The sequence below is a fragment of the Ictidomys tridecemlineatus genome, chromosome 2 (assembly GCF_052094955.1).
Source record: "Ictidomys tridecemlineatus isolate mIctTri1 chromosome 2, mIctTri1.hap1, whole genome shotgun sequence".
Classification (NCBI taxonomy): Eukaryota; Metazoa; Chordata; class Mammalia; order Rodentia; family Sciuridae; genus Ictidomys; species Ictidomys tridecemlineatus.
This window is the reverse complement of record NC_135478.1, coordinates 93965747-94103105: the sequence shown is the minus strand read 5'-3', so window position 1 is coordinate 94103105 and position 137359 is coordinate 93965747. Positions and strand designations below refer to the sequence as shown.

Genomic DNA, 137359 nt, shown 5'->3' with positions numbered 1-137359 from the left:
GAGAGGCACAGAACAGCTGTGCCGGCTCCTGTGGTATCCATACGTCCTCACATAAATTCGTGATAGCTGCAAAGGCTGTGGTTGCAGATAAGACCATCTTCTGATGTCCCCAGTGGGCATGAGTGGTGGGGACACGCTGTTAGCCCAGTACAGGCAGCATTCAGAAACCAGGAGATCTCACACTAAAACCCGGGTGGGTCCCGCTGGCCAGCCAGCTGGAGAGGCTGGCCTTCCTAAGGCCTCAGAGCAGCCCCGTGCCCTACCCACCTGTGCCCCATGCTGTGGTTTCCACGCGTGGCCTGCTGTGTCCATCTTCTGGGCCCTGTGGCTGCCTGTGAGCCCTGTGGAGCATGAGCTGGCCAGGACTTGTTGGCTGAGGGCCGCAGTTTCCTGGAATCCGCTCTGGGCACCAGGAGGCAGAGCAGGGCACAGAAGAGGATTCCGTCCCAGCGGGGGCCAAATTGGCAGGAATCATGGGGTCCCGTTTGCTGCTGTTAGTACAGAGCAGGCACAGGGTGGGGGGCACCTGGGGCTCTGGTGGGTCAGCATCCCTGAGAGGTGACAATGCAGAGGGGGGACGGGGCCGGGCAGAGCCTTGACTGAGGCGAAGATCTGTAGGAAGGGTGTTTCTGGGAGAGGAAACAGTAGATGGAATGACACTGAGGTGGCAAATGATATGGCCTCTGAGGCCCAACCCCTGGTGTGTGGCAGCCAGAATACCTCGTGTCCCCAGGCCTCTGCCCCTGAAATCTCTTCTTCTGGCAGGAAGCCCGACGAAACAGCAGTGCAGGGCCACCAGAAGATCAGCAGCCTCGTGGGGGCTCACCGGAAGCGTCCCCACTGGCCAGCAGAGGAGGAGGCTGAGTCCTCGGGGGATTCTGAGCCTGAGGAGACGGAGGATTCTGAGCCTGAGGAGATGGCTGCTGAGGCCACCACAGCACAGCTTCCACCGGCCCCAGCTGGGGGTAGGCAGGAGAGCCCTGCACCCCACGGGCAGCCCTCTGCAGCTACAGCACCTTCTCCCTCAAAGGGAGCAACTTCCAATCTGCTGAGGCCCCTGGCGAAGCCCGCAGTGTTTGTCCCCGTGAACCGCGTGCCCGAGATGCAGGTTCTGACGAGTGCATGGGTTAATGCAAGGGAGGGCAGGGCCAGGCATGTGGGCAGTGCAGTCCCTGAGTCCCAATGTCCTCTCTGGGAAGGGGCAGGTGGCTGTGCCTGGCGGGGCCTGTGCTGCAGGTGTCCAGGGCTGTGCTCTACACCCCGGCCCCAGCTGTCTCAGCCCCATTCGGTCACTGTGTATGTGCCACCTGAGGTACCTCTGCGCCCTAAGTGTCCTGTGTCCGAGTGGGGTGCCCCCACCTCCTTCGCTATGGCGTGGCCCCGGCTCCCCAGCACCAACTCCCGCTCTCCCCTAGGAAGAGCGGCTCAAGCTCCCGATCCTCGCGGAGGAACAGGTGATCATGGAGGCGGTGGCCGACAACCCTATCGTCATCGTGTGTGGCGAGACGGGGAGTGGGAAGACCACACAGGTGCCCCAGTTTCTCTACGAAGCAGGCTACAGCAGGTAGGGTCTACACATAGGTGCTGTTTGGTTCCCTTGGGGACAGTGGCAACGTGGTCCCAGAAGCTGGTTAAGAGCCTGAGCTCCTGTCGCTGCAATCCTGGCTCTGCCATATGCATGCTATGTGACTTCAGGGAAGTTGCTCAGCCTCTCTGGCCTCAATGGGTCTTGGGTAGCCATGTGGAAGCAGCTAGTGGCTTTGCACAAGAGGCTTAGGTCAGCGTCTGGCACGTGGAGTGGTGTTCTCTGGTTTCCTTGTGTGGCCTCCTGTGGGCCATGTGGTTCCCAAGGCCACGCCCAGCTCAGTGGTCCCCTGAGAGGATCCCAGGGCTCTGCGTGGTGTGGTCCAATGACCGGCTGGTTACGGTGAGTGGACGGGGTGGGAACGGGCACTAGTGTTATGGGGCCCAGGCGCAGTGTCAAGTCCCTGGCCAGCGGAGCCTCACTGTGCACTTTGTTGTGAGGTGACATCTGCCAGGGAGGCTGTTGGTGGCTCAGGGCTACAGGTTTTCCTGGCGTCCCCTAAGCCTGGCTGCCTGGCTGGAACCAAAAGCCTCTGCCCCAAAAGGAAGCGGAAGCTCAGCACCGTTGCTGGCATGGACAGCTAGGCACAGAGGGCCCGCCAGGCCGCCCAGGTCCCTGCTCCATGACAGCGCCTTTGCTGACACTTGGCTGTTCCTGCCCCTAGTGGTGCTGCCTCAGCCATCAGCTTCCTGTCCCATGCCCTGGTGATGGCTTTGTCCATACAGCCACCTGTCACGTGATGCGCAGGTGGCTCTCAGTCAGACGGGGCCAGGCTGCTGACCCGCTGTCACTGTTTCTCCCTCCCCTCCCCAGCGATGACAGCATCATTGGTGTCACAGAGCCCCGCCGAGTGGCTGCCGTGGCCATGTCCCAGCGAGTAGCCAAGGAGATGAATCTGTCACAGAGGTGAGGCACCGCTTCCAGGGTGGTCGTGGGGCGATGGGGCCTCGCCCAGGAGCGGGCATCCAGGCCTGCCAAGGACCATCGGGCCTGGCTGTGCCTGAGGTGCTGGGCAGAGTGGGTCCCCTGAGTGGGGCCCGGGGCAGCCTATGGGGGCTGCTGCACATGGGACTTCAGGATCCTCCCAGGTAGGGGCCACATAGCAGGGTAAGGCCACTTGCTCTCGGTTCCCTGACTCACACTTAGGGGAAAGATGGGCCCACACAGGAGCTTGGGGATAGAGCAGGCAGGAGCCAGACGGTCACCTGTGGCTTAGCATCGCCAGGGTGGCTGAAGACGCAGGTTCCAAAACACAGACCCTCTCCTGCCGGTGAGTCCCCGGCACGGCTGAGGGGAGCTGTTTCCACCAGGCCTCGGAATGCGGTGCTCCACACGGAGACACCCCACCCTGCCGTCAGAGGACTGAACCCAGGATGCCTGGCCACTGAGCCACATCCCCAGCCCTTTCTACTATTTACTTTGAGACAGGGCCTCATGTCGTGAGGGCCTTGCCAAGTTGCATAGGAGGATTGGCCCCTGGTCACTGTGTGAGTCTGGAAGATGACACTTGCTTGAGCCCAGGGACACACCACCTAGAGCCGCAACCCAGCCTGTTTTGTTTTTTTCTTTTGAGTCAGGGTCTCACTAAGCTGCCCAGGCTGGCCTCAGCCTAGCGGCCTCCTAAGACAGTCGTGGTAGGTGTCTCCAGGAAGCCGACCACACTCTCCCCCGGCCATGGTCTGCATTGTGTTCTGGGTGATGTGGCTCTGCAGTCCCCTGGAATTCCTCCCTCCTCGCAGCCCCTCCCCCTCTGCACTGGACACCAGGGCTTTGGAGGGTACAGTGGATGGAAGAGGCGTCTGGGCCTTGTCCTTGATTGTGGCTGAGCCCTTCCTGAGCCACCTGCCCAGTGGGCACCCCCCTCAGAGAGGCCATGTGGCTGTAGCCCAGGAGCTGCAGCGCCGGAGGCCTTGCCTGCCCTGAGCCACCTCCCGTCCCTGCAGGGTCGTCTCCTACCAGATCCGTTATGAAGGAAATGTGACCAGTGAGACCAGGATCAAGTTCATGACGGATGGCGTGTTGCTCAAAGAAATCCAGAAGGTGGGCTGCCTCTCTTGTCTCACAAAGCAAGGACAGGGAGTCAGGGCAGGGTCAGTGTCAACCTTGCTGTGGTCAGCTGTTGTGCTGCCTGTTGGCAGAGCGTCACGGATCACTGTGCCTGTGTTGTGTGGGCTTGAGCCTATTACTCAACGTCTCTGAGTCTTGGTTCCTAGTCCACTACTGTCGGTGCACAGGGCGCTGGTATCAGTGGGAGCTCATAGATACAATGTCTCATTTTCCTCATGGCTTGGCTTGCAGAGCTGCATCCCCAGGTGGCGCTACACTTAGACTATACTCGTCACGGCCCTGTGTGCCACACTGACCCCACCTGGTCCCTCTGGGGCTTCCAAGTCCAGTTGTGTGCTGCAGGGGGAAGCTCTGGATTGTGAGCGGGGTCCAGCCTCATGCTGAGGAGCAGGGAAAGGGGCCGCAGGTCTTTGTCCTGCAGAGCTGAGGAGCAGCCTTTGATTTTCTGTCCCCAGCTGCAGGCGCCAATGTCCCAGGATGCCGTAGGTGAGCGGCATACTCCATTGCTACCTCCAAAGCCAGCGCCTCAGGCCTCTAGGTGCTGTGAGGGCGTCAGGATTCCTGGGACATTTGGTCACATGGGGTGGTTTGCACGTGCCTGGGGAGAGTGCATTGCCCAGGTGGAGGGGCAGAGCCTCTGGGAGCTGTGGGGAGTGTCATGGACCACCCCGCTCCAACCAGGCCTGTGCTGTCCCCCAGGCAGGGGCAGCCACAGGTGGGCAAAGGTGACTGCAGCTGTGGCCTGCAGCCCACCAGGGGAATATGAGGTCTAGACAGCCTCTCGTGGCACAAGCCACCCTTGCCAGGGTCCCCACCCACAGCTCTGCTCTGATAGGCCACAGCTGTCCCTGTGTGGTCTGTTTTGCAGGACCCGCCCCGTGTGCTGTGCATGGTCACAGCAGTTATCCTTGACGCTCCCCACAGCCCCTGGGGGCAGGTCCTATTGTCCCCATTTTACGGACAAGGAACTGAGGCACAGAGAGGTGAAGTAACTTGCCCCAGGTCACGGAGCTCGGGTTCCCCTGAGGCGCGTGCACAGTCCCGGCTCAGCTCCGTGAGTAGTGAGTCTGGGTTGAAGGCCGGTGGCTCGGCACCACCAGCCTCATGTCCGCCTCCCTCCTAGGACTTCCTGCTGCTCAAGTACAGGGTGGTGATTGTGGACGAAGCCCACGAGCGGAGCGTGTACACGGACATCCTCCTCGGCCTCCTGTCCCGCATCGTGGCCCTCCGGGCAAAGGTAGCACAGCTGGTGGCACCAGGGAACAGATGGTTCCTGCTCTTGTGGGGCCTCCACAGGGCATGGCTAGAATACCATCAGGGGCCTTGGATCCCCGTGGACAGCCCCAGACCTGAGTCTTGCTGTCACCAGGACTGTGGGTCTTGGTGTGAACTGCCCATGTGACGTGGCCCACTGCCCTCCCCACCGTGGGGGCCTGGGTCCAGCCCCATGCTTCTGACCTGCCCCTGCATCCAGGAAGCCTGGCCAGTTATGGAGCTCTCTTGAGAGTGCCCCTGGCATTCAGAATGGCACAGAGGTGGGGCACTGGAGTGCTGTGGCCCCCCTGCATTTCCCTGCCTCTGGAGGTCAGGCAGGAATGGACGCGGGAAGCCTGCGTGGACAGAAGTTGGTGTGCGGGGCTCCCTGGGTGGCTCCTGCCCAGCTGTCCTGTCTGCCTTGCCATGCTCTGCTGCCCTCCTGCTGGGAGTGCTCACCGCGGGCCTAGCTGTGCTCTTGGTGGAGAGAGGTGGGCACTCTGGGGGTCCTGTGCACCTGGCTACATGCAGGGCATTGGGGGACAGTTGTGTTCTGTTCCCTCTCCCCTGGGGCTTCCATTTTGGTCAAGGTGATAGGTGGTAAGCAAGCTCTAAAAGCTGGCCCTGACCAAGGGAGCAGGGAGTACCAGGGAGGGGCTGGAGGGTCGTCAGAGATGACCTCATTGGAAAGGTGACCCTTTAAAAATGCCTGAACCCTTTTGCTGTCACCCTGTCCCCTCAGCCCACTCCACCCCTAGGTGATCTGAGTCCTCTTTCTGACTCTGGATTTGTCAGCTGGGACATTTCTCGTGGGTGGCTTTGTGCTCTGCTGGTGGCCGCCTTGGCTGCGCTGCTCCTGGGCTCCGTGCAGCTGGCGTGTTTCAGTGCTTTGCTTCCTGTACCTGAGTCTTATGCCCACCATCGTTGGGAGGTGGTGGCCTTCAGGCCTCCGGCACTTCTTGGCTGTGAGCCATGTGTCCAGCTCTTAGTGTAGGCTCATTCTGCTTCTCCTGGATGTGGCGGAGTAGGGTTGTCCGGTCACGATGATCTGCCTTTAGCCATGGGGGCCACATAGAGGCTCTAGACACCACGGTGTGGATTCTGTCTTCCCTGCCCACAGCAGTGTGGGGTCCACCTTCTTGTCCTGGCCGGGGCTCCCCCCTTTCTGTCTGCCTTCTTCGGTTCAGGGCATGCCGTGGTTTCATTGTGGTCTTGGTTCTCTTGGGTACAGCAGGGTCCTGGTGTGGCCACAGAGTGAGCAAGTGGGGACAGCTAGGAGGGCTTGGATGGATGGCGCCGTGGGGCAAGCAGGGCCTGCTGTCCTCCCCAGGCGCCCACGGCTGCTGAGCTCTCCAAGTGGGGTTTCCTAGCAGCAAAGGATGGCCAGGACCATGATCCATGGTGGACAGTGGAACCTGCAGATGGTGTTAGAAAGTCTCTAGAGAAGGAAACCCATGGGGTTTGTTTAAAAAAAGAAAAAGCCAGGGCCCAGGTCTCCTCCCCCAGCTCAGGGATAGCCAGTTTTGGCTCAGATGGACATGATGGCAGCTGTGTCCCTGGTGCCCTTGGGCTGGGGCACATCTCCTGCCCCACATGCCACCATCAGAGCCTGCCCTGGTGGGGTGGTGAGAGTCCCTTAAACTAGTTCCCACCTGGGACAAGCAGGTCCTACCACTGGCGCGCACTTCCCACGGGCTCTCTGTCAACCAGAGGGGACTGAGGCAGGGGCGTGAGTCTGCCCCCCGGCTTCTCGGGTCTGTGGGTCACCCCGCCTGTGCTCCTACAGAGACACCTGCCCCTGAAGCTGCTCATCATGTCGGCTACGCTGAGGGTGGAGGACTTCACCCAGAACCAGCGGCTCTTCCCCCAGCCGCCTCCAGTCATCAAGGTAACACTGGGGCAGTCCTCTCCTTGACCCTCCAGGGCTATGACTCCTGAGGAGCATTTCTGCCACAGGAAATGATCCTGTGTTGGGGACCCTGACCCGTGTGGGCCCAGTGGTGCCCACCTGGGCCCATCTGTAGTCCCTCTGGGGTCGCCAGCCCCAGGCCCAACTGGGTGATGTAGCAGGACCCTGTCTCACGTGTTTCAAAGCGGGCAAGAGGTGGCGGCTGGGCTGTGGCTCAGTGGTGAAGGGCCCCAGGCTCAATCCCCAGTACCATCTACAAAAGACCCCGACCCAAAAAGATCAGGAGAGGGGCCAGTCCCCGGCAAGCTGCCCACTCCCTCCGGGTGTCCTGCAGGTGGAGTCCAGGCAGTTCCCCGTGACCGTTCACTTCAACAAGCGCACGCCACTGCAGGACTACAGCGGCGAGTGCTTCCGGAAGGTCTGCAAGATCCACCGGATGCTGCCTGCAGGTGAGGCCCTGTGGGCAAGGCACAGGACACAGGCTCCAGGTGGCCAAGCTGTCTGTACCCAGCCTCCCTGGCGCTCACCATCACAGGCAGAGCAGGGGAAACCTGGGGAGGCTGGTGGAAGTGGGGATGGTAGGCATTCCTTCTGACCCTAGGTGCAGCACAGGGTGGGCAGGTTTCTGTCTGAGGCCATTTTCCGTCCTTTGGGTCTGTGCCCAGTAGGGGAACTGGGGCCTGCGCAGTCTGGTGAGCACCCTCACAGCGCCATTGGTTCAGGAGTACCTGCTCCCGTGTGCTCCTGGCTCCTGGTTGTCCTTTGAGCCTGGCCTCTTGCAGGGCAGGCAGATGATGATTGTTGCCAAGTGTTTGCCGAGTGACTGGTGGGTAACAGGCAATCTCCCCACAGGTGGCATCCTGGTGTTCCTTACGGGGCAGGCGGAGGTGCACGCGCTATGCCGCAGGCTCAGGAAGGCCTTCCCAGCCTCCAGGTCCCGGGCACCAGGTAACCAGGCCCTGGGCCCCCAGACCACGTGCTCTGCCCATCAGCTGAGCCTCTTGCTGGGCGCCCTGGCAGGGGATTAGCCTCCCTCTGGAAGAGTTGGCCCCTCCCCAGCCCTCCACCCTCCAGATGAGCCACGGCAGTGCCTCAGCCCTGCTCTGGGTGATGAAAAGCCAAGTGCTGGCACCTGCAGTGGCCACAGGGTCCTTCTCCCTCCCCACTCCCCCATCCAGAGAAGGAAGACAAGAAGGACTCGGTGGAGGAAATGCGGAAGTTCAAGAAGTCCCGGGCCAGGGCAAAGAAGGCTCGGGCTGTGGTACGTGGTGCTCATTTTTCTGAGAGTTCGTGTTGCGGAGTCACGTTGGTCCTGCGGTCATGTGTGTGCATACAGTAATGATGCTGTCCTTCCTGTCCCCAACTCCCCTCCCTCCCTTTACTTCCCTCCCCTGAGCAGGCCTGCCAGGCTCCTGGGGCAGGCAGACCTGGGGCCCGCTGAAGCAGCAGGGCAAGGGAGGGGCTCCTGTGCACACCATGGCTCACCCCAGGGTCATAGAAGCCACAGTGCCGATGTCTTTTGACCACAGACGCTGCCCCAGATCAATCTGGATAACTACTCGGTGCTGCCAATGGGCGAAGGCGATGAGGACAGGGAGGCGGAGATGGACGACGAGGAGGAGGCCCTGGGCTCCGACCTTGATTTGGACCTGGGGGACGACGGGGATGACGGAGGTGTGGCCCTGGCAGAGCAGCCTGCCCTTGAGCTCCCTGGGCTTCTTGCTGAGGCGTGTATTGAGCCTCTGCGTGGCGGGTCCATCGTGGGCCCAGGGGTAGCCACGTAGAACAGAAGGCCTGTCCCAGGTGTGGCCACACACTGCTGTGCCTCACGGCTTGAGCCAGCAGGGCTGGGCTTTCTGCTACCCATCCAGGGGTCTCCCACACCCTGTGCACCTGGTGCAAAGGGCCCAGCATTTGTCCAGTGGATAGAAATGGGGTCACTACCCCAGCACTCACGTTTGCCAGGTGGAGTTTGGTCATAAGGCCAGCCGGGGGGTGCCTAAATCATGGGGCCCCTGTGCATGCAGGTGGACAAGCACCTTGCTGGGGGCAGGTTGGGCCATCTGTGCTAACCTGCTATGGTCCCTGCTCCCCAGTAGGCTGAGGCAGGAGGGTCTTGTGAGTCCAGGAGTTTGAGACCAGCCTGGGCAACGCAGCAAGACCCTGTCTCTTTAAAAGAAGGAGAAGAAGGGAAAAACCCTGTGATTTTTGTGTGGGGTCAGGAGCCATGGGCAAAGCACCATGCTGCCAAGGACTGGGGTGGGGGAGGCCCCGGAGATGTGGCCAGCTGCGGCTGGGCGGGTGTCACGGTCCTGGGTTGGGCAGTTGAGGGCAGAGCCTTGGGAGCCCCCAGGCTCTCTCACTTCCTGTGCTGGGCCAGAGCCTGGCGCCCGGGCACAGAGCCTGGGGGCACGGCCGTTGATGTGGAGGTGCCAGTGGCCTCTATTCCCTGCAGGTGAGCAGCCGGATGCCTCCCTGCCCCTCCACGTGCTCCCACTCTACTCTCTGTTGGCCCCCGAGAAGCAAGCGCAGGTACCGTTACAGGGAGTGTGGCCCGGGACACCCAAGGCATCCGCCTCTGCAGGGCATCAGGATGTCACCAGCCTGTCCTCCCCCTGCCATCTGGGGCTAGCTTGACCTCACCGCCTCCCGCCCACCCAGTCCCGCCGACCTCTGGTCAGGAGCTGTCCTGGCCTTGCCGGTGCCTGCACCCATAGATCCTTTCCTGATTCCAACCCCAGGTCTTCAGACCTCCCCCAGAGGGGACGAGGCTGTGTGTTGTGGCCACCAACGTGGCCGAGACATCCCTCACCATCCCAGGCATCAAGTATGTGGTGGACTGTGGAAAGGTCAAGAAGCGCTTCTATGACCGCGTCACGGGTGTATCCTCCTTCCGTGTCACCTGGGTCTCCCAGGCATCAGCTGACCAGCGAGCAGGCCGCGCAGGCCGGACAGAACCAGGCCACTGCTACAGGTGGGCCCCTGGGTTCCCTTGCAGCAGGCACTGGGGACAAGGAAAGGCAGCCGCCCTCCCCGGGGGGCGCCACATCCCTAGGTGCACCAGCCTTGGCGTCGCTCATGGGTTTCTTGGTCCTGCTGCTGAGGCCGGCCCGTTATGCGAGGCTGGCATTTTGTTAACAGCTTGAGAAATGCATTTTGAAGTGTCCAATTGTGTGGCTTTTAGGGTGTTCGCTGAATTGGCGAACAGCTTAGAAGGTGTCATCTCCCCATAGAACCCCGTACCCATAGCGCTCACTCCCCTTTCTCCCGGGCCCTGGTAGCCCCATGAGGCCTCCTACCCCCTTGGCCTGCTGTCCCCATGAGTGGAATGGGTCCTGCTGTGTGTGGCCTGGGGTGGCCAGCTTCCATCTGAGCCCAAGATTCTGGGGCTCGTCACGTCATGGCAAGTGTGGCTACCCAATTCCATCCACCGCTGGCCGGTCTGCAGCATGGGATGCCCCAGCTCACCTCTCAGCAGATGGGCAATGGGTTGTGCCCGTTTTCCTTTGACACTGAGCCACATCCCCAGCCCTTTGTATTTCTTACGGTGGGAAATAAGTTGCTGAGGCTGCCCTTGAACTTGATCCTCCTGCCTCAGTCTCCTGAGTCGAGGGTATCACAGGTGTGCACCACCCACCTGGCTGTGGCCACTTTTCTGAGCTGTGAGCAGGGCTGCCTGGACGTGGCGCGGTACTGGGTTGAGTGTGTTCGTTTCTCGTGGGTGTGACCCAGGGATGAGTCCCTGGTCATGTGGCAACTCCTGCCTGACTTACCGAATACCTGTTCAGCTGGTTCCCAGGGGCGCCTCGCCCCTCCACACGGGCTCCTCCCACACACGCTGCTTCCCCCACCCCACCCCACCCCCGCTCATCCATCTGGCCACCTGAGTGTGTGGGGTGGTGTCTGATGGTTCGGACTCCTGCATCCCCGGTGACTGATGCAGTGCTGGTCTGGCACATCCTGGGCATGGCTCTGCCCTGCGCGTCCCGCACAGCCCCACAGCGTCTCTCGATATCCCAAGTCTCCCTGGGGAGCCTTCTGAGCTCGTGCTCAGTTTCCAGCGCTTAGCTGTCCTTTTGTCATTGACCTGTTGGCACCTGTGTGAAGTGAGTCTTAGGTCCTTGCAGGTGTGTCCCCAGCCTCCTGCTGTGTTGTTTTGGTTTTTTTTTGGGGGGGGGCACCTGCAGGGTCTGCTCCATCCTCTCTAGCTGCCCGCCCGCCCACCATTGTCACCCTCTCCTCCCATGAGAAGGCAGGACACCACATGGCCCCCAGCCTCCGCCCAGGGTGTGCCCCTCCGCCCATCCCCCTCTGGTCCCTGCCCTCCGCCCAGGCTGTGTCCCCCGTCCTCAGTCCTCATGGCCCCGCTGTCTCGGTAGGCTGTACTCCTCTGCGGTCTTCGGTGACTTTGAGCAGTTCCCTCCTCCTGAGATCACCCGCAGGCCCGTGGAGGACTTGATTCTGCAGATGAAAGCTCTCAACATTGAGAAGGTCAGTGTTGCCCAGCTGCACGCCCCCCAGCTCCTGTGGCCGTCCCTGCCAGAACCTGGAAGCACAGTCTGGGCAGCCTGGTGAACTGCCGCAGTCCAGCTGCAGCAAAATAACTGGGGGTGGGGGAGGGGGTGACGAACAACTTGTATACATTGATACAGCAGGAGTTGGAGCTGTTTATTGTAGGACAGGAGGAGTATATATACATTCCACACAGCTTATCTTAGTTAACATAAACTAGATACAGCAGTCAACCAATAAGGAATCTCCACACTTAATGACTAGCTGGCGCCACCTCACAGTGAACCCCATCTCTGAAGATGAAAAAGAAAGTCCTCTTTCATTTTCTGGTTCAGATTTAGGGTGTTCAGGGTCAGAGATTCATGTACTTGAGATCCTTGGAGATGACATGAATCCCTCCCGCCATCCCCGGCCGCAGCCCCGTGGCTTCTGTCATGTTTTTAAACATGTTCGTCCTGTGTTTCTGTGGTTCTCTGCCTTTCACCCATCAGTCCACTCGCTGCCTTGGGCTTGATCCTTTTCCCTACTAAGAACAGCTGGGGCCGGGGCGGCTCGCGGGAGAGTGCGTGCCCGGCTGTGCAGGGTGCTCTGCTGCTGTGGCCTCAGTTTACCCTCGGTGGTCCCCATTTTACGAATGAGCCAGGCCTGGCGTAGGTCCCAGGCTGGATGGTGGGGGGCGAGTGCGGAGCTGGTCCTTGCCCTAGAGCCCCACCTGGAATGCCTTTGTGTGAGATCAAATCACTTCTGTGGAAAATCTTCTTGCTCTTGAGTAAGGTCCTGCATGTCCTCCCCTAGACCTCACTGCCCAGCAATCCCTGCTCACTGTGGCCCACTACCATCAATTGTCTAGTCCCCTTGTCCCTTCCTTCAGTGGGCCACACTCCTCCCACCCCAGGGTCTTTGCACATGCTGCCCCCTGTACTGCATGTAGACCCCTGCCTCCTGCTCAGGATTTATCCCCCCCAGTCCATTCCTCATTATGCTTGTTTGGACAGCATGTTGAGGTGTGCGTGCAACCATACCCTTCAGCCATTTGGCCCATTTCAGATGGTTTTCAGGTGCTCACAGAGCGGTGCAGGCCATTTTCATCACAACCCGCTCCCTGCAGCCCTGCCTCCTGTTGGTGTTTCCTGCAGCGGAGTCACACACTGCGGGCTCCTGGGCTTGGCTGCGGTGTGGCGTGTCCTCAGGGTTTGTGGGTGACATGTCTGCCACATTCTTCTGGCTGGACGGCCTTGATGTCCGTGGTCTTGCCCACTGTCAGGCATGGACTGTCGTGCCTCGGCTACCATGGATGTGTGTCTAGGTGTTTGTGACCAGTCCACCTGGCCATTCCCAAGCCAGCGTCCCTGTGCCCCACCACTCTCCCCTCCCCGTCTCTCTGGGGCACTGTTCTTTAGTGTCACTTGTTAACATGACGCTGGTGACCCCCCTGGGCAGTAGTGCGCGGGGACAGCCCTGGTGTGCAGTGGATGCTCGGGACGTGCTCCTGGTGAGCGAGTGGTGTGCATGCGCGAGGGGCTCAAGGAACCTTGCCCCTGGGTCTGGAGAGCACTCTCGGCAGCTTCCAAGTGCCCAGGCCACATCCTGGGTGGCGTGAGTGGTGCTCAGGACAGGATGGAAGGTCGCCAGGAGCAGGGGCAGCACGCAGTGCTCGTACGTGGCCACACTGTCCCCTCACTGGCCACACTGTCCCCTCCCCTGCCTGTCTCCACAGGTCATCAACTTCCCCTTCCCAACGCCTCCCTCCATGGAGGCCCTCGTGGCTGCTGAGGAGCTGCTGATCGCACTGGCGGCCCTGCAGGCTCCCAGGCAGGCAGGAAGGTGGGGCCGGACGGGAAGGTGGGCAGAGCGTGGCTGGACTCTGGCTGGGCACCTCTCATGGGGTCCCACCCACCGAAGCCTCTGTCTCCAGGTTGAAGCAGCTGCAGAGGTCCCGGCTGAGCTGCCCCATCACCGTGCTGGGCAGGACCATGGCCACCTTCCCTGTGGCACCCCGTTACGCTAAGATGCTGGCGCTGAGCCGGCAGCATGGCTGTTTGCCCTATGCCATCGCCATCGTGGCTGCCATGACGGTGCGGGAGCTGTTCGAGGAGCTGGACAGGTGCGCTGTATACTGGGCTTGGCCACGTTCAGGGAGCCTGTGGCTGGGTGGCCCTACAGGAGGCTTGTCCCCCTGAGCATGTCAGGTGGCTGTAGTGCCTTCTACTACCTCTAAAAGATGGTGCGACCAGGGCTGAGTGGGGACCCGGGGGTGCAGGGGCATCACTGTCAGGCGGGGCAGTCAACCCACCCGCCACACCCCGTGGCTCACTCCTGCCTGGCCGGGCCTGGGGGGCCGAGGTGCACAACGTGCTCACAGCTGAACAGGCAGGCGCCACTCAGCGCTGAGCCTCGTGCCCACCTGGAGAACTGGGCAGCGATGAGTGTCCCCTTGCATGGGAGTTGGAATTCAGAGAGCTGATGTCACCAGAGCACTTGGAGCCATGCCCCCACCTGACATCAGTGTGGTGTGGGGCTTGGGGGGCGCTGGCATCGTCTGCTGCCCTGGTGTCTGCTCCGCAGCTGGGGTGCTGGGCCGCCTGCCCCCATCGGCCTCGCTGTCCAGGGGCATGCGGTTCATCTTGGCGGCTGCTGGTGGTACATTCTGACCTGGAATGGACACCTTGGTGTTCACTGTGACCCCTGCGGCCTGAGGGGACAGGGTGGCCACAGGGCAGTGTGTGTGTTTGCAGGCCAGCAGCCAGCGAGGACGAACTCACCATGTTGAAGGCCCGGCGGTCACGGGTGGCCCAGGTGAAGAGGGCCTGGGCGGGGCAGGGAGCCTCCCTGAAGCTCGGTGACCTCATGGTGCTGCTGGGTGGGTATCTGCCACAGGGGCATGACCGGATGTGAGGTCCCTTGGTACGGGGTGGGGTTCATGAGTGAGCACACCCCTCATCCCCAGGTGCCGTGGGAGCCTGCGAGTATGCCGGCTGCTCGCCCCAGTTCTGTGAGGCCAACGGGCTGCGGTACAAGGCCATGCTGGAGATCCGGCGCCTGCGGGGCCAGCTGACCACTGCAGGTATAGCCCGTGGCCTTCAGTGCACCTGCCACCCCTGGCCTCGGCTCTTGCAGCATTTGAACTTTTCAGAAAAGATGGCGTCTTGCCAGCTTACCCACCAGGCCCCCAGTCTTTGTGTGGGCTCCCTGTGCCACAGTGTGTGGTGACCCAGCAGCTTCCTTCTGGGCCATCTGTTCCTTGGTGATGCCCCGTCCTTTTTTTTTTGCCCTGGCGGGCCTCTCTGTCCTCCCTGGTGTCCCCCAGGACCCTAGGCCTTCACACCTGAGCTAGCAACACAAATGACCTCCTGCCAGCAACACCTGGGGGCGGGCAGGGAGAGGAATGTCCCCTCCCAGCGACACACGCTCGGGAGCCAGTGTGGACACGGGTAGCCCTTGCCTTTCCCTGAGGAGGACGGGGAGTGCGTGTTTAGTGAAAGCAGGTTACAAGGTTTGGTGCCAGAATCAGTGGCTTTTCCGGCTGATGCTTCCCGAGCACCAGATGCATCATGGGGTCCTGTCACCGCACTTTGTGTGTCTGTCCCCTTACCCAGCCCCATCCCCAGTGTCAGCCTAAAACTGCAGGAGCCCCCTGCACACTGATGGCAGCTTGGCCTTGCCAGTCATGTCCCCAGGCCATTCTCCAGGGTGGAGAGGAAGGCCAGCGAGGTTCTGCCTGCCGCCCTGCCCTTAAACGGCACCCCCAGGGAGCCATCGGCACCCCCGGGCACCTTCCACCCCCCACCCCACCCCCAGTCTTCATCACGTGGACTAGCACAGGGTCTCAGGCTACCTGGGGCCTTGGGGATGGCTGTCTCTACGGGACGCTAAGGAAGGAGGGTGTGGGAGGGTCTCAGGGCCAGGCCAGGTGCCCAGCTGCCATTCTGAGCCGTGGAGCCTTCTGAAGGCCAGGGCTGAACAACCCCAGTCCCACCACTGCCCTCACTTTGCTCTCTGCCCAGTCAATGCTGTGTGCCCTGAGGCTGGGCTCTTCGTGGATCCCAAGATGCAGCCACCCACCGAGAGCCAGGTGACCTACCTGAGACAGATGGTGACGGCCGGTCTGGGCGACCACCTGGCCCGCAGGGTGCAGAGCGAGGAACTGCTGGATGAGAAGTGGAGGAACGCCTACAAGGTGGGCCAGCCTGAGCCGGGCAGGGCTTCTGGTCCTCATGGGCCGTCCAGCCTGGCCTGCCCTGCCTGGCCAGGCACACAGGCCCTGCCCCTCCCCCAGCATGGGCTCCAACTGGATTTGCCTCTACCACATTTCATGTCAGTGGGGGACGTGATCTGGCCTTTGTGGCTGGCTCTGTCACCCAGCATCCCGTTTTTAGGTCCGTTCACATGGTCCGTGGCTCTGTCCTGTGTGTGCTGTGCATAGTGCTGGTGTGGGTCCACCTGGCCATCCTTTGTGGGGGCTCCTGCTTTGGCTGGGAGTGTGTGGTTGGGTTCTGTGGGTCAAAGGCGGCTGGTCACTGGCACTTGGGTCTCTATTCCTTGAACGCTGTCATTCCCCTCTACAGACCCCTCTTCTGGACGACCCTGTCTTCATCCACCCCAGCTCCGTCCTTTTCAGAGAGCTCCCCGAGTTCGTGGTCTACCAGGAAATCGTGGAGACTACCAAGATGTACATGAAAGGTGCTGTGCCCAGGGCCAGCCCGTATGGCCAGCCTCCCCTGCCCTGAGGGGTGCTGTGGGCTGTGGCCTGGGACCCCTGCAGCGAGGGCATTGAGCTTTGGTGACGCTGGCCTCTGCCCGGCCCCAGGTGTCTGCGCTGTGGAGGTCCAGTGGATTCCAGCCCTGCTGCCCTCCTACTGCCAGTTTGACAAGCCCCTGGAGGAGCCAGCCCCCACCTACTGCCCCGAGCAGGGGCGGGTGCTTTGTCACCGGACCAGCGTGTTCTGTGAGTCCGCTAGCTTCCACCCTGCAGCCTGAGTCCTGGGGCCTCCTATCCCCATGGGCGGGTCCAAAGACTCACCTGCAGCTTGGGAGGGCAGCCACTAGAGGGTCCCTCACTCACCTGCTGTCCCTCCAGATCGCGTCAGCTGGCCACTCCCTGCCATCCAGGTGGACTACCCAGAGGGCCTCGACCGCTACAAGCACTTCGCGCGGTTTCTGCTGGAAGGGCAGGTGGGCTGCCCGCGATTCCCGTGGCCTCTCCTCTCAGGCGGCCTAGGGTGGGCTGGTCTCATCTCCTGTGGTCTCCTTAGGTCTTCTGCAAGCTGGCTTCCTACCAGAGCTGCCTGCTGTCCAGCCCCAGCACCATGCTGAAGACCTGGGCCAGGTATGGACTCCTGGTACCTGGTGACAGCCATGTGCCCTCCTGAGGGCCGTGACAGGCTGCTGTACACTGTGGGTCTGCAAACATCAGTGGCTTCCTCGGTGCTGGAGGCCCTAGGCGTCCTCGGGATGTGGCCGGGCCTCACCCCTCCAGCCTCTCTGGCTGCTGGCGTCCCTGGCCTATGGCAGCATCAGCTCATCTCCACAGCCTCTTCCTCTGCGCTTTGTCCACTCCTGTGTGGACGCATTCGCTGCATTTGGGGCCACCCTAACACAGTCCACCCTCATCTCAAATAACTGTACACTCCACGGTTCTGGTAGGGCATGAATTTGGGCAGGAGATCACTGGTCAGCCCACTGCAGCATAGCCAGGTGGGGACAGGAAGCATCCTCCCCCCTGGGCCCACCAATCTCAGACCCTGCACCTCCCCACGTCTCCCCTTCCTTGGCTCAACTTGGCCTGCCCCCTCCGCACCCGGCCCCTGCCCCTGCCCACTGCCCACCTTCTGCTCACAGGCTGCAGCCCCGCACGGAGAGTCTCCTGAGGGCCCTGGTTGCCGAGAAGGCCGACTGCAGGGACGCCCTGCTGGCCGCCTGGAAGAAAGACCCCAAATGTGAGTCGGGCCACGGCGGGAGGAGGTTTCAGTGCTTTGTGCAGGGGGGACCTGGCCCTGCAGTGAATGGCGGTGTCCCCAGTTCATGAGTCCTCGACACGACCACACTGACCCTGTCCTCTCTCTGTCTGCAGACCTACTGGCTGAGTACTGTGAGTGGCTCCCGCAGGCCATGCATGCCAGTGTCGAGAAGGCCTGGCCCCCCACCTCTGACCGCTGACTGGCCACTTGGCTGCAGGCCTGGACTGGAGACTAAAGGGGGACTGAAGGGGCTGGCAGCACCCAGCATGTCCCCCAGCCCCCTGGCCTGCTTCCTTTTTCATAACTATTTATTATAAGGTGGACAATTGTTAGACCTCCCATCTGGTCCTGTATTAGACATGTTCTATGGGCTACATTAGCCCCCGTGGAACTCAGCCCTCCCCAGAGCTGTGGAGCCCCTCCCTGTGGCAGAAGGAGCCCCACGTGGCAACTTCACAGCTCTGCTCTCACCTGAGGGCCTCCCTGTGAAAGGCTGGCCACAGGGACTGATCCTCCGACCTGCCTTTTCCTCTAAGGCTAAGGAAGGTGGAGCAGGAGGCCCCAGACATCAGGGGCATCCCCGGCCTGCATGTCCTGCGGGGTGAGGACCAGCATCTCCTGAGCTGAGATGGTGGAGCCTGAGTCCCCAGCGAGGCCTGGCCCCCAGCATGGCCTCCCTCCCTGCAGCCTCGCCTCCCACTGCTCTCAAAGCCCCCGTCTGGAGCCAGGCCCTGCTCTTCCCCTCACCAGCTTCCTGGGCAGCATCACCAGCCTGAGGAGCGTCACCAGCCCAGCACAAGGAGGAGGACCTGGGTTCCTTGCCATGCACAGACCTGGGCTGCGATGGCAGCTTCTCTAGAAGCCCTAGTATGGCTGCTGGCAGTGCCAGGAGGGAAGCAGGTGCCCCATCTCAGCCACCCTCACAGGGACCATGCAGCCACCACAGTCCCCCCCTGTCACCAGCAGCCACCCAAGGAACTGCAATTCCAAATACACAGTTCTATTTTTTTTTTAAGAGGGAGGGAGAGAGAAGAGAGAGAGAGAGAGAATTTTTAATATTTATTTTTTAGTTCTCTGCGGACACAACATCTTTGTTGGTATGTGGTGCTGAGGATCGAACCCTAGGCCGCACGCATGCCAGGCGAGGGCGCTACCGCTTGAGCCACATCCCTAGCACCACAGTTCTATTTTTAAGGTACAGCTGAGCACAGTGGTGCACACAATCCTAGTGACCAGGCAGGGGATCACCAGTCCCAGGGAACTCTGAGCAGCTGAAGGCAAGGCCCTGCTCAAAAGGACAAGCAGGAGAGGCTGGGTGTGGTTCAGTGGTGGAACACCTCAGGGTCACCCCAGAACTGACCAGTAGCCTAAAAGGGCTGTGACATGGCTCAGTGTGGAGCACCCTCAGTTCTAGCCCAGCACCAAAGGGAAACGTCATCTTGGTGGGTGTGGTGGTTCTCATCTGTCATCCCAGCCACTCCAGAAGCTGAGGCAGGGGGTCTGAAGGTCAAGACCAGCCTGGGCAACTCAGGGAGACCCTGTTTCCAGTAGGGCTGAGAGCTGGAGGTGGGGCACACACCTGCAACCCCAGCAGCTCAGGAGGCTGAGGCAGGAGAATCTTAAATTCAAAGCTAGTCTCCGCAACTTAGCAAGACCCTGTCTCAAAAAAGGCTGGGGACATGGCACCCTAGGTTCAACCCCCAGAACCAAAGAAAAAGTGGGAGGGGGTGAGCATAGAGCTTAGGAGTGGGGAGCCCTGGTGCCCCACTCCAGCCCCTAGTACTGGGGAAGCGCTTTTATTGTAATAAATATAGGACACTATCTTTGGGGCTTTGTTGTGTTTTTTATTACTGGGGACTGAACCCTGGGGCATCTTACCACTGAGCCACACCCATCTGCCACTCAGACCAGCGCAGGCAGCCGCTCGGGAATTTGTAGGGACACAAAATACAACAGACATAACTTACCTTCACACAAGCTTCGGGAAGGCTTCCCAAAAGAAAAGGGAGAGCAAGAAAGTCACGAGAGGCTGATGCACACTTGGAAGTGAGCTTTTATTTGGGGGGACACTGTTCTTAGAACGTTATATCCAATGGGCTGGGGATGTGGCTCAAGCAGTAGTGTGGTTGCCTGACATGCGCGGGGCGCTGGGTTCGATCCTCAGCACCACATAAAAATAAAGATGTTATGTCTACCAAAAACTAAATATTAAAAAAAGAAAAAGTTCTATCCAAGAAGGGGCACGTGGGTGTAACTCAGCCCTAGGGGTGTACCCGCCAAGAAGCCCTCCTTGCTGTCTGAGCAGTCAGCGCCCAAACCCCAGCAAATGCGTCAGGCTGGAAGGCTCCCCGCACCCACCCTTTTTTTTTTTTTATTTTGAGGACATGGCCTCCACTGCTGAGACTAGCCTCTCACAGGTGGTGCCTCTGCCTCAGCCTCCGAAGTCTGGGATGACCAGTGGGAGCCACCGAGCCTGGCAGTGCCCCACCACCTAACTGGTTCAGTTCAGGGGCACTGGGTGCCAAGAGGTTTTCCATGTGAGGCGTCCCCAAGGCTCACATAGGAGGCAGTGTAAGAAGTTCCCAGGTGGAGTAGGTGGCTCCAGGGCCCCACCTGTCAGCAGGATAGTGACTGGACTAAGGATAGTGGTAACTAGAGGCAGGCAGGAGGGGCCGAGGGGCTGGGCCCCCTGGTGGGGGCATGCTGTGGGGTTGTATTTTGCCCCTGTCACGGCTTGCTCTGCTTCCTGGTGCTATGTCCTGAGCCGCTCTCCCCCTCCACGTCCCTCCACCATGGCCTCCTGCCGCACTCGACCCAGAGCTGGGAACCCGCTGTCTGTGGACCAAGACCTGCAGCCGAGCCCCAGGAAACTTTGTTGCTGTCAGTCTTCTGGTCACAGCACAGTGTTGGTCAACTGTCACCACCATCCGCGTGCCTCACACCCTCCTGTTAAGCTGCGTGACACGCCCGTCCCTCCCCTGACCCTTCCTCCCTGTGGACCTGCGTGCTCCACAGTCCGTGCCCCACAGTCCCCACCTTTTCATTATTGTGAATAAAGCTGCTTTTCTCATTTTTAAACTAGGTTCCTTGTCTCCTTGTTGAGCTGTGAGAGCTGTGCGGGGGACCTGGCTAAGTGCCCAGCCCCCCAGGATCGGTGCCCAGTGCCAGGGCAGTGTGCAGAACAAGTCTCTGTTCCTAGTCAGGTGAATGGTGTGCAGGCATTTTCTCCCAGGGTCACCCACCCTTTCGCTCTCTCGATAGCGTCCTTTGAAACACAAGTAACTAATGTGAGGGGGACACAGCTCAGGGCTTGCACATGCTGAGCAGCCCTCCTGGGTGCCCCTCTCCACGCACCACCGAGGGGCACCCTAGACCTGCCCATGGTCTGCTCTCTCCCCGGTGGCTCTCCAAGCCCCCGTCTGCAGTTGAGCTGACCCATCAGCAGAATGACCCTGTGGGCAGCTCCACCCCACTGTGCAGTTTTTTGCCGGTTCCTCCTGCTATTGTGAGCAGTCTGAGGTGGGCATCTGCACGTGCACCGCTCCACTCCTGTGCACATGCCCACCAGGTGGGCGGAGGTGGACATAGGAGGTCCCATGGCCTTGGGAGGGGCTGAGCGCTGGCCTCCATGTACAGCCCTGGCTGGCTCTACACCACTGCAGAACAGCCTCACGGTGGGGGAAGGATGGTGGGGACTCCCTCCAGGGGGGCCTGGAGGCTATGCAGGTGCTCCACTCCCAGAGTGTCGCCCTCACACCCCAGCCACCCTGCCCTCCTCCCTTCTCTCAGTAGCCTGTGGCCTGCAGGTGCTGTTCCCTCCCCTGGGACACCCTGAGCCTCCTTCCTGGCCCCTGACCTGGTTTGTCACAGAAGTCCAGCCCTCTGAGCCATCGGAGGGCCATCCACCACAGCAGCAGGACCAGGGAGAGCAGACCCTCTGCCCTGCTCTCCATCTGCATCCCCGCAAGAGTGGCACAAAGGTTAAGAGGAGGATTTCGAGGAGTGTTTGCAAAAGTCCAGGGAGGTCCTAAACAGGTGGACACCCCCGAAGCTGCAAGGAAAGGGGAGCCATGGGGCTCTGGAAATTCCAAGTTGACGTAGAGAGTGACTTATTTGGAAAATGAAAGAACACACAGGAAAACTGCTGCGAAACATGACAGACAGACCGCCTGACATGCAGGATGAGCCCTGGACGACTGGGAGAGACAACGGGCGAAGATTCTGACGAGGTGAGCTGCAGGAAATCCCCAGCGGGCAGCCGGAATGGTCCCGCCAGGGCTGAGGGGCACTGCCCACCGTCCCAGGGCTGCAGAGGCTGAGGTGGAAGGACAGCCTGGGTGGCACAGGGAGACTCTGCCCAAAATTAAAACAGCCAGGTGCGGTGGGGCACACCTGTAATCCCAGCAGCTGAGGAGGCTGAGGCAGAAGGATCACAAGCCATCCCAGAGCCGTCCACCCTCAACAGCAAGACCAGGGAGAGGAGGCCCTTCGCGCTGGGCCCAGTAGGTGACTTTTTGTTGTTCCTGCTTCCAGCGCTGGGGTGGAACCCAGGGCCTAGCTTGCACCAGGCAGACACTCTGCTAAACCTCACCCCCAGCACCCCACCATCCATGACCTTCTGAAGGTTGAAAACTGCACCCTCATTGCTCACAGCTGAGCACTGGGCAGGTGGCGGGCCACGAGGGTTGGCTAGGCCTGTGCAGACCACAATGATGTCACTCCTGTCCCTATTCTCCACACCTTAATCACCCTGTTGCTTTGTCCCACAATATCCCCAAACCCTGTCCTGGAGCGGCATTTTGAGAGTTGGTCCCCCAGCTCCGCTTGGGAATAAGCTCCTTTTTCCTTTTGCAAACCTTTCTCAGCCATGGGCACAGCAAGTGGCCGGCAGACATTCACGAAGATGCCCCGCCCTCTCAGACGGTAGGGAAGGGACACAATGTCAATAATGCAGTGACAATTTGTTCCCAGCATATATTGAAAAAATTAAGAAGGCAACACCCATTGCTGGCCGGAAGCTGGGCAGAGAGCACGTCCACCATCCCTAGTAAAGAGGCCAGGCGCTGCCCGCAGGGGAAGAATCAAGTAAAATTTCCAATACAAGTATTTTTAAATACAAGCATCTTTGTCCCCGGGCCCTGTGATGCTGTGGCAGGAGTCCATCCCGCAGAGCGACACAGGACCAACGCGCAAGGTCAGCAGTGTACCCTGCGACCATAATGCTTCAGACTCAAGTGAACCTGAATGACAAGGATAAAATGTTGTGCCGCGATTAGGCACGTGTGCGACTCCCTCGCCTCCCCAGCTGCACTGTGCCTGGCTGGAGAAGCCTCCACTGGCTCCTCCTGGGCCAGGGCTGGCACCTGGCTGGACTTCCCGGGAGTTCCTCCCACCTGCCAGGGTACAGTCTCTGCCCGGCCACCAGAGGGAGCTGTTTAAAAATAAATGTGATCCGGTCATGCTCAGCACTGGGCCTTGCAGTGTCCTCCACAGCAGGCCCCACCCGATCCTGCCTTCATCTCCCTGCCCTCCCAGCTTATCCCCAAGGAGCTGGGAGACCAAGTGCAGGGTTGCTGTGTGCCCTCACCACAGAGCAGCCCCTGCTCCAACCCCAGGGCCTTTGTACTTGCGGTTTCCTCCGCAGCTCCGACATCCCCCTAGTTCCCACCTCATCACTCCGTTGCCCACTATTGGTACCCTGGTCTGGTGTGAATCCCGAAAAGGCTGAGACGCCTGGCCTGGTCAACCCAGGCAGGGAATCTGGCACCATCCTTAGGCACACAGAAGGTGCTCAGTGTTGCACACTCCCTGGCCTGAGGGGCTCAGGATCACCGAAGGCACCGTCTGTACAAATGCAGAACTTTCCCGCCTGCTGGGTGACTTGGGGGACCCGGAGCGTCAGTTCGACCAGGCCGGCTGCAGGGACTTTCCGGAGGGGGTGCCTGGGTCCCCTAAGCAGACGTGTGATTCAAAGAATGAGGCAAAAGACTAGTGGAGATGCCGGGGATTGAACCCGGGGCCTCATACATGCAAAGCATGCGCTCTACCACTGAGCTACACCCCTGCCCCGGTAGAGTGCGCGCGGGAGCCTGATAGGCAGCGGCCCGGGCGTGGAGCCCAGCCAGGCAGCGCCGCCCTCGCGGACCCCGCCCTGCGGAAGCCGAGAGCTCGCCATCCACAGGAGCCGCCCCGGAGAGCGGCTGGCACGGCCCGTCCTCGTTAGTATAGTGGTGAGTATCCCCGCCTGTCACGCGGGAGACCGGGGTTCGATTCCCCGACGGGGAGGCTGGTCGAGGCTTTTGCATTTTGAGATGCAGTTAGGCAGGACTCGGTGTCACCCTTGTTTGCACCCATGACCGGCTGAACGCGGGCCTTGCCGTTGGATTCCAGGCTCCGCGGGTCCCACCCAGTGGGGACCTGTCGCTCAGATAACGTGCATCCGCCTAGACCCGCACTGGAGCTCCCAACTGCGTGCCTCCACTGAGGTTTTACAAGCCAAAGGCAAGTATGCATTAAGGGAAAGAGCAGTAACAAATCTCTACTGGTCCCCAAGTCGCCTTGCAGTCCTGTTCAATCACGCCTACCCCACATCTCAGGTGGAGAAACCTCTGTCTCTTTTTACACTAAAATTACCCATGTAGACTCATATCTAACATTTGCAAAAAAGTAACTTCCAGATGGATTGAATCAAAAGAGATTCAACTGGAGGGAAAATACAGTCGGGCTCACCAGCTCTCAAGGAACCCAGCTTCCCAGCACAGAAGCAGAAAGGGGTTGGTCTGCTTTATTTTCAAGGGTCTTACGGGGCACTGTTTGCAATTCTAGAAGGGGCAGCAATCTGGACCCTAAATGGTCCAGAATGGTAAATGCTGTTTCTTTCTTTCTTTCTTTCTTTCTTTCTTTCTTTCTTTCTTTCTTTCTTTCTTTCTTTCTTTCTTTCTTTCTTCCTTCCTTCCTTCCTTCCTTCCTTCCTTCCTTCCTTCCTTCCTTCCTTCCTTCCTTCCTTCCTTCCTTCCTTCCTTCCTTCCTTCCTTCCTTCCTTCTCTTTCTTTCTTTCTTTCTTTCTTTCTTTCTTTCTTTTTGTCTTTGTTTTTTGGTAGCTATACCCTTGTACTAGTTTGGTCTATGTAGAAAATAATGTAGGTAAAAAATAAATTTCCTACAATGATTAAAAACAGACTGTAGGCAAAAGACTCTAAGGACTAATATCTTTGTTACAGACACCATTTATTCAAAATAAAAAGAAGGAAAGAAAAGACAAATAATTTATTCAAATCATTAAGAAAAATCCTAAAATACCTGTAGACCAAGAGTCAACAGGCAATGAAGGCACAGAAGAGGAAAAACGAGTTGTTGATAACACTGATGGGAAAGCTGGCTCCTACAAATATTTAAAACACACGGGAGGCCAGGCTGGTGGCCACCTGTGATCCTAGTGGCTTGGGAGGCTGAGGTAGGAAGATTGCAGCTTCAGCAATTTAGCAAGACTCTGTCTCTAAGGAAAATATAAAAAAGTCTGGAGATGGGGCTCGGTGGTTAAGTGCCCCCTAAGTTTGCCTGGTATCATAAAAAAAGGAAGTAAAACCATCAGTTCACACTTTCAGCCCTTGCTGTAAATAACTTTTTTTTTTTTTTTTTTTTTTAGCTATGACTGAAATCCTGTGCAAAAAGGGGACTGGTGGTTTCCAGGGCCAGGGACAGAAATGAGGAGGCCCAGCCAGGAAATGCTGGAGCTGGATGGGATGCTGGTGGCACCACACGGTCCTGTACCCAGTGCGCCTGCTTCTTTTCCCTTGGCGAGGCTGAGTCCCGTGAGCCACACCTCAGGACAAAAAATGACTTGTTAATCAAGACTTGTTTGGGGAAGAAAGGAGTGAAATGGAGAAGCCAGGATCAATAGCTCAACGCTTCCGAGGGCGCTTCCAGGTCTCGCGTACCCCACACTCTGGCCTCACAACCCCGAGTATGGAATTGAGATTTTAGTGCTAAGATCTTAATACAAAAGGGAAAACCTGGGCACAAGGGCACAGCGCTACAGGCTGGAAAACGGTTGAATTAACTCCTACGTATCAGGTGATGATGGGCCCAGGCCCTTGAAGTTACGATGTTTTCTTTCAAAACACACAGCTTTATTTTATATATATATATATATATTTTTTCTTTTGCAGTATGGAGAATTTTTTTTCTCACTTTCTTTATTTCCGTTGGGGTCTGTTTGGGGGAGACAAGTTTTGTCTTCTTTTTTTGGGGAACTGGTAATAGAAACCAGGGCAGGTGCATATTCAAGGCAAGTGTTTTGCCACTGAGCTACATCCCAGACCCAGTCCTGAGAACATACTAGGCAAATGTTCTGCTGTTTTCTTTTCTTTATTTTTTTAAATTCTATTTATTTGCTTGTTTGTTTGTTTGTTTTTGTGCTTGTAGATGGACAGCATGTGTTTATTTATTTTTATGTGGTGCTGAGGATCCAACCAGGGCCTCACATGTGCTAGGTAAGCGCTCTACCACCCAGCCACAACCTCAGCCCCAGTTTTATTTTTACTTTCTTTGACACAAGGACTCACTAAATTGCCCAGATTGGCCTTGAACTTGGGATCCTCTTGCCTCAGCCTCCTAAACATCTGGGTTCATGATGTGTGTGCCTCTGTGCCCAGCCCAAGTTAATTGTTTTGATAATCATTTTTCCTAACACAGAGGATTTTATTGGGAACTAGTGTGTTTTATAGGATGAAGAAAACTTTTCTGAAGTTCAGCAATTGCTTTCATTTTATTTATTGAAAAATTAATGTTGCTGCTTTTGGTTAAAAATATAGAACATGATCAAATTTTAACAAAGATGATCTGTCCATCTCTCTCTGTGTGGCTTTCGATGAACGTGTATCCACAGAAGTAAGGCTTAGAGGGATGTTCAACTAACCACCCTTGAAAGCTGCTTCCTGTAGCAGGACATGGGCACTTCCTGGCCCATAGTGTCAGTTTTCTGATAGTGATCTGATCAGTTTTCTGCTTCTTGATAGTAATCATGTTTTGATTTTAAAAATCAAATCATAAAAATTAAATAATAGGGTTGGGGTTGTGTCTCAATGATAGTGCGCTCGCCTAGCATGCATGAGGCACTAGGTTCAATCCTTAGCACCACATAAAAATAAAATAAAAGAAATTTTACGTCCACCTAAAAAACTAAAAAATAAATGTTAAATAAATAAATAAATAAATAATATACTGGGCACAGTGGCCCACTCCTCTAATCCCAGCGGCTCAGGAGGCTGAAACAGGAGGATTGCAACTTCAAAGCCAGCCTCAACAAAAGCGAGGCACTAAGCAACTCAGTAAGACCCTGTCTCTAAATAAAATATAAAATAGGTCTCGGAATGGGGCTCAGTGGTCGAATGCCCCAGAGTTTAATCCCTGGTACCCAACAACAACTACAAGATGTCATTTAGGGGAGTATCTTGAGATTGTTAGCACGCGGAAAGTGCTCCTGCAGATCATTCTGGGTTGGGGCAGGTCCTAAATGCCCTTAGAAGAGACAGAAAAAGAGAAAGCAGAGAAATGGAGAGGAGAGCTATGGGAAGAAGGATGCCAAGGGTGGACCCGTGTCCACAGGCTGAGATCCACCTAGGACTGTCTGCCCACCTCTGCCAGAACCTGGGGAGAGGCCTGGAGCCGATTCTCCCTCAAAGCTTCCAGAAGAAACCTGCCAGCACCTTGCCTTTAGACTTCTGTCCTCCAGAACTATACAAGAATAAATCCCCATTGCTTTCTGCCACCCGGGTGGAGTTATTTGTTACTGCCACCTAATCCACTTATGTCACAAGTATTGAGGGCCTTCTGTGTGCTGAGCTTTGAGTTGGTGGATTGTTAAGTGAGAAAAACAGGGGATGGGTTGGATGTGAATTGCTTGCCTGGCTGTTTGGAGCTGGATCTAGCAAGACCTGACGCCCATATCAGAAATGAAAACATTGAGCTGAATGCCCAGCCAAGGCCATCTGCAAGGCCTCTTCTAGAGGCTCTTCAGATGGGGACACCAGAGCACAGGGCCTCCTATTTCTCCCAAATCATTTCCAGGATGATTCCCCTGAAAGCACAAATCTTCCCCTCTCCAGGAAAATCCAGCATATGGATGGGCGGGTGTCCTGCAGCCTGGGTGGGTCAGTCTTGAAAAAAAAAAATAGCAGAGACGGGGCTTAAAGAACACACACACATTTCCCCACAGCTCTGGGGCTGCCAGCGGCCCGGGCTTCTTCTCACCTTCTCTCCTTGGCCTGCCACCGGCCACCTTCTCTCTGCTATTTCCCTGCAGGTGAATCTATCCTAATCTCCCTTCTTGGGAAGACACTGGCCATCTTGGATTAGGGCCCACCCTCAGGGGCTGTCTGAAGTAGTGGGTTCTTTAAAGGTCCTGCCTCCAACTGCGGGCTCACGTGCTGAGGAACCAGGGTTAGGCCTTCGACATAAGAATTGTGGGGGGACATCATTCAGCCCATAACACTGGATTTGGGGACACACAGAAGACTGTTGGCTTCAAGATGTGCAGGAAAGTGGCTGTGTTTGCGTTTTCATTTGGAAATCGAAGGGGTGTCTCAAAAGGCAACGTGTTTGTGACTGAAGTCTTGACAGCTTTGCTGCCCCAGGGCCTCCTGTTTCTGGTCAGGGCTGGCCATTCCCAGCAGACCCCCCAGCTTGGGTGTCATGCTCCCTGACTCTTCCTGAACCCAGTCTCCATCCCCACGAGTTCCCAGCTCCTCCCTGGCCCGGGACACCCCTGCTCTGGCTTTACCACGCCCTCAGCCTCCTCGCTGGTGTCCCTGCAGCCACCCTGGTGGCTTCTGTCCATTCTCCAAACTGCAATCAGAAAAACACCCAGTCGTAAGTGTGCCTCACTCCAGTGGCTTTCCAACCAGCACCCACAGGAAAATCCAGCCCTGTTCCCAGGCCTTGCAGGTGAGTGGGATGCGCCCTCTGCCCCACTGGGCCTCGACGTCTCCACCGGGACCACTCTCCTGTTCCTGCCAAGGCTATGCCTTTCCAGTCTAGGGAGCCCAGCTGTCCCCCTGCCCCGGATGCTCGTCCCCAGGGTCCAGCATGCCTGGCTCCTCCTCCTCGGCCTCTGCTGTCCCCTTCTCCTGCCCCCGCCCCAGCGTCTAGCACCAGGATTTGTCTTCCTTCTCGGCAGGCAGTGTCCACTGGACAGCTGCTGCCTGTTTGCTGGTGGAGCAAACGCACGTCCAGTAGGTGCCCAGCAAACGCTTACTGAGTGACTGAGACGGGGAAGGGGCTCCCGCGGAGAGGGGCGGCCGCCCGGGCCCAGGCTGGACGCCCACCTGTGTCCCTGCTCCCACCCGGGCCGAGCGGCGCGCTCAGGGGCGGCGGCCCTGTCCCCGAGGACGGCCCTGGCGCAGTCGGCCTCCCGCGGCACCGCGCGCTGCGGGCCGGGGCGCGACGCTGTTCCCCGCGGCGGCGAAGCGACCTCTGTCCGTTCCCCCAACAAGGGTTAGTCCTGCGTCTGCGCCGTGCCGGGCGCCGGGGGATCCGGCGGGGACAGTGCGCAGTGCCTGGTGCGTGTTAGCCGGGGACCGCTGGATGGACAGGGACACAGTGCGCCAGGGGGCCGTGAGGGAGGCCAGGCCCGGGGAGGCCACGGGGGCGACACCTGGGAGGATGGGGGTCGCAGAGCACGGGGGATGAGAGGTGGCTTCCAGTGCCCCGAGCCTCCGCGCAGACAAGGAGGACGGCAACGCGTTCCAGCAGCACCGGCCGCCGAAATAGCTCAGTTGGGAGAGCGTTAGACTGAAGATCTAAAGGTCCCTGGTTCGATCCCGGGTTTCGGCAGCCCTTCTTTTTTCCGTCTCTGGGCACGGCAGGAGCAGAGCAGCGCCTTGCTCAGCCTATCCCAGTTCGTCACGGGGCGCGATTTCTTTATTATGAGACCCCCTCACCCCATGGCGGTTAGAGGCCTCACGACTCCCGGTTTGGTCAAGTTGCACGAGGACCAAGGTTTCCCTTGTTTATCTCTTAAGCGCCTATTCATCCCTGGCATGCGTTTGTTGATGTCTGCTCGTTAATTTTTTGCTTTCTGTTTTTTTTTTTTTTTAATTTCTGCGTTTTAAATTCTCCAGGCTGACAAGGATCGAGCAAAAAACAGCCACCTTAAAATGCCATTTAGCCAAATCCGATTTATTTTGCAAGAAAATAAAAAGGTTTAACCCCCTGGAATGGACGGGAAGGGACAGGGGAGACAAGTTACCTTAAAGAAGAGTTCCAGGGAGGCCTTGGCAGAGCTCGTCCTCGTTAGTATAGTGGTGAGTATCCCCGCCTGTCACGCGGGAGACCGGGGTTCGATTCCCCGACGGGGAGGCTGCAACATTTTGATGAAGGAACGACGTCTTTTTCATCCTGACCTTGGTCAGGATTGCAAGAAAGAAGGTAGTCCAGCTGCGCTGTAAAGATGGTCCTGCATCCTTGCAGGGAATAGGCCAGCAAAAGGTCCTCGGTATGTGAGATGGACAACTGGACTTCCCGGGCTGACATTTCTTGTATTGCTCCAGCCCCAGCATCCGATTTTGGAAGATGCTTATGAACTTGAGACATTTTCTCCCCCTAAAGCTGTCAGACTCTGTGACTTTAAAGCATCACCGGTGTGCAGCTGCTGCACCCCACAGGCAATAAACAAACTCTTTACAAGATGCCATTTATTTTCGTCATAATATGGGAGCCAAAGCCATAGTTTAGACAGAAAGAGGAGAGATTGCCTTGCCAGTTCCGGGGACACACCAACACCTGATGGTGTCACTGGGGCTACTTTTCAGTGTCCCGGCTGGGAAGTCCCCCTCCTCTCCACCCTGAGACTCCCAGTCTCATTTCAAGTGGGGCACCTTAAATACAAGTTAGACCCGGAAAGCCCCAGTCTCACCACCTCCGTGAACTTGTGATCCCCTCAAGCACACTCCATCGTCCCCCCCAGGACTGGCAGATCCCAAAGAGACTGAGCAAGAGTTTACAGCTCTCACTCTAGGGAGTGAGCCAAACCCACAGAGAAGGGAACGTTCTTTAGAAGTTCCATCAAGGGAGTGCGAAGGTCAGGGCGGACACAGGGACAGGGGAGATCTGAAATAGCTTTCTTAGCCCTTTACCTTCCCAGGCTCCTATTCTGTGGTTCATTTCTACCTTTATCCCAAACTTTCCCACATTCATTCCACAAACCCTACTGAGCACCTTTTATGTGCCAGGCCCCATCCTAGGCACCAGGGCTGCTGCAGGACACAAGCCAGACCCGGCCCTGCCCTTACTATTAAAATGGATAAATGCTATAAGAAAACAAGGAGGGTGTGTGACAGGGAGTGGTGAGACAGGTAGGTCAGTAGGAGATGCTTGGGAAGGCCCCGCTGAGGAGGGGACGTGTGAGCAAGGAGCTGGACATCTAGATCGAGCCAGCTGGGGCAAGAGCTGAGGGACAGCTGTCCAGGCTGAGAGCAGTAAGTGCCAATGCCCTGAGGTGGGAAGGAAGTGGCCCAACTAAGGACAGAACACGTGGAGAGGAAGAGGAGCAGGCGATGAATCAGGGAAGTCCACTCCACTAGGGCCTTGCGGAGTCTGGACTTGATCTTGTCAGGGTTTTGTGCAGAGAGGAATCAAAATCAGGTCTGCTCTGAGCAGAGAGCTCTGGCTGCCATGCACTTTGGAGGGAGGAAGCAGAGGGGCCTCTGGGAGCTGAGCGGTCTCTCAAGGTCATGGCCCACGGTGCCACCCCTCTGCTCTGCCACCATCGAGCTAGAGGAGTGAGGACAGGGACGGTTTCCACAGTAGCCCATCCACACCCTCCCTTTCTTCCGCTGCTCTCTCTCACCAGGACAGGATCAGCAATGTGGCAGCTCATACCTGGAGCAGACGTGAGACCCTGCAGTTTCCCTGCAGTTCCCATGGAAACTCCACCGTAGCTTTAACAGCTCACATTTCAGGGTCTGCCCCTAGACGCTGAGAACACTGTTCTAGATGCTTTGTCTTGTCAAATTGTCACAAGTCCTGGTGAGGTAGGGGCTCTGGAAACCTCTGCTTCCCGGATGAGGGCCAGAGAGGCAGGAATGCAGGGCAAGCTGCTCGGGCAGCAGAGCAGATCCGGCGGTGAGGGGGCCGATGGCAAACCAGGTGGCAGGGGAGGTCTCCCACTCACAACCCCTTGAGGCTTTGAAGACACTAAACCTTTGGGCTTCTTCCCTCTGGCCCTCTCCACAGGCCCCCGAGGCTGGGTGCCCCTTCACAATTTCAGGATGGCTCTCCTAGTGGGATGTTGCAGAGATCCCCTCTTCTAAAGTTGAGCCCTGATTCTGGGGGTTCAATCCGTTTCTTTTTAATTTGCTCATTTTTATATCCGGAACAATTTGGGGGTGGGGAGGAGAAAGCCTTCAAGCAGATGTGCGGACTCAAATTCACTGAGGGTGGAATGGAGATTCCCGGGTACCATCAGACCAATGTCCTCCTTTACTGGAATTTCTGATTTATTTTCCATTTCCTGTAGCAATTAGAATCTTTGTTGCAAGGCTATGGAGAATAGGCCCATTTGAAAAACAGGAAATGAATTTTTTTGGTTGGCTTTTGCTAACCCTAATAGCCATTTAAATGTATGCACAAGATTAAACTGGAGAGCGTGGAAACCCTTACGAAAGGAGTGTAGCAGAGATTTTCAGGAAGCCCAGCCTAAAGGGAGGGGGATGTAGCTCAGTGGTAGAGCGCATGCTTTGCATGTATGAGGTCCCGGGTTCGATCCCCGGCATCTCCACTTTTTTTTTTCTGCTTCCTTCTTTTCTAGCCACAACTCTTGGGTTTACCGCTTGCAACTGAGCTTTTAAAACCAGGTGTGAACTCTTCAGGGTGAAGCCCCTGGTGTCTTAAATGTTCCTTGTTAGAGCTGAAGAAGAGGAGCAGTTAGCAGGGAAATGTCAAGGCAGACCCTAATTTGATGATTGACAGCACAGCAAACGTGAGCAGGACAGTCATTTGGAGGTTTCTGCGCCTGGCATTGAGGAACTGCGGACATTCCTGGACACGGCAGTGCAGGTGTATGTAGGTCACTCAAGGTTGGGCCTCTGGCCCTGTGCCTCAGTGACCCGGTTTGTCCAGGAAGCAGCCCCAGGTCAGCTGCTGCCCAGCCTGGGGCTCTGCTGTCTGCAACAGGGGGCAGTAGAGGGTAAGGGGGGAGCAGCTTTCACTTCCTCGCATGCGTGGGCGCCTCAGTTACGTCAATACATTGTTTTATCATTCATATAAAGAGGAGGCACCCGGTGGCATCCTGTAGCTAGCTATGACAATACACCTGTCAACTCCTGTCCTTTGACTTGACTTCCAGCTTTACAGAATTGGAAAAAAAAAATCTGATCTTAGAGCTGGAAGGACCTTGGTCTTTGCAAACCTTTTGAGACAAGGAAACTAAAATTTGTGAAATGACTCACCGTCTAGGTGGTGATGTACAGGTGACAGAACCTGTTTCTAATGAGTTTGCACAAAGCGCTTTTCTTCCCTATGTACCAGCAAGGTTTTGAGGGAACAAAAAGGTAGAGTGTTATTTCTAAAGCGATCCGTCCCAATGTGAAACTAATTATATGTGCTTATATTTCACACTGTATCTTATAATTAAATCCATAGTGCAGCATACGGAAAAATACCACAAGGAGTTGCTGCTGCTAAAGGCTTGTGTTGGCGCTTCCTAGATCTGAATTCTTTGAAAATTTTTTTTCAATTATTACATTTTAATACACACAGAGCCCATCACATGAGGTGGCTGGGGAGATGAACTCACGGAGGCGGAAGTAGAAGGGGAGGTGCTAGTGGCTAGGAAGGGGGCAGGGGAACTGTTTAATGGGGACAGAGTTTCAGTTTTGTGGATAAAAAGATCTGAAGACATTAGTGGGGAGGGTGATGGCGGGGTGAATGGGCTTAACACTACTGACCTGGGCATTTAGAACAGGGAGACTTTAGGGCTGGACTGTGGCCAGGGAGTGTTTACATGGAATGCCAAATCCGAGGGCTCGATCCCCAGCACTGCCAGGGGGTAAAAAGAAAAAAAAAAAAAAAGAAGTCGATATGATGTTGTGATTTCTCATGACTTAAAAACAAAATCGAAGCCAAACAGCTTGGATACATTCCCAGTTCTCCCAACCCAGACAAATATGGAGACAACACCAACCGGTTGTTTTCAAGTTCTGCCCATTCAAGAGCAGGTGTCAACAGGAAAGAGAGCAAAGGCCCTTGAGTTTCCACCCCGGGTTGGCCAGGCCTCCGCCTGCCCGCAGGTGCTCCAGATGACCTTTTATGGTTATATAAGGCATGACAAAACAGGCATGGCCTGCCCTCCAGCTCCCTGGTTCACCCTGTCTCTGGGGGGAAAAGGAGTTCACTGGCCTTTGGACTCCCAGCTAATGTCCAGATGCCGAATCAGGTCACAAGCAAGGCATGACCTTCAGAGGAGCTGGATCTCTCAGGGGACGGAAGAAAGGCAGGCGGGCTAGAGTGTCCCCTCCCTGCCGCAGCCCCACACCCTGGCACCGACAGCTCAGCCCATCACGTGCCCCTTCCGCCTGCCAATCCCAGCCTGTTGCTGGGCCTTCGTCCCCTTTCCATTGGTGCCAGCTCTGAAGCCATCTTCCTTGGGTCGCCTGCAAAGGCTGGATCCATCTGTGGGTGGAACGAACTCTAAGCAGAGCCTGTGACTCATCTGCTTCTGGCACATTCTGGCACGTCCGTCACATTCTAGGTCAGGACATTTTAGGTTTTAGGATTGTGACTTGATACCCGGCTCCTGGGTCCAAGTGGGACATTTAGACCCTGGGAGTCATTTTTCAGAAATAGGAAGGCAGTTGTGACCGCCACCAACAGCACCCTCTCTAGGGTAGAGTCCACCCCGGTCCTCTGGAGGGGTCTGTCTGCTAAAGAAGGGTGTCATTTTCTCTTTGCCGAAAGGACAAAAAATGTCACTATATGTACCACCAGCATCTTCCTCTCCCTTCCCTACACATGTGACAAACCACTCCCAGGAACAGCAGCTTCTAGTGGGAGGCCATTTTCTCCCATTTCCAAACACACAATGGATCTGAAGAGAGGGGACCCTTCCTTCAGGGACCATTGGCTTCTGCTGGGACTAACCCCAGGCCCATTCCCCACTCCCAACCAGGACCTCCTCTTATCCCTCCTCTTCTCCTCTCCTGCCTCTGAAATTAGAGCTGTTTTGTCTCTGTACAAACCTCTGGACTCGAAAAGCTATGTCACGAAGCTCATGACTCAGCCATTACACATGGATCACAAGACTCAAAGCACAGCACAGCCCCAAGCAAGCAGGGTGTGGCTGAAACCAGGCCAAACCTCAGCTGTTCCTTCCCTTAAAAACTTCTGCTGAAATTCAGAAATTACCTTCCCAGAAATCTACCTTGGAAATCACCCAGGCTTCCTACTAAACCTGGAAAATGTTTTATTTTTATTCTTCGTTTAAATTTTGCCAGTGGCCCGTGAATTCATTCTCCTTGGACAATTTCAGAGGTTAAAGTCATTTTGAACGATGCTCAGTTCTTGTATTTTCATAAAGACATCAGACACAGGTTACCATAGGAAATAAGGAGTTTCCCTCAAGCATTCAGCAGAATTGGGAAGGCATAGTCACAGTTAGGGGGAAAGGAGGTGAGAGAGAGAGAGCTGGCCAGGACTCAACCAGGCAAATGAAAGGACATGAAGACACCAAAATCAAACACACACACTCACACATACACAGGAATAATTCATCACCCAGAGAAACTACCCACAAGAAATGTTTTTTTAAAAATGTCCTTCAGACAAAAGAAAAATAATATCCGGTGGATAATAGCACCAGAAATGAGAAGGTGAAGCTTAACACCCATGAATATATATTTATAATTATTTCAGTCTCTTCAAAAGATAAACTGTTTAAACAAACAAAAAATAGTAAAGTATTATCCCCAGCACTGCCAACCCCCCCAAAAAAAAAGAAAAAAAAAAGAAGTAATGTGTGGTTTATTCGACATGTAACAAGTAAAATGCCTCCTGACAGTAATTGTGACAAAGCCAGGAAAACAGAAAGCCTGCTGGACTGTAAATGTCGTACACAGGAAGTGACACCTGCATGTGTCTTATGTGTGAAGTGATATCATATTAAAGGTAGAGCATGATTTTTACTACAAAAGAAGAAAATATATGGCAGTTTTGGTTTGATTTACCCCATTTTAAGCAGAATGCTGAAATGACCTTCATTATTTAAGAATGTCATCTTTTCTTAAAGGCAGAACATCAGTTAGTATCTTGTTCTTTTTTTTTTTTTTCTTGGCAGAAATTCAAACATTATCCTCCCCCTACATTTGTAGAAACAGAGACTATTTCCAGAAGAATCCAGAAGGAACAGTGGCTGGGGAAATGACACACAGGAGTCACAGTATAGGTTGTGGTAAAAATGAAACCACCTGGGCTCACAATCCCCCTCTCTCCTCCTCTTTTATTAAAATAGAATGTTCCTGTGGAGTCACAGTTTGTTTTTGACATATTAAAAATCCTCCCCAGGGCTGGGGATGTGGCTCAAGCGGTAGCGCGCTTGCCTGCCATGCGTGCGGCCCGGGTTCGATCCTCAGCACCACATACCAACAAAGATGTTGTGTCCGCCGAGAACTAAAAAATAAAAAAATTTCTCTCTCTCTCTCTTTAAAAAAAAAAAAAAAAAAAAAAAAAAAAAAAATCCTCCCCAGAAATACGCACAGCTGAGACTCAATTCCTGTGTTTTAAAACCTCGCGCCTCACATTTCAGATAGCTGGAAGGATCCCAACGCTTCCCCTGGAGAGGAGTGGTCAGTGTCCAGCAGACAGGTCCAACCTGACTTGACCATCACACAACACCCTGGGTTCAACCATCACGGGGTCACTTACACATCCGTAAACATTTTTTTTTTCATCTCAGTTTAAAAGACTTAATTTCGGGGCCGGGGGTGAAACGCAACAGTGGGACACCTGCAGTTGAAGTAAAAAATAAAAGGACATATCAGGCTTAAGCCCCTTCTGAGTACATCAAGTGCAGACGGAGCTCAAATCCGCAGTCTCCTTGTCGGCAACCAAGGGCGACCCACTCCTGTCCAGGGCCACCGAGAACAAACAGGAAGGCCCAGGAACAGCCCCCCGGAGGCCGACCTCTGGCCCTCAGGTCCAGCTCACTTCCCTCCCTTCCAAGGGCAGCTGGACATGCTCCTTCCTGGGAGCTCTGGGGACGCCAGCTCGTCCTTGACCCAGGCCCTGCGTGGAGACTGCAGCGTCATGCGCCCTGTCACCATGCCACAGTGGGGGCTGGGCCCGCGGAGGGCGGCCAGGGCGAGGGGACGTGGCGGACCGGGCACAGAGCGGCTGAAACAGACAGGAGCCAAGGCCCGCGGGTCGCGGGGGCAGAAGGCCCGCTCCGTTCCGCTCCGGCCCGGGTTCCAGGCCGGGCTTTCGCCCCACCCACCCGCCCCCGGCCAGGACCGCAGCACCGCTGCGCCCGAGCTGATCCCTCCGCCTGGCCCTCACAACGGCCGCCCGCCCCCCGCCGCGTGCGAACCCCCTCGCCTCGGCCTCGGCCCGAGGACGTTCCAGGAACGGGGATCCGGTGGTTCCGGTTAGTCGTTTTCTTTCCGGAGGGCGGAAAGGGCGGAGGAAATTAGTCCCTTCTCGGCGTTTCCGCGGAGGGATCTCCCCGGGCGGCGGACGCCACAGACTATATAAGGCGGCGCCGGGCGGGGCGCAGTGAGTTCCGTCGAGGCCGTGAGTTCCGTCGCTGCTCTACTGTTTGCTGCCGCCGCTGGTGAGCTGACGCCGAGGCGCTCGGGGCTTACTGGCTGTGCGGCCGCGTGGGAGACGGGGCGGCGCTGCCCGCCTCGGGGCCGGCGGCTTGGTGCTTGGCGCTTGGCGCCCCGCCGGGCCCGAGGGGACAAGCAGCAAAATGGCGGCCGCTGCGAAACCTTAACCGGGAGGAGCCACGCCGCAGAGCGGGGCTGTGAGACTGGGGCTCGAGCCTGCGGACAGGGGGCGGAAGGGAAGCGCGGGAGGGCCCTGTCCGCGGTGGGAGGTGGGGGCAGATGGCCCTGCGGCGGGTTTGGAGAACACCCTGGCAGGCGTGAAGCGTTTAGGGGGTCGAGTGACGGGAGGGGCTGGTCTTCCGCCCGCTCCGGGGGTGCTGACCGGGGTGGGGTGCCGCGCCGCAGTTCTACTTCTGGGGCGCGCTGCGCACTGTCGCGGTCGGGTGACGTCACCCCGTCTGTCCGCTCATAATGCGGGGTGGGGCCGCCTGCCCATGTGGGTGTAGGCGGTGTTTCTCAGTCGCAGGACACAGGGCTCGGGCCGAGGTTAGACCCTGCTGGATTGACAGAACCCGACATCCGGAGGAGGGGGTGAGACTTGAGGCCTCTGAGGTTAAATTGGTCAAGGTTTCCAGGCTGCCTTAGTGCTCCAAACCAAGGTTTTGGACTAATTTATTAGTAGTGCTGTCTGTATTTCTTGAGGTTGCTAATGCAAGTTTTCCATTTTTTAAAAATTTTTTTGGTAATGGGAATTGAATCTGAAGATGCTCTCCCACCGAACTCCACCCCCAGCACTTCTCATTCTTTATTTTTTAGGGGGCTACCTGGGATTGGACTCGGGGGCCCTCAACTTCTGAGCCCCAGCCCTATTTTGTATTTTATTTAGAGACAGGGTCTCACTGAGGTGCTTAGCACCTCGATTTTGCTGAGGCTGGCTGTGAAACTTGCAACTCTCCTGTCTCAGCCTCCCGAGCTGCTGGGATTTACATGTCATTCTTTATTTTGAGTCAGTTTCCCTAAATGGTTCAGGTTAACCTACAACTTGCCCTCTTCCTCCCATAGCTTCCCAACTAACTAGGATTAAAGACTTGTGCCACAAGGCCCCTTTTAGTTATTTGAACAAGTTTACAATGATACTGAACTTTCACCATTAGCACTGCTAAAATTCTTGGTTCTTTTTGTTGTTGTTGCCCTTTTGTAACCAGACAATGCAGATCTTCGTGAAGACCCTGACCGGCAAGACCATCACCCTGGAGGTGGAGCCCAGTGACACCATTGAGAATGTCAAGGCCAAGATCCAAGACAAGGAGGGCATTCCCCCAGACCAGCAGAGGCTGATCTTTGCCGGCAAGCAGCTGGAAGATGGGCGCACCCTGTCCGACTACAACATCCAGAAGGAGTCCACCCTGCACCTGGTGCTGCGTCTCAGAGGTGGGATGCAGATCTTCGTGAAGACCCTGACCGGCAAGACCATCACCCTGGAGGTGGAGCCCAGTGACACCATTGAGAATGTCAAGGCCAAGATCCAAGACAAGGAGGGCATCCCCCCAGACCAGCAGAGGCTGATCTTTGCCGGCAAGCAGCTGGAAGATGGGCGCACCCTGTCCGACTACAACATCCAGAAGGAGTCCACCCTGCACCTGGTGCTGCGTCTCAGAGGTGGGATGCAGATCTTCGTGAAGACCCTGACCGGCAAGACCATCACCCTGGAGGTGGAGCCCAGTGACACCATTGAGAATGTCAAGGCCAAGATCCAAGACAAGGAGGGCATCCCCCCCGACCAGCAGAGGCTGATCTTTGCCGGCAAGCAGCTGGAAGATGGGCGCACCCTGTCCGACTACAACATCCAGAAGGAGTCCACCCTGCACCTGGTGCTGCGTCTCAGAGGTGGGATGCAGATCTTCGTGAAGACCCTGACCGGCAAGACCATCACCCTGGAGGTGGAGCCCAGTGACACCATTGAGAATGTCAAGGCCAAGATCCAAGACAAGGAGGGCATTCCGCCCGACCAACAGAGGCTGATCTTTGCCGGCAAGCAGCTGGAAGATGGGCGCACCCTGTCCGACTACAACATCCAGAAGGAGTCCACCCTGCACCTGGTGCTGCGTCTCAGAGGTGGGATGCAGATCTTCGTGAAGACCCTGACCGGCAAGACCATCACCCTGGAGGTGGAGCCCAGTGACACCATTGAGAATGTCAAGGCCAAGATCCAAGACAAGGAGGGCATCCCCCCGACCAGCAGAGGCTGATCTTTGCCGGCAAGCAGCTGGAAGATGGGCGCACCCTGTCCGACTACAACATCCAGAAGGAGTCCACCCTGCACCTGGTGCTGCGTCTCAGAGGTGGGATGCAGATCTTCGTGAAGACCCTGACCGGCAAGACCATCACCCTGGAGGTGGAGCCCAGTGACACCATTGAGAATGTCAAGGCCAAGATCCAAGACAAGGAGGGCATCCCCCCAGACCAGCAGAGGCTGATCTTTGCCGGCAAGCAGCTGGAAGATGGGCGCACCCTGTCCGACTACAACATCCAGAAGGAGTCCACCCTGCACCTGGTGCTGCGTCTCAGAGGTGGGATGCAGATCTTCGTGAAGACCCTGACCGGCAAGACCATCACCCTGGAGGTGGAGCCCAGTGACACCATTGAGAATGTCAAGGCCAAGATCCAAGACAAGGAGGGCATCCCCCCAGACCAGCAGAGGCTGATCTTTGCCGGCAAGCAGCTGGAAGATGGGCGCACCCTGTCCGACTACAACATCCAGAAGGAGTCCACCCTGCACCTGGTGCTGCGTCTCAGAGGTGGGATGCAGATCTTCGTGAAGACCCTGACCGGCAAGACCATCACCCTGGAGGTGGAGCCCAGTGACACCATTGAGAATGTCAAGGCCAAGATCCAAGACAAGGAGGGCATCCCCCCCGACCAGCAGAGGCTGATCTTTGCCGGCAAGCAGCTGGAAGATGGGCGCACCCTGTCCGACTACAACATCCAGAAGGAGTCCACCCTGCACCTGGTGCTGCGTCTCAGAGGTGGGATGCAGATCTTCGTGAAGACCCTGACCGGCAAGACCATCACCCTGGAGGTGGAGCCCAGTGACACCATTGAGAATGTCAAGGCGAAGATCCAAGACAAGGAGGGCATCCCCCCAGACCAGCAGAGGTTGATCTTTGCCGGCAAGCAGCTGGAAGATGGGCGCACCCTGTCTGACTACAATATCCAGAAGGAATCCACTCTGCATTTGGTCCTGCGCTTGAGGGGGGGTGTCTAAGTTTCCCCCTTTTAAGCATTTGACAAGTTTCATTGCACTTTTCTTTCAATAAAGTTGTTGCATTCCAAGTATTGTTTTTGTCTTTTTAGTTATAAGAATATTCATATTGGAGTAGGGCTGGATCAGCAGGGTTCAGTTTAAAGATCTTTGAATTAGAGCTGGGTCTCAGTTGGCAGCGCATTTGCCTGGCATGTGTGAGGCACTGGGTTCAATTTTCAACATCATGTATAATGTCTATCAACACTAAAAATAAGTGGCTGGGGTGATAGGTCAGCGGTAGAGCGCTTGCTTAGCACATGTGAGGCCCTGGGTTCGATCTGCAGCACCACATACAAATGAATAAATAGAAAATAAATTTAAAAAAACTTCAAATAATTAGTGTTGGGTTGGCGCATCAATGTTTTTGTGGTTACCATGAAGTAAGAAAGTGCCATTGCAAAGTGGTTTCAATATCGAACTGTAGGAAGGTAAGAATAAAAGCTGGCTTATGCTTTTTAAATTTTTTTCCCTTACAATTATCCTACACTCAGGAAAATTATAACAAAAATAGCAATAGCAGAGATACTGGTGGATTTTTATATAAATATATAAATCAATACACCCTTGATCTTATGAGGCAGATACTTTTTAGGGGAGTACTGGGGGGTTAGACCTAGGGGTGCTTAATCAGCCATTTTCTTAGCTCTAGAGACTTTTGAGTTGCTGAGGCCGTCTTTGAGCTCACAGTTCTGCCTCAGCTTCCCAAGCTGTTGGGAGTAGCATTGCAGGTGTGTCCCGCTATAGCACTGTGTCCCGCTATCTGATTTTACTGATGAGAAAATACGTACAAAGGGGCTGTGGTTGTAGCTAAGTGGTGCAGTGCTTGCCTGGCATAGGAGACATTAGAGGAAAATGCTGTGGTTGTTCCTCAATGGTAGAGCACTTGCCTATCATGTTTGAGGCACTGATTTCAATCCTTGGCACCACATAAAACTAAAGGTATCATGTCCATCTACAATTAAAAAAATGTTTAAAATGTGTACAGTAGTTTAAAGGAGTATCAGGGTTGGATACTGAACAAGTTTGTATTTACTCTTTGGGGTGGTGTGAGAAGAATGTTTCTTGTAGGAAAGGTATTTTAAAAGGTAAGATGGGAGGGGAAAGAATCTGCTTTAACATAATAGCTGCATGAATCACTGGGCTGCATAGAAGTCAGATCAGGTTTATTTGAAAAGGTGACAGGCAATATATTTTCCATCTACTTAACAAGTTTAAAATAGAGAATGATGCCAAGCATGGTGGCCTATGCTTGTAATCACAGCAACTTAGGAGGCTGGTAAGTTTGAGGCCAGCCTCAGCAATTTAGTAAAGCGCACATTAGAGCCTGTCTCCAAAAAAAAAAAAAAAAAGGTGGTGGTGTGGCTCGTGCTTAAAGTGCCTCTGGGTTGTATTCCTATTATCAAGAATGGATGAAAATGGCTGGCTCTGTTGCTGTAATTTTCAAGATGAACTTGATTCCTCAGATTTTCTGTAGTGACAGCAGTTTGTCGAAGCAATTGGCCTCTGATCTGAATTTATACTAGTGCTTTGGAAGATGGGCGCACCCTGACTACAATGTCCAGGAGGAGTCGACCCTGCACCTGGTGCAGCGTCTCAGAGGTGGGATGCAGATCTTGGTGAAGACCCTGACCGGCAAGATGGTGACATTTGCTTAATCAGATGAATGATTTGTAATTAAATTACAAATTCTTGGGGCTGGGATATAGCTCAGTTGGTAGAGTTCTTGCTTCACATGCAGATGGGCCTGGGTTCAATCCCCAGCACCACAAAAAAAAAAAAAAAAAAAACCAAAATGCTGGGGCTGTAGCTCAGTGGCAGAACACTTGCCTAGCCTATGTGAGGCACTGGGTTCAATCCCTGCACCACATAAAAATAAAGGCATCTAGTCTGTCTATAACTAAAAAAAGTTGAAGGGAAGCTGGCTTAATATTAGGCATTGCCATCACCGAGACCCATTTGAGAATCCAAGCATAATCTATGACACTTTGTTTTTTTTTTTTTCGGGTTGTGGGGGAGGGTGTGATACATAACCAACCTCTGATGCAGGGCAGCTTTGTGTTGTCCTTACCAATTTTAAAGAGGCTACAAGTGAATGTGTTCAGATGAAGCCTAGCTTTAGAGGTGAGAGAAAACTACTATCCTTTGAGAAATCCATTCATCTGAAGGCAAATCCACGTATTTGCTGAATGGCCATGACTCGCCCATACAAATGAGCACACAGGTCAAATGACCAACACCAGCCCCTGTAATTACAAGGAGCTGCTCTGCTAGTTCCTGTGCAGGTCTTCTCAGTGCTCACTGATGTGCTTGTATTTTTAACTGTAGGTAGACAGAGACCTTTATTTCATTCATTTGTATGTGGTGCTGAGGATCAAACCCAGGGCCTCACAGGGCTAGGCAAGGGCTGTACTACGGAGCCCCAGCCCTGTAGTGGTGTTTTGAAGGTGTCCATGTTGGGTGGCAGGCATGGAGGCTCTGAAGTCCGTTTCAATATGTGCTTTGTGAAAACGGCGTCAAGATCAGATCTGGAAATATGTGCAAGAGGTCAATGGCTAATGATGCTGTGTTTGGAAACATGGGACTGGGTCATTAACACCTGGTGCCCTGGGGATAACTGGAGTCCCTGTGCACTGCACAGATCCTGAAGAATTTTGGTTTTGTAGCATCCTTCTAAGTTGGGTGGGTGTTGTAGAGGGAGGATGCTCAAAAACTTACCAGAGGGCTTGGGTTGTGACTCAGTGCTTGAGTGCTTGCCTCACATGTGTGAGACACTGGATTCAATTCTCAGCACCACATAAAAATAAATAAAGGTGTTTGTTCATCTACAACTAAAACACATACACACACACACACCACCACCACCACCACCACCACCACCACCAGAGAGCACTACTTGATTAAAGAGTATCTTGAAGTTCAATGAGAGGCTTGCTGACTACAAGTACAGTTACTAGAAAGGTTTTAAAAGCAGTTATAGATACAAGCACATCAATAAAATCAGTGATATGGATATAGATACAAGCACATCAAAAAATATCGGCTGACACCCAAGAAAAAATTTAGGGAAATAATTTGTGTTCCAATGTATTTTTATACATTGGGTGTGTGTGTGGAGGTTTGGAAAGGCAAAGGTAATAGTAGTCCACTTAAATTCCTAATCAGTTTTACAGAGATAATCAGTTTTTTGTTACTGGGAATTGAACTCAGGCACTCGACCACTGAGCCACATCCCCAGTCATATTTTCTGTATTTAGAGAGAAAGTCTCACGGAGTGGCTTAGCGCCTCGCTTTTTGCTGAGTCTGGCTTTGAACTCTCAATCCTCCTGCCTTAGCCTCCTGAGCCACTGGGATTACAGGGGTGCGCCACCACACCCAGCCAGAGATAACCACTTTTAATACCGTTTTGGTATTCTTTTTTACTTTTACAATTACTCTATGAGTTCATGTGTATGTGCACACACCGCACACAAATTGGGCCATTCTCAGTGTTTCTTAGCTTTGTATTTTGACTAGGTAACATGGACAACTTCCCAAGTCAGCCTGTGTAGATCTTATTCTTTTTAATACTCTTGCTAGTGTTCAGTTGTATGGATGCTCTATGATTTATTTAGCCTGTCTGCCAGCACGTTTCCTCCCTTACGATTATATATGTTGCAGAGTAAATCTTTTGTATACTAATGTTTCTGTAGGCTAGGTTACTAGAACGGCTAGGTTGAAGGAATACTGCTATTTCATATGTGCTGTATATATGTTTAATTTTGATTTCCTATAATGTCAAATTTCAAAGCTGGGAATGGGGGTGCACTCCTGTAACCCCAGATATTTGGGAGACTGAGGTAAGAGGATCACAAGTTCAAGGCCAGCATAGGCAATTTAGCAAGACCCTGTCTCGGGCTGGAGATGTGGCTCAAGCGGTAGCGCGCTCGCCTGGCATGCGTGCGACCCGGGTTCGATCCTCAGCACCACATACCAACAAAGATGTTGTGTCCGCCGAGATCTAAAAAATAAATAAATAAATATTTAAAAAAAAAAAAGACCCTGTCTCAAATTATAAAATGAAATTGTAGCTCAGTGGTAGAGTTCTTGCCCAGCATGTACCAGGCTCTGGGTTTGATATCTCTCTCTCTCTCTCTCTCTCTCTCTCTCTCTCTCTCTCTCTCTCACACACACACACACAATTTTAAAAGGGAATTTGACAGTAGGCAAACCTGCTTTTATGACATCGTATTAAAAACATAGTTCACAATTTTGAAAGTGGATCACGGTGCAGCTCCGTGGCAGAGCTCATGTTTATGGTGCATTTAGGGATCAAACCAGAGCTCTGTGCATATGTTCTTACACTGAGCTACATACCCAGCCCATATTTTCTTGTACTGTGAATTGAATCCAGGATCACTTTACCCCTGAATTACATTCACAGCCCTTTTTTATTTTATTTTATTTTATTTTTTGAGACAGGATCTCAGAGTTGCTGATGCTAGACTCAAACTTGAGATCCTCCTGCCTCAGCCTCCCAAATTGATGGGATTATAGATGTGTGTCACTGGGCCAGGTCTCTCTCTCTTTTTTTCTCTTTTTAATTTTTTTGGGATAAGGTGGTACTTTCACGTGTTTCAAATATTCAAAAAGTTTAATACAGTGTGTAATGAAAAACTTTCAGCCAGTGCTTATCCTGCCCGCCATGTGCACTTTTGGGTGTGAGGCAAGTTTGAAAGCTGACTGACCCAAGGTGATGTTCTGAGTGGGACAGCTGCCCATCTTCCTTTCCCCACCTGACCTCTGTGGTTTGGCAGAGTTCTAAAATCTGCTCATTTGTACACAGGGAAAGGCTTCCTGAAGTTTCCTCAAGGGTCATACAACTGCTAGGGAGGAGAGGGTCCCCAGTTCAGCAAGGACAGTCATGCCAGGAACCAGGACAGTGTGCGTTGATGAGGGACGGATGCTTCTGTCCTCAGGTCCTGTCTAGCGAGAGGACAGAGATGATGGACTTGCACAGTCTCACCGGATGATCCTTAGATCTTAAAGCTTCCCAAAGTTTGGTTTCATATTTCAATACTATGCCAGAATCCACTCCCAGGAGTGTTATTTCATGGGCTGAAAGTTGGCAAACTCCTTACAGAGTCATGGCTACTCTGGCCTTGTGCCTGCGTGTCCTTCAGGTATGCTTGCTTAAAAGTCTGGGACAGGGCTGGTGCTGGGCCTCAGTGGCAGAGCGCTTGCCTAGCATGTGTGAGGCACTGGGTTCGATTCTCAGCACCGCATATAAATAAATAGAGATCCACTGATAACTAAAAAGTGTATTTAAAAAGCAACAACAACAATGGGTTGGAGATGTGGTTCAAGCGGTATCGCACTCGCCTCGCGTGCGGCCGGGTTTGATCCTCAACACCACATACGAAGATGTTGTGTCCGCCGAAAACTAAAAAATAAATATTAAAATTCTCTCTCAAAAAAAAAAAAAAAAAAAAAAAAAGCAACAACAAAAAAACCCCGCTGGGACATCTCACTTTGCAGTGCTCATTTGTACCGGAAGAGGGAGCGACGAGGCCAGGCGTTTGCTTAGTAAGGAGGCCTGCAGCACCCCCGAGTGGTGGTGGTTGGCCGAGCAATGTTTTTATTTTTACCTTTTTATTCTTTTTCAGAGGCTTCTGCTTATGGTAAGTAAAAACATCGCTTTATTCTTTTTCTGCCTAGAATGAGCTACTCTTCAATCCCTGAATCCTGCTTCGACTCCAACTGGAACTGCTCTGTGGCACCCACTGCAGCCAGGCATGGTGGCACGTTCCTGGAACACCAGGAACTCGGGAGGCTGAGGCAGGAGGATGGCAAGTTTAAGGTCAGCTTCAGCAGCCTAGTGAGGCCCTGTCTCAAAATAAAAAATAAGGGCTGAGAATGTAGCTCGTGGCAGAGCACCCTGGGTTCAGTCCCTGGCACTGCAAACATATCCATGCAGCCGAAGCTCCATGAAGACCCCCGTTTCCTGCTGAATTGCAGTGGGTACCTCCCCTCCGGGGGCCACCCCTTCCCTCATCTGCTGGCCATACACTTTCTCCTTCTAATTTGGTCCCTGCATTTCTCACCTCCTCCCCTCACCAAGCTGTTTCTTCTACCTAAAATGCCACCACTCCCACCTCAACAGATTAGATCCCATCCACTGTCTAATCCTAATTCAAATACTCCACAAAAACCTTCCTCAACTGACCCAGTTGGAAACTGTCTTCCCTTAACTGTCTTCCATCTTTCTGTTTTGTTCTTGGATGTATAGTTTTAGTTTGTCCTCAAAGCTTCACTCTGTGCCTTTATTTATTTAGTGCTGGGGACTGAACCCAGGACCTTGTGTATGCAAGGCAAGTACACTACCAACTGAGTTATGTCCCCAGCCCTCTGGGGATATATATATATATCAGTTACACATGATAGTACAATGATCTTGACATATCATACGGGGCTATATTTATTAAAAGCCAATGTTATACATGGACCTGGGGCTCTGGGGGGCGTGGCAAAGGCTTGAGGTCCTGCTCACAGCCAGGTGGGCAGGAAGGGCACTCGGAAGGAGATGGCCTGAGGCAGGCCTGTGAGGGAAATAGAGGCAGCGGTGCAGGTGGGCAGCGGAGCTTGGGGTCCAGAGCTGAGTGGGGGACCTAGGAGACAGGCGGGTGCCACCAGCCGGCCCGCGTTGGAAACTCTCCCAGGACCTGCAGGGACCCAGGAGACCCTTCTTCGAGTGTGGCGCTCCTCTGTGGGTGACCCACTTTAACCGAGCTCTTTCCAGGGACTTGCTCTGAGCAGGGGGGCCTCAGCTGCACAACTCTGTCTCATCAGCGAGACGTTTGGACCTCAGTTTTAGCAGATGTGATCATTCCTTAATGGGAGCCCAGCTGAGCCCTCGTGCACTTCCAGTAACAGGAGACTCAGCTGTTGCTTTTTTTTTTTTAACAAAATATTTTTTTTAACAGATTTTTTTTAAAGAGACAAGTTTTTAATATCTATTTTTTAATTTTCGGCAGACACAACATCTTTGTATGTGGTGCTGAGGATCAAACCCGGGCTGCACGCATGCCAGGCAAGTGCGCTACCACTTGAGCCACATCCCCAGCCCCTCAGCCATTGCTTTAGCCTTGGGTGTGGGGGGCATCTGGCCTGCACGCTCACGGCCAGGGCGCCACAGCCAGCAATGTCCAGAGCAGGGAAAGGTGACCACTCTCTTGAGACTCTTATAGGGAGTAAGACACCCTGGGTTCCACGGCCTCCTTCACCGAGACGATGGGATCTGTTATCTGAAGTTTTTCTTATTTTTCTCCTTCTCTTGTGTTTGGAACACACATTTCCATAGGAAACGAAGATGAGTACACGTCTGTCTCTTCCTCACAGATGGTCACAGCCAACCAGGACCTTGGGAAACTGTCCAGTGAATCTTACATCTAGACACCTGCAGAAAGCCCCGGACCCAGGGTGAGGGTGCAGCGGTCAGGATGGGTGTGTCAGCAAGAGCCAGGCCCCCGTGGGCCGGGAGGGCAAGAGGGTTTGGCGTGGTGGTCTGCGAGGCGTTCCCTTTAAAGTGTGGGTGACGATGGCCTGTTTTACATTGATCCCCTCAGAAGTCCCCGTGCAGTTCCCTCCTGCTGTTTTGGGGGGTTTCTAAAGATCCTGACACTTTCCACGAATCTGCATTAGAGTCCCTTGTCCCTCTGCCAGCTGTATCATGTGGCCAGGGGACTGAGCCTGCGGACTCCTAGCGTCCTGTAAGGGCCTCGGGCTCTTGTACCTGGGCACTTCAGGGTCTAGCTCTTTCCTTAGTGCTCACTAACCTCTTTACTTAGTGCATGGAAGTTGCTTTTGTTTGGTTTTTAGCCAAACATGGGGCTACAAAAGGGGGTTGCAGCGTGGAGAGACCACAGCCATTGGCTGCAGATGTAGTGGTGCAGGGTCACGGTCCTCCCTGGGGACTCTGATAGGCCGTCCCCTCCTGGCCCTGTGGAGGTACTTTTCTCCAGGTCCCCCAGAGCAAGTCAGGCCCCGTTCCCGTCTCCAGGGCTCACTGTGGGAGAGGAGGCGCAGCGGTCTCATGGATGCCCCAGGGACTCGGAAGTCGAGGAGGAGACGCAGGTTCCAGCAGCCTGGGAAGCTCAGCACCTGGGGTGCAGCTCAGAGGTGGAGCACCTGGACTCCGTTCCCAGAACCACACGCCGCACTCATAAGTGAACACACCTAGATGGTGTCTCGAGACCTGTGGTGCTGCGGCTGCCCACAGTGGAAGGGCGGTCCTGTCAGACGTCCTCCCAGAGTGGGCTCTGGCTTTCTCACTGGGTCAGGGTTGTCTCTGCTGACGTGACATACCGGGGAGAGACGGGAAATGGGACAGTCCCTGTGTCTCTGCGCCCAGGCTTCACACAAGGCTTGTCCTTAAACCTATGCCAGGACAGGCTGTGGCCATGACTGCCCGTGGCCAGCCTGGATCTTCCCTGGGGGTGGGTGGGATGGCCATCCTTGAGCCACATGGACCTGGGAATTCTAAATAAACAGAGCTTCCGTCAGAAAAGATAGGTGGCACGGTGGCTGAGCAGGTGGCCAGTCACACCTCCCTGTAGTGAGCTTTGCATCACTGTGACGAAATGCCAGTCACCAGCAGCTCACAGGGTGGAGAGGGTTGTGCTGGCCCATGGATGTGGAGATTCAGGTCCAATATCGGGCCACCCTGTGTTTCGGCCTCTGGTAAGGTGGCGTATCCTGGCGGGAGCCTGCATTGGAACAGTGCTTACACCTCGAGCCAAGAAGCAGGAGAGATGGACCCCCGGGGCACAGGCTCCTTTGGGGACCTGTCCCAGCGACCTGAGGACCTCCCCTGGGGCCCCCACCACCTTCCAGTCACAGTACCTGGGACCAAGTTCCCACCTGGGAGCTCTGGGGCCACTCTAAGCATCTGCCGTGTTAGCCAGTGCTGTGTGACAGATGGCCCAGACTGAGCGATGCAGTCACACAGTCAGCAGTTGGGAGTGGGAGGGTGGCTGGCCGGTGGCTCTTGGCTGGGGTCCCTCGTGCAGCTGCAGCTGCCTCTGCGGCTTGACCAGGGCTGGAGGCCGGCTGCAGGGCGGCTCCCCATGGCGGACAGGACAGAGCTGACCAGTGGTCCTTCCTGAGAGGCTGTCTGGCCACACCAGCAGCAGCTACTGCAGGCAAGCACAAGGCGGAGGCACCAGGTCCTGTCTTATTGTTTCTCTTGGATGGTGCTGGGGGTGGAGCCCAAGGCCTGGGGTGCTGAGTGCAAACCCCACCACAGAGCTGCGGCTGGCCGGGCACAGTGTCCTAAAGTCTGGCCATGCATGCCCTTCCTCGTAAAAGTAGTTGGTTTAGTTCAGACCAAAAAGGCGCTTGGGATTCATGTTGGCAGGACGGTGACAGACTTCAGAAGTGACGCCTACTGGATGAGCGCATTGGACCCGCCCCCAGCCTCCCCTGCAAGCCAAAGTATTTTGTCTTACTTATCCCTAGACGTCCGGGTCTGTCCCAGAACTCACCCATCCAGCTCCACCATGAACAAGCAATGAAGAAGTGGCTACACATGCCACCAGAGGCCATGCCCCAGGACAGGGCCAAGCAGGCCAGCTTTCCAGGAGTCTAGAGCCCCTCCTACCAAAAGGAGAGGGGCTCCTTTTGGGCGGCTTTTGGGCCTCATCCAGCTGCCACTGGGACCTGCAGGGTGCTGTCACGGACCCAAACCTGTCCCACAGTCCTGGAGACTCAAGGGGGCTCCTGACGTCCTGACTCAGACACCAAGTTCTGGGACATACAGAAATCAGGATTGACTCATCATCCGGGCGCAGCTACTCAGGAGGCTGGGGCAGGAGGATCACAAGTTCAAGGCCCGCCTGGGCAACTTAGGGAGACCCCCGTCTCAAAATAAGAAGTAAAAAGATCTGGGGGTGTTTCTCAGTGGCAGAGCAGCCCTGGGTTCGGCCCCCCATGTTGAGGAAATAATGAGCTCACTGAGGACGCGGTTTTTCAGTATGAGGGATCAAATGTGACCTTTCCACCACAGCAAGAAGCCACCCCTGAGCACGGCCTGGGTATAGTAAGTACCTTGTTTTTAAGGAGGCCAGTCTCGCCAAGGCTCAGAGACCCTCCTGCCTCTGCCTCCCCAGTAGCTGGGAAGCAGCTGCATGGATGCGTCACTAGCCATGTGATTAAGTGGAGGAAGGGGCCGATGACAATGTGGAGTTGCATTTACTTAAATAGGACCCCCCCTTGGGGTAGGGGTCCTTCTGCTGCTCAGCAAGAGGACAGAAGTGGAGCTATATGTGGGCACACAGAAACCCTCGGCTGCAGCTGAGCTGGACACAGCCCAGCAGGAGGTCTGAGGGCACGGTGGCCTTGTGCCCAGATCACACACGTGCCATTGGAAAGGCAGAGGTCTTGAAGCTGAGGGTGCATGGGTGGCCCCCCCAGGCGGGAGATGGCGGGGGGCGGGCTGATGAAGGGAACTGAGTTGAGGTTGGCCGGTTAAGCAGTTCTGGGGGGCCTGGGGCGGCTGCAGACCATGGACGTGGGTGGGTGGTTTGTTTACATTTTAAACTAGATGGAGGAAAATATTCCCAACGTTTTACCATAAAAATATGATGGGGAAAGGGGAGGAGGAGGATGGGAGAGGAAGCCAGAGCGAGGAAAAGAGAAGTAAATAAACCAGCCGGAGCCCACTCTGGGGTGGACTGGGTGCAGAGGGGACAGCAGATAACGTGATGGAATTCGTCCCATAGGCTGTGCTTCTCCATGCCTGTGGGCTTGCTCTCTGGTCACTGATGGAGATGGGTGGAGGGGAGCAGGTGACCAGGTGACTGGACAAATGCAGGGGAGGCCAATGGCTGCCCTGGGTCACTTCACCTGGGGCCTTGAACACTCTTGAGACGGGTCCGAGGGGAGACTGACAGGGTGACGTGTTACAGCTTTCCCCCTGGGTTTTTGGTCTGCACATCACCTGCTGCGCCTGGGGAGACGCCTTGGTCATCCCACGCAGTGGACGGACGAGCGTGCCCAGCGAGGGTCAGCTCTGAGCCACAGGGCTGGGCTCCAGTGCACAGGCCCTGGGCAGGCCACATCTTCCCCAGCTCCCCGTGTCCCTGGAGGACGGTGCAGAAGGCAGGCCCTGGCTCTCCCTGGCTTCTGAATTGGGTCTCTGGGCTGGGGCTAGGCATTTGCTTTTCCCCCAACCCCGTGTGTTCTCCTGCACGTCACTGGAGAATCACAGACCTAGGGACATGTTGAGCTTTGCCGGGCACATGGTGCAGACCTGAAATCCCAGCAGTTTTGGAGGCTGAAACAGGAGGATCACAAGTGGAAGGACAGCCTCAGCAACTTAGTGAGGCCGTGTCCCAAAATAATAAACAATTAGGGCTGGGGATGTGGCTCAGTGGTGCAGCATCCCAGGGTTCAATCCCCAATATCAAAAAAATAAAGATGTGTTGAGCTTTCAACATGACAGTGCAGTGAGGGTGTCCTTAGCCCCCACAATCCACAGGCATCTGCCCTTGTGCCCAGGATCTGCTTTCTTCCTCCTTTGCTACTAGAAGCCAAAGATGGGTTCAGGGTGTTACAGCCCCAGCTTCGTAAGGGAGCACCACTGGTCTAGCTGGCCTCCGTGGTTCTCAGGCAGGGAGGATCATGCCTTCCAAGGGACTTTCAAACTGCCTAGACATATTTTCCATTGTCACAAATAAGGGCTACTGGCACACAAAGGGTAGGGGCAGGAGATGCTGTTGACCTCTGACAGCAGTGCCCGGGGCACCAGCCACATGCTATGGGCAGAGTACGAGCAACCTTAATCTAAGCCAATCCTTGAAACCCCCGTCCCTGCTTTGCAGTCTAATCTGCAGCTCTGGGAAGCTGCTTGACCCCGTTCTGACCAGTGAGACCCAGGGACCCATGCAAGTCAGTGAAAGCATTTATTTTCTCCATAAAAGAAACGGATGAGGTCAATCCCACTTCTTCCTGCTTTGAATATTTCTTGAGTTGTGGCAACTATCTTGCAACCATGAGGGGAAGAAAAAGAGAATCACAACAAAATAGGCCCAGACATCAGTGTCCTTAGTGGCTTTCTTCTAGAATTGCTGTGAGAAAACCACCACCTTTTTGTTTCAGACATCTATGATTTGATTTTTCTGTTTCCTGTAGCCAAAAGCACTCCTAAGCCACATGCTACTGCTTAGTCTGATTCTAGTCTGTGGGCCAGTGGGGAGATTTCGGTTCTCTCAAATCTGGCTGCCCGTCAGATGCTTCTCTTTGCAGAGCAAAAGTTAGGTGTTTTCCCAGAAGCCACCCAAAGAGACAAATGGCTTAAACCAGGAAATAAGTTAATCTGCGTCACTGCCCAATTACGCAAGACAGAAACAACTTTGTGGTGTGAACGGGGCTTGGCACAAATCACTTATTTATAATTCATTCGAAAACATCACACATCACTCCTCGGAGGCCTTTATTCATAAACCCTGACATTTTGCTGGAGATAGTGATTCAAGCCCATAACCACGGAGAAGGGAGGCTCACAGGTTAGAGGCCAGCCTGAGCTACTCAGCCAGACCCTGGCTCAAAATAAAATATAGGAAGATGGGGAGTGGCTCAGAGACACGTATGTGTGCGTATCAATTACAACAGAGAACCAGGAGGCCCTTCTCCACCGCTGCCAGGCTCCCGCATCCCTATGGATTCTCTAGGCGCCTGGGAGGCCTCCGTGGTGTCCCACCTTCCTTCTGGACAGAGGCAACGCGTCCGACTTCACTGTCCTGCATCAGGATGAGGTTTGGGGGCTGTGAACGTAGCTCAGTGGCAAACACTGTTCAATGAGCACCTATATGGCTTGACCCCCCAGCACAGGAGGAGGAGGAAGAGGAGGAGTAGGAGGATGAAGAGGAGGAGGAGGAGGAAGAAAGAAAGGAATATAGTTTGAAAAAAACCTGGTTGGAGACTAATTGTTATGGCTCCTTACAGATCGGTGTCATCTTTGTTTCCACCTGTGATGTGCCTGTTGTGTGGATGGCACTGCAGACGACCTCATCATACATGTCTACTAAAATCAGACCAAAGCCAGGTGTGGCCGCATGTGCCCATTGTCCCAGCTACTGGGGAGGCTGAACGGGGAGGATGTTGAGCCTCGGAGTCGGAGACTGGCCTGGGCAGCACAGCAAAGGCCCCTCTCAAACCAAAGTCAAGGTCCGGGCTGGGGCTCAGCAGCAGAGCGCTCGCCTCGCCCGTGCAAGACCCCGGGTTGGATCCTCGGCACCAAGCAAAAAATACATAAACAAAATAAAGGTGTTGTGTCCACTACAACTAAAAAATAAATATTTAAAAAACAAAAGTCATGATAGCTCCTGTGGTTTGCTGGCCACATGGTAAATGCTGGATAGAGCTGGTGGCAGGGGCTCCTCTCTGGTCTGTGCAGGCACCGGCCATTTCCATGGTGGTGGGAGGTTCTGTGGACAGGGCTGATAGACAGACGCACCTTAGTCAAGTGACCCTCACAGCTGGATATTCAGGCCACTTCTGATATTTTGCTGCTCAAATCAGTGCAAGATGCTTTTTTTTTTTTCTTCTTGGTGCTGGGGACTGAGCCCGGGCCTCCTGGGCGGGCTTCCTTGCCTGATCCCCACCACAGCCCCATGGACTCCTCTCCAGGTGGATCTTTCTGTTGTTGTAGTTTTTTGTCTCTCTCTTGCCCAGGTGAACTTGAACCCTGGGCTCCAGTGATTCTCTGCAAATGCAGTTGGGACAGGTACGCGCCTGGCCTTCAAGATAAGCTTCTTGAAGTGAACCCGCAGCAGGGGTCAAAGGCCAGAGGCATTTAAATTCAGTCAGCCTTTGCCAAATTCTCTCCGCAAGAGGCTGGAGCGATCCCCTCTACCAGCAGTCGTGGCCGATGCCCGTGTCCCCACGCCCTGGCCCACACGGGAGCGCCTCAGACTTCGGCCTTCCTTATCTCCAAGCTGGATAATGGGATCTCATGATGGTGGACACTGGAAGTTATCTTAAGTGGCCTCTGATGCACACGGCTACCAGAAACACTCTAATTATGCCACTTGGCAAAGTCACCTCCACCTGAGAAGCAGGGACTTTGCCCTGCAGAAGGGCGTCTGGTGTTGACAGCGATTGCCTCATGGGCCACTGGGCGGGACCGCGGCTCACTAATTATTAGCTCTGCTGGATGCAGACAGACGACAGGAGGACTGGACCTGGAGCCCCCCAAACTGGCTCCCACTTTAAAAAACGTCAGGACATTTCTCCAGGTGACTCGGTTACACAGTGGGCGTCCAGCTCATCCCCTCAACGGAACAGGGAGAGGCTCTTTTCTTGCCCTTATTTGTGTGGCCGTGATCTGAGGTGTGCAGGTTCATGCTGCAGGGACAGCTCCTCACAGTTGCCATCACCACATCACATCTGCACTGGTCCCTGAGCCAAGGGCGCACATGACACGCTGTCCCTCCTTGGCCTGTCATTCAGGGAATCTCACTTGACCTTGGAAGGGCTGCCACCGGCCACAGCAGGGACAGACCTCGGGGACAGCGAGCCAGGCAGAACGCGGCGTCATCATGGGGGGTAGGGGGTGCCACAGGAGTCACAGAGGGTCCCAGGAGCAGCGCAGGGTGGTGGCCAGCTGGGAGGGGGATGGAAGCTAGTGTTGGGTGGGCAGAGTTTGACTTTGAGAAGAACCGTGTGCAGGTGCTGACCGTCCCCTTGGGAGGGGGTCACACGGGAGAATCAGTGAGCAGGCGAGACGTGGAAAGGTGACCTTAGAACAGGTGGGAAGGAAGCCTCCGCAGTCTCCCATCGGGGAGATTGCTCAGTGGTGCCTGGAGGATGAGCCGTGGGTCCCAGTGGACCTGGGCACGCAGTCGGGTTGCCGGGGTGTGTCCCAGTCAGGAAGGGTCCTGGGAAAGTTACAACACCTAGAGTTGAGAGGCGGTGACTGCTTTCTGGTAGTGCACACCCGAGGCCTCTCCAAGAGGCCACCAAATCTCAGCAAAAATCTCAGCAGCCACAAGGGGGAGCGATGTGCCGGCTCAGCTGAGCCAGCAAGGACCAGCGCTGGGCACTCTCTCCTGGCCGCCCTCCGCTGCCTCCTCCATCTTTTTCTTTTTTTTCCAACTGAGGTTAAATACACAAGCATGAGGTCCACCATCTTAATGATGCTTGGTGAGCACAGTGGCTTTCACAGAGTGGGGCTCCACTGCGGTCCAGCTGCAGACCCTCCTCTGAGCCCCAGGACCCCACCACACCCCTTCTCCCCTCTCCCCAGCCCTGTGGGCCACCAGCTGCTCCATGTCCCTGTGGATTTGCCTGTCCTGAACATTTCACCCCAGATCTGGACTCAGGGTGTCTGGGAATCACAATGTGGGGGTTCATCTGTACTGGAGCCTGTGTCTGTGTGACCATCACTCCTTTTTCATGGCTGAATCATATTCCTTTGTAAAGATGGGCTGTGCTTGGTCCATGCAGCTCTGACTGACATTTGAGCTTTTTCCAAAATGCATATTTAATGGTTAAAGTGATGCATTTAATGCATGGGCTATTTTTGTTTTGGCTCCCGAACAGCGGTGCTTCAGGCCCAGGGTGCAGGGTTTACCAGAGAGCAGGGTTCCGCTCTCTCAGGTGCATCCCTGGGGTGAAGCTGCCTGACCATATGGTGGCCGTGTTGGACTGACTGACTGAGGGTTGCAAACTGTGGTCTTCCCTTCGCTTTTTAATTTTTATTTTGAGATAGGATCTTGCCAAATCGCTGAGGCTGGCCTCTGAGGTTGAGATCCTCCTGCCTCTGCCTCCGAGCACCTGGCACTATGGGTGTGTAGGGCCGAGCCAGCCAGGGCCCTTTTTGGTTTTGAGAGCAGACCTCAGCTTACACGGTTCCCACTCATATGTGAAACCTGCAGTCTTCACAAAGCAGCCAGAGGCTCCTTTAAAATGACGACCTTTTTTTTTCTTTTGGCCGGGCTGGACCCCCAGGCCGCAGGGTGCTAGGCGAGCTCTGTCGCTGAGCCGCACCCCCATCCCTGGCCACCCGACTCCTGCCCCGCCTGCTTGAAGCCCTGCATGCACACATGTGAAACTGGCTTCCTCGCCCAGTGGGATCAGGCCCTCCAGACCCCTCCCCCTGCCCCCGGCCTGTGTCAAAGCCACCTCTGAAGTGGCCAAGATGGTGGTGTCTGTCATTCTGTTTGTTGAATGCATTATTGTGCCTAAGCAGAGCCAAGAATGAAACCTTGATGCCGGGCACCTGCCCGCCTCTGCCTGCCTGCCTGTCCACTCCGTCGCACAATCTCCTCGACCCTGCCCAGCCAGCTCCTGCCTCTGGCCCTTTGCACCTGCTGTGCCGCTACCCAGAATGCTCTGCTTTCAAGGGTGACTTCTCCATCATTGCATTTTGGCTCAGATATCACTCCATCAAAGGGGTCTCTGTGGTAGGCTGGGTCCTGCCCCCCAGAGACAACCCATGTCCTAACTTCCTGGAGTGGGTTCCTCCAGGCAGCCACGGGCTGTTTCTGGGGGATGGAGCCCCTCTCACGCTGTGCTGTGATATGACCGGCCTGTTTGGCTTCACGATCTTCTCAAAGTAGGGATCATCCGTGTTGCAGCCGGGTGAGGTGTCCTTCCCTCTTCAGGTTCCATGTTCCGCTGTGTGGGGAGCTGGAGTTGGTTGGCCTCACTGGCTGGGGACACGGGCTGGCTCCACGTCTTGGCTTGTGTGAGCGCACATGGACACTGTGTCTCGAGATCTTGCCTTCAGTTCCTTTGGATGTAGAGTCACCCTCAGAGCCGCGGTCCTGGGGTACTGCTGATCTCAGATTGAAAGGTGCTTGAAAAACATGGCGTCTGTGTTGTGCATGGCGGGCCTGCTCCCCAAGCAGCTCAGTGGGGGGCTGCGCCCGTGGTGGTCGCGCTGTGTGGGGATCCTGGACAATGACCAGGCACTGATGAAGTTGATGTGTGAGTGTCACCATTTCATCGAAGGACTTGTTGGGGGCTGGAATGGAACAAAGTCCCTGCTGCTACTGAGGGATGACCAGGTACTCAGAAGTGAAATTGCTGGGTCAGCACATAATTCCCTCCCTCTCTCCTCCCTCCTTCCCTCCCTCCCTCCTTCCCTCCCTCCCTCCTTCCTCCTCTATCCCTCCTTCCCTCCCTCCCTCCTCCTTCCCTCCCTCCCTCCTCCCTCCTCCTTCCCTCCCTCCTTCCTCCCTCCTCCCTTCTTCCTCCTTCCCTCCCTCCCTCCCTCCTCCTTCTCTCCCTCCCTCCTCCCTCCTCCTTCCCTCCTTCCCTCCTCCCTCCTCCTCCCTTTCAGTCCTGGGGATTGAACTCAGGGGCACTCACCACCAAACCCTATCCCCAGCCCTACTTTGTACTTTATTTAGAGACGGGGTCTCACTGGGTTGCTTAAGGCCTTGCTAAGTTGCAGAGGCTGGCTTTGGACTGGCCATCCTCCTGCCTCAGCCTCCCGAGCCGCTGGGATTACAGGCGTGACCACTGCACCAGCTGGAACATCATTCTTGTTGATTCCACGTGGTGGCACCACTTCGTTCCCGCTTTGGGGCACAGGATCCCAGGTCTCCACGCCTTCGGGGGTGGGGTGGGGGCACTGGCTGTTCTCTGTGGCTTTGACAGCAGCCCTTCCAGAGGGTGGAGGGGACGCAGCCAGGGTCTCTGTTGGACTTGCCTGGTGGTCAGGGGTGAGCCCCGAGTCCTCGCTCGCTCCTCAGCCATTCTTCGTATCATTTTGGTAAAAGTCTCCTCGGAACTGCAGGCCTTGGTGTTGTTGGGTCACACAGGCTCTTTTTTTTTTTTTTTTTTTTTTTTAAAGAGAGAGGAGAGAGGGGGGAGAGAGAGTGAGAGAGGGGGGAGAGAGAATTTTTAATATTTATTTTTTAGTTCTCGGCGGACACAACATCTTTGTTTGTATGTGGTGCTGAGGATCGAACCCGGGCCGCACGCATGCCAGGCGAGCGCACTACCGCTTGAGCCACATCCCCAGCCCCACACAGACTCTTTACGTGCTCAGGATGTCAGCCCCTCGGGGATGGTGACGCAGGGTCTTCCTCCCACCCGGCCGCAGGTGGTCTCTTGGCTCCACCCAGCCTCCTCCTTTTGTATGGAGAACATCAAAGAACTCACAGATACTGAAAGCCTCACTGAAGGAAGGCTTTTTTAGTTGTAGATGGACGCGGTACCTTTAGTTTATTCATTTTTATGTGGTGCTGAGGACCCAGCGTCTCACCTCCACCACCCAGCCCCAGCCCCACAGAAGGGGTTTTGTTAAGAAGTCTGCCCGACTACCAGGCCAGGCCTCCTCTGACACGGGCCTCACTCTCTGTCCAGATTGGAAAGGCCTTTGTTTTATTTTTTATTTATTTTTTTTTTTAAGAGAGAGAGAGAGACAGAGAGAGAGAGGGGAGGAGAGAGAGCGAGAGAGAATTTTAATATTTATTTTTTAGTTCTCTGCGGACACAACATCTTTGTTGGTATGTGGTGCTGAGGATCGAACCCGGGCCGCACGCATGCCAGGGGAGCGCGCTACCTTGAGCCACATCCCCAGCCCCAAGGCCTTTGTTTTAAATTTGCTTTCCCTCAGGGCTGGGGCTGAGCCCAGGGCCTCGCCAGCCCAGCGGATGGCGTCCCCACGGGGAGGGTCTGAGCTCTGTTCTTGTTTTGGGCTGCTTCAGTGAGAACTGGGTTCCTCTCGTCAGCTCCACGCTGGTAAACTGCGATTTCAGTTCTTGATTTCTCAGGAATTACCCAGAACAGAGCCGGAACTGCTGCGGGGCCTGATTCTCCAATCTGAAACTCGCATCCACAGCATAAGCCTGGAGGGGAGCCTGAGAGGGAGGCTGGGAGAACTGGGACCATCTCTAATGGCCAGAGGCCCCCTCCCTTCAGTTCCAGAGCTGGAGTGTCAGAGGGGCTGTGGCCACCACTGGAGGAGTGGTCCCCATCTTCCTAACCCTAACCCTAACCCAGGTGCAGCCTCAGGGTTGAGTGATGGGGATCTTGCTGTGTCCTCTTCTCTTTCCTGTCTGCTTTCAGCAGGAGAGTGGATGGGGGCAGGTGGAACTGCTCTGACCCTGGGCAGGGTGGAGTAGTGAGATGAGACGGCTGGGGGATGGTTTCAGGGCCACCACATGGAGTAGGGTCTCCTTCCTTCCTGGACCACCAGCCATCCCTACATGGTTATTTCTAATTCACCCCAGACACTGTATTTTGGGTCTTGTGATTGTGCTTTCATTGCTATAACAAAACACCAAAGACATGTGAAGTTTCTAAGAAAAAGAGGCCTATGTAGCTCACAATTTTGGAGGCTGAAGTCCAAGGAGTGTGAGGGCCACCTGCTCTCCTAGTCTGCGTCCCATTGCGGATGGCAATAGTAGGAGCCACTGTGGGAGGAAGAGATGGCATTGTTCAACAGAGGCCCAAGAGGAATGGCTGCTGTCCCTGGGGCATGCCCAGGCTGTCCCAGGGACCCCTCACTAGGCCCTGCCTCTTAAAGGCCCTCTGCCATCCTCCACCACCTGAGCCTCCAGGGCAAACCCTGTCGGGCTAGCCACCACCCTGCACCTGGCGGGCAGCCTCCCCTGTCCATGCAACTTTAACTCTTGCCTTTGTAATCTGGCTCTCCTGACAGAGGCGCACCCTGAGAACCGCAGCCGACTTGGTGTTCAGCCAGGGCCCAGCTGGATAGCAACGCTGGAGGGCAGACATGGGACACCTGAGGATCCACAGGAGCAGACCCGCCAGGCACATTCCTCAGGCCTCCCCAGCCTCCGGATCCTGCTTGGACCTGGCCACATGGATGTGACCTCACTTAGAACGGGTGGGAAGATCCCAATGACCAAGGTGACTACAATAACAAAGTATCAGCTGCAAAGGTCCAAGAAATGGGGAGGATGTAAATGTAGACAGCTTTAGAATCCTGTGGAAATATGGAAGGCGGAGCCGGGCAGGGGGGCCACGCCTGTGATCCCAGCAGCTTGGAGGCTGAGGCAGGAGGATCATGAGTCCAAAGCCAGCCTCAGAAATGTAGCAAGGCCCTAAGCAACTCAGTGAGACCTGTCTCTCTATAAAACACAAAAAGGGGCTGTGGACATGGCTCAGTGATTAAGCGCCCCTGGGTTTGATTTAAAAAAAAAGAAAAGAAAGGCAGGTGGGTGGAAAGGTAGCCAGCACAGAGTGCTTGCCTAACTTGCGCAAGGTCCTGGGTTTGAACTCCAGGCAAAAGAAAGAAAAAGAAGAAGAAAAAAAAAAAGTCTTGAATTTGTGGCCAGACGATCTTTGATCTTTGAAAGGAAAAATTCCTTTTGGAAAGATGTCAGAGTTCGCTCAATTTTAACTGGAAATCCATGAAATTCCAACCAAAATCACAACAGGAAAATTTGGGGAATTTGAGAAAAGAGTGTTTAATTGAAAAAAAAAATATGAATGTGTGAGAATTTCCAGGGAAATTCTAAAACTGAAGTATAACGAGGGACACTAGCTTTACCAAATACCCAAATGAAGTACAAGGCAGGGTATTGGATACGCTGGTCCTTCAGAAAGGATGGACAGACTGAGCAATGTCATAGGTGGAGTCCAGAAAGAGACGTAGGTGGCTAGGGGCCTGGGCGGCTCCCACCAGGGGAGGGCCGCGGAGCTGCGTTGGGTGGGGACGGCCGGATCTCTCTCTTTTCCATAGCAGACAACAAATTTTGAAAAGGAGAACACATGCAAACACTGGAAGAGATGGAGAGCAAGGAAAAAACAGCCTCAGTCCAGGGATTTCTTGATCATGACCCACGTATGCAAAATCCCTAGGACAGTCCCGGCCTCCCTGACGACCCTTCCACCTTAGGATGGTCCGCGAGGACGAGGACACGGTTCCACAGAGACTGTACTTTGAGTTTGCATTTGCTCTTTCCCAGCCTCATGGGGTGCATAGCGAGCCCTCCTGGGCTGGGCTGCGGGGCAGGCCAAGAGGCTTTAGAGCATTTCCAAGTTGTGACAGGGTCCCCAGGACGTGGCCTCACTGTGTCCACATCTGTGCACTTTGAATGTTCACTTGTGGTTTCAGATCTCATTGCCACGATAACGTATCACGAGGTACTATCACGTCCTGGGGGGGCCTGGCTTTCACCTGCCATAACACCTGCTGACCGGCACACGTCTGTGTGGCTGGGAGACGGATGACCACAGGCCTCTGGGCAGGCGCCTGCTGGGGGCCCCGGGGGGGTGGGTCGAGATCTTGAGCTCTGACAGGCTCTAGAGGCCCTCCAGGATGGAGGTCACACGGTCCCGCCACGCAGCACCTGGGCAGAGGCAGGTGGACGACGGCACTCGGACCACCTGCCACCTTCTGAGGCTTTGGAAAGGGCCGAGTGCAGTTCTGGGATGGAGCTTGCCTGGCTAGCAAGGCCCTGGGTTCCCTCCCTAGCACCACAGCCGTGGAAGAGAAGAACAGGTGGTGACAGTGAGGGACCAAGAAAGGGGACCTTCTTCCATGAAAGATACCTTTCTGTTGGGACCATGTTCCAGAATCTCCCACCTCAGGGTCAAATCTGGGCTGGGTCAGTCCCCGGCTGTGTGACTTTGGACAAATCCCTTTACTTGTCTGTGCCTCAGTTTCTTCATCTGAAGAGCAGAGTTAGTATTGCTCCTGACGTCAGAGGTGAGCGCAGGGACTCAGTGAGCTGAGGTGTAGGCACTGCAGGGCGCCCGGCCCAGGTAAAGCTAAAATAAATATTAACATTTATGATCCATATCTGTCATGGTCTCCTGGAGTCCCCCGGGGTATTGAAGCCTTAACCCCAAATACCCCAGAGGGTGACTCCATTTCGAAAAAGGGTGGGCCTGAGGGCCCCGAGACTGCGTCCTCCTAAGAGGGGCCGCACCTTGTGAACAGAAAGGCACAGAGGGAGGGTGGTGGGAGACAGCACGGGGCCCCAGGAAGTGGGAGACGAGGGAAGGAGCTTCCTTTTTTTTTTTTTTTTTTTTAGAGAGAGAGATAAAGAGAATTTTAATATTTATTTTTTAGTTTTTGGCAGACACAACATCTTTGTTTGCATGTGGTGCTGAGGATCAAACCTGGGCCCCATGCATGCCAGGCAAGCGCGCTACCGCTTGAGCCACATCCCCAGCCCCAGGAAGGAGCTTCCTTGTCCCTGCAGACAGCCTGATTTTGGACTTGGCCTCCAGAGCTGTGAAGGAACAAGGTTGCTGATGTCTTCAGCCACAGTTGGTGGCACTTCTATGACAGCACCCGCAAAGAAATACCACATCCGTCCACGGTCACTTGATAAATTCAACAAAAGTGATTCTCGTAGCCTCTCTCTCCCTTTCTTCCTGTGCCCTGGGGCAGGGGTGTGTGTGGTGGGCGCCCACAGCTGCCGCTGGGTCAAGTTCACAGGTACCAGGGCTAGGTGAGCGGGGGCTTGTGCAGGTGCGTGAGGGTCCCCCAGCTGCTGCCCTCAGGAGCGTCTCTGGTGAGCTTTAGGACTCTCACCTGCAGGCAGAGAGAGGATTTAGACCAGTGAGGGGCTGGCGCTGTCCTAAAGGGAGCAGGGTGTGGCCTGGAACAGTGGTTCTCAAAGTGCGGTCCCTGGACCAGCAGCAGCTGTGTCCCCTGGGAATTTGTTGGAAATATGAAACTATGCTGAGTGCAGTAGGGCACACCTGTAATCCTATGGCTCGAGAGGCTGAGGCAGGAGGATTGAGAGTTCAAAGCCAGCCTCAGCAACTTAGGGAGGCCCTAAGCAACTCAGTGAGACCCTGTCTCTGAATAAAAAATAAAAAAGGGCTGGGATGAGGCTCAGTGGCTGAGCACAACTGGGCTCAATCCTCAGTGCCAAAAAAAAAAAAAAAAAAGGAAAAGAAAAGAAATGCAAAACTCTGGGCCATCTGACCTCCTGAGCCAGGCGCTGAGGCTGGGCCACTTGGGTTCACCAGGTCTCTGGGGCTGTGGCTGCACGTGCGCCCGTGTGGAAACCCTGGAGTTAAGGAAGGCATGGGGCGGGCCCACTGAGGGTGGAGGGTGCCTGGGGCCAGGGTGACGTGTCAAAGGATCACACACTGTTACCTAACGCAGCCTAACTCTCAAAGTTCTGGAGGCCAGAAGTCAGGAGCCAAGGTGTGTGCAGGGCCAGGCGCTGAGGGCCCAGGGAGGCCCTCATGCCTACTAGCCCAGGGGGCTACTCCTCTTTCTCTAGCTGAGTCCTCCTCTGCCTCCAGAGACCCCCGGCCCCTGCCTTGGTCACAGAGATTTCCTTGCTCTTGTAAGAACGTCACTTTTTGGATCAAGGCCACCACAATCCAGAGTGATCTCCTCAACTTCATCCCATCTGCAAAGACCCTGCTTCCAAATAAGGTCAGGTTCACTGGTACTGGGGCCTGGGTCAAGTTCACTGGTACCAGGGGCTAGGTCAAATTCACTGGTACTGGGGACTGGGTCAAGTTCACTAGTACCAGGGAGCTAGGTCAAGTTCACCGGTACCGGGGACTGGGTCAGGTTCACTGGTACTGGGGATAAGTCAAGTTCACTGGTATCGAGGGCTGGATCAAGTTCACTGGTACCGGGGACTAGATCAGGTTCACTGGTACCAGGGGCTAGATCAAATTCACTGGTATTGGGGCCTGGGTCAGGTTCACTGGTACTGGGGCTAGGTCAAGTTCACTGATACTAGAGGCTGGGTCAAGTTCATTGGTACCTGAACCTAGGTCAAGTTCACTGGAACCAGAGAGCTAGGCAGGTTCACTGGTACTGGAGCCTGGGTCAGGTTCACTGGTACCAGGGCTAGGTCAAGTTCACTGGTACTGGGGCCTGGGTCAGGTTCACTGGTACCAGGGCCTAGGTCTAGTTCAATGGTATGGGGCTAGGTCAAGTTCACTGGTACCAGGGGCCTGGGTCAAGTTCACTGGTACTTGGGCTAGGTCAGGTTCACTGGTACTGGGGCTAGGTCAGGTTCACTGGTACTGGGGCTAGGTCAGGTTCACTGGTACTGGGGCTAGGTCAAGTTCACTGGTACCAGGGGCCTGGGTCAAGTTCACTGGTACTTGGGCTAGGTCAGGTTCACTGGTACTGGGGCTAGGTCAGGTTCACTGGTACTGGGGCTAGGCCAGGTTCACTGGTACTGGGGCTAGGTCAAGTTCACTGGTACCTGGGTTGGCTCAGGTTCACTGGTACTGGGGCTAGGTCAGGTTCACTGGTTCTGGGGCTAGGTCAGGTTCACTGGTACTTGGGCTAGGTCAAGTTCACTGGTACCAGGGGTTGGCTCAGGTTCACTGGTACTGGGGCTAGGTCAGGTTCACTGGTACTGGGGCTAGGTCAGGTTCACTGGTACTGGGGCCTAGGTCAGGTTCACTGGTACTGGGACCTAGGTCAGGTTCACTGGTACTGGGACCTAGGTCAGGTTCACTGGTACTGGGGCTAGGTCAGGTTCACTGGTACTGGGGCTAGGTCAGGTTCACTGGTACTGGGACCTAGGTCAGGTTCACTGGTACTGGGGCTACATCAGGTTCACTGGTACCAGGGGCCTGGGTCAAGTTCACTGGTACTGGGGCTAGATCAGGTTCACTGGTACTGGGGCTAGGTCAGGTTCACTGGTACTGGGGCTAGGTCAAGTTCACTGGTACTGGGGCTAGGTCAGGTTCACTGGTACTGGGGCTAGGTCAGGTTCACTGGTACTGGGACCTAGGTCAGGTTCACTGGTACTGCGGCCTAGGTCAGGTTCACTGGTACCAGGGGCCTGGGTCAAGTTCACTGGCACTGGGGCTAGATCAGGTTCACTGGTACTGGGGCTAGGTCAGGTTCACTGGTACTGGGGCTAGGTCAAGTTCACTGGTACTGGAGCTAGGTCAGGTTCACTGGTACTGGGGCCTAGGTCAGGTTCACTGGTACCAGGGGCCTGGGTCAAGTTAACTGGTACTGGGGCTAGATCAGGTTCACTAGTACTGGGGCTAGGTCAGGTTCACTGGTACTGGGGCTAGGTCAAGTTCACTGGTACTGGGGCTAGGTCAGGTTCACTGGTACTGGGCCTAGGTCAGGTTCACTGGTACTGGGGCTAGGTCAGGTTCACTGGTACTGGGGCTAGATCAGGTTCACTGGTACTGGGGCTAGGTCAGGTTCACTGGTACTGGAGCTAGGTCAGGTTCACTGGTACTGGGGCTAGGTCAGGTTCACTGGTACTGGGGCTAGGTCAGGTTCACTGGTACTTGGGGCTAGGTCAGGTTCAGTGGTACTGGGGCTAGGTCAAGTTCACTGGTACTGGGGCTAGGTCAAGTTCATTGGTACCAGGGCCTGGCTCAGGTTCACTGGTACTGGGGCTAGGTCAGGTTCAGTGGTACTGGGGCCTAGGCCAGGTTCACTGGTACTGGGGCTAGGTCAGGTTCACTGGTACTGGGGCCTAGGCCAGGTTCACTGGTACCAGGGGCTAGGCCAGGTTCACTGGTACTGGGGCTAGGTCAGGTTCACTGGTACTGGGGCTAGGTCAGGTTCACTGGTACTGGGGCTAGGTCAGGTTCAGTGGTACTGGGCCTAGGTCAGGTTCACTGGTACCAGGGGCTAGGCCAGGTTCACTGGTATCAGGAGCTGGGATCTGGCATAGATTTTTTTTTTCCTTGGCAGTGGCAGGGCCACACTCTGCCCACTACTGACGGGAGAAGTGAAAGCCGCCAAGTGGAATCTGAGTGATCAGTGGGGACTGGCTGTGGAACAGGAGAAGAGGAACCCGCCTGCGGCCATTGTCACAGGATAACCCAGCTGGGAGTGCCCTGGGCTAGGATTTCAGGAACCTTATCCTGAGATTTTGGAGTGGTAAACAGGTTGCTGAAATAGACTCCTGCTCACCTGGAGACAGCTGGCTTCCCGTGGGGGCCGGGGAGGCGGGAGGGCGCCAGGGGCCCCAGGTCCTGTCTGTCCTCACTCCCAGAACCCGGCACCACACCAACTCCAGCTCAGGTGACACCTGGATGCCAAGTTCAAGGACCCAGGGCCACCTGAAGTTGCTGTAGATCTCGGTGGCCTCGAGGGAAGGAGGGCGTCAGGGACAGTCAGCCTGTCCTGTTGTGCAGGAGCCAGCCCCAGAATCCCCTGCAGGGCTTGCGAAAAGGCAGGCCTCTCCTGAGTGTGACTCATGGAGTGGGTGAGGACCAGGGACTGCATTTCTGTCCTGTCCCCACACGGTCTGGTACTGCTGGTCCTGAGAACACTTGGGAGGACGGCCAGGCCCCAGGCCTGCGGGCAGTGGGAGGCCGCGGGAGGGTTGTAGAGGACACCAAGCACTGCCCGGGCTCTCTGAGGGTGGCCTCTCCATGGCCCTGGGGGCTCTGGAGGGAGGTCGGAGCCCCACACCTCTCGCCATCCTGTTCCAAATGCCTGCTGTGGCCCCGGTCCTCCCTGCTCACTCCCTCATGCCAACCTCTCCCTCACACCCATGGTGGGCCCTGTGTTGTGCTGGAGACCCCTCGGGGATGGCCAGCCAGGTGTCCACCCTCGCAAAGCACGCTCTGCACGGGTGCCATCAAAACCAAACTGAAGCGCATGACCAAGGGCGCTTTTTTTTAAAAAATATTTTTTAGTTGTTGATGGACATTTATTTATTTATTTGTATGTGGTGCTGAGAATCGAACTCAGTGCCTCGTGCATGCCAGACAAGCACACTACGACTGAGCCACAACCCCAGCCCCCCCAAGAGTGCTTTTTTAAAAATCTCATTTAGCTTTCTAGGTACTGGGTCGGAGCCCAGGGTGCTCCACCACCGAGACGCACGTCTTATTTCGAGACCCGTTCCCACTAAGTTGCTGAGGCCCACAGTCTGAATTCCTCTTCTCCATTCCCTCTGACTGTTGAGGCTGGCCTTGAATTGGCGAGCCTCCTGCCTCAGCCTCCGGAGCTGCTGGGATCACAGGCGTGTGCCACTGCACCTGGCTTAAAAGGCATTACTTTCATGGGCTGCTCAGGGAGGTCTCACTGAGGAGGTGACATTGGAGGTGCAACTCAAAGAAGCTGCTGTGGAGACTGAGACTTTTTAACACGGGGAATATTTAAAACAGGGAGCACCGCACATGCTTAGGTCCTGGGGTGGCACAATGGGAGCAGGCGGAAGATCCACAAAATCTCAGGGGAGGCTGCCTCCTGGGCAGCCGTGGAGGAGGACAGGAGGTGGGCCCAGGGGTCCAGCTTCCAGGCCTGCCCGGTGGGAACCTGCAGAGTGCTGAAGCAGGAAGGAACGCCACCCCTTGGCCTCGACCAGCTGCGCTATGCAGCCTCCAAAAGGGGCCTTCACAGAGCGGGTCCGACACCTGGAAGCATTTTTCTCAGGTGTCATTAGAGACGTGTTGGTGTGACAACAATATCTTGGTCTGCACAGGTCTGTGACCTGTGTGAGGCACAGTTAGGGCCCCTGTGTCCCCCACATAGGGAGCGCTCAGTCTGCACCGTCCAGTGAAGGGCCCTGTCCACCCCCTTCCCAGGCAGGAGCCTCCAGATGTGCCCAGGCAGGTGTCCCTGCCCACTGTGTGCCCCTGAGCATCCTGGACACTGCTTCTGCATGGCTGCCGGAAGCCCGGCTGGAGGACACCCCCCGGGAAAGAGCCCCAGGGAGCTGCTGGCCTGGGGTGGCTCTTGAAGAGCAACGGCAGTTTCTCACCTAAAGGGCTCTGGGCACGGGCTGGCTTCCCAGAGGTGCCTGCCAGGTGCGGCCAGGTCGGGCTGTCCTCCACCCTGCTGTTGTTGACAGAGCCCCAGGGCCTCTGCAGCTTGGGCGGGGAGGCGGGTGCTGGTGAGGAGGCCAGTGTTCTGGGCAGGAAGGAAACACCCCTCTGGCAGGGAGAATGGCAGGGCAGATCGGGACTTGCTGAAACGCTGTCAGGCTGGAGCCCCGAGACCTGGCTTCCCTGGGACAGGCTGGCGTGTGGCAGGCCCACACACGGGGAGAGAACCTGGAGCCTGAAAACCCAGCTCAGCCTCCAACAAACTTGAGCTCGTAAACTCCGGTCCTGGAAACAAAAGTCCAAACAAAAAGGGAGGAAGGAGAGGGACTCGGACTGAGGGCTTTTTGTTCACTTTTAGACACTTTCTTGAAAGCCACCATCACAACTAAGCCATGTCACAGTCCACATTCAGTTCCATGAACAACCAAAGTTCAGGCCGACCACAGGGTCTTTGCACATGCCATGCTCACCACTTGGAATGCCCACCCCATTTCATCCAGCTCTCTCTTCAATGTCACCTCCCCAGAGAAGGGCCAGCCTCCGCCACTGTCCTCCTAACCACTCTATTTTGTTTCTTTCTCGCCATTTAACACATTAGTCGGCTCTGTATCTGCGGATCTCACATCCAAACGTTGACCAACGGGTGCATGGGAGATATTTAAAAATATGATGTTAATATGTGAATGTGCAGACTCTGTCACCGTTCCCCAGACAAGGCACTACAGCAACTGTTGACTCATTTACACTGTGTTAGGCTTACAAGTCATCTAGAGAGGATCTCAAGTGTAGGGGAGGGTTCGTGTTGATTACAGGTAAACATGACATCATCTTATACAAGGGACCTAATTATCCTTGGAATTTGGCATGGGCGGAGGTCCTGGAGCCAATGCTGTGGACTCCAAGGGATGACTATCTGAAATTAGGCTGTTGGGGGGTGGGGTGCAGCTTTGCATGCAGGAGGCCCTGGGTCCAAAAGCCAGCACTGAAAAAAACAAAAAAGAAAAACCTGTTTGCTTGTTTGTGGACTTGCTTTTGAGTCTCTCTGCAGCTTCTGCAGCGCACGTCTATAAAAGAAAGGCCAGCGTCCCTCATGCCCTCCATTGCCCAGATCTGTCTGGACATATAGAAGGTCTCTGTAAATAATTACCAAGTGAATCGATCAGTATGGCTGTTGATTGTGGCTGCTGGCTGCTGGCCAGAGGGTTTTATATCTGTACCCGTGGGGTTGCTTTGGTTTAAAGTACTAGAAAGTACCAGCAGGCACGGTGGCACACACCTGTAATCCCACAGACTCAGGAGGCTGAGGCAGGAGGATCCTGTTTGAGGCCAACCTCAGCAACTTATTGAGGCCCTGAGCAAGGTAGCATCCCACTTATTGATCTTTCTCAAAAGAAAAAAAAAAAGGAATCAACCCAGAGGTTTAGCAAGGAAGACATCGTTTGTCCTCACCTATGGGGACAAGCTGGGGTGACTGTCTCTGAGTCAGGGCTGCCTGGCTGGCCCCGTGGTTGCAGGCAGCCAGGGCCCACCAGCGCCCAACACCAGGGCAGGAGCTCAACCTTGAGTTCTCTTTAGACGTGGGAACCCTCCGCTCTGCCTGGCCCCGGCACACTGCCAGAACTTGATGACACGTGTCCCCCTCAGCCAATCACAGCAAGGGGGACCTTGTTGCCCAGGTCGACCGGGAGCAAGCGGAATGCTCCAGTGCGGGCTCAGGGACCCCTTTTCCAAGCATCGGTGGCTGCTGGGAGGAGAGTGGACCCTCTGCCTTCCAGAAAGGAGCGGGGAGAGGACGGGCCAGAGCGGCCCCCACTTCTCCAAAGAATAAAATAACAAATAAGAAAAAGGAAGAAAAGAGAAACAAAGTGGCTCGGCCCCTGGGCAGTCCCAATGCTCCCGTGGGCCCCTGGGACGCCCTTGTTAAAGCTGAGTGACCCCAGTCCCTGCCATGGTGTCCGGCTCAGGGCCGAGCAGATCCTCCCCTGGAACCTGCCAGGTCATTCACACGCTGGGCTTCCTGGGCGGGGGTCTCAGCTGCGGCCACCGGGCGCTGTCACCGCAGCAGGGAGGCTGCTACGAAGGGGGCTCGGGAACGCGCCAATAAAGCTCCACTCACCGGCTCACGGCCCGGTCAGGTGCAGCCTGCGGGCCTCGCTGCCGTGGGACTTAGTCCAAGGGACGCTGTTCCAGGGATGTTTTCATCACCGACAGGGTGAGCGTTAGGGCCACGGTGTCGTCAGCAGGGCCGGACTGTGAGTGGGCTGCACTGTTGTCCAGCTCTCCTGGCGGTGCCCGAGGGGCTCGCCACGGTCCAGCTGTGGTTCTCGCGTATTCTCAGGGCACAGAGGAGCACCTGGGCTGAGGGGGCACCTGGTGACCAGAGCAGGTACCAGGGCTGGAGGCCTTGAGCCACTTGGGCAGATCCCAGGCCCCCGCTGCAGAGCGAGACCCTCCCGCCCCCTTCCAGGGGTGCTGGGAACCAGGGAGGCCGCCCCCTCCTCAGCCTCTGCTCCCCCCTCGGCCTCCTCCCCTCCTCGGCCTCCTCCCCGCCTCGGCCTCCTCCCCGCCCTGCCTGGCGCCTTTTCTCCAGGGCCCTGAGCTGCTTGGGGAAGCTGACAGGGCCTCCCCTGTCACAGCTGCCTGGGCTCCTTGTGGGCCTGGGGACAGTTTTGGAGACCCCAGGCTCCCATGGAGGCGTCTGGCCCTGCGGCCTGAGCTGGGGGGCAGAGGGCTCTCCGCTCGTCCTCTCCAGCCCTGGTCACTACCTGGCTCTCCACTGCAGGCCCAGATCCCCGCCGGGCGTAGGTTTTGTCGGTGGTCTGCCTTTTCCGTTTTCACCCCCTTCAGGTGACACTGGGCACATTCTCACAGTCGGGTAGCCATCACCCCCGTCCACCCAGAGCTGCTCTCCCTGCAGAAACGCAGCCTGTGCCCAGGACACACCCACCCTACCCGGGGCCCAGCATCTCCTCTCTGCCTGTGACCTCTCTGCTCTGGGGACCTCCCTCGACGACTGGCTGCGTCAGAGCCTGCTGTCCTCGGGTTCGCTGGGCTGGACGAGGATCCGCGTGGACAACCTCGGCTCCTGTCTGCACTCCTCATCCACGGGTGGGTACGAGACTTGCTCCCACCCGCTGCTGGGAGCCCTGGTGTTGGAGGCCTGTTTCCGGTCCTGCCCTCGATCTCTCTAGGTACGTTCCCACCAGGGGACTCGCTGGGTCGGCTGGTAGTTCTGCTCTTATTTATTTCTCTATTTGGTCTTGGGAATTGAACCCAGGAGCGCTTTGCCACTTAGCCACACCCCCAGCCCTTTCTACACAGGGTCTGGCCAGTTTGCCAGGGCTGCTCTCAAACTTGCAATCCTCCTGCTTCAGCCTCCCAAATGGCTGGGATCATAGGCGTGAGCCACCACACCTGACCTGTTTTATTTTATTTTTTTTTTGCACCAGGGATTGTACTCAGGAGCACCAGACCACTGAGCCACCTCCCCAGCCCTATTTTGTAGTTTTATTTAGAGACAGGGTCTCACTAAGTTGCTTAGCACCTGGCCATGGCTGAGGCTGACTTTGAACCTGAGATTCTCCTGCCTCAGCCTCCCAAGCCACTGGGATGACAGGCGTGGCCGCGGCGCCCAACCTGACTTGTTTTGGATTTTCTGAGAAACGCCACGCTGTCCGCAGCAACTGCTCCTCTGCCCTTTCTGTCGGCTTGGCGAGGTCTCTGGGCCCTGGCCAGGGGCTCGCTGTCTTTGCATTTGTCCGGAAGCGGTCCTCACGGGTGCGAGGGGGGCGTGAAGGCTCTTTGTGTTTCCCTGATGGTCAGTGAGGAGGCTCAGCCTTGGAGGTCTGCCCACAGGAGGCCCCCACGTGCCCGCCCCCACTGTCCCCTCTGAGGGTCCAACAGGCTGGGGCAGTGTCTCACAGCAGCCAGGGGGTGGCTGCTGCCCATGGGCATGGCTTTCCCCTTGTGCAGTGGGCACGAAGACGGCCCCACACAGCTCCCAGGCGACGAGGGCCCTCCCTCCGCAGAGACATGCCCAGGACAGTGAGGGCCAGGCAGTGATGGGGTGACTCAGGAGGGTCTCTTGACACCCCCCATGCTTAGGGAGCCCTGGGGTTCCTGAGACCCCCACCCTGGCCCACCTTGCCCTGGCACCCCCATCACCGGCACCCTGGCCCTCTAAGGAAGGTTCTGGCCCATTTACAGGGGGTCGTGGAGGCCTGAACCCCACTCACCATCTCCTGGTCTGCTCCTAGTCACCCCCAAGCTTTCATCCCAAGGCCCTGTCCCTGCCTCCAGCCCCCAGCCCCCAGCCTCCAGCCCCCAGCCTCCGGCCCCCAGCCTCCTGTCCTCTCCTCCTGTCCTCTCCTCCTGTCCCCTCCTCCTCTTCCCCCCTCCTGTCCCCCACCCCAGCTCCTGGGCATGTCAGCCTCTGGGCAGGAAGTGGACAGCACCTGGGAACTGGAGACCAGAGGGTCCAGGGCTCCCTATGAAGGTTGAGGCAGTGGCGGGTGGCACTGTCCCAGAGGGGACGTGGTGTTCCTCGGGATTCTAGGGGTCAAATAGGCAGTTCTGTCTTGTCACAGTGGCTGGGATGCTAAGGTGGCAGGAGGGTACCAAAAGGGCCTCACTTGGGCACAGGTGGCAGCGGGGCTCTGAGGGCCCAGCTCTGCCCGGGTGGCCGGGTTCCCCATATGCCAGTGGCTTAGCCAAGGACGGATCCAGGGCTGAGAGAAACCACTGGTTTCTTGAGGTCACGTAGTGTCCCTTCTACCACCTGCGGTTGGTGGAAAGGGTCACGGTGCCACTCCGGTGGCAGGGAGGAGTCACGAGGGCTGGGGGCGTCTCTTCTACGTGCTGGGGGCAGTTCTTCTGTGGGGAGCCAGCTGCAGGTCAGCTTCCTGGGGAGCAGCGCAGGACGGGGGACTGATGGTGATTCTGAGCCCATCCTTGAATGTCCGCCCACTCTCAGGCCCTTCTAGAATCCTCCTGGGGGTGTGTTTGCCAACGTGAACCCCAGCGGTCAGGTGTGGTCGGCTCTCCTGGAGACTGGGGTTGCGATGCCCTGCCCACCACGGACCCCATGTCCCTCCCCTCCAGCCTGCGCCACTTTGCTCTGTTCAATCCGTCCAGCTCCTCCTGGTCCCCCTAACCAGTCACGCGACCCAGCTCCCCAGGATGGGGGCGCCTCTGATTTTACACCTGACTCCCAAGCAGCAGCCAGAGGGTTGCAGTTTATTATTAAAGAAAAGATAAGAAGGGACTGGGGATGTGGCTCAAGCGGTAGCGCGCTCGCCTGGCATGCATGGGGCCCGGGTTCCATCCTCAGCGCCACATACCAACAAAGATGTTGTGTCCCCCGAGAACTAAAAAATAAATATTAAAAAAATTCTCTCTCTCTCTCTTTAAAAAAAGAAAAAAAGAAACAAATACAAAATTAGAGGAAATCCCCCGTGGGCTCGCTCTCTCCAGGACCCATTTTTCAGACCCGACATGTATTTCTCTACTTGTCACCGTCTCTCGTCCTCTTTTTCTCTTTCGTGACTCGTTTGGAAGCAGACTCCATCCGGGTGGTCCTTCTCCCCTGCGTCCCCCAGCATCGCCTCTGGAGCAAGTGGACATTGTCCTGCGGCCCACCGGGCACCCTCTCCCCCTCTCCCACATGGTGTCAGTGGTCCAAGGTGGCTCCTTGGCCGAGCACCGCCCCACGGCCCCGAGAGGAGAGGGGATCCTGTAGTTCACTTCCAGACGCGGAGAGCTAAAGGGGGTGCTGTGGCACTCTGCGTGGGGACGGGGTATGAGCAGGGGCGCTGAGGCCCTCCTGGGCCAGCTCGCCTGAACCCCCGCCTTCTCTCTAAAGAAATCAACTGCTGTGTCTCGTCAGCACCATCTCAAGTCTGTGCTTACGTGGATTTTGGGTTTTTTTGGTGCTGGGGCTGGAGCCCAGGGCCTCCCGTGCGCTAGGAAGCTACCGCTAAGCCCCTCGCCACCCAGGTGTGTTTTGAGTGTTTAAATCTCTCCCTCCCCCCCTGCTATAAAGTAAGGCCCACCCAGAAAGGACCTGGTGTGGCTCCCTGTCCTATCTCCATGCCCGCCTGTCCCCAGGGCCAGGGGCAGCTCCCACACCAGCACCTTTGTCCTGGAGACTGTGCTGGAGAGTCCGCCTCACCCGTCCCGAAGGCTGGGGCAAAGGTGAGCTCACTGCCAGCCTCAGTGGGGGAGGCCCTCCTGGAGGCCCGCTGTGGTGGCCGGCAGGGCAGCCGCTGGGGGATTCAGGACTCCCAGGGGCTCCCTCGCCCAGGCTGCTCTGCTGCCCGAGGCCGGGCCTCCATCAGCGGTTTACCTCACCCAGTTCTGGAGGCTAAAAATCCAAGATCAAGGCCTGGAGAGGTTGGCATCTCTTGCCATCACTTCCTGTTCCTAGATGACGCTTCTCGCTGCTCCTGGCCCCGGGGAAAGGCCAGCAGCCCTCTGCAGCCACCTTCAAGGGCCCGGACGCCATTCCCAAGGGCCCAGCTTCTAGCGCCGTCACATGCCACTTAGGGCTGGACAGGAGCCATTCAGGCCACAGCATGAGGCTGGGGGCCCAGCAAGGGCTGAGTCCAGGGGCTGAGTTGAGTCTCCCCAGGGGTGCGTGGGGCACGGGGTGCTCCCCCCGGCACTCAGGCGTTGTGAGGGACAGGTCAACCTCCGAAGAAGGCACCCCAGGAGCCGCTCGCACCGACTTAGGCAAAAAAGGAGCTTTCTCCTTCTTTGGGTGCTAGGGACTGGACCCAGGGGTGCTCTACCCCTGAGCCACATCCCCAGCCCTTTTAATTTTTTTTTTTTTTGAAGCAGGGCCTCACTAAGTTGCCTAGGCTGGCCTTGAGATCCTCCTGCCTCAGCCTCCCAAGGTGCTGGGATCACAGGTGCGGGCACTCCACCTGGCTTTAATGGTGTGTCCAGTATTGTCATTTCACACTGAGATCAACATAAGAATATCGAGTGGCCTTCTGTTCTTTCCGTGCTGGGCCTTTGAATCTGCTGTGTGCAAGACCTGATCAGGGGCTGGGGAACTACCACACAGTAAGTGCTTAAGCAATCCAGGCTGCGTGAATCGAGGAGCAAGGGTGAGCTCCTTCCCCGCACTCCATCCTCGTGGAATGCAGTGCAGCTTGGATGGTCCCCAGTGGACACCGAGAGGGTACACAGCTTGCCCTAGGCCACCACACTGGGCAGCTGGGCTCCCCGGCTGTGGGCAGTTCCTAGCCACGGCTCCGAGGACCTCCTGTCTGCCCCGCACCATTCTAGGAGTGGGGCACAGGAATGCACAGAACAGATTCCTGTTCCTTTGACCTTTTGTCACTCTAGAGGAGGAAAGGAGGAGACTCGGTGAAACAAATCAGTCTGCGCGTGTGGTGTGGCATGTTGGACATGGCAGGTGCTATGGAGAAACAGCAGGAGGGAGACAGATGGACAGGGTGGGGGTGGCTTGTGATTTTGAAAGGGCGGATAGGAAGCGAGATGTCTTTGATAAGGTGATATTTGAGCAAGAGCATAGAGAGAATCTTGGGCTCTGGAGAGATGAGCTTCCTGTTGTGGGAAAGGCCCGAGGCAGGGGCAGGCCGCAGGTGGAGGAGCTCCCAGTTTGGGTGGGGCTGGAGCAGAGTGGGGCCGAGGGGAAGGTGAGGTCAGGGCGATGCGATGACATGGTGGCCTAGGCAAGGACCGTGGCTTTGATTCTGAGTGAGGTGGGAGCCATGGCAAAATAATTCTTCTTCTTCTTCTTCTTCTTCTTCTTCTTCTTCTTCTTCTTTTTTTAAATAAGTCTTTATTGAGATACAATGTGCATGTCATAACTCTACCCATTTAAAGTTTACAAGTCAATGGCTTTTAAAAATATTTTTATCATGTTTTTGTGTTTTTTTAATACCTTTATTTTTATATGGTGCTGAGGATGGAACCCAGTGCCTCCCACATGCTAAGCAAGCGCTCTGCCACTGAGCCGCAACCACAAACCCCAATGGCTTTTAGTATATTCATAGTCGAATACCATGACCACAATCACTTTGCTTGTATTTTATAGTGTTCCTGGGGATCTAACCAGGGATGCTGTCCCACTGAATCACTTCCCCAGCCCTATTCTATTTTATTTTGACACAGGGTCTCACTAAGTTGCCCAGACTGGCCTCAAACTTTCAATCCTCCTGCCTTGGCCTCCTGAGTCGCTGGGATTACAGGCATGTGCCACCACACCACATCCAGCACTACCATCAATTTTAGAACACTGTCACCACACCAAAAAGGGACACTGTGACTCATGAATCGTCACCCTGCATTCACCCCAGCCCCTGGCAACCACGAGTCCACGTTCTCTTACAGCCTGCCTGTTCTGACACTGTGTGGAGGTGGAACCTGCCTTCAGTTCCAACCACTTGGTCTGACCCCGGGCCAGCAGGGTTGGGCTTCACCCTCTTGTGCTGAGGGCCACGTCTCTCCTCAAGGCTTCTCTTCCTTCCTCTCCCTTCCTAGGCCGCCCTCCCTGCCGCCCAAAGCCGCGCTCCTCCTCAAGGCCGCGGCTGGTCATGTGTGTCTGACACCCTTTCATCTCTGCCCATCCTTCTGGTGAAGTGACAGCGCCGGGGGGCACCAGGTCACTCTGGCCCTGGCCTTGGGTTCTCTTAGGTAAGCGCCACGCACATTTGGTCCTTGAAGACTCGATGATACGCAGAAGTTGGCCTGGGTGGCGGGGTCAAGGTGAGTCGGTATCAGGGAAAGGAGGGAGTCGGTGGCCAGTGGCCGCTCAGCTGGCTGGCCAGTTCCCAGCAATCACAGACGTCACTGGGGATAAAGCAGCCCCCGTGGTGGAAGGCTGCCCAAGAACCTGGAGTTCGATGAGAGTTATTTTAATTAATTAATCAATGAGTTACTTGATGCATTAGAAGTTAATTAATTGAGTCTTCCAGTATTCAAGGAGACCTGCGGGGCCCACGCCACCGGGTGGTGTTCCAGGGACTGACACTGGTGGCAAAAAAGAACGGCTTCTCTGAGGAGATAAGTGAGACCTCTCAGACAGAAGCGGGTATTTGCTGGAGGCGGTGGGGACTCCCAGTTCCAAGAGAATCCACCCTGAAGCTCCTGGGAGGAGGACAGTTAGCCGGGGAGGGGCGCAGGGGAGTGTTCTAGAGGCGTGAGTGGCCAGGCTGGGGTGGGGTGGACAAGGGGAGAGGGCAGGAGGTGAGGCAGAGAGGGAGCAGGAGCCAGGTGATGTGAGGTCTCAGCGATGCTCCCACACACTCCTGACACTGTCTGAGCGGGGTCTCAGGTCTTCAGCATAACCGTCCTTGGAAAGCACCTCCACAGTCCCCATTGTACTGAGGAGGAAACTGGAGACCGCAAGGGCCCAGGACTCTGGGGTGGGAAACCTCAGAATACAAGTTTCTCTGAGTCTGTCCCCATCTGATGGATGCCACAGCCTGGCCCTGTCCCCAGCCCCCTGGTGTAAGTTGGGGTGGCCCTCTTGGGGCACTATACACATCGGGTCTGCAGGCAAGGCCAGGGCATAGTAGGTGCTCAAGAAGTGCTGACTTGGGCCAGGACAGGCTGCCGAGGTGCCGTCTCTGGGGTGGCCTGCACTGCATGAGGCCTCGTCCTGAGCCTTCCATTGAGGACTGGGCCTGCCTTAGCCAGGGGACACGACCCTAACTCAGAGTCTTGCCCTCCTAGTAATCCCACCCAGAAATTGAGGGACTGACCTGCATGAGGAACCCCACACTCATGGTCAGCAGGGTGCAGGCCAATGAGGGCCGTGGAGAGACCTCTCCATCTGGGGGCAGCTGCCACTCTGCACCACTCTGCCCCAGACAGTTGTTGGGCACAGTTTCATTTCCTTGGGGTCACTGACCAACTAGTCACTTGGTTAAATGACTGTTAATTAAGGACGTTGGGGAACTGCCCACATTCATCCGCTGCCCTGCTCCCCTGGCTTTCCGAGTGGCACTGGGGCGCCTCAGTTTCCTCTGTGACACGGAGCCAGTCCCTGCTCTGCGCAGAGGGCTGGAGAAGCCTCCTGGTTCACTCTGCAGGGCTTTTGGGGGACATTCTCCCGCAGGGCAGTGCCCCGAGCTAGGCACTTGGTGGGGCGGGGTTACTAGCGCCGTCTCCCGGGGGGCTGGCGTTCTAGGTGGGCACATGGTCAGCGCGGAGAAGCAAAAGATTACACGCGGGTGGTGCTGGCCGATAAGGGTGGGCGCTGTGCTGCATAGGCGCGCGGCAAGACCTTTCTGATAAGGTGCCTCGAACAGGCGGGTGTCTGGGGTCACGATTCCGATGAAAGGGTGCACAAAGGCCCCGGGGCCGGGATCAGCTCCCCAGTGGGCCTGGTGTAGGGGCAGTGAGGCCGGGCGTGTGCATGGGGTGCGGGCCGAGGTCCGGAAAGTGGCGGTGGCGTGGGGACCATCTCAGAGCTCTGTGCTCCCGGGCGGGCGGTCCGTTCCCGCTAAATGTGAGCAATGACAGCGATGGCGGGAGGAAGGGAGGGGACCGGAGGACGAGGAGGAAGAAGGGGAAAGAGCGAGGGGGCGCCTGGCGCGACCGCCACCCGGGGACAGCTGGTCCGCGCGCCCCTACTAGAGCCAAGGCGGGCGGAGGCGTGTCCCGCGCCCCGGCCCCGCCCCGCGTCCGATCCACGCCCCGCCCCGGCCCCGCCCCGTCCCAGCCCCCGCACCACAGGCCCCGCCCCCGCCGCGGAGCCGCCCGGATCCCCGCGCCCAGGGCGGCCGGGGCGGGCCATGGCGCATAAAACCGCTGGCCACCTGCCGGGCTGCTCCTCTGCGCGCCACCGTCCCGGGCCCTCCGTGCCGCCGCCGCCTGCGTGCCCGGAGTCCCGCCCTTTGCCTCTGTCGCCTGGTCGGCCCGTCGCCGTCCCCCCGGGCGGGCGCCTGGGCGCGCAGACATGGGCGGCCGCTCCCGAACGCGCTGGGCGGCCGTGGCGCTGGGAGTCACCGGGCTGCTGTGCGCCGTGCTGGGAGCCGTCATGATCGTCGTGGTGCCCTCGCTCATCAGGCAGCAGGTCCTCAAGGTGGGTGAGAGCGCCCGGGGCTCGGGCCGCCAGCGCGGGGCAGCAGGGCCCTGGGGCAGCAGCTGCCCACCTCCCCACACCCTCACGGCCCAGGCCCGGGCGCTCAGGGTCTTTGCTGGAGGCACGGGGCATGGGTGACCGACCACCCGGGGCCTGAACTCAGCCTTAGGGGTCTGGGGCCCAGGACAGGTGAGGAGCAGGACCAGGCTGCCCGCGGTGCCGCCTGAAGCTGCCCACCGCTGCCTGTGAAGTGCCGGTGACATTAGGGCTGCGCTTTGCCTGTATCTCGAGCGCCCACGAGGACAGGATGTGCTGCTGTGGGGCTCACGTGGGTGCCCAGCCCACAGTAGGTGCTCAGCAGGGTACCCTCCCCCGCCTGGAATCTCCCAGAGCGACCCTGCTCTGGCGCTGCCCTGTCCCCCTGCTGCCTTCCCGGAGCGGTAGGCGGGCTAAGCCGCTTTTCTCCCCAGATGCAGGCGGAGGCAGGCACGAGCCTTGTGCCGGCGGCCTGAGCCTCCCCTGATTCCAGCCTTACACGTGGTTGCCCTTTTACCCAGGGAGACACACGGGGTGTCGCTGGCCTTCAGACCAGCGGACAGGAGGCGGTGGCTGGCCTTCAGACCAACAGACTCTGCCCGGGCTGGCGGCCTGTTTGAATGAGCTGGCCTGAGTGAAGGGCCAGGAGATGGCAGCTGTCACATTAGAAGTGCCTCAGAGCTTTGAGGCCACTGGGCAGCGCCTGCAGTGCCCAGGCAGGAAACTGAGGCTCACCTTTCCGGAGCCTCCCAGCCCACCCTGAGCTGGGGTGAAGGGAGGGTGTCCCCAGGCAAGTGGACGTCTTTCCCCCCTTCGTCCGCTTCTTTAGGAATGGGGATGTGTCTGCAGTTCTCGACATGCCCGGTGCGTAGAGCGTGAGAGAGAGCGAGCAGGAAGGAAGGACACATCTGTTTAGGTGTCTGCCACTTCTTGGGACCCCGCAGGCCTGGAGGATGGAGCCCTGTTTGCTTTCTCTCGGGGTCTCTGGGAGAGCAGTGGTGCTCTCCGCTGTTTCCTCTTTTCTGTTTTTTGGGTTTTTCCAGCCTTGCCCCATGACGTCCTGTAATCTGCTGGCAGAGAAGCCCTGATCAAAGGTGAGGTCACCTCCGAGGTGCGGGAAAGCTCCTTTCCTTCCTCCTGGGCAGCTCCAGGATGTTCTGTTTTGATTTGCAGAGTAGCGGCCAGCCGAGCTTATCTCAGTGACAGCCTGTGGTTTCTGTAGTGCCAGGACCTCTCCTGTGTCACAGCGTCTGCCCAGGCTGCCCGCTCTGGGAGAGCCTGTCGTGCGTGGGGTGTGAGCCGGTGGAGCCGTGCCAAGGGCACCTGTGTCTTGCTGGGGGGACCTCGGCATAGGTGGATTCCAGGGGAGACCGACCCGCCGTCTCGCCTCGTTTCAGGATGCTTTCTTTCTCAGGCTGTGGATCGGGGTGACGGAGGTCAGTGGGTTTATGTGCTCACACGTGCGTGTGTCCCCAGACTCCCTCCTGTCCCCTGGTCTTGCAGAGAGGCGGACCATGTCATCCTGAGCTGTCCTGGAACTCAGAGCTCCAGGCTCGGGGCTGGGGGAGAGCCTCCCCGCACCCCGGCCTGAGGATTGGCTTGGGGCTGAGTGGCGTGAAGGCAGGAAGACTGCGAGACACGCCCAGCCCAAGGCGGCTTCTGGAGCAGCCCGGGCTGGAGTGGCGGCCAAGGGCCTCGTGGAAGAAGAAAGCCTGTGTTCAGAGGCTGAGGGTGGGACTCCAGGGTGGGAGGGCGCCCGCCCGGGTTTTCTTTGGCCTCCTATGTCCATGTGCCTCTGAATGGGAGCCTGTGTCCGGCTCTTTGTTGGTTAATGCTGTTTTTGTTGATTAAAAAAGTTCGTGGACAAAAGCATGAATACTTGCTTATAAAAATAAAAACTCATGGCTGGGGGTGTAGCCGAGCCGCAGAGCCCTTGCTCAGCACTTGCCCTGGGTCTGGTGGCGCACAGTGGGAAGAAAAAGTTCAAATGGGGGGAAAAAGATAGTTCCCTTGTTTTACTTCCCTCTCTTTGTGGAGTGGATCCTCCTAGACCTTTATGTGTATCGGAAACACAGGTCCACACATCAATACATAAACCCAATTGTGCTCTGTGTAAATATGTTACCATTCGTCTTGCAATGTAGTGATATTACTCCAGGATCTCTCCCTGTTGGAACATGTGTATCTTGTCACATTTTTTTTTTCATCACTGTGTCGTTTTCCTTTGAATTGGTGAATATTTGTTGTCCTGTTTCTCTCTCTCTCCCTCTTTTAATTTTAATTAATTAATTTACTTATTTTTTGGTGCTGGGGATTGAACCCAGGGGCACTCTACCACTGAGGTACACCCTAGTCCTTTTTTAAAATTTTGAGACAGGGATTTGATAAGTTGCCTAGGGCCTTGCTAAATTGCTGAGGCTGGTCTCTAATTTGTGATCCTCCTGCCTCAGCCTCACAAGTCACTGGGATTACAGGGGTGCCCCACCGCGCCAGGCACCTGTTGCTCTGCTGACTGATAATCTTCTCTGCCACATGTCGGTGAGTCCGTACCTCTGAGTGCATCCAGCACCCCTCCACAGCATGGATTTCTGCAAGTGCAGCTTCTAGACCCAATGTGTGCTCAGTGGGCGTTGTGATAGTTACTAGCAAATCTCTCTTTCACCCATAGGTGAGAGAGTGTCCCTTCCCCTCCAACCAGAGATTTTTTTACTATCCTTTTCTTCTTTTTTAGGGTTCATCTGATGAGTTGATTTGCATTTCTCAACGGGGTTGAGTAGGTGCATGACATATATATATTTTTAGTTGTCAATGGACTTTTATTGTATTTATTTATATGTGGTGCTGAGAATCGAACCCAGTGCCTCCCACATGCCAGGCAAGCACTCTGCCACTGAGCCCCAGCCCAGGCCCTACGTGGTGTGTTTGAGATGCACGTGGGTGGCAGACTCCTGGGAGAGCGGGCGGCCAGCTCTGTGCTGGCCGGGGACCTCGGGCCTCTCAGATCTGCTTTGCCTCCCAACAAGATTAGCGGGAACAAAGGAGATTAGAGTGTGTGGACTTCTCTGGATGTACCCCGGCCCTCCTGCCCCACTGACGGCCGCTTTGTGAAACCCACAGAGGCCCTGGCTCCCCTCCTTCCTGGAGATAAGCTATCTGGGCCGCGGCTAAGGTCAGGCACTTGGTCAGGAACGCGCTGGGCAGCAGCTTGTGGTGGGCAGGGTCCCCAGCAGCACCCCCAGCCCGGTCGCCTCTTCAGTGGGGAAGTAGAAAAATAAACCAGGAGCTCTTTTGTCCAAAGGATTTCTGGGCAAAAATTAGAAAGCAGGAAGTGGATGTGTACATTTCAGCCCAGTTGCTGAAGCACCCTGCTAAGGGACAGAAAGTCTCTGGGGATGTATGATAAAACAACAACAACAACAACAACAACAAAACTACACAACAATATTCTGTATTTTCATTCACTTTCTCTCCCCTCCTTCTTCCTTCCTTCTTTCTTTTTTTGAAGTACCCGGTTTACCAGGGGTGCTCGACTGCTGAGCCCCATCCCTAACCCCCACCTTTTTTAAAAAATCTTTATTTTGAGACAGGGGCCTCACTAAGTTGCTGAGGCTGGCCTCCACTTGCAATCCTCCTGCCTCAGCCTCCTCAGTTGCTGGTGTGGTATGCACCACTGTGTCCAGCAATGCTCTGTATTTTCATTAGGCTCATATTCGTGCATTCAAAAGCTTGGACGCAGGTGTGGAAGGATCTGCGCCAGCCTGACAGAGCTGGTTTCTCCAGGTGCGGAGGACGGGACGCCTGGGGGCGTGGCCAGAGGAAACTATTAAAGGCAGGGCTTTGTCCGGGATGCTCTTTATTTTGTTAACAGAGCATTCATGCTTTCTGTGTTTAATTTAAAAAAGTGACATAGCTTTCGTTAAAGGGTGGCCCAAATGCAGAGCATGTAACAGAGGGGCCCCTGGCACTGAGGTCACAGGTGGATCAGGTCTCCTTTTCCCCAGTGGTAGGGTGGGACAGGTGTCCACACTGGGGCTGTACTCGTGAATGTCTTGGCTTCCATTTGTGGTGCTCCCTGTGTGCGGGGCAGGAGTCACAGTCCATTCTCCAGGTGGCTTTGCTGGTGTGTGTGTGTGTGTGTGTGTATGCATGTGTGTGCTCGTGCGTGGAGTCTGTGCTCCAGGCGGGGGTGGGGTTGAGGGGTCCTGCATCCCCTGCACCCAGTTGCCCCTCTGCCTGGCCACTGTCCTTGATGATGGGCCTTATGACCTTCTCCCGCATCCAGGAGAGAAGCCAAGTCCCCTGGTCCCTGCTGCTCTCTTTGAACCCAGGGGCGCTTCTTCACTGAGCCACGTCCCCAGGACTCTGCTTTCCATATTTCATTGAGAGACAGGGTCTCCCTGAGTTGCGGAGGCTGGCTTGGAACGCGGGGTCCTCCTGCCTCACTTCCCCAGCCGCTGGGGTTTCGGGGGAGGCCACCCGCTGCTCCCTGGGATCAGCCTCAGGGCCATTGACCTTCCGGCTGTGCGGGCCTCCGCTGCCCGGGTCCAGTAAATGGCATCTCCGTTGGTTTCCAGGTCCCCATTGCCTGTGGGCTCCTTCGCAACTCTCCTGTATCTCACAGGCCAGCAGATCTCAGTGACTTTACCATCAGGACACCTGGACCCTGACCCCTCCTTATCATCTTGGCCCTGGCCGCCCTCCCCTCCCGTTGGCGGCTTGGACCTGCACTAGAGTCCCCGTCTCCAGGGAGGCTCCTTGTGTCATTCCACCCCTCCCCCACCCGGCCTCCCTTCCCCTTCGCCTCAGCCCTGCCGTCCTGTGTCCTGTCGGTGGTCCTCCCCCACCCTGGCCTGCTGCCGCCTCAGTGCCTGGACGCTCGTTCCCCGCTCATCTTGGTAGCCTGCCCCTGGCTTCCCGAGACATGGCCCCGTGAGCATGTTTATTGGTGCCCTCTCCCTTCCGCCCTCAGGAGCATGACGCCTGTGAGTGGGGGCTTTATGTCACGTCCCAGCGCTGTGCCTGGGTCATGATGGACGGAGCGGGCAGTGCACACTTGACGTCAGGCTGTGTCCCCTCCCGCCTCCTCAGGACCAGCCACAACCTCAGACCCTGTTCTCCCCACGTCCCTCTGCAGCGGCCACCGTGGGAGCCCGGGCTGGCCGTGGACCGAGCTGGGATGCTCTGTGTCCTTTGCCGGTCATTTCAAGGTGGGCTGCTGGCGGAGGACAATTAGGGGCACTCCTTGTGCAGCCACAGGCTCCATGGTTCACCTCGTTTCATTCAGTAGGGAAACAGCCGCCACCTCTGTTTTATTGAGGGGTCGCCAATGGAAAGTAGCTGGCCCTGGTCACCTAGCTGCAAGGATGGAGCTGGGGACCTCCCAGGGAGCCCGGCTCCTGAGCCACAGGGGGACACCCTCCTCCCTGCCTGGTGTCCGCTGGTCCTGCCTGGTCCGTGTTGGCCCTGGCCTCAGCCGGGTGGCCCTTGGGTTTCTCTGCATCGCAGCGGGCAGCGGTGGTCAGTGGTCAGTGGTCACAGGCCCTCCTTATCCCCCGCTGAGGGTCCACGCTGCCTCCCCGGGTCTGGAGGCCGATCCAGGAGCCTGTGGAGGGGAGGCCCCGTCCTAGCAGCTGCCTGGGCCCTGGGAGGAGGATGAGGGTCCCGCCTGGAGATGGTCAGGGGACAGGTGTCCCCAGGTCGTGCCCACAGGTACTTTCCCATGTCCTGCCCACAGGTCCTGGCAGCTGGGGCTGCTGGCCAGCGCCTGCTTTGTTCCCTTGAGGCTGTGTCTTGTCTGTCTCTCGCCCCTGCCCGGCTCCCTGCACCTCGCAAGTGGCTGTGTGTCCTCCGTGTACATGGTGGCCGTGGGCGCCTGGTGGCCGTGGGCGCCTGGTGGCCGTGGGCACGGGACATGCGCACACCTGCACCCTCGGGCAGGACGTGCCCCACGGCTGGTGTGTCCATGTGCCGGGCGATGCCCACTGCTGCCTGGCTGTCCCTCCAGGAAGCAGCAGCCCTTCCTCGAATGACTGGGCAGCTGTACCCAGGCCCATCCACCCTGGCCAGCGGGAACTTGGGAGCTCATTACCTGGAACCACCTCACCCTGGCCCCGGCCAGCACCTGAGGCGGAACTGGGTCCCCGCCGAGGACAGGCAAAGTGACAGCTTCCCTCAGGCGCATCTTGGTCCCCAGGCACCTGGCCGGGGGCACCTGCGCCCTTGGCGTCTGTGGGCCCCGCGGGGGCAGGAGTGGGGAGAGGCGTTAGTGTGCAGAAGAGCTGTCACATGCTCTCAGCCAGCAAGAGAGGCTGGGGTCCCCCGAGCCAGGCCCCCAAGGGAGTTCCAGGGTCTAGTCTCAGGACAGAGTCCAGGCAGGAGGTGGCCCCGGCACCCAGCGTCTCCCTAGCAGCTCAGACGCTGGAACAGATTTTCCTTTTTAGGTGCTGGGGACTGAACCCGGGGGCCTTTCACCACTGAGCCACGTCCCCACCCTTTTTGGTTTTTATTTGGAGACAGGGTCTCACTAAGTTCTTAGGGCCTCCATAGTTGCTGAGGCTGGCCTGGGACTTGGGATTCTCCTGCCTCAGCCTCCCCAGTCGCTGGGCCAACAGGCGTGCGTCAGTCGATTGTGCAGAGGACTCCATGGGCGCCACCAAAAAATAAAAACAGAATAAAAATTTTATTGACTTCACCCCCCTTCTCCCAGTTCAAAGGCGACCTGGGGCTCCAGTGGCCTGGGGAGTGGTCGGCCTGGGGCTCACCAAACAGCACAGAGAGGCTGGCTGGGCTTTGCAGCCTGAGGGAGGCCCAGCCTGCAGCCTGTCCAGGGTGACTCCCTCTGCCCAGAGCCCCCAGAACCAGAGACCCCAGCGTGGTCTTTGTTTTCGCAGCCCTCCCCCTCCCCCTCCCCCCCCAACCCGCTGTTTCTTCCTGTTGGAGGAGCATCTGTTGCTGGGGGGTGGGGGGAAGGAACGGGAGTGGCCGGCCCTTGGCTGCTTCCTGGCATTTTGAATGAGTTCCTTCCACCTTCTTGGGAAGCTACTTGAAGGTCTCTTGAGCCACTTGAGACGTGCCTCTTGGCTTTTCCTCCTCCCTCGCTGGCCGGCCCCTCTCGGTCTCATCTTCCAGGCCTCCTCAGTGGCCCAGTCCTTGCTGTGACTCCCAGGCTTCGCCACACTCCCAGTGTCCACTCAGGCCCGGGCAGCCTCACCCAGAGGCACACGGGAAGTGCCACTTTGGCCTTGCCCACTCCCAACTTGGTGTCCCCGGGCCTGGCTGCTTCCCCTGGAGTCCCAGCCTCCAGGGCTGACTGTGTCCCCCGCAGGCCAGCTCCTGGCACCCTCCGCCTTTACTCGAGGCCCCTCCGACTTGCCGCTGCCGGGGACCAAGGCCAGGGCCAGCCCTCATCTGCTCCCTCTGCTGCCCACTTTCGACCCAACGAGGATTCGAGCCACTTGAAGATGGCTTCATTTTCAAAACCCAAAGCCCGGCTCTTTCTCTCAGGGCCGCGGCCAGCGCTCTGGTCTGAGGCCGTCCCCTCCCTGGCACGCTGGACTCCTGGTCACCTCCAGCACAGTCTGTGCCCTCAGCCCTGGCCTGCTCAAGGAGGATGCCCACCCCCCTGGGGAAGATGAGGCTCCTCCCGTGGCCCAGACCCCGCCCCCTGACCCCACCCCTGACCCCCGACCCCCGACCCCTGACCCCGGCCCTGCTGTGCTCTGTGGCTCGAGACACGGACACGTGCCCTTCACCTGTGGGTCGCGGCTTTTGTTTGTTGTCAATTTCTCTTCATGAGAACGTCGGGCCCAAGAGGACCTTTGTGTCCCCAGCGCTTGGAACGAGGCCATCACTTAATCTCAGGTTCCCAAATATTTATCAAATGGACACTCAAAAGGCAGGTCACTGCACAGGGTGGCTTGTCACCCTGGCAAGTCACTATCCTGTGCTGGGGGTGAGGCCACCCCTCTCAGCTGTCATGTTCCTCGCATAGCTGCCAGCACTTCCCTGTGGCTGTCCCCTGCCTGTCCCTGTTGTCCTCCTGCCACTCCTTCCTGTCACAGCCAGAGGCTCTTTAAAACAGGCAAATTGGATCATTCTTGGGATCTGAGGAGAGCCCTCCCGCACCTGGCCTCTGCCTGTCCACCTGGCCTTCGTGTCCTTCCTTCCTGGCCCCCGGCCTACCTCACCTCTCAACATCCCAGCCCAGCCTCTCAGGCCTTCCTTCAAATCTGCTGAGCTTTTCCTGCCCCAGGGCCTTTGCACAGGCTGTTGCCTCTGCCCAGAAGGCCTCCTGGGGGCTCTGACATTTCAGTTCAAATGCAGTTTCTTGAAGAGGACCCTTCCCAGGCCCAAGCCTAGGTGGACCTTTGCCCTGCCCCTGCCACTGGCTCCAGTGGCACTGTGACTGCTCCGTGGTCCCTGCTGAGCCCTGACCCTCTTTGAAATGACCTCATCTACTTGCTTGGGTTCCAGAGATGGGGTCCTCCATGTCTCGTTCTGGGCTGAACCCCACAGTTGGAAACCCTTGTCCAGGGAGGAGACATGCCTGGGGTGGGGCCTGGGGCCTAGGCCGGGAGAGGACCCCGTGGGATCCCCGAGAGCGTGTCTGTGGAGCCTGACTGGGTAGATCCGGCCCCCGCTCTCACTCCTCCTGTGTGGCTGAGGACAAGGACCTGCCCTGTCTGTGCCTGTCTCCCAGCCACCACACCCAGAGGCCTGGGCCCTGAGCTGCAGCCTGCCTGACCCGCGTTCTGGAGACTTCTCTCCGCGTTGTGTCTCCTCTGGGCACTGGTGTCCGCCTCTTTCCCGCCCCAGTGGAGGCTGGTGGTCAGGAAAGGGGGACAGACAGCTTACAGTCCTGTCCCCAGGCTGCCCGAGGGCCGGGCCAAGAAACAGCCCCTGTCCTGGCAGAACCGGGAGGCAGGGGGCTGGTCCCGGCACCGCGGGGGCCTCGGGGAGCGGGCCTCCAGGAGGCCGGACGGGACCGCTCAGGTGGCAGCGTCACTCTCCACCTTCGGGCTTCAGCAGGGACAGTGGGGTGACTGAGGAGCCGTCCCTGTGGCTCAGGAGATGCACCACTCTGATTGGTCGGCCCAGGTCCCAGGCTCGTTGGGAGGCGAGGGACAGCTGGCCTCTCCAAACCACAGGGACTCAGGTGGGAACGGTGCCCTGGAGGAAGGAGGGTGGCGAGCGGGAGGGGGAGGGGGTGACACACAGTGACGCGGTGTCGGGCCTGCTGCCCCCAATAGTGCCCTCGCCTGACCCCACACCGCCTCCCGCGGTGGCGGCTCGCTGTGGCGGTATTAGGGATTATTTCCTTTGGCGCTGTATCCGAGACCTGGGGGGTGGCGCCTGTCACAGCCCATGGGGGAGGTGTCAGGGCTCTTCAGGTGGCTGGCTCTGGGGCTCCCGGGGCCACTCCCTGGGGAACCGTCCGGGGGCAGCAGGCTCTACCCACGGCCGGGAGCGGGGACTGTTGGCAGGTGGGCTGCTCCGGCCCCAGGAGGCAGGACACTGGGCAGGGGCCAGGAGGGCCAGGAGGGCGTGGGAGCTGGAAGGGGCCTGGGTAGGGACAGGAACAAGTCATCAAGAGAGACGCCAGGCCTCGTCCCCGGGGTCCCATCTCCACCCGCCTGCCCTGGCCTGGCGTCGGGGCTGGGAGGGGGTGTTTTTCCATAAAGCGGGAGAGATGTCAGCTGGGTGGGCCCGAGACGGCTCCGCCTGGCTCCAGAGTGGCACTGGGACGCAGGTGAAGGGGACGAGGCCAGGTCAGCCCGCCCTGGCCCCTTTGTGAGCCTCACAAGTGGCCCGGGTGCCCTCACGAGTCCCTGCCACCTGGCCAAGAGGCCCTGGCAGAGTGGGGAGGTGTGGTCCCAGATGTCACTGTCAGGGTCACGCCTGTGCTCTCAGGTCCCCAGACCCCCCTCCAGCCCTTGGCAGGGCCTCAGCTTGCAGAGCTCAGGGGCACTGGGCACAGTGTGTCAGCCCTCAGAAGAGCAGCCTGGTGTGGGGCTGTCACCTCTCTTTGCCGTTTTCAGCATCTTCACCTGGTAGAGGAGCCCCGGGGCTGTGCCTGTCACTCAGGCGGGTGGGGCTGCGCTCTCCTTCCTGCGCCAAGCTCCTCTCTCACGGTGCTCGTCTGAGTCTCTCACGGTGCTTGTCTGAGTCTCCCAAGGGGACCAGGGCTTGTCATTAAATATCATGCCAACTCCTGGGACACCTGGGTGCCCCCAGCCGGTTCCCCGGAGCTTTCACAGTGGAAGACCTTAGGCTGGGCAGCCCCGGGGGCTTTTCATCCACACCAAGGTTTTATTTCGAAAATTTTTATTTTGAGAAAATTACACCACAACATGATTTGCGGCCCTTGGGTTCTCTCTCTCTCTCAGACTTCTTTTTGGTCCTGGGGATGGAACCCAGGGGTGCTCTACCCCTGAGCCACATCCCAGCCCTCTGTAGCTTTTTATTTTGAGAAGGGCCTCTCTAAGTGGCTGAGGCTGGCTTTGAACTCAGGATCCTCCTGCCTCAGCCTCCAGGGCCAGTGGGATGACAGGTGTGGCCGCAGCAGGTGCCTCCCCTGGAGGCCTGTGGCCCAAAGGCCGTGCTCCCTGTCCCTCAGGCGGGGGGCATGCACGCCGGGACGGAGCTCCAGATCCCGCTCGCCAGCCGGTGCTGACACCTTTCAGGCCACACCACGCTCCGTGGGCGGCTTCATTTCTATTTTTTACTTATTTATTAGTTTTTGACATTTTCATTTCAAACCAGACTCTTGTCCTGTGTCATCTGTCCTCCCTTCTCTGGGCCAGGGAGAGGCCTGGCCAGTGCCTTTGGCAGGACGCGGTGACGCTGTCCAGGTGGACCTGTCTGGTCGCTTGCCCTCCCCCAGACCCTGGGAGGGGACGGAGCCCTCCCGCGGTGGCCTCGGACCCGGTGGGTTTCAGCGCCTGGCTGGGGACAAGCTGCCTCTGCGGCTGCTTCCTCCACAGTGACCTCCGTTCCCTGGCCCCACTCTGCGCCGGCCGAGGTGTCCGTCCCTCCAGAGCCTTGGCCAGGCCCGGGCCCGCCAGGCTCCAGGACATGGAAGGAGACGTCGCTCTCACTCCTGAGCCACCTCGGGTTGGCAGGTCTGGGCCCCGGGTGCCAGGGCTGTGCTGGTGGGGGTGGCGCACCCGCGGGGGTGCAGGTGGGGCTTCAGAGAGCCCCGGCCAGCTCCCGGCTCCGTCTGGGGGAGGCCACTCTGGCTCCAGTTGGCCGGGAGCCGAGTCCGCCGGGCTCCTGGGCAGCTTCGGCCCCGGCACCGGCCTTGGGATTTCCTTCCACTGTCCGTTCCCAGGCGCGCTGGCCCCACCTGCGGCCACCCCCAGCCACCCTCTCACCTCGATGCCTGCCATTTCTTTTTATTGTGAAACATTATGCAATTCTGGGAAGGTGCATGACGGCCGTGCAGCCAGACAAACAGCCAAGCCGGGCACACGTGCAATGACCCAGGAGGAGAACGGACCCTCCCCGCAGCCCCTGGGGAGGAAGGCACCGGCTCCCCACTTGGCTGGCTCCTCACAGCTCCCCCCTCTGGCCATCGCTGCTCTCTGGGTTTGGCTTGTTCTGAACGTCACCTGAGTGGACTCTCCTCACTTTGCCCTGTTGGGCTGCTTTTTGGTTCAAATTATCTTCGTGAGACTCAGTCCTATCGTGGCCAAAGGGATGCCTCATTTTCACGGCTGCGTAATACTCCACCAGGTTGCCACGGTCTCTCCAGCCTCTGGGTGACCCAGTGGTGTGTCCCGTCCTGAGCTGTGGACTCTTGTTCCCCCGACTGCAGGACGCATGACCCCAGTTCCTCCAGGGCTGGAGGAGGAGGAGAAGGGCTGCTCACTGCCTGGGAAGTGCAAAACATTTTTCAAAATGATTGCCATAGTTTTTGGTCCGACTCATGTTTTTTATTTGATTATTTATTGAAGTGATGTTGACCTTGCAGAGCATTGAGGTGCTGGGGCCCGGCAGGTCTGGGTGGTCCTTGGTGATCCTGGCTTGGGGCACGTCACTCGGGTCTGCCTGTCCTCATAGGGCCTTCTCTGGGGTTTCTCCTCTTCTCTAAGGACCTGTGTCCTGGATTCGGGGTGAGTCGTCCCCAAGTCCTGGGTGATCTCGTTCTGAGGGTCCTGATGGCGTCTGCAGAGACTTATTTCCCAATCAGGTCCAGGTGGACATGAATTCGGGGAGACAGGGAGATCATGCAGCTCGTGTGCCCAGCACCAGGATCTGCAGAGCCCGGGTCCATTCGAGTCCGGGTTCTGCTCCCCGGGTCACTTTCTCCTCTGCCACAGGGCTGGTCCCCACCTCACCCACGACCAGAGGCCACGTGGAGCCGCTGGGGCGGGTCACGTGGCTCAGGAGCCCCGGGCTGGCATGAAGATGAGCGGAGGAACGTCAGACCGGGGTGTGTTCAGGGCCCGCTCGCGGCCCGGGAGCCAGCCGCTGGGCAGGGGCACCTAGGGGGTCTCCGCCAGCCTCGCTCCCAGGGGACCTCAGTCAGTAGCTGCTTGTTTCTTCCTGCAGAAAATATGTCCCTGTCCCCAGGGCCCAGCTCCGCACGCTCCCTGCCTGGCCTGGGCACACCGGCTCTGCTCCCTGGGCCCGGTGGCACCGTGGGTTGGCACCAGGTGGGTGTGGGCACGGGCTGGTCCTCTGGAAGCCAGGTCTGCTCCTGGCTGTGGCTCTGCAGATGGGCCTGCGCAGGACAGAGCCACAGGTCCACAGGCAGAGCCCTGGGGAGGGCCGTGCCGTGGGGCTGGCAGTGGGGCCACCCGAGACGTCTCACCAAGTGGGAGTGTCACCTAGAGGACCCATGTGCCCGTGTCCCAGGGCCGCCTGGCCTGCCACCGTGGGCTCAGGGCGTCGGGAGTGCATTTTGCAGCCTGGGGTCCAGGTGTGGGCAGGGTGCTGCCTGCCCCCGAGGCCCTTCCCATCTCGTCCTGCTCCCCATGTCCCTCCTGTCCCTGGGTCCCAGCCTCTCCTCACAGGCCCCCTCCTCAGTGCCTTCTCTTGTAAGGACGCATGACATGGGCTTTGGGCCGTCCTCGTCTGGGGAGCTCGAGGCCCTTCACTTAATGATGACTCCCGCCAAGACCCTCTCTCCCGACAAGGCCACTGTCACAGGTGCTGAGTGGACTTAACTCCTGGGGTGCCAACATTCGGCCCCCCAAAGGAGGGATGGTGTGCACAACAGCCAGCACTGATGGAGTGCTTGCTGTGTGCCGATTCCCAAGCTGTATGACGTCTCCGTTCAGATCCAGACCCACCCACTGAGGCACAGTTACGCTTTTCCTAGGAGGAGGCACAGGCTCAGAGAGGTTGAGGTACCTGACTGAGGCCACACAGCTGCTGGTGGAAGCCAAGTCCCAACCAGGACTCAGTGCCCCACTCTTGCCAGAGGCTGTGCCCTGGTCGTGCCCAGCCTGGGCCTGGCTGGGCTGTGTTGGTTTCCAGGACTTAAAAATGAGCAGATCCTGATGTCCAGACCTAGATTCCCAGACAGTCAGGGCAAACGGGAAGAGCAATGGCGGCTGCTGGCCCACTTAGGCTGGGCCGGTCCTCGCTGGACGGTGCTCTCCAGCCTGTGGCACAGGCAGGACCCTGGGCTTGCCCGAGCCTCGGTTTCCTTGTCTGTAGCTGGGGCTGGCGATGGCCCTGCTGCAGAGCAGATGCTCCAGGAAGGAGCTGATGGGGGGAACCTGGGGGTGCTGCCGGTCCTCTGCTGCCCCTGGGGGCTGTGAGGCAGCCCGCAGGTTGGCGCTGTCACTGTGCTACACGGTCAGCGGCTCTCGGAGGCATCCAAGGCCACGGGTGGGGGTAGGAAGGTTTGTGGAGGAGGCCTGGGTGCCTGGGCCAGCAGAGTGACAGGCTCGGGAGGCCGGGGCTTGTCATCATCCCAGCTCTGACCTCAAGGCCTGCGTTCCACCCTGCAGGTGAGGAGAGGGACGAGGGACGCCTCCGCCACTCCTACTCTGAGCCACAGCATGGGAGGACGGCCAGGCAGGCCCTGTCCCGCCTTCCCTGTGCTGAAATGCAGAGCTCTGAGCGCCCCCGGTCCTGGAGGGTCCTGGAGGGTCCTGGAGGGTCCTGGGGCTGGGCCGAGGCGGCAGGGTGAGCTGGCGAGGGCAGTGCTGGGCTCCTCCACCCAGAGGCACGAGCCAGCCCGACCTGGGGACGGGTGAAGGTGGCGGAACTGCCTAGAGCTCGGCTGTGGCTGTGGGTGGCTGTCCTGACGTGGCTGGCCTCGCGCTCCCGTGGCCTGTGTGACATGCGGAGAGGGGCCACGCCGTCAGCACTCAGGGCCACCGAGGCCTTGGTGTCAGGAGCACAGAGTTGGGCCGTCCTGGGCAGCGCCAGGCCCAGCTGAGGGCGGGACACGGGCACCGTGGTCCCCAATAGTGCTGCAGGTGGCTGCCCCCACAGCGAGCTGTCCTAGGCTGTCACCGCTGTGGCCTGGCTGAGCACAGAGGGAGAGGAGGGGATGGGCGGGGTGGGGCGGGACCCCAGAGCCCGGTGAGGGGCGCAGGCTCCTTCCCTGCTGCCTGGACAGGTGCTCGCCCACCTTGGGTGCCTACCATGTGCTGGAGCTGCCACCGTGGACGGAGGAGGGTGGGTCCTGCCAGGGCAGCTCCATTCCAGCGGGAGAGGGACCGGGGACAAGAGTGTCCCCATGCAGGGGGCTTGGGGGGGTGGGGAGGGGACCCCGGGCGAGTAGTCACAGCGCCCCTTGCGGCCGCGCCAATGGAGCTGATGGGGAGCCAGCACAGGAGCCAGGCCAGTGGAGGGCACAGGCCCAGGAAGGGCGGGAGGACAGCTCAGAGTGACACCGTCCTGGGAGACCCGGGGGGCCCGGGCAGCCCTTCCCCAGAGGGGACGTGCAGGTGACCAGCAAGCAGGTGGGAGGCAGAGACCGGCCCCTTGGTGGCCACTGTCCACGCCCAGAGCCCAGGAGCTGTGGGTGGGCTCCAGCCCGTGTGGCCTCTGCAGAAGAGACAAGGGCTGGACTTCAGATCACCGAGGGCCACAGCGGTTCCCGGGGGCCCAGCTGACCCCAGGGACAGGACGCTGGGGCCCTGAGTTGGCAGCCATATTCTCCACCAGAGCCACAGCGGGAGGGAGCTGGGTTCACTCACTGGTGACTGGTGGACACTGAGGTGCGCCTCCCAGGGGGCATTGTTGGGAAGCTGTTGGGCCACAGGCTACGGCGCGGGTGGACGCTGCGCAGGAAGCTGGCCACGCTGGACGGGCACAGCGCCTCTGTGTGCGTGAGCCACCTGCAGTGGACGACACGATGGGTACCGGGTCCGACGGAGGAGTCCAGGGGCGTGTTTCCCGGGCCGGGGCTCAGCCCGACAGCCTCTGAGGGGATGGCCGGGGTGGGCAGCCCTGGAAGGTCCTGGACGCCACTCAGCTGCACGTGGTGACCGGGGACCCACCCGTGCTGGGGGTCTGTGCCAAAATTAAAACAAACCCCCAAAGCAGTCGCCGTAGGTTTGAGCCAGAGGGACAGCGGGTCACCGCAGGGACTGGGCTGCTGGTGTGGGAGCCTGGCCGAGAGGGGTGGCCTTCCAGTGCACTGAGCCGCTTCAAAAGCCACCGTCCGAGGAGCAGCCTGGGCTTCGGGTCCCCGCCGGCCTGGGCCCTGGGCCTCATCCCCGAGGCCTTGGCGCGGCTCAGGAGCGTCCCTGACCCGTGGCCAGGGTGACCCCAGGAAGCCCGTCTAGCCTGGCCCTCTGCTGTGCTTTCTCGGGACAGCTCATGTCCCCCGTCCTTGTGTCCATCGTCACCCAGAGGAGGGGAGGCGCTTATGTCCCCGTGTGGGGCTGGAGGGAGCTGGTCTGGGGCACCTGCCCCTCCCAGGTGGCGTGGCCCGGTGTCACGTGGGGTGCTGGCATGGCATGGCAGTCTTCCAGGGCTTGTGAGTGGGCAGGACGGGAGCTGGCCAACTCTGCAGGGACCGACAGTCCTCAGAGTGAGCTCCCTGCGACCCGGGTCTCAGCTACTGAGCCTGCTGCTGGCCGGCCGTGGCCGCAGAGGGGGCCGAGCTGAGCAGGGGGAGTGGACACTGAGAGGCAAGTCACATGTCATTTTCACATGTCACAAAACGTGCTGTTTCCCTTTCAAAAAAAATTTTTTTTTTTTTAGTTGTCCATGGACCTTCATTTTATTTATTTATTTATCTATCTGCGGTGCTGAGAATCGAACCCAGGGCCTCACACGTGCCGGGCAAGTGCCCTACCACTGAGCCCCGGCCCCAGCCCATCAAAGATTTTTTTAAAACATGTTTTGGTCCCGAGGATTGAACCCAGGGCTCTCGGCCACCGAGCCCCAGCCCCAGCCCCTTTTGGTATTTCTTTGGAGGCACGGTCTCGCTGAGTTGCCTTGTGCTTTGCCGTTGCTGAGGCTGACTTTGAACTCGTGATCCTCCTGCCTCAGCCTCCTGATCAAAACAACTTTTGACCATGTCGAGAGGAAAAGCTCTCGTTAGCATCTGGGCTGAGCAGGAGCGGGAGTCGGGCTGAGTGTCCCCGGGCCGCTGGCTGAGGGTGCCCCAGCTGCACCAACCGGCTTTCTTGGCTGGAGGGACATGTCGGGCCGTAGAGGAAGAGTTGTCCTCTGCCCGACTTATGTGCAAAAAGGGAGGCTGGGATCTGCCCTGGAGCTGATGTGGCTGGTGTCTGTCAGGGAGGGACCAGGAGGGGCGGACGCTGCCCGGCTGGGGCTGCGCAAGGTTGTGCTGCATTTGCCTTGGGACCACCGGAACCGAGGAGCAGTCGCTGCGTCCTCACCCTTCACACCACCTCTGGCCTTCACTGGGGCGTGTGTCAGGGTCCTGGGGTCGGACCCGACTTTAAGACCCTATGCAACATCTGGGTTTATGCCTTTGAGAAGGTGAGTGGCTTGGTCTCTCTCTGGGCCTCGGTTTCCTCATCTATTTACTAGAGTCCGTGACAGTGCCTGCCCCACGGGCTGTTAGACTGACGTGAAGGATGCCTGGTTCAAATGACGCTCTTGTTGGTGGTGCTGGGTTGAACCTGCAGGTAAGTGCTTTGTCACTGAGCTACCCTCTCAGCCTCTGATGGGTGTTCTGAGCTGCGAGCAATCTATTATCCGCTTCCCAGTGGCTGGTATGTTCCCTGCCATGCTGAGTAAGGGTCAGGAGCAGGTGGCCTGTCCACGGGTTGAGTAGTTCAGCAAAGTCCAGACTCTGGGTTCGTCTTAGCCTTGTCCTCATGGTCTCATGATGGCTGCCATAGCCTCAGACATTTCCACACAACATCACTCAAAGCCGAAAAGGAGGTGTGATGCGATGGGAGGGCTGCCCAGGTCTCTTATTGGAAGGGGACGTTTTCCCCAGAAGTCTCTTTCTTGTTGGCCAGCGTAGGGTCACGGCCGGCCTGGACTAGGGTCTGGGCTTTCCTAACGGGAGTCCGTGTCTCTTAATGGGTGCAGGGGCAGCGGTGGCCTCCGGTGGACGGCAGACTGCGCGGCAGGTGTGGGAAGCCTGATGGGCACATGGTGAGTGGCCATCTTGGTTGTCAGCCTGGGCCACATCAGGGCACCAGATTGCCACCAGCACCAGGAGCAAGAAGCAAGAGCCTCCGTCCCTGGGGCGTCCTCGTGTCCCACTCCTGGGACGTGGCTGAGGAGATTGCCCTGAGCCAACCTGGGCTTTGCTCGGCACCAGGTGGGACTTGGGTGCAGCAGCCCCCGTGCGAGTCCCCCCCCCCCCGCGGCTAGAACTGCTGGTGGCCCCCGGCCGGGCCGGACTGGCCAAGCCACCAGGAGCATCATGTGCCAGCCCATGTGCACACACTTTCCTTCCTCCGGAGGGACAGCCAGGCCAGTGACGGTGTGTAGTGTCCCCTGCCAGCCACGTCTGGGAGTGCTGCGTGCACCAGCATGAGCTGCCAGGGGCTCCCGGTGTCCCCAGCTCTTCCTGTTGTGGCTGAGTCCTTGGAGTCTTGGGACCTCTGTCCCACTTCCTGCCCAGGAGCTTGGCCTCGCAGCTCTGTGCCCAGGGCACGTGGGCAGGTCGGGATGAGCCGCCACCTGTGTTGCTCCATCCTCTGCAGGGCCTGTGGGGAGCGGCCAGGCGCCCTGGGAGGCGGGAGGAGCCGCGGCCTGGGGTGCAGATGGCCCTGGCGCAGCTCCCGGTTTCTAAAAGAAGCCAGAAGCCGGGAATCTCTCTTTGATTTCCAGATATCGTCCACAGATTCCAATACCACGTGACCCAAAGCTCCCCCGTGGCCCATGGTCTGGCCTCTGCCCAGGAGGCAGAGGCCGGCTCTGAAGTCTGTTTGGGGATCTTTTCATAGTGTGTGTGTGGGGGGGCAGTGTCAGACACTTTTAAGTGACTTTAAAGAACTCGCTGCTATGAAAACCTTGAGGCAGACCTGTAAAGAGGACAGAGGCTGCCGGGCCTCCGGGACGGGCCTCATCGGGTCTCCTGCTCTTTCTAGTTGGGCTGCGGCACCTGTGAGCCAAGGTCCCCTTTGTCTCTGGCCCCTCTCTGACCGTGTGACATCAGCACATCCCCCAAGGCCAGAGTCCTGAGCCTTTCCTAGAGTCCCACATGCTGCTGCTGGCCAGGGACCTCACTTTGAGGACCGAAGCTCCTGCAGCAGGACTGGGGGGAGCCACACCAGGGGCCGGAGATCCCGAGCATTGCCCTGGGGCCAGGGGTGCCTTCAGAACAGCACCTGCTCCAAAGCTCCCAACCTCCAAGGCCTCCACCCTGGGCCTCCACCCTGGGCCTCTGCCTGGGCTCCCAGCCCTTTGCTCCACTGCCGTCAGCACAGAGGATGGGCGCCGACAGGGTCTGTCCCTGCCCAGCCTGGGAGCTTCTGGGCTGCTTCTGCTCTCTGTGTGTGCATCCCCTGGGAACCCGGGGGCCTCGAGGCTGCCCAGGGGGAGGGGCAGCGGGCCTGCCAGGGTCTGGGACCCGATGAAGGCACCACACCCTTCCCGGTGCCGCTCGCTGGCTTCCTTCCTAACACTGGAGTCCTGTCCAGCAGGGTTGGAGGTCACCAGGAGCCATGGTCAACAGGGAAGATCCCGGATCCCTTTTTGGAGAACAAAGGGCCCGCTGGGCCACTGGAAGGCGGCCCTCCCCACTGCTGCCCGTCCCTCCTGGGGCAGCTCGGGAGAAGTGCGCAGGGTCCCCAGAGGGTGTGGCAGCGCATCCTGGCTCCCCCAGGGGCTCCGTCCTGATTCTGGGGACTGGGAACACACTGCCCTATGGGGAGAACGTGACGAGGCCCAGGGTCTGAGATCACCCAGGTGGCCCCGCGTCCTCCACGGGTGCTTATGCGGGAGGCGGAGGAGGACGGAGTGGACCAGGGGTCAGTGCTGCTGGGACAAGCTGCGGACCACGGGTGCCCCTGGGTGCTGGGGCGGCCTGTGCGCCCGGGGAGGGCAGGGGACGCTGGAGCTGCTGTCGGCGGTGGCTCAGCTCTGTTTCGGCAGGGCCTCCCTGGAGGGCACTCACTGCCCCGAGACCTGGGAAAGCACAGGTAGGGTCCCTGGGGCTGGTGGAATGACATCCGGACACATAGAGTGACGTTCTAAGGGGTCAGATGCTGCTTTGGAAATTCTCAAAATGTTAAAAGCTGACGTTCAGGGGTGGGGGAGTCACGCCGAGGACACGGACACGTTTTTCCTTTTGTCTAAATAAAGCTGGGGGGGGTGGGGGGCGGCGCGGGCAGGCGGGCTGTGACCTGGGGACCTGCGACCTTTGTTTTTGAAGGACTTTCTGTTCCAGAACAATCCCAGGTTCAGAGGAAATCTGGGAGGACAGGGCAGGGTCCGCGCCCAGCACCCCCCGGGGCTGACGCCGGGATCTGGCTCGGCTCTTTAGGACTATAAGGGACCGTGTGGGCACACTGTGGAAGCCACGGCCGCTCCTAGTCCCCTCCCAGGACTCCGGCTCCTGGGCTCACGTCTCCTTGGTCTCCTGGGTCTGCACCGTCGGTTCTCATGACTGGGCCGTCCTGAGGAGCCCTGGCCGGGGCTTGGTGGGCCCCCTGCTGGGCTTGTGTGACTGTCCCCTCACTGTCCGGCGGGTGGGGGGTGTGGGCGGAAGAGCCTGGGTCCCCCTCGCCCACATCAGCCCGTGTGGCCCTGGAAGTGGGTCCTCCTGTTCCCCCCGTTTAGCAGGTGAGGAAACCGGGCCTCGCACCTGTCTCCTGAGGTCCCCAGCAGCTGTCCCGGGGTCACCTTGCTGCCCAGGATGGTGAAGTGCTTCAGAAGTCAGAGTTGACGGGCAGCAGGACCCTCTGTGGGCCTGGGGCACCTTCGTCCCGGGAGCCGGCCCGGGGCTGTGCTGGACACCCGGGAAGCTCCCTCCTTGGTGGCAGGAAGGTCGTGCCGTAACGCCTTTCTCTGTACGAGATGGAGCGCCGTGCTGGCCAGAGGGTGCCCTCTGGGGTGTGGTGGCAGTGCCCGAGAGCCAGCGCCACCTGCCCTGGCCCAGCCCTGGCCCTCCCTCAGCTCCCACCTGCCCCACACCTCGCCCTCCATGACCCCTGACCCAGGGGTCAGTGAAGGCAGCATCCAGCCTGGTGTCCCTGTCCCACACCATTGCTGGCCATGGCCTGTCCCTGTTGGGGAGCTTCTCCTGTGTGACTGTGTCACTATCTGTTGCCCATTCTCTCATTGGTAGACTTGTGTGGTCCCCTCTGCCCAGCTGTTCCCAGTAAGGCCACTCTGAGAGGGACCATCTTCGGTGGCCGGGCAGGTACCTGGAGGTACCATGGCGTGTCATTCAGTGTCCCCATGGAGAGTATGCCAGGACCCCCCCACCAGCTCCGGAGGAGCCTGGGGCTGCTGCACCCCGGCCCTTCAGTCCAACCATCCCGTTCTGGCCAAGGGTCCCAGCAGGCGCTGAGGACATCCCCCACCACCAGGCGCCTGGGGCTGGTGGGTGGCATGGGACCTCGGGGGACCCAGCCTCCTACCCTCTGCCCCACCAGCCTCTGGGTGTGGCCTCCATCCTGGGGGCACCTGTGGTCCCTGGTGGCTGCTCTGTCATGACTAATGCTGGGCGGCAGGAAGGGGACCGGCCCCCAGACGTACGGGACTTTCTGGTACGGATGGTGCCAGGGGGCCAAGTGGGGTGATGGGGGGCCACTTTGCAAAGGAGGGCTTTGCTTTGGTTTCTTCCTTTTGTCTGTTTTCCCACTGTGGTGGCTGGTCCCCAAGCCTGGGGCAGAACCCAGCCTGCCGTCCACGCCTTGCCCAGAGGTGAGGAGGCTCAGAAAGGTCTCCTGGAGCAGGGGCTTCAGGCAGAGGGGCCACCTGCGTGGCCACCTTGGAGAGGCAGCTCCTGCTGGGGCAACGGCCAAGCAGAGGCTGGAGCTCGGGACCACAGCGAGGCCAGCGTGGCTGGACAGAGGGAGCCACAGATGGAAGACGGAGCTGAGAGGGCGGCTATGGGAGTGCAGTTGTGCAAGACCCGTGGGTCACTGCCAGGAATTCGGGAGCCACAGAGGGGCTGAGCAGGAGGACACCCTCTGGCTTGTGTCGAACGGGTGATTCCGGGGGAACCTGGGGTGGGGGGAAGCAGGGGAGATGGCTGCCCATGTCCAAGTAGTGGAGAAGAGGGGGCAGGTCCAAGGCCCGCACCGGTGAGACCTGGAGCCAGGGGAGGGGCGGGGGGCGGTGACTAACCGGCTTGGGCAACGAGTTCTGGGACGTGCGTGGGTTTCTGAGAAAGATTTTTTTTTAAATTCTTCTTACCTTTGCCCTTCAAAAGCAAAAGAAATTAGAGCATTAGTCAAAGGCGTGGTGTCCCCAAGGCTCAGTACTGGTCCTCTCTGCTCATTCTTCCCGCTGGCCACGGCTGAGCCCTGGGAGCCCTGGGATCTGTGTGTGGCTGGTGACCAACAGGAGCAGGCAGGATCTGTCCTGTCCCAGATCTGGGCCTCCAAGGTCAGCATGGCTCCTGGGCCAGGGTGTGTGGTCACTCTGGAGTCCGCTTCCTGTTATCCCTGGAGGGGGAGTTGGTCTGTGTATTGACCGCCTGCGTCAATGATTGACTGTGCGACTCCCGCGCACCCGAACCGGGGAGGTCCGGGAGAGGTGGGGACCCTGGCCTGACGGGGACGCAGAACCTGGGGCCTGGTCTCCCCTGCACCCCTGGCCTCAGCGAGGCCTTTGGCCTCCGAGCCTCCGTGTCCACACCTGGACCGCTGACCCTTTAGTGAGCTGGCCTGGGCAGAGTGCATTCTGACCCGTCTGTGCTGGGGAGGGTCCAGGAGGTCCTCTGTGCCCCTCTGGTCCCCAGCGCCTCGGGGGCAGGACCCGTGTCCTTCGTCTTTGTGTCTTTAGATCTCACGAGCGCCTGGCAGGGCGTGAGGGGTGTGTGGTGGACGAACCGGGCTCCTGATGACATCAGAGCAGGGTCCTTGGGGGCTTTATTCAGGAGGTGGCCCCTGGGGACTGGGGCTTGGCTCCGGGACACAGCAGGAGGGCAGAGGCTGGCTGGAGAGGGTGGTGTTTGGCGTGGAGAGCCGGGGTGGGTCTTGGAGTGGCCGGAATGGCGGGAGCCCACTGGTAGTTTCCGCCCGACGTTAAGTGCCACCTGTGTGCGTGCTGCAGCCTGCCCCTCAGCCTTCACAGCCACCTTGTCCCCACCCTCCCCTGCTCCCGGCCCAGCCAGCCCATCTGCTTTCCGTCTCTGAGAACTTGCCTGTTGGGGCCGTTCCTCCAGCAGGGTCAGGCAGAGTGGCCCGTCTGTGGCTGTCTGAGCACCGTGCGTCCAGGGCTGGTCTCGGGGCAGTGGGTGTCCTTGTCTGCCTGGATCCTTGGGGACGCATCTTGATTCTCCTCTCCTTTGCTCTCTGGACATCTGAGTTGTCCCTTTTGGCTACTGCGAGCAGAGCTGGGGGGACCTTGGTGAGCGTGGTCATGAGAGGGCAGGGTCTTCAGTTCTTTCCAGGGCCCTCCTGGGGGTGGCGGGGAATGTGGCAGTCTGGTGCCCTGGTGGCAAGCTCTGCCGGCCCTGGCGTCCTCGGCAGCATCCCGCAGGAGGCCGGGTTCCCATCTGCCCGGCCTCGCCCATCCTCCTTCCTTCCCAGTTTTTAAAAACCGATTCCATCCTGTGGGTGGGAAGTGGCCTCTCTGGGACCCTGATCTGCGTCTCTGCGGGCACCTTGCTGGGGCTCCCTGGCCGCTTGTGTCATCTGTACAGAATCATCTGCTGGGTCCTTGCCTGTCCGTAGTAGGTCTTTTCTATTTACAAAGATCACATTATGGTTCCTGGCCTATCTTGCAAGGCGTGGCCTGGACATGGAAGGCCACACTTATCCCAAGGACACGGCGCCGTCAGCTTTCCACACAGCACACAGCTCTGGTGACCAGCATCCAGACCAGGAAGTGGGGTTGGCTCCTGAAGAGCCCTCTCACCGCTCCCCACACCCAGACGGCCACTCTCTTTTTTCAATCCTTGTTTTGAGACAGAGTCTCCATAGCTGCTCAGGTTGGCCTTGAACTTGCAACCCTCCACCTCCTCCTGCTGAGTCCCGGGGATCTCAGGTGTGGCCTCTGCGCCCAAAACCCAGGGCGATTCTTACTGGGCCTCTCTGTCCGTCTGTGCTGGGCCTCGGTCCTCGCCCACTGCCTTGGTGTCACCTTCTTTTCACGTGATGTGACCGCGATGACACCTGCCCTTTGCTTTTACCCCCAGTGTTCTGGACACGGCAGGTCGTGGGTGTGCCAGGGACAGCAGTGCACTCAGATATGGCACTGTCAGACGCGGCTCCCACATGTTGAGTGTGCAGCTCGGTGAACTTATGGCTGCTTTATTCAGAAAAGCTCCAAACTGAGGAAGCAAGTGGGTGGGTGGACAGCTGGGTCACTGTGGCGCCCTGGTTGCCAGAAGGAGAGGAAGCAGGAAAGATGCACGTGGGGACATCAAGCTGACGCAGAGCAGAGTGTGCTGCGAGGAGCTGTGTGGGGCCCTCGGGTCTCTGCTGGCTTCAGAAGCAGAACATTTTTGACACATGTGGAGACTTCATGCGGAGACTTGGATCAGCAGATCTCAAACAGGAAGTGGACTCGTCGGGGCCAGGGGCTGGAGGGACTGGGGAGTGACTCCTGCTGGGGACGGAGAGGAGAGAATGTTCTGGAAGTAGGCAGTGGTGAAGGCTGCACTCCACGTGGGCGGGGGACACGGCACAGATCCTAATAAAGCCGTTAAAAAACACCAGCGTCACGTTTTCAAGCCTCATCTTTCACGTTTGTCCTTCTCAGGGGACAATTTGATTCTTTTTCCCTTGGTGCTGGGGATTGAACCCAGAGGCACTCACCACTGAGCCACACCCCCAGCCCCTTTATATTTTATTTAGAGATGGGGTCTCACTAAGTTGCTTAGAGCCTCACTAAGTTGCTGAAGCCGGCTTTGAACTCATGATCCTCCTGCCTCAGCCTCCCAAGCCACTGGGATTGCACTTTACCCGGCACAGACTTGGGATTACAGGCGTGCACCACCTGCGCCCGGCTTGACCAAGTTTTATCTCAGGTGTGTACCTCACCTGTGTGGCCTCCACAATCAAGATCTAGAACATTCCATCTCCCAGTGCCTGTGTGCAGTCCTGGCCCCTGGCAACCACTGGTCTGGTGTCTGTCTCTCTGTTTTTTTTTTTTCTGTTTTCCAGAATGTCAGACGAACACAGAGTGTGTGGTTTTTGCATCTGGTCTCTTCTCACTTGGGGTAATGCGTTGGGGGCTCACCATGTTGTGGCACGCGCTGGTAGTTGGATCCTTTTTATTGCTGGGTGGGTTCTGTGGTCTCGGGGTGTGGTGGTTTGTCTGCTGACGGGTATTTGGGTCACTTCCATACATCATCATTTTAAATACATACTGTCACTGAGGGACATTTAGGACGGTTCTGTGTCAGAGGCGACTCAGGCTTTGCCCGGGCTGTGTCCTTTGCTGGGGACTCCCTCCCACGCTAGCTGGCAAAGCCTGACTTGTGTTTTAATACCCAGCCCAGGTGTCCCTTCCTCCCCACAGCCTTTCTGCCTTCTCTCTGCAGAGGACTTGAGGGCCTGTTGGGTTGGTGGGAGGGCGTGGCATCCATCAGGACGTGCCTGCCATTCTCTCCCATCTCCAGGGAGGTGATCTTTGGCCTGGGGAGGGGGGACCAGGACAGTACCACAGAACCAGCCCTGTTTGGCAAGAGCCCGTGCCTGTGCTCCTCGAACTGCTATCTAATCAGCTGCCTGGCCCAGGTGTCCCTGGTTCACTGTGACTGAGGGGAGAGCATCCTGCTGGTCAGAAGCAGGGCAAAGTCCTCACCCAACCCAGAGTGCCGGTGTGCAGAGGGGTTACCTCAGGCCAGGGGACAATGGGGCTCACCTTCTGGGTGCCGGGGGCTCGGTGGACCCTCTCCTGGGCACTTTACCTGCACAGACTCGTCCACGCCCACAGCAGCCCACGGGTGGATGGTGACCTTATGCCCGTCGTAGGGGTGAGGAAACAGAGAGGGCTGGTGACTTGCTCACGGCCACCAAATCAGAGGGGTGAGCCGGGCCTGTACCCTGCCTGCAGGAAGTGCCAAGTGAGTGGGCTGGGGCCCCGGAGCCCCTTCTGTGGGAGAGATGGACCAGTGGCTATCTGGTGACTTCTTGTTTCAGCCTGTTGTCCCCAGGACCAGTTTGAGCAGGCCCAGGGATCAGGCAAGCTGGGACCCCGGGGTGCTCAAGGCTTCTCAGCCTCCTCAAGAAGCTGGGCTGGGGAGGAGGTGGGTGGGGGGCTGGTGCACCTGGTTTTCAAATGGCTTTATCGAGGGGTCACTGACACAGAAGGCGCGTGTGTTGAGCGTATCCGACGTGTCACGGGCACGCCCGCCAGCACATCACGGCACCAAGCACGTCCCCCCTCCCAGACCCCCTCTGTCCTTCATTGCTGCGGACATGGGATTGTGACCTGTGCTCGTGAGGACTCCTCCAGGGCCCTGGGCTCTCTCTGTCTTTTCAAGCCGCTCTAGGGAGCTAGAGGTCATGGTCATGCTGTTCTGCTGTTGGAAGTGGACACTGGGATGGCTCGGTGTGTCTGAGGAGCTGGGCACTGTCCAGTGACTGGTTTAGCACAGGGCCTGGGGCTGAAGGGTTTCCACTGCCCAGGGCCCCCGCAGAGGGGGCATGAAGTGGGAGGATGATGCAGGGTCCCCTCGTGTGGCTGTGGGCAGGTGGGACTGGGACCTCCTGGGGGGCTGAGTCCCTGCCTGGGCTGCTTCTCTGGGCCACAGTGGGTAGTTCCACCAGCCATGCCAGGGGGAGGTGCAGGGGGGAGCGCAGTGGCCTGGCACAGGACCCCCAGGGGGGTTCTTGCTGTTGTCAGTGCCCAGCACTCCCCGACCCTGAGTGTCCCTGGGCACTGGATGCTCAGTTTGTTGGGGCAGCCCTGCAGGCGATAGCACAGGGGGCAGACATGGTTAGCAATGGGCACTTAGAGGATCCTGGTCTTCTCAGGAGAGCCCTCCAGGCTACACTTCATGGCAGTGGAGGGAGCCATCATCACCCACGTGCCGCAGAGGCCCACTAGCGGAGCTATGGCCATGGTGTCTCGGCCCTGCTGTACAGAAGGAGATTCAGACCCACGCTCCACTTCCTCCAGGGGACATGTGACCGGGTCTGGACTGCGGGCTCTGGCCTTCTGCCTCCTCGGGGCCTTTGCCTGTGGATTAGGGTTGGGGACTGTGGGAGCAGATGTCCTTGTCCTGGAAGGCTGTGTTCAAAGACTGTGGGAGGTGACGCAAGCTGCCCTGGCTGCCTGGCTTTGTGACACATTGGGCTGCATCTGATAGGCCTGCTGCTGGGCAGAGATAGAGATTACAGGCCAGGTGCACTGCTGGCCTCTTTCCTTCGGCCCTTTAGGACAATTTGGTATTTTTGCCAAGCATCAGGAATCAGTTTTCATAAAAACTTCCATATTTTGGGCTTTTCATGGACTTCTCTGCTCTCACCTCCTGCCTTCTCCCCTCAAATACTGGCTCCTGTCTCAGAGCTTTCCACCGGCTGTTGTTGCTGGAGCACACTCACCCCTGGGTTCCTGTCCCCCACTACCTTGGTTCTTATTTGGGATTGGGCTTGTGGATTTGTACATTTCAGTCCCTGGTGACTGTCTGGAGTCCCACCCTCTCCCCTCCCCGTGCTTTCACTGGGCTCGGTCATAGCACCTCTCTGGCCAGGGGTCAACGCCTGCCTTGCTGGCTGGGGAGGGGCTGCCTAGCTTGCGGGCCCACCCCAGCTCCTAGTCGTGAGTGGAGGAGGTGCTGGGCCAGGCGCAGCCCCACCACCTTCTCCTGCCAGTGTCCACCCCTGCAGCCCCTGGCCCCTCTGCAGCCCCCAGACCGTGGTAGGATCTGGCCGCCACGTGGCTGCTCCAGCCCCTCCTGCCCATGCAGGACCCTCCTGATCGGCCGCCTTCCCATCCACAGAACGTGCGCATCGACCCCAGCAGCCTGTCCTTCAGCATGTGGAAGGAGATCCCCGTGCCCTTCTACCTGTCTATCTACTTCTTCGAGGTGCTCAACCCTGAGGAGATCCTGAAGGGCGAGAAGCCGGAGGTGCAGGAGCGTGGGCCCTACGTGTACAGGTGAGGAGGGCGGGGCCTCAGGGTGGGGGCGGGGCCTCAAGGATGCAGCGGGGTCACTGTGGGGGGCAGGGCCTCAGAAGAATGGGGCGGGGCCCCATTCTCAGAAGTTGGGGCAGGGCTCAGGGATGGGGGGCTCAGAGGATGGGCTTAGATGAATGGGGCGGGGCCTCAGAGGGATGGGGCGGGGCCTCAGGAACAGGGCGGGGCTGCTTGCTGAGCGCAGACCGTTTGGCAGCAGGCTGGGCGCACAGAGGAAGCTGCGTTCCCGCTAGTTCTTCATGGTGTTGGTAGGCAGAGCCTATGAATGACACACGCACGCACCCAGAGCAGCCCAGAGCGAGCACCTCCATCCCAACCCCGTGTGTGGTGGAGGACAGGGAGGGCCAGCAGGAGATGGGACCGGCATTTGTAGCTCTTGCTGACCCAGTGCCTGGGTTGTGCCTTTGCTCTCTGGCCTGGCTTGTACCTGGCTGTGGCCCCAGGGGTGACTTTAACCCCGAGCCTCAGTTTGTCCCAGTGCAGTCCAGGGATGAGGACGGCACATGGTGTCAGTGTCAGGCCATCATGTGCTGCCCAAGTCAGGACAGAGGAGTTGCCATGAGGCTCCTGAGATGTGGGGACTCTTGCTAGGAGTGGCCACGCCTTTTTATGAACTGTTTTACACAGAACCCTCTCTCCACACAGGAGCAGCGAGGCCAGTGGTGTGGGGACCCCAGGCTTGGCCGCCTGCCCTGCCTGAGCCTTGGACTGTTCATTGTGGCTGAGGGAGCCGGCCCCCCGAGGAGTGGCTGGCTTCCCGGGCTGGGCAGGCAGAGTGTGTTCCCGTTGGCTGGGGGCACAGTCTGGTTCTGAGGAGCCCAGGCTGGAAGCTCAAGCGTGCCTGAGGTTTGGCAATTGGGCACGCTGGCCAGGGCACAGCCCATGGCACATACAGGCCCCACTGCAATGGCAGGAGCAGTTTCCAAGACGTGGGGGAAGGCGGGAACACGGGGTCCCATGCGACCCTCTGCCCTGCTCCGTGCCTGGCTCTGCCTCAGGGAGCCTCTGCTGAAGTGCACTTGGAGCTGACCCTGGCTGGCTGCAGCTCACGCTTGCTCCTTGTGCCCATGACCTGCCTCAGGTGCATGTGCCGGGCACCATGCTGGTCCACTGTGGGAACCGCAGAGAAGGCCTTCCGTGGTGGGAGCAAACCAGTGGGCAAGGTCAGGCTTTGGGCCTGCGTGGGAGGGTAACAGCTGGTGGGGTCTGGACTTGTTTCTGGGGGCAGACATCAGCAGCTGGGTCTGATGGCGGGTCAGGGACAACCTCTGCAAAGGGAGCATTTGCTGGAGCTGAGTGGCAGGAAGGGGTGCTGGGGCAGGAGGGTCCTGGGCAGAGTGTGTGCCAAGGCCCCGAGGCAGGGAAGGTGCCTGCACTGCTGGAGTGCTGTGAACCAGGGCAGAGCGGAGGAGCCCAGGCCTGAGAAGGGGTGGGTGGGATGGCGAGGGCCTCGGGCTGCCCTGGGAGCTTGATGGGTCCTATAGGTGGAGGCAGGTGGGGTCACGCGACGCAGTCTCCTCTTTGGAGGGGTTGAGAGGTGAGACAGTACTGACCATGGCAGCTAGTGTTACATGGTGCTCTGGGCGCCGGGCGACGGTTTTGGTGGCTGTACGTGTTTGGACCCACTTACCCTTCGCACAGCCTGATGAAGCAAGTCTCTCCTGCTCCGTATGCTGGGACACTGAGGCACAGGGAGTCGTGATGAGGGCGGGGTCCAGCCCTGGCCCTCGGGCACATCCCCAGCCATGTGCTTCCTGCCGGCCTTGGAGGAGGGGCTGGCGTGGTCACCTGGTGGACACGGATGCCAGGTGGAGGGAGGGGTCGGGATCGAGGTGCTTTCTGGAGGTGGCTCAGATGAGGGTGAGGGCAAGCAGAGCCAGGCTGTGTGGACAAGGCTGGGCGTCCTGCAGTGGGCAGACAGTGGGGCGGACAGGCAGCAGCTGGCCAAGCTCAGCTTTGGCGCTGTCAGGTCGGGAGGTGCCTCTCCCCAGGGAGTCAAGGTGGATGCTGCTGGGGGCTGCGGGGAGCACCCTCCAGCGGCCGCTCTCCCTGCAGAGAATTCAGGCACAAGATCAACATCACCTTCAACAACAACGACACGGTGTCCTTCCGGGAGCACCGCAGCTTCCAGTTCCAGCCCGCCAAGTCCCGAGGCTCCGAGAGCGACTACATCGTCCTGCCCAACATCCTGGTCCTGGTGAGGCTGCTGGCCGGGGCCCTCTTCCCGGGAACGTGCCGGTGCTGGCCGGAGGGGCACTGGGTGCAGGTGGGAAAACAGGGTGCCTGGATCCGCGCTGGCTCCTCCTCTGGCCGACCTGCCCCTGGGGTGGTCAAGGCCAGGGTCAAGGCCAGCAGAGGGGACCCACCACTCCCAGGCCCTCCTGGGCTTGGCTTCCCCCTGGCGGGGCCGTGTGCAGCCCTGACGCGGTGTCCGTCCCCGGGGTCTGCAGGGTGCTGCGATGATGATGGAGAACAGGCCCATGAGTCTGAAGCTGATGATGACCTTGGCGTTCAGCACCCTGGGGGAGCGAGCCTTCATGAACCGCACCGTGGGCGAGATCATGTGGGGCTACGATGACCCCCTCGTGAATCTCATCAACAAGTACTTCCCAGACATGCTCCCCTTGAAGGGCAAGTTCGGGTTGTTTGCTGAGGTAAGTGTGACCCACGCAGCTTGGAAACCGGTGACTGGCTGACTTTGCAGCTGGCTGGGTAGAGACTCTGACGGATGAGTGTCAGCGAAATAGGGAATTTACTGACTCACGCAATTGAAAACTCTCGGGGGTGAGTTCAGGTACAACTTGATCCAGGCTCAATGATGGGATTGGGGCTCACTCAGCTTAGGAAATTGGAGGCTTTGCTGGAAGAAATGGGAATGATTGCTGGGGAGACAGATCACCAGTGTCAATCCCAGCTCTGCTCTGAGCTGCCTCCTTTATCCTGATCTTGACCCCTGCTAACCTGGCAGGGTCACTGATTGGGCTCCCCAGCCAAGATCAGTCCAGGTAGCATTTGATCCCTGACCTCTGACGGCTGATGTTGGCCCTCTGGAAGTGGAATTCCGTGGGCTCCCTGAATGTGTCAGTCTCAGCCTTCTCTCTAGGCTCTGCTGTTCTGGTGTAGATCGGGGGTGGGGGGACCCTGGTGCTGAGCCTGGGTGTGTCCAGGACGGCAGATTCTGGTCCTGTGGGGTAAGCAGCACGATACTGTAGAAGCATCCACATACCCCACAGGGCCCGGCAAGTGGAAGTTCTCGCAAAGTCAGCAGCACAGCTACAATCTACGTTTGACCGTGTATAACGGAAACCTCAAAATAACGGTCTGGTGGTCAGCTGTTCAGTGCTGGTGTGGCTTCGGGGTCCCCAGTGTCCTGGAAGCCTTCTGCCACTCCTCTCTGCCATCCTGGGGGATGCAGTTGCCATGCTCAGGATAATCTCGTGGCTCAAGGAGGCGGCTAGAGTGTCAGCTATCACATCCTTATTCCAGGCATCATGGCAGGAAGGAAGAGGTGGAGGGACTGGAGGGAGAATTGAGGGTGAATCGCAAGACCCAGCTGTCTCCTGTGGGGAGGGGAGAAACCAACTTCCTCTTGTTTTCCGTGGGCCAGAACCGAGGTCGCGTGGCTGCACCAGCTGCAGGGAGTTGGGAGTGCAGCCTTCTGGGAATGTGGGTGCTTCCCTGAGCCAGGCGTGGGTTGGAGATGAAGGAGAAAGTGTGGGGGGGCTCTGGGTAGGGCAGGCGGTCTCTCATGTGCCTTGTCTGTCCTGATGCATAGTCAGCAGTGATGTTAACAGTCTCTGACACCTCAGTGTCCCCTGGGCTGGCTCATGCTGTTCTTTCCTCCAACAGCTCCATCTGGGCAGGGACTTGACAGAGGCACAGCTCTTGGAGGCCAGGGTGGGAGAGAGCACTTCCAGACCCCCACTCTGTCTCTCTGAGCTGTGCACATCTTCCTTCTGACCTGGAAACCTGCTTCTGGGGACACTGAACACCAAGGCCTGGCCTCACTCTCTAAAGGCTCCATAAACTCAGGATCAGCTAGGATCGACTGGGTTATGCTGCCTTGACGAGCAGCCCCGATGTCAGTGGCTTAAAGCCGCAAACATTGATTTCTTGGCTTGTACTCTGTGTCCACTGGGTGTGACCAAGGGGCCTCCTGCTCGTGGTGGTCACTCAGGGACCCTTCTGTCACCATGGCTGCGGCAGAGAGCTGGGGAAGTGCCTGTGCCCAGTCCTTCAAGTGTCCACCGGCTGTGGACATCAACTTTTGCTGCCCCTGGCCACGCTGTGTTTCAAGTGGGGTGATGGGGCGGGAGTGAGCCTGCCATTCACCTGGGCGGAGGGGACCTCCCTGAGTTAGAAATTTCAGCCCTCAAAAACCAGTAGGGTGGGCCTCCCAGAGGCCTGAGTTTGTTTCTCTTGACCCCAAGATGCAGGGGACGCAGCAGTGAGGGACCTGCCAGGGGAGGGGGCGCACTGTTGGGGGTGCAGTTGGGGTGCAACTGGGGGTGGCTTGGCATCCGCCGTTCCCTGGGCCTTCACCCTGTCCGGAGGCTCAGGGAGACTGTCCTCTATCACTGTCCGCAGATGAACAACTCGGACTCGGGGGTCTTCACGGTCTTCACAGGGGTCAAGGACTTCAGCAGAATTCACCTCGTGGACAAGTGGAATGGGCTGAGCAAGGTGAGGACCGTGGGCGGCCCCAGACTCAGGGTATGGCAGGACAGGTCCCTGGGGACCCTTCTTGAAGCCTGGGCAGGGGCAGCTGTCCCCCAGGAAGGACATACTCAGGGTGGGGGTATCACCCGTGGTGGGTGAAGGCTGTGCTGTGGAGGACACGGCCCTTGCTTTGCCTGATTCTTCATGCACAAGGAATGTTTTTGAAACATCTCCCCCGAAACACTAAAAATAGAACCAAGGCGTATATTGAACCCACGTTAAACTCACATGATACCTAGTGTACATGACATCGCCCTCGATGCCCGAGGCCCTGCAGTCTCCGCTGTCCCTCCCAACCACAGAGGAACCCACGAGCCCACGGTGGCCGTTGGGGACAGTCTTCGTGTCTGTTCTCACCCCTCACATGCCTGTCTGGACCCAGGGAAACGCAATTTTGCTTCTTTGAACACAGTGGGTCATCTCCTGCGCAGGTCCTGCAGCTTTGGCCTGTGATTTCAGTGGTCCCCCTGGTGACCGCCGCAGAGACTCGGGTCCTGGTGGCGGGATAACCATGGCTCATGAATGCCGTGAACATCCTTTGTGATTGTTTTTTTTTTCAATCTACAACATGGGCGAGCACACGGGGGAGGGATTTCCAGTTGTCCAGAGGGTGGGGACTGAGTGGCTGGTTTGGGTCCGAGCCTTGTTCCCGGGAGAGTCCGGGCCGCCCCATTAGGATCTTGAACGGGCGGCCATGTTCCTCCATTTGCCTGTCTTTACGAGACGTCTGTCCACTTCCACTGGGGCAGGGAGAGGCGGGGGGCGGGCACGTTGCACAGAGGATGTCACCGGGTCCCCAGCAGAGTTATGTGGTCAGCATCTGTGAGGGTGTGGTCGGCCCTGGGGCCCGAGTGGCCGTGCCTGGGCTGGGGCCGGTGCAGTGTGCACCTCCGGAGTGCTCCCCGCGGCTGTCTGAGTGGCCGGTCCAACCTCGCTCCTCACAGGTCAACTTCTGGCATTCGGATCAGTGCAACATGATCAATGGAACTTCCGGGCAAATGTGGGCGCCCTTCATGACCCCCGAGTCCTCGCTGGAGTTCTATAGCCCTGAGGCTTGCAGGTAACCCCGCTCCTCTGGCCCTGTGTCCCCTGCTCTGCAGCTGTCCAGCGGCCCCGGCTGTGGGCTGAGGACAGCTGTGGCCTCCTACGGCCCTTTTCCAGGTGCTGCCAGATCTGCTGGCCCGTCCCGGCCACTCTGGGAATTCACGAGGGCACCCTTGACTCTCTGCCTCCTGTCACACCAAGGAGCCCTGCTCCGCACCAGGTGTGGGACGGGATGGCAAGAAGGACACAGTCCCTGTGCCCTGGGTGGTCACTTCCTGTCAGGGGACTCAGGCCAGTGCACAGAATGTCACAGTAGAGTGCTTTTGCTGGGCTTGTGTGGCTGCTTTAAAAATAGAACCTCAGGGCTGGGCTGGGGCTCAGCAGCCGAGCACTCGCTAGCCCAGGTAGGCTCTGGGTTCGATCCTCAACATCACATAAAAGTAAATAAAGGTACTATGTCCACCTACAGCTAAAGAAAGCTAAGAAAAAAATTAGAATTTTATTTATTTATTTTTTTGTGGGCTGGGTATTGCACCAAGAGCCTCGTGTGCTGGGCGCGCGCTGTACCCCTGAGCTACACCACAGGCCCCAATAGAACACGCTGCAGTACCCGGGACCCAGCCCAGGGGGCGCTCTCCCCCGAGCTGTCCCTGCAGGCCTTTTTATTCTTTGAGAAGGGGTCTTGCTCAGTGGTTCAGGCTGACCTCGAACTTGGGGTCCTCCTGCCGTAGACTTCTGAGTTGCTGGGATTGTAGGTGGTTATCAAAACCACCACGCCCGGCTGGAATCTTAAACGAGAAAAGTTGCAAGAAAGTGCGAGTTACCCGTCTACCCTTCCCCAGCGGTTGGCCAGCTCTCCGTCACTGCAACAAATGTGCCAGTTAATCACTCTGGAAAGGGAAGAGGTCTATTTGGGTCACCGTTGGGGAAGCTGCAGTCCATGGAGGGTCAGCCCTGTGACGAGGCAGCACTGTGTGTGACAGAGCAAGACTCCCACCTCATGGCCCGGGAACTAAAGAGAGAAAGAGGAAGAATCTGGGGTCCCAAGGTCAGGGCACACCCCCAATGGCCTGGAGACTCCCACTAGGCCCCGCCCCTTGAGGGTTCCAGCACCTCCCAGTAGCGCCACCCCTGGGGTCCACCTTCAGCACCGGGCGCTGATGGACGGGTTCCCACCACAGGCCCAGGTGCCCCAGCTCTTTCTCTGCCACTCCAGCTGCTGTGCCATGTGCCACCTCCCCTCGGGTTATCTTCGCCCTCCACCGCTGAGCGCAGGGTGCAGACCGAGTGCCCCTTGGCACCTGAGTACCCAGGGTGTTTTCTCAGAGAAGGGACATTATGTGACCTCTGTTATCAAAACCAGGACCTTCTCCATGGACCAGGTGGGACTGGCTGACCTGGGGCCGTCCCGTGAACACAGGATGAGTCAGTTCTCGGCTTGGCTTTCCATCCATGGTCGGCCGAGCTCTCGGATGTGTGGCACTGATTCGGTTTTTTTTTTTTTTGGGGGGGGGGGGAGGGGGGCGGTTATCAGGGATTGAACTCAGGGCCATTGACTCCTGAGCCACGTCCTCAGCCCTATGTTGTATTTATTTAGAGACAAGGTCCCACCGAGCTGCTTAGCACCTCGCTGTGGCTGAGGCTGGCTTTGGACTCACGATCCTCCTGCCTCAGCCTCCCGAGCCGCTGGGATGACAGGCGTGCACAATGGCGCCCGGCTTATATTCAGTTTCTGATTTAAAGTTTGTGTGGTTGTGGACAGTGGACTGGCCTGGGCAGGGAGGCCACACTGCATTTCCCTGGGTGAGAGGCCACCAGGTGTGGCCCCAGGAGGGGGCCGTTCAGGTGGGCGAGACGGCTCCCTGGGGCGACCTGTGTCAGGTAGGGGGCCGCCAGGGGCTCTGGGGTCATCTGCCCCTTCTGCCCCCTGCAGGTCCATGAAGCTCATCTACCAGGAGCCGGGGATGTTTCAGGGCATCCCCACCTATCGCTTCGTGGCCCCCAAAACCTTATTTGCCAACGGGTCAGTCTACCCGCCCAACGAAGGCTTCTGCCCGTGCCTGGAGTCCGGCATTCAGAACGTCAGCACCTGCAGGTTCGGTAGGTGTCCTGGGTGGAGGGCAGGAGGTGGGTGGGAGAGGGGCTTATCTGCCTGATCTCTGGCCTCTGTCCTCTGATAATCCTATTAGGCCTGCAGATAGGGAGCAGGGCTGATGATAACAGGAAGTGGCAGATCAGCCCGTGGCTTAGGGCAGCACAGACCTGTCACCTCACAGTCTGTGATCAGAGGCCTGTCACGGTCCAGCCGGCCACGGTCAAGGTCCTGGCCAGCTGGTAGTGCTGTCGGTTCTTTGCCCCCCCTGCTCCTGGAGGGGCCCGTGTTCCTCCACTCACGGCCCTTCCTCCAGACGCCAGCAAGGTCCTGCCCCTCTGGCCCCCTCTGCTAGTTTTCAGGACCCTCGAGGCTACCCCAGAGCCAGGTTGTCTGTAGGCGTGGGCACCGGGGTTGAGGCCAAGATCTGCCTCCCTCGCCCGTTTGCGCCCGAGAGCGAGGCTTGGTGGGAAGGACCCTTCACCTCGTCCTGGTTTCCCGAGGAGCTGGCGCGGGCCCACTGTTATGCAAAACCCTCTTGTTCCGAGGTGTCGGAGGTGTCCGGGTGTCGGACATGATCACTGATGCTGGCACAATGTCCTGGGTCGCCCTTGCTGCCTCGGGACCTGGGCCCATCTCCGTGGCGCGCCCACCTCAGTTGCTCAACTGCTTGGGTGTCAGCTCGATCCCTCCTCACCCCTCACCCTGTGTGCAAACCCAGGTGGTTTCGCCCCCACACAGCCCGGGGCCCTTCCTCTCGCCCACCCATCTGGCCTCTGGCCTCCTGGTCCTGCCCGCCAGTCCCTGCACCTCCTGTGGCTGTTGGAACTAATTTAATTGACGTAAGATTGAAAACGCTCTCCTGGTACCACACTGGCTGCAGGTCAGACGCCCAGCCACGTGGCCTGGTGACCGCCATGGTGGACACTTCATGGAGGCCACTGGGCCCCATTGGAAGGCCCTGCCCTGGGCCCCGCCAGGACCCCTGGACAGCACAGGCCTTGCCCTCTGGGTGCAGCCAAGGCCAGACCCTGTGCCCAGCGGGGCTCTGCGTCCCTCCTCTGCCTGGTAGCCAGCCCTGCTCCCACACCCTGTCCTCAAGTGGTCGCCGGCCACTCCCCAGTCGACCCCTCGTCTCTGGCTGCTCCTCCCGGGTTTGTTGCACACTGTCCCCAATGGCCTCCTCAGCTGGGCTGTGGGCGCTCTGCGGGCTCCCTGCACCCTGGCCTTCTGTCCACCTGGTCTCTCGGTTTCCAGGGCTGTGCCCAGCAGGTAGTGTCCACTCAGACTGTGTTTGAATATCTGGACATGAGGGTGGGTCCTGTTCTTGGGGAACTGAGGCCCAAGGCAGGTGTGACTGAGGTCACAGGGCTGGTGGGACAAGAAGCTGGCCCTCTGCCTGGCCAGGTCTTGCTGACCTCATCTTCCCACCACGTCCTCCAGCTAGAGGAGGGGGTTGTGCAGGGTGGACTGAGCGGGGTCAGGAGGGAGGGTCATCAAGAGACCGGATGGCATCCCCGGTTTCAGGCAGGCCAGGGCAGAGGGCCTGGCCCTGGGGCCTGTGCAATCCACCTGGACACTGTCCTCTGCCTGTCTCACTGTGGGTGTCCCCGGGAATCTCTGCTTATAAGGTGGAGTCGCCTGCTGGGAGCAGGGTTGCAAGACCTTGGGTGGCAAGTGGCAGACACTGGGCCTAAAAGGAAACTTGCACTTGGTCAGCGTGACTGACAGTCCAGGGCAAATCCTGTCTAGAAGCTGCCCATCACCAGGCCTCAGCTGGACTGTCCTCTGGGCTGGCTCCAGAACCCCCAGTGGCTGCCGGCTGGGAGTCCACCAGAGACCAAGCCCCGGGTCCTCCTTACTGCAGCCAGGGTCCCAGGGTCGCTCTGACTGGTCAGCCTTGCGTCCAGCTGTGAACTGGTCCCTGTAGCCAGGGCTGGGCTGGGCTGAGGCCAGGCTGGCATCTCACGCTCGGCCTCCTGCTCTGCGGGGAAGGCTGGCACCAAGGGAAGCAATGGTGGAGAGCAGGGGAGGGTCTGCACTGGGGCCAGGCCCTGCAGAGGGTGGCCCTGACTCTCGGCATGTCCACAGCAGACTCCCAGGGGCACGGGAGGACTCAGACACCCATCAGGACCGACTCCCTCCTCTAAGTGGAGGTACGCCAGGTGCCGAGCGGCCCGGCGGCTGAGCCTCCCGTCAGGGCACGCCCTGCCCGGCCTACCCTGCACACCCAGCTCTGCCTGGCTTGGGCTTCCTGGGAGTGGATCCCGAAGCACGTGCCCTTGTCCTTGCTTTTCCACCACATGCTGCTGTGGCCAACCAGGTGCACACCCACAGGGTGCTCCTCCGTGGGAGCACAGCTCACCGCCCGGCCCCTTCCGCTGTTCACCCAGCTCCTGTGGGGCCTCGGTTGTGTTTGGTACGTGGGATCAAACCCAGAGGTGCTTTATCACTGAGCTCCAGCTCCAGCGCTTTTTAAAGAATTTTGAGAGAGCCTCCCTAAGTTGCTGAGGCTGGCCTTGAGTTTTCCATCCTCCTGCCTCAGCCTCCTGAGCTCCTGGGATTGCTGGCTAGTTCTCTGACCATGGCTGGGGTGCTTCTAGAACATTCTTGCACGTGCTGCTCGGTGCACCTGCCTCTGCGTTTCTCTGGCATTTTATCTGAAGATTAAAAAAATACCCACACGCTTCCCTTTCCAGGCCTTGGAAATTTCTTGGACTCAGAACTCCCTCATCTCAAGCCTCTGGGCCTCTGACTTGCCCAACAGCATTCCTTAATCTCTATCCAAGGCAATAACATCGCTGGATGTGCCATAAAGCTATAAATTAATTATGCTTATTGCCTGGGCTGGTGTCTTCCAGGGCGTTTGGAAATGAAGTGGCCGGCAGGCTCGCACGTCTGCGTGCAGGTATTCACAGCCACGTGGGCTTGCCGTCTGAGCCCAGGGCCGCGGGGGCATAGCTCGGCTGCTGGTGTCCCAGGTTGGAGGCCTGGTGGAGCACCCCTTCCTCCCCAGGCCTTTGTTGATCCTCCTGTCTCGGCCTCCCAAGCTGCTGGGATTACAGGCGTGTAGCACAGCTTCCCACTCCCCAGCCCTTGTTAAAAAATATTTTTATTTAGAGACAGGGTCTTGCTGAGTTGCTTAGGGTCTCACTAAATTTCTGAGGCTGGTTTTAAATTTGTGATCCTCCTGCCTCAGCCTCCCGGGCTTCTGGGATTATAGGGGTGCACCACCGTGCCCGTCTCTCTTTATTTTTTATTCTTAGGGTTTCGCTAAATTGCAGAGGCTGGCCTCACACTTGTGATCCTCCTGCCTCAGCCTCTGCAGTTGCGTGGGCCAGGACGCCTGGCCTGACGTTTCCTTGCTGACCAGCTCCGGCTCCGGTGTAGAGCTCTGGTTTAAACACAGTCAGGAGGCCTCGGCAGCTGTGCGGAGAAGCACACTGCGCGCAGGGCAGGGTGTCGGGAGGTGGAGATGGGCCGGGCTAGAATGCGTGACCTGGGAAGGGGAGCAGAAGGACTTGGGGAGGACAGGCGACATGACCCTGGCTCTCACCTCAGACTGGTTTGAGAAGAGCCGTGGGGGCCAGGATCTGAGGTGGGAGGTGCACGTAGGCCCGAGTCGGGGTCACCGCTGGCAGGGGAGGAAGGGCTGGTGGCTCTAGGAGGGGGACCTGGGACCACACGTAGACCATTTTGAAGTGTGCGATTCACGGGCATCTTGGCCGTTCATGCTATCGCAGGGTCACTGCCTCTTTGATTCCAGAGCACTGTCACTCCCCCAAGCAGACCCTGTGCCCATTAACTGTCACCCCTCTCTCTGTCCCCCAGCCCCAGGCAACCGCCAGTCTGCTTCTGTCTCTGAGCATCTGTCCCTTCTGGAGCCTTGGGACCCGGGGAGGCTCCTTGTCCACTCTGTTCCTCTGGCGGTGGCCGCGTCTGCGTGGGCTGGCGTCTGCCCGTTGGGTTGTCGATGGTGGGTTCGGCCTCACGTTTCTGTGTGGGGATTTCCACTTGGAGGGTGCGGCCAGCTGTCCCCGCTCACCCAGGACGTGCCACCCCTCAGCCGGGCTGCTGGGGGCAGGTGTGTGGCGGGCCCAGGTGGGCACCTGAGCTCTCCGGTCCTGCTGCGCGGCCTGCGGAGACGCTAGAGGCACTCAGCTTGGCGCAGAGGCCCGGCCCGCTCCTTCCCGTGTCCCCCGCGGTCCTCCTTCACGCACCTGCTCCCCAGGCACCCCACCCCTGCTGGCTTCTGCTGCTGTCCCCAGAGCCCGCTCCCTGCCTTCCTGGCCTGGCGTCTGTTGGAAGCCACCCCTCTTTGATGTCACTCTCCTCCAGTCCAGAGCTCGTCCCTCGCTGCGTCCCTGTGCCTGGGCCTCGGGCTCCTCCCTGCCTTTGGTCATCGTCCCTGGCGAGCTCTGCAGACTGCGGCTCTGCCTCCCGGCTGCACCCTGGACCCCGCTCAGGGCCTCTGGACGAGCCACCGTGTCCTGCTCTGATGTCCCTGTGTCCTCTGCCTTCCAGGTGCACCCCTGTTCCTCTCCCAGCCTCACTTCCTCAATGCCGACCCCGTCCTGGCAGAAGCGGTGGCCGGGCTGCACCCTGACCCGGAGGAGCACTCCCTGTTCCTGGACGTCCACCCGGTGAGCCCTGTCCGCCACACGCTGGGGCGGGTGGTTTCTCGGGAGTGGCCCCAGTGCAGGGCTGACCCATCGCTGGGGGCTGGCGGCCTGGTGGCCTGGCGTTCTTTGGCAGTGGCACTTGGAGAATGTCGAGCCACCAAAGGTCCCTACTTTACCCCGGCTCCATAGGTCAGGGATATTATTGCCCTTTTATAAGGGTCTATAAAGGGCCCGGGGATCGTAAATTAATTAGGACTTATCAGCCTGTGCTTCTTCTGCAAGTCCCTAGGTGGCCGGGCTGTGCCATAAAGATCTCCAGACACCGGCTGGGGACAGGCTCATCTGCAGATAAATCAGACTCGGGGACTCGTCCCATGTGGGGACCAGGAGGGATCCGTGCCCTCCCAAGGACAGGCCTGTGGCTCCCGGGTGTCTCTGTCCCCTGCAATGTACCCAGCTAGACTCGGAGGCCCCCGCTGCCCATTGGAAGATTCTGTGGGTTTCTGCTCCTGGAGTGGACACTCAGGTTCTCTCCCAAAGACTTTTTTTAAAAAAGTGATTTTTTAAGTTGAGACATAAAAGTCACAGGAGGCCAGGGCGTCCATGTCACCGTGTGCGCACACGGGGCAGAGTGGCTGGGCCTCGCGCTCACTCCTGCTGAGGGCACGCGTGGTCCCCCTTCGTAGCGGTTTTCAAGTACCCAGCTCACCGACTCTGGCTCAGTCACCACGTCACACGGCCTGTGACGATGGCCCAATGACTCCTCCTGTCTGAAAGTCTGTCCCCAGGCCTGGCCCCGGCCCCTGGACACCACCTGGCTCTCTTCTGAGTTCCAAGTTCTCGGGTTTTGCACATAGTGAGGCCGCACACTGTGGGTCTGTGCCTGGCCCAGTCACTTGGCAGGTCACCCTCAGTCACCTGTGTGGTCCCAGGTGATGGGAGTCCCTCCTGTAAGGCCGCACGGCAGCCTGCTGTGTGGAAGGACCAGCTCTTCCTAACCCGCTGGCCCGCTGACGGATGCCTGGCCTGATTCCGCTTCCTCCATGCTGTCGGGGGACCTGGGGTGCAGCTGTCCCTGACCCACCCCCTGCCCTTCCTGGCCTGGCATGGTGCAGGGAGGCTGTCCCTCCTGCCCCCTCAGAGCCCTCCCAGATGCCCTTCTGCCCGTTTTTCTTCCTGCTCCTCCATGGACCTCCTTGGCCTCTGACCGAGCCCCGGGCCCAGCCCCAGCGTCCTTCCTCCCCACTGACTCCACTCTTCTGGCTCCTCTCTGCTGGCTTCCCGAGAGCCCGCCTGAGCACGGCCTCCCCTGCCCTCGCCGATGGCTGCGAGTGAGGGGGTTTTTTTGGCCCTGAGTAGAGAGGCCAGAGAGGCTGGGAGGCCAGAGAGAGGCCGGCTGTCTTGGCAGCTGCGGGGCCGGCACCTCCCCTGAGGCTGGGTCCTGCTGGCCGGAGCAGCGGGGTGCCGTGTGGGACCTCTGGTGTGGGTGTGGGCCGTGGACCCTGCACCTGCCGGGAGAGCCCCAGTGGCTGCTGGGCTGTGAGGCCGGGGACAGGTGGCCCTGGTGGCCCACGTTCCTGTTCCCTGGGGGTGCGGGGGTGGCAGGCGCTCGGGTTCCCAGGGCCCAGGGGACTTACTAGGGGTCTCTCAGGACTCAGCCAGGGTCGACTGAGAGGAGGACACAGTGGGCCTGTGGGGGAGGCGGCCCAGGCTCCCCGAGGCTCCTCGTGGGCACGTAGGACGCACCCGCGCCCCGGCAGGGAGTGGTGACAGCTGGGGAAGGGCTTCCTGAGAGGCCTGCGCACCTCGGCCACCCACGGCCCCCTGCCCTGCAGCACCAAGCTCGGGCCCCGGAGGGAGAGCAGGCGCCGGCTTCACCCCGAGGGCTGTGCAGGTGGTTGGGGCTCAGTGAGCCCCGGTCAGCAGCTGGCCACGGAGGGCCCCTCTGGAAATCCAGGCTGCAGATAGCAGCGGTCTCTCTGAGGAGGGTGGTGTGGGCCTGGGGTGCCCCCGTGGCCCTCCTGGTTCCAGGCTTGGGAGCCCCTCTTGCCCAGGCTGGGGACGGCCCGGGAGCTGCTGTGAGGGGAGGCGAGCCCTTTCCTGCAGGCGGGGATGGCCCTCCCTGCCACCCGAACCTGGCGCCTCTGCCACCCCTGAGCTGGGGGGTCAGCTCCTACCGTCCAGCCTGGCCCTCGGGCTCCAACCTGGGCCTCTCCCTCTGTTATTTCCTGCCTTTGTTCTGGAAGCACCTTCCTGGTTGGAGTCTGTGTGTGGCACTTCTTCAGCTGTTGACTTTCTGAACCAGTGGCTCACTTACAAAGTGGACTGTTGTAGGTTTTGGGTTTTCATTTTTTGGTACCAGGGATTGGACCCGAGGCGCCTAACCACAGAGCCACATCCCCAGCCCTTTTTTTAAAAAAAAAAAACTATTTTATTTAGAGACAGGGTCTCGCTAAGTTGCCGAGACTGGCTTTGGGCACTGGCAGTCCTCCTGCCTCAGCCTCCTGAGCCGCTGGGGTCACAGCGGTGGCCACTGTGCCCAGCACAAAGTGGCTCCCTGCACACAGGGGCCCTTCAGTGCGGCTTCAAACAGGAGGTGACGAGAGCCTGCCAAAAACCAGGAGGTGACGCCGTATAACCAAACGGGACAGCCATCCTGGCCTCTGTGTGAAATGTGGTCGCTGCCCCGTGCTGGCCGAGGCCAGTTCTGCAGAGAGGGAGGCCCACCTGCTGTCGCAGAGCCGAGACGCAGGCCTCGCCGAGGCTTTCCCTCTGGGTGATGGAGAAGTGGGGAGCGGACCCAGAGGATGCTGCCCCCATGGCTGGGTGTGGGTTGGGAGGGGGCAGCCCAGACGCGCCATCTGGGGCCTTAAGGTGACAGATGGAAAGGGTCAGGCCTCCTCCACCCAGTGACGGTCCCTTCTACCAAGGGGACCTTGACGTCATGGGCACGAGGGCTGTTTGGGAAGCCCCCATCAGTGTTTGGAACAGGGTGGGAGGCCCCCAGCCAGCTGCTCGCCCGAGGTTGATGACAGCAAGCCCCCCGGGCAGCGGCTGGCCCCGGGTGTCAGATCAGGCGGTGGGGGGGCTTTATTGAGATGTCACTCCCAGGCGGAACTCCATCAGACCCACAGAGGGGACAGGGGAAGGGTCTGAGGAGAAACCGCATGGAAGCTCGACCGGACTGGACTTTTATGGGGCTTACAGCAGGAAGGGAAGGGCTTGGGACAGGAAAAGGTGTCTCTAGGGTCCCTTGCCCCCTTGGAGTTGGTCAGGGGAGTTGGCTGAACTCCAGGATGGGCCAGGGGGTCCTGCTGATTGACAGGCGTTTCGGCCGGCATCTGATGGATATGCTTTCCGGTGCGGGCTGCTTTGTTCTAAGTTGCCACCAAGTCGCCGCCACCGACCTAACCCGGGGACATGTCCTCACTGTGTGCTCTCCACAGGTCACGGGGATCCCCATGAACTGCTCTGTGAAGCTGCAGCTGAGCATCTACGTCAAGTCCATCAAAGGCATCGGGTGAGTGGACGCCGGGGGCTGGAGCTGCAGGCTGAGCCGTCAGGGTCTGGGACCCCAGGGACCTGTCCCAGGAGCAGGGTGTGGATGGGAGGGTGCCTGCCGGGGTCCCGTCCTGCCCGTCCTGGGGGAGGCGGGCAAAGTGTTGATCTTAAATCTGTTCCCAGAGGAGGTTTTGAGCACTGATGCTCTTTCCTTTTAACCGGGTCCCAGGGATGGAGCCCAGCCCCGGGTGCACAACAGATGGGCATCTGCGGCCCCTTTTTAAAACTGCTGTTTGAGGCAGGTCTGGCTAAGTCCCTAGGCCCTGCTAAGTCTCTGGGTTGGACTTGAACTGGCCGTCCTCCTGCCTCAGCCTCCAGTTGCTGGGCTCACAGGTGTGGGCCACTGTGTCCGGCTTGCGCACTGATTTTTTTTAATAAGAGCTTTATGGAGACAGAATCCCCCACCACGAGACTCACCCTGGGAAAGCGTGCAGCCGAGCGCTTGGTGGTGTATTCTAGGGGCCACAGTGGACTCCAGGATGTTCCCACCACTCCTAAAGGAACTCTGCCCCACCAGCAGCCCCTGTCCCCTCCCCCGGCCCCTGGCCACCATGGTCTGCTCCTGTCCCTGCGGACGGCCTTGTTTTGGCCCCTCACACACAGAGTCTCATGCAGTGGCCTGTGTGTGGCACCCGGTCCTCAGGCTCACTGTGTCCTGGGGTGGTTCAGTGCTTCTCAGGGCCAGGCCCTCCCAGGTGTGAAATGGGCTGGACGCGCGGGGCTACGTGTGGCCCGTCCAGTTTCGGTGTAGACGTGTGCCTCCCCCGGGTCTGTGTGCAGGAGTCGGCCTCGGGACACCAGTCACCTGGGTCACCATTTGTGGGAACTGAATGCCTTTGTGCTGGCTCACATTCCTGCAGCGCCTGAGGCACCAACGCCGTGTCCCTGTCCCTGTCACTGTCCCAGTCCCTGTCCCCACCGGCACTCCCGATGCCGAGTTGGATGGGCCGGAGGCGGTGCAGCGCGGCTTCGTGTCGGGGCCTGTTCTGCAGCATATTTGAAGTGGCTCTGTTTGGAAGATTCTCCTGGGAGATTCCTGGGCGGCAGGAATGTGAGCGTCTGTCTGGGTTGGTAAATGCCTGGCCTGTCCACGGGGCTCCTGACTGCTGGGCCTGACTGCTGGGGTGTCCTGGAGGGACCCCCGGTGCACAATAGACCCACTGGGCCAGGTGGGGACCTTGGCCAAGGAGCCAGGAGGCTGGGTCTGGGTCTGGGGTTTGGCCAGTCGCCACCCAGTACCAGTGGCTGGGGGCCTGGGCGCTGATGGAGGTTGGGGGCTGCCGCCAGGCTGGCGGGCCCCGTCCCACCTCCCCTGAATCCAGCAAGGTGTCTCAGTGGAGGTGACTCAACCGCAGGTGGCCTCAACCCCAGGTGTCTTGCCGCCAGAGGGCTGGGAGGGGTGACCACGGGAGGGGCCCAGAGACAGCGGCCACCAGGAACCGCTGTGCTGCCTGCCCCCTGGGCGGGCACAGGGACAGTGCGAGGCACCCACACTCAGTCCCGTGGGTTCTCCCAAAGGCTTCGGAGGGGCAGACGCTGTGCCCTAAGCCACCTTCCCTCTGTCCCCACAGCGTCTCTGTGGCCTTCTCTGAAGGTGGCACATGCAAGCCCACCCACCCACTGGGAAGCTGCACTGGGTCCTAAGGACACTGGGCTGGGCTGGGCCTGCGTGTCCCCTGCGGCTGCAAGCGCAACCCCTTCCTTCCCAAGCAGGCCCAGGACGGGGACCTCGGGTCCCTGGCCACCTGCTCACTGCTCTGACTCAGCAGCAGTGACAACAAGCTCCTGTGACAAGGAGAGACGCCGTGGGGTGGCGGGCGCCCGCGGCCACTGTAGCAGATGCCCACGGCCACCGTAGCAGTCTGGCGGCTTGGAACAGCACACACGGGTCACCTGACAGGGTTTGGAAGGGGCCTCTGGGCTGAGGGCAGGATGGGCAGGGCCTGTTCATCCCAGGGGCTCTGGGGGCCTCTAGAGAGAGGCACCCAAGGTCCTCGGCCCATGACCTCCACCTCAAGCCCTGATCCTCAGACCCACTGTGCTGGGTGGCATCTTCCAGTCCCCGGCCCCTGACCTCCTGCCCTCTAACCCAGGATCACCCCGTGTTGAGGTGCTCAGCCAGACACCTCCGCGGAGTCCCTCGAGGGCGCGTCTGCACAGGCCTGGGGACTGGGGCTCAGGCACCCTTGAGATGGCCCCAGCCCCCAGGGCCTGGGCAGGGCTTGGATCCCGGAATCAAGGAGCAGGGAGGACCCTGCAGACGCCCTTCTGTGGTGAGGGTGGTGCCGGCCCCAGGAACAGGGACCACACAGGTGGGGACGGAGGAGTGAAGGGTTCCTCTGGGTACAGGCGAATGACAGCCATCATCAGGACACCTGACACCAAGAAGCAGGCACTGCTGCACACCTGCACGTATTCTAGCGCCCGAGGGCCGCACCACAGCCACGTATTTTAACTCTCACCACTGTTACTCCCTGTTTATAAAGAAAGAGAGTGGAGTTCAGAGAGGTTGAGAGAGCTGTCTGAGGTGGCACAGCTCACAGAGGCAGAGCTGGGATTCATCCTGGGGCTGTGGGCTGCACGGTCTCCCCTGTGAACTGCTGAACGTGTGGACTTCTGGTGGGTGGGGAAGGGAGAACGCGGGCCTGGGTGCTGGACAGAAAGAACTGGCTTGGAGGGAGGGACAGACTACCCAGGCACGTGGGCACAGCTGCAGGGTCGGGAGCCCAGACCCGCACACACAGGACGTCGACATCACTGTGCGCTTGCTCCGCGCCTTCACGGGCCGCGTGCCAGTCAGCCTTGCTCCCTCGGCTTACTGCCGGTGGCTGCTCCTGCCCACCCCATTCTGCAGAGACAGGGACAGGGCACAAAGGGCGAAGGGCCACCCACGTTTTGCAGCCTCATGCTGGCCGGGGACCCCTGTCCACGTGGCGTGTAGGGGCCCCGCTCGCTCTGTGCCTGCTGGGTGGGAGCCTGGCTGCCGATCCCGCGTGACCACCTTGTCCACCGGCCGCAACAGGCCGAGGGCGTGTGTGTGTGTGGGGGGGGGTGGCGGGTTCAGAGCTCAGCTGGACCTTCTCTGGGGCCAGGCCAGCGGGCTCCTGTCCCCTGGGCCCTTGAACCCCACGCAGGAGCTCTCCGGCCAGATCTGCACCAGCAATGCCTCTTCCCCGGAGTTTTGTTACTCCTTTAAAAATAAACTGGAAATTTTAGAATAGTCTTAGATTTATGGAAAAGTTACAGATGTATTACAGAACATCTGTGTCCTGCCCTAGTGTCCTGTCGTACCCTGGGTGGACCAGGATCCACGCTGCTCCTTAGTTTCCCCTTGAGTTCTGCTCCGATGCCATTTTATTATTATTATTAGTAGTAGCAGTAGTATGGGGATTGCACCCAGGGTGCTTACCCACTGGGCCACGTCCCAGCCCTTTTTATTTTTTATTTTGAGACAGGGTCTCACCAAGTTGCTAAGGGTCTTGCCAAGTTGCTGAGGCTGGCCTCGAACTTGCCCTCCTCCTGCCTCAGCCTCCTGACCACTGGGCTCAGTCTCCTTGTTCTCGATGCCGTGGGGACCTCTGTGGGGATGGGTCTGACGTCCTCTCGTGGTCGGCAGGCGGTGGGTGCGGGAGGAAGAGTGCTGAGCGAAGGTGCCGGTCCTTGTCACAGCACGTCCGGGGCGCAGACTGTCCACAGACCCCACTGTTGACCCTGACCCCGGGTGAGGTCATGTCGGTCAGCCCTTTACTGCCCCTTTGGCATTTTGTTACTTGTTACGGTGGCACACGTTTCAAGGTCACTCTCTTCCTAAGTGGAGCTTCCCGTGCGCTGTCCCCTGTCACCTGCGGAACCCCTGCCCTGCGTCCCCTGCTTATTTACATTCACTACGTGTTGCCAGAGATGCAGATGCTGCCGGGGGTTTCTCTAGGAGTCCTGGATCATTTCCGCAGCTTGCTTATCATGCCTGACGCGTCTCAGACGCGCTCCTCGGTGGCCTGTGAGGACCCCGTCCCTCCCTGTCGGACATTCTGCAGTGTTCACTGCACAGAGATGCCCTGGAGGAGGCCCAGGGTCCTCGGGGACATTCAGGCCGTCCCTGTCGTCCTGGGTTTGCTGTTCCAAGCAACACTGGGCACCTTCAGGGCAGTTACTGAAGAGTGTCCTGCTGGTCATGAGGTTGTTGGTGGATTAGGTTTGGCTGAGAGAGCAGGAGACACAACAGCTGTGACTCAAACAGGACAAAGCTTTACTGTTATCCATTCAGTCTTCTGGAGGACGTTGGGAGGCAGACGTCCTGGGGTGCTATGACAGCCCGAGACATTCATGGTCCAAGTTCATCCCCTCATTTTGATCCATTTTCCTAACACGCGGTTTCCATCTTCAAGGTGGTCTAAGTGGTCTAAAGGGCTGCCAGAGCTCCAGCTATTGCATCTGCATTTCACACATCTGAAAGGGAGAACAGAAAGTGTTTTCCTCCCAGCTACTCTACATAATGCTTCTGTGAACATCCCAACAACCAGAATTTGGTCACATGGCCCTCCCTGCTCTCAGCAAGAGAGACAGAAACAGTCCTTTACCTGGGAGCATCACAAACCTGAATAAAATTGGGGTTCTAAAAGGGGAATCAGCTAAGTCCCGTCAGCCTAGCGGTTGAGTGGCCCAGAACCACATCCCTCCTGACCCTGGAGCCACCGTCCCCGCCCACATCTGTGTACCGCACCCTGTCACAACTCACCTGCTCTGTCTCACTTCCAGACAAACCGGGAAGATCCAGCCTGTGGTGCTGCCACTGATGTGGTTTGGAGAGGTAAGGCTACGCAGCCGCAGGTCGGAACCCTGGGGGAGGGCAGGGCTGGGCCAGGGGACGGGACCGTCCCTAGACCTTATGTCCATGCCAGTGGGTTGCAAGGACCATGAGGTGGGCGGGGTGTAAGGTGATTTTGTGACTGCTGTGCCCACTTCCACGGGGAGAAGAAGGGTAGCTGGTTTTTCAAGGAAGTCAAATTTTTCCTTTAACTTTTCTTCTCTCCAAGCTTTTTAATATTCCTTATGGGTTTTTCATTTTTTAATTTAATTTTGTTAAGTTACATTATTTTGTTTTGTTACGTTATTTCTAGCCTCACCCAGATTGCTAGTGGCCTGGAGGGATAGGTCAAGTTTAAGGTCAAGGTCACTGCAGCTCTGGTCCAAACCACACAGCCCCTGGGCGCCACGTGCTTTCCGCTCGTGGCCCCGCCCCCGGAGGCTCTCAGACCCCGGCTCCTCATTGGTCAGGTTAAGATAGGGCGGCCACGTGGGAGGGGCTCGTGGGCCAGGTCTGCCTGCCATTGGTAAGGCTGTGATCACATGGTTCAGGCCCTGCAAGGTCTTCTGGGAAATGTAGTCTCACCGAGCGCACCAAGGGAAGGTGGGCGCCTGGACCCTGGTGGGCGGGCGAGGGCGCAGGGCTGCGGGACGGCCGCGTGGGCCCAGCTGTGTGCCCTTCCGCAGAGCGGGGCCATGGAGGGCAAGCCGTTGCAGACGTTCTACACACAGCTGGTGCTGATGCCCAAGGTGATGCAATACGCCCAGTATGCGCTGCTGGCCCTGGGCGGTGCGCTGCTGCTCGTCCCCATCATCTACCAGGCGCGGAGCCAGGTAGGTGACTGCGCGAGGCCCCGGGTTTGCACCCGGGCTGGGCCGGGCATCGGGTTGATCCGCCCTCACCCTTCACTCTGCCACCTCCTCGCATCTCTCTCACCCTGCGCAGCCTCTGCTCTGCCTCCTGGTGGCCTGGGACCTCCCCGGGGCCGCAGCGGGCGTTGGGGGGGGGGTGAGGCCCGGCTCTCATTCAGCAGGTGGGCACCTGTGAATGCCAGGCTGCTAGGCCAGGGCGTCCAGGTCCCCGCTCGGGGGGCAACCAGGCTGGCACTCCTGAGGCGGGAGACAGGAGAGAGCTAGGTTAATATGAGAAGAGATAATTTTACCAAAGATAGAGGGTCATAGAGAAAGTGACCGGCCAGAGCCCCTGCTGTGGAGCTGAACTGTGACACCAGCCACGTCAGTGTGTGCAGGTTTCTCAGCCTCGGAATGTCAAAGACACATCTGAATTTAACTCGAATATGTCCGAAATGTTATTGTTGCAATAAGAACCAACAGGAAAGATATAGGAATTTTTGCAAATTTTTTCCCCAAATCTTTGAAATCCAGTGTGTCTTTCACACTTAGAGCAGCTCTCCATTCGGCTCACCCTGTTTGAAAGGTCTGTAGCCACTGCATGTGGCTCCCAGACTGAACACCCCTGTCCAAGGAGGTAGGACAAATACAGAGAGGAAAGGCCTGTGGAGTGTTGGAATCCAAGCTTAGATGCAAGTGCACAGCACCCAGAAAGTGCTACAGTTGGAGGGAGGGCCAGTGCAAAGACCCTGGGCCAGCAACAGGGCAGGCACAGTGAGGGGTCGGGCAGGGCCCAGGTGGCTGGGGCTGGGAGGGACAGGAGATGGTGTCTGAGAGAGCACACGGGCAGGTAACTTGGGGTTTTTTAAAGAGGAGTCACTTTGTCACCTGAGTGGCAAACAGGTCCTGGGCCAGGAGGGTCAGGAGCAGGGAACCAGCGAGCAAGATTGGGAGCAGCTTGTATCAGGAGAGGGCAGAGGGGAAGATCTGCGGCGGGTGCTGGAGATTGAAGCCAGGGTGCTTTACCCCTGAGCCACGTCCCCGGCCCTTTTTATTTTTATTGTGAGATGGGGTCTCACTAAGTTGCTAGGGCCTTGCTAAGTTGCTGAGGCTGGCCTTCGTGACTTGCAATCCTCCTGCCTCGGCCTCCCCAGCCGCTGGGATCACAGGTGTGTGCCACCCTGTGACCAGTTTGTTTTTCGTGGCATTTGCTCGCACACATCTGCTGAGACACTTATTTGAGGGCTGTGCTGGGCACAGGTGGCGGGGATTCAGAACAGACCAGAACACATAGTCTGTCCCACAGATCTGGGTCAGCAGGGCGGTCTCAGGTTGCGGGGCACAGGGCAGATGGGTGAGCAGCCGAGATGGATGGGGGCTGCTGCTCTCAGGCAGGCCAGGCAGGCGTCTGGAAAGGCCCCCCAGGGGCACACCTGAGTTGACCCGAGGCTTCCTGAGGGCCTGGGGACCCCGTGCCAGCCAGTTTCTCTCTGCCCCTGGGAAGCTCTGTCCCCTGCTTGCTTGCTCCCTGGACTCTTGCTCTCCGTGGGCCTTTCCCACTCTAACCGGGGCCCACGTCCCTTCTGCCTCTGGCCTTGGGGAGCGGTTCCCAAGCGCCCCCCGGCCACTCCCTCTCCCTTGCTGCCCGGAGCCGAGGCCCAGCTGGTTGTCCCTTGCCTAGCAAAGTGAGTGCCCAGCGTGTCCCAGGTTACTGTGGTGACCAGGGGCAAAGCTCCCTGCAGACAGATGTCACAGTGTGCTTCAAGGACACCCAGCCTCTGAGGGGCTGGGACAGCAGGGGCCCTGGTCCGCTGGCCCCTGTCTCTGTCCCAGTCAGGCAAGAGGGTGACGAGACTCAGCGGGAAGGTCCTCCCTGTCCCCAGATCAGCGCCCCGCCCCATCCACGAGAGGTTTCCTCGTCCGGCTTCTGTGGGGCCTCTTCCCACGGCTTCGCCAGAGGCCGGATGAGGGACGCGTGTCCATCAGCTGTGCTTTGCCTTGGCGGCTCAGGCCTTACCTGTCTTTATGTGTCCTGAGTTTCTAAATTGCACTCCGGCGAGCTCCGTGTGTTCCCGTGTCTCTGTGGAGAGAGTTTTCTAAAGTCTTTGTTGCTGAGCAAAAAAAAAAAATAATCCTAAGTATTTTAACAGAAAAATCTCTTATGTCCATTTGATTTAAAATGCCCCTGTCCCAGTGGAGCTCAGGTGGGGCCTGTCCTCAGCGTCCCTAGGCCCTGGTTCCAACCCAGCACCAGAGCCACAAAGGAGACACAATGGCCCCAGACCAGCCATCGGCCTCGCCACCCCCTGCCCAGTGGCACATTAAATAATGTGCCGGACCTCTTGGACCAGGCTTGGCCATCCTCAGAGTGGGCTTCTGGTCTAGGAGCAGCCACAGCTCCCCGTCTCAGCTTCTTCTGGTCTCAGCCTCCTCCCATCTCAGCCTCCTCTGGTCTCAGCTTCCTTTGGTCTCAGCCTCCTCCCATCTCAGCCTCCTCTGGTCTTAGCCTCCTCTGGTCTCAGCCTCCTCTGGTCTCAGCCTCCTCTGGTCTTAGCCTCCTCTGGTCTCAGCCTCCTCCCATCTCGGCCTCCTCTGGTCTTAGCCTCCTCTGGTCTCAGCCTCCTCTGGTCTCAGCCTCCTCCGGCTGGAAAGAGCTGCTAGATCCTAAAACCCCACACCCCTCCTGTCCCCTGTTTGCTTTGGGAAACACAGAGCGGAGCGCGACCCTCGCGGCTGGGCCGACGTGGACTATAAATTAGCTTGGTTGTCTTCTAGGACAAATGCTATTTATTTTGGAGTGGTAGTAAAAAGGGCTCAAAGGATAAGGAGGCCATTCAGGCCTACTCTGAATCCCTGATGACGCCTCCTCCCAACGTTGTGCTGCAAGAAGCAAGACTCTAGGTGGGTACCAGGTAAAGCCCCTCCCAGGGGCCAGTCCAGGGAGCTCTCTGCAGTGCGGTTTCTTTGATCCCCAGTGGCTGTGGGCTGCTCTGTGTCAGTTTCGAGGTCACAGTAGGAAGGCAAGGTCCAGGCGAGGCCGGCTGCTCCTGAACCTCTTCCCAGGGGTGCCTGGAGGGCCAGAGCCTCCTGGGGCGGCCTCCTGGGCTGGAGGTCTGCATTTTAATGGACCCTGGGGGCATCTTGAAGGTTCAGGGACCCCTGTTTGAGACACATTGGCCTAAGCCTGGTAAGACTAATCAAGAACAAAGGAGGCATCCATTGAGCACCAGCTGTATATATCCAGGACTGCTTCTGCCGGACAGGTCACCAGATTGAGCACAAATAAGAAACAGGAAGCCCAGTACAGGTGGGTTCCAGCCCAGCAGCCAGTGAGTGACCTTGCAGTTGGGGACATGCTCAGATCAACACCTGCAGGAGACGCACCTGAATTCGGCGTTCAGGGCTCCCTGGTTTTCACCCAGAAGCTCGGCCTGGGAGGAGCAGGCAGTGCCCGGGGCTCCCGGGGCCAGGTCTTGAGGGGAAGAGCCAAAGGCCCTGGGCTTGCCTTGGGCTGGGCCAGGGTGAGTCATGCATCTGCCCGGGGACAGCGGCTATTTTAGTTTCTGGGAAATGTGCCGCCCTCGCACCAGCCTTGGCCAGACCTCTGGGTCTCCGTCGCTGCCCACCTGGGTGTGCGGGGTGCTCTCGCCTCCGCCAGTGGTCATTGCCAGCGGGCTTCCGTTGCCAAGGCCAGGAACTGGGCCAGAGGAGGAAGTCAAGGGGAGTGGGCAGCGGCGGCAGGGCCTCAGGTTGGCAGGAGGGAGGACGCTGTGTCCCGGCCAGGCCTGCGGCCCCTCTGCCCACCTGGGAACAGCGGGTAGACAGTGGGCGGGGCCTGCTCTTGTCCAGCGGGTGTCCTGAGGAGGGCTCCCTGCTGTGGGGGATGAGCATCCTGGCCAGGCCCCTCTCCTGCCCGCCTCCCGAGGATCCCGCCAAGGACCCCACTGGGAGACCTGTGAGCTGGGCACATTGGGTGGTGTCCCTGCCCCCCAGCCCCCAGCAGAAGCGTGTCTGGTGTCCCCGGGGACAGGCCGAGGTGGCAGTCAGTCAGTCTTAGCCTGGGGAGGGGGTAGGGAGGTCCCCGTGTCGGCACCCCTGGACAGAACCTAGGCACCCCCCAGTGGGGCAAGACACACCTGGGGTCTCCCTCCCACAGAACCCAGCCCTCCAGCCACCCCCTGCCCTCCAAGGGCAGCCTGTCCCCAGGACATCCGGCCCCTCCTGGGTGTCTAGGCCTCAGCCTGGGCTGGCAGCTGCTGGGGGCCTCCACCCTAACAGACCTGGCAGGGGACTCCCCACTTTGCCCTGCACCTGGGGATGGGTGGCCCCAGGAGGCCGCCTTGCTGGAGACAAGGGGAAATGGCCTCCACCAGCCCAAAGGGGGTTTTTAAATGAATAAGAACCGGAAGGCCCTGCAGAGCTTCTAAGGGGGGGCACGGGGAGGGGGCCCTCCTGGGAACCCCTGGCCCCTCCCCACCTTCTCATTGCCCCCCCAGGCGGGGGAGGAGAGGGGGAAGTTGGAGGGACCTGCTTCACATGCTGGCTCCAGGGCTGCAAGGTCCCCAAGACGGGGTCCCCTTTCCTCCTAAGGGACACTTTCCGTCCTGGGGAGGACCGGCTCCCGCAGGAAGCCCTAGGTCTGCCCACGGGGAGGAACAGGGCAGGCCCCTGGGGGTGGTGAGCTGGGCCCTGGTCAGCAGCAGGGGGTGGGGTTCCCGCTGTCCTCAGGGTAGGGAGGCCTGGGTCGGGGCCTGTCCTATCATCACTGTCCTCTTCTTCTTAACTTCTTAACTCAAACTTTTTTTTTTTTGGTTCAGGGATTGAACTCTGGGGGCACTCGGCCACTGAGCCACGTCCCCAGCCCTGTTTTTTATTTATTTGGAGACAGGGGTCTCACTGAGTTGCTTAGGGCCTCACTTTTGCTGAGGCTGGCTTTGAACTCGCGATCCTCCTGCCTCAGCCTCCCGAGCCGCTGGGACCGCAGGCGAGGGCCACCATTGTGCCTGGCTAACTCCAACTTTTGAGTGTGAACCTAGATAAACTCTCATCCCAAGTCCCTCGACCTCTGTTCTATCTCGTGCTTTTCTGTGTCCTCTGTCTCTCCGTTCAAGTCCCGCTGCCCCCGCCCTGGCCAGGACTTTCCCCCCAACACTGGACGTGTGTGGCTTTGCCAGCTTATCCGAGGCTGGGGGCTGTCAGCGTGGTCTGCAGGGTCCCTTCCTGTCTGTTGGGGACAACTGCCCGGTGCAGTGCTGCCTTGAGGCTGTGCGTGTCTGTGGGGCAGAGGCCACATCCAGGCTGCCAGTGGACAGCCCTCTCCCTGCAGTGGTCAGGTCTCTCCGGGGCTCAGTTTCCCTGTCTCTGAGAGGGGTGGGGGTGGGGCAGGTGGGGCAATGAGCCAGGGAGGGCCTTGGTGACGTGTCCAGCCTCCGAGCGTCGGTGTCACCTTGGGCAATGGGAAGGGGCTCTGTGTGGGCTGCGGGCGGGCTAGGCCGGCCGGGCTGGTGGCAGGGATGGTGACCCAGCTCCCCCTCTCTCCACAGGGCAGCAAAGGTGATGGGGGCCAGCCCCACCCGGTGGCTCAGCCCACCCGGCCCCCCAGCCCCTGCGCCCCGCTCCTCCAGGACTCCCCCAGCGGACGGCCCCCCAGCCCCACGGCCTGAGCCCCGCCGGCCGCACCCTGCACCCCGCGTGCCCAGGCGCGCAGACACACTCAGGGACGGAGCTGCGCCAGGGATGGGAGAGGCCGCCAGGAAGCCATCAGGAACCTTCTCTCCAGGTGACCTGTGGCCTGGCCACAGGCGCCGTGGACATTAGCCCTCTCTTGGGAGAGGATGGCCACCACCTTCTGCTCCCGGCTCCCTGCAGCCAGCGTGGCCCCAGCCATGGAGGACGGGCCTGTCCCCTGCAGGCCTCTAGTGCCAAAGCCAGGCCATCAGGGCCTGGTCCTGCCCCTTGCTGCGGCCCCTGGGCCTGGCCCGGGCTGGAGCGGCTTTGAGTGGGCCTCAGGAACAAAGGGCAGAGGGCGCCCTGCCAGGCTCCCAGCGCCCTGCCCCGTCACAGCGGCCCCGGGCGAGGGTCCGGCCCTCGTCCCTGACCCCCATTGTCCTGTATGCTGAGCCGGCCACTCCCTGGCTGGGTGGCTGCGGCCTACCCCAGCCGCCCGGGTCCCCAGCTCCAGGTGCCCGGGGGGAGGTGGGAAGGCCCCGGGACCCGTAGTGCCCCTGGTCCCAGGGACAGCCCAGGCCCCTTTTCTACTGGAAGAGAAATGGGTTTGTCGTATTTTACTGCTGACTCACTGTGGAAGCAATAAACTTTGTAAGAACCGAGCCTGTGTCTGGGTGTGCGGCCGGGGCCGGGCCAGTGCTGGGGCTGGTCCTGCCCAGGACTGCTCTCTGGCAGGGGCCAGGCGCTGCCGGCCTCTGCTGCTGTTGTCCTGCGGCCTGCCATCCCCTCAGGGTCCCCGTGGCCAGCACCTTCACCCATTGGTCTGTGCCCAGGGCCAGTGCCCAGAGCACAGCAGCCCCACGGTCCTGGCTCTCGGCTGGCCCAGGTTGGGTAGGAGGGGCAGCAGGAGGAGGGGCCCCGCAGAGGTCTCCGTCCCAGGGTCAGATGGCTTCGAAAGCTGGTGCTGCCCCCGTCGAGGAGGACCGTCCAGTGACTGTCCACGGGCCATGGATCTGGTTGCAGTGGGGAGATGACTTTTAGCACCAAATGTTGAAAAAAGCCATTGGACCGGCCTCTGACGGCCACAGCGTCCTGCCTGTCCCCAGGACTTCCTGTCCTCTTGTCCCTAGGATTTCAGGGTTCTGTAGTTGGTGACGCCCGCCCTCGGCACAAGGTGACTCTGAGGTGTGGTGACAACATGTGTCGGGTGTCTTGGGACCATCCAAGTGTCACTGTGAATTTTACGTCGGGGCTGGCTGCCCAGGCCGGTCCCAACTCCTGGACTCAGTGGTCCCCCCCTCGAGACTGCAGACGCTGCCCCCACGCCCACGGGACTCTTCCATCTTATGTTTTGGTCTGGTGTCTCCCTGGTCCCAGGCCACCACCCTCTGTGGCCTCACCTGGCCGGTCCCTGGTCTGTGGGGAGACAGAGCAGCCCCCACCCAGCCTCCTTGGGCCCGGGCTCCAGCATGTGGGTGGGGCCTCCGGGCCATCTTGTCACATTGTCACTTATCCGAGAAGCGTCTGTGGCAGACCTGGCCCTGTGTCCTTCAGGGGGGGACAGAACTCCACCCCTGAGCCGCATCCCAGCCCTAGTGTATCTTAGAGACGGGGCCTCGCTCAGTCGCCGAGGCTGACTTTGAACTCATGATCCTCCTGCTTTGGCCTCCGGAGCCGCTGGGATTCCAGGCGTGGCCAGCGCGCCCGGCTGTCACCCAGTCTCTAGATTTGTCCTCAGAACCAGTGTTTGGGGTCCCCTCGGGTGGGGGCTGGGGTCGGGAGGGCCCTGCCTGGCTGCTGCGGGGTGGGCCCACAGGGCCATGCGAGGGCCAGGCCTGTCGGGGGCCCCCTTGCAGCCCCGTTGGCTGCCCTGGAAGCTGAGTCCACGTCCCCCTGTGCCCCGCTCCTGGTCATTTGAGCACCGCCAGGAGGACTGTCCACTTTCCTGGGTACAGGCCTCATCATCAGCACGTCTGACTTGCCCTCACCTCTGCTAGGACAGAAGGGGACAGGACCCTGGGAGCAGTATGTGTCCCGGGGACCCTGCCCCACGTCCCCTGTGTGACCATTAAGCTTCTGAATGTCCCTCTGGGGTGGAAATCTTTGCCACCACCTTGGTCCCTAACCCAGCCAATGACTTCACCCTGGCCTCAGTGAGGATGGGCTCTGGGCCACCTACAGGGTCACCCCGGCAGCCCCTTGGCGGTCCCCCGGGACCCAGGCTGTCGGAGGACCTTCCTCCTGCCGCAGAGCCCCGCGGTGTGACCCTGCTCTCCCTCCCCCGACTCCCTCTTCTACTTGGAGTTCTATGTGGAAGGGAGACGCCGTGCCTCTATGACCTGGGGTCCCCGGGCCAGGCCGTCGCCGGGATCCGTCACCGCAAACACACTGCTATCGGTGGGGCTGTCCCTCCAGGGACCTCGGGGCTGCCTGTCCCAGAACCCTCTGCACGCCCCATGATGTCCCCTGGGCAGGGAGCATTGGGCCGCAGGGACTTGCCCTCCTCCTGTCTTGCTTTGGCCCTGCCCTCATCAAGGACACCGGCCAGCGGCCTTCCCCAGAGGCCACGACCTCTCCTGATCACGTGGAATCCCCCCGTCTTGGAAGTCCGGGGCACTTTGTACCCCAGTTGACACTAGAATGTCTAGAGCATCCGATGGCCTGACCCTGGTTCCCGTAGCCCAAACCACCAGGCCCTGTGACAGAACGCCGGGTCCCTGCCACTGTGCGGGACTCTGGAACGTGCCTCTCCAGGCATTACGGGTTCTCTTCTATATCCCCCCACTCCCTCGCCTCTGTGGGGCCCCGGACAAGTCACACGACCTCTCTGGAGCCCCCGTTTTCTCCTTTTAAAACAGAGTGCCAGTGTGGTGGCATATGCCTGTAATCCCAGCAATTTGGGAGGCCAAGACAGGAGGATTGCAGGTTTGAGGCCAGCCTCGCAACTTAGTGGGGCCCTGTGTCAGAATACAAACTTTAAGGGCTGGGGCTGGGGCCCAGTGGTAGAGCGCCTGCCTCGCACGTGTGAGGCACTGGGTTGGATCCTCAGCACCAAATAAAAATAAAGACAGATATCGTGTCCATCTACAGCTAAAAAAAAAATATTCAAAAAACATTGTTAAAGGGCT

The 137359-nt window shown here is 58.3% G+C and overlaps 3 protein-coding genes, 2 long non-coding RNA genes and 5 other non-coding genes across 11 annotated transcripts in view; 9 read left to right on the top strand and 1 right to left on the bottom strand.

Annotated features, from left to right (window-relative positions):
* Dhx37 (DEAH-box helicase 37) overlaps positions 1–20362 on the top strand; it is a 25433-nt gene extending 5071 nt beyond the window's left edge. The window contains exons 4-27 of the mRNA XM_005329543.5: positions 766–1108; positions 1416–1564; positions 2399–2491; positions 3529–3625; positions 4776–4889; positions 6693–6794; positions 7150–7264; positions 7668–7763; positions 7994–8076; positions 8345–8489; positions 9271–9347; positions 9557–9789; positions 11195–11306; positions 13045–13151; positions 13243–13431; positions 14063–14187; positions 14275–14391; positions 15332–15504; positions 15893–16007; positions 16135–16272; positions 16405–16499; positions 16580–16653; positions 17166–17263; positions 17398–20362. Coding sequence (XP_005329600.2) covers positions 766–1108; positions 1416–1564; positions 2399–2491; positions 3529–3625; positions 4776–4889; positions 6693–6794; positions 7150–7264; positions 7668–7763; positions 7994–8076; positions 8345–8489; positions 9271–9347; positions 9557–9789; positions 11195–11306; positions 13045–13151; positions 13243–13431; positions 14063–14187; positions 14275–14391; positions 15332–15504; positions 15893–16007; positions 16135–16272; positions 16405–16499; positions 16580–16653; positions 17166–17263; positions 17398–17483 — 3076 coding nt within the window. The 3' untranslated portion in view covers positions 17484–20362. The remainder of the gene's footprint in view (positions 1–765; positions 1109–1415; positions 1565–2398; positions 2492–3528; positions 3626–4775; positions 4890–6692; positions 6795–7149; positions 7265–7667; positions 7764–7993; positions 8077–8344; positions 8490–9270; positions 9348–9556; positions 9790–11194; positions 11307–13044; positions 13152–13242; positions 13432–14062; positions 14188–14274; positions 14392–15331; positions 15505–15892; positions 16008–16134; positions 16273–16404; positions 16500–16579; positions 16654–17165; positions 17264–17397) is intronic.
* Positions 20363–23276: 2914 nt separating this feature from the next.
* On the bottom strand, positions 23277–23348 carry Trnaa-ugc (transfer RNA alanine (anticodon UGC)). The gene has a single exon. It is a non-coding gene; the product is annotated as a tRNA-Ala (tRNA).
* Positions 23349–23497: 149 nt separating this feature from the next.
* Trnad-guc (transfer RNA aspartic acid (anticodon GUC)) lies at positions 23498–23569 on the top strand. Its single transcript has one exon. It is a non-coding gene; the product is annotated as a tRNA-Asp (tRNA).
* A 4669-nt stretch (positions 23570–28238) lies between these two features.
* On the top strand, positions 28239–29968 carry LOC120891374 (uncharacterized). The gene is made up of 2 exons (XR_005735729.2): positions 28239–28842; positions 29404–29968. It is a non-coding gene; the product is annotated as an uncharacterized LOC120891374 (long non-coding RNA).
* Positions 29044–29116, top strand: Trnaf-gaa (transfer RNA phenylalanine (anticodon GAA)). The gene has a single exon. It is a non-coding gene; the product is annotated as a tRNA-Phe (tRNA).
* On the top strand, positions 29570–29641 carry Trnad-guc (transfer RNA aspartic acid (anticodon GUC)). Its single transcript has one exon. It is a non-coding gene; the product is annotated as a tRNA-Asp (tRNA).
* Positions 29969–31988: 2020 nt separating the features above from the next.
* Positions 31989–32060, top strand: Trnaa-ugc (transfer RNA alanine (anticodon UGC)). The gene has a single exon. It is a non-coding gene; the product is annotated as a tRNA-Ala (tRNA).
* Positions 32061–36947: 4887 nt separating this feature from the next.
* On the top strand, positions 36948–40431 carry Ubc (ubiquitin C). The gene is given in 3 exon segments (XM_078039365.1): positions 36948–37103; positions 38304–39324; positions 39327–40431. Coding segments are annotated over 2 exon segments (2055 nt in total). The 5' UTR covers positions 36948–37103; positions 38304–38306; the 3' UTR covers positions 40364–40431.
* A 38436-nt stretch (positions 40432–78867) lies between these two features.
* On the top strand, positions 78868–134893 carry Scarb1 (scavenger receptor class B member 1). Of its 2 annotated transcripts, XM_078039362.1 has the most exons (13): positions 78871–79166; positions 106675–106832; positions 108927–109068; positions 109322–109525; positions 111459–111554; positions 112535–112650; positions 114568–114734; positions 119251–119369; positions 122795–122868; positions 127665–127716; positions 128400–128546; positions 131340–131465; positions 134108–134893. In XM_078039362.1, the coding sequence occupies exons 1-12, from the start codon at positions 79041–79043 to the stop codon at positions 131463–131465; spliced, it is 1527 nt and encodes a 508-aa protein (XP_077895488.1). In that variant the 5' UTR covers positions 78871–79040; the 3' UTR covers positions 134108–134893. The 2 variants fall into 2 exon arrangements, with proteins under 2 accessions (XP_077895489.1, XP_077895488.1); XM_078039363.1 differs by lacking the exon at positions 131340–131465 and having other exon boundaries at positions 78868–79166.
* On the top strand, positions 79999–81071 carry LOC144375269 (uncharacterized). Its single transcript, XR_013434884.1, has 2 exons — positions 79999–80296; positions 80706–81071. It is a non-coding gene; the product is annotated as an uncharacterized LOC144375269 (long non-coding RNA).
* Positions 134894–137359: the final 2466 nt, after the last annotated feature.

Excerpts from the sequence above, each read along its gene's own strand:
- Scarb1 (XM_078039362.1), top strand. The coding sequence starts at position 79,041 with ATGGGCGGCCGCTCCCGAACGCGCTGGGCGGCCGTGGCGCTGGGAGTC. Across the intron at positions 111,555-112,534 it reads AGTGGAATGGGCTGAGCAAG|GTCAACTTCTGGCATTCGGA; the intron begins GTGAGGACCGTG and ends CGCTCCTCACAG. Across the intron at positions 112,651-114,567 it reads TATAGCCCTGAGGCTTGCAG|GTCCATGAAGCTCATCTACC; the intron begins GTAACCCCGCTC and ends TGCCCCCTGCAG.